At 43.6% G+C, this 114,916-nt stretch overlaps 1 protein-coding gene across 1 annotated transcript; it reads left to right on the forward strand.

Moving 5' to 3' along the window:
* Positions 1–59,720: 59,720 nt before the first annotated feature.
* On the forward strand, positions 59,721–103,554 carry LMTK2 (lemur tyrosine kinase 2). Its single transcript, XM_072120508.1, has 14 exons — positions 59,721–60,124; positions 72,375–72,496; positions 75,028–75,172; positions 77,979–78,052; positions 79,677–79,795; positions 79,889–79,976; positions 84,464–84,597; positions 89,724–89,808; positions 90,818–90,939; positions 91,476–91,625; positions 92,437–94,858; positions 95,578–95,710; positions 96,408–96,662; positions 98,465–103,554. The coding sequence occupies exons 1-14, from the start codon at positions 60,028–60,030 to the stop codon at positions 98,491–98,493; spliced, it is 3,975 nt and encodes a 1,324-aa protein (XP_071976609.1). The 5' UTR covers positions 59,721–60,027; the 3' UTR covers positions 98,494–103,554.
* The last annotated feature ends 11,362 nt before the right edge of the window (positions 103,555–114,916 follow it).

A 114,916-nucleotide genomic window follows, 5' to 3' on the forward strand; every position in this document is an offset into this window, starting at 1 on the left:
AAAGGGAACTTCAGAATAAAAATTCTTTTATCTGGCAAAAATTGGCTCATTTCTATGGCAGACTTGGAAGCATTTGGAAGACCCTTGGTTGGCATGGGACACCACAGCCCCCCTATTATTGAAATCTGTATTAGGGAAGATTCAGGGAGATAGAGAGTATCAAATATTGGTTCACCCTTGTAACATTCTAGTTATACTCATCAGTGCCAAAAATCTAACGATTATTAATGGGGGTTTTGTGGGTTCATCAGAAAGCACAAGAGAGGCCATGTCAGGGAGACACATAAAGCCTGTTGCAGCCAGATTGGAAATGCCGCCATCCCATTACCCTTGTGGGTAACCAGTAGCTTCAGTGGGCACAGAACCAGAAGTGGTGGCAATCTTCCGCTCCAGCCTAGAGGGAGGTGGAGCCGGAGAAGGGTCATTTATTTTATGAAAAGGCTATATAGAATATACAGAGGTAGAATAGACACAACCACCACCCACTATAGGGCCATCCTCCAGAGCCTGAACATGTTCACTCTAATTGTAATTCTTCTTATCACTGCGACATACAACATGTTATCAATACGGTCTAATAGGTTATTTGCAAGTCAGGAACAGACCCCTTGGAGAAAATATGGGTTGGGGGCAGAACGGTATTTGTGAGGGAGGATGAAAATAGAAAGGTCAAATGTGAAATAGCTTCCCTCCTTTGGCCTGATGGGTTTTTCTCATGGCTTGTGTTTCATTAGTCAGGCCTGCTGTTGGAGTAGGTTAGGAGGCTCTGCTCGTCTTCCACTAGCACTATACATAGTATAGGTTGGAGCCTTACAGAACAATCTCTGACAATACTTTGCAATCTGATTTACAACTCATCTGGCAGACTGGATTTCATGGCACACTAACAAAACATATAAGAGAAGCGTGTCATGTCCTAAGGGTTATCGTCTTTCAAAATAGTTGTAAAATCATTGTCAGTGGAAGTTCAGCCCTTCCTGGTACTGGATATGAGCTGAGGAAGGAAGTTTTACCATTTTTAATATCTCTATTTCAAGGAATGACAGCTACCATCCAGTGTCACACATTAGCCTCATTGGACAGTCACCATTTTTATTACACTAGTAGTCTGTATTTTGTACCGTATTTTTCGGACTATAATGCCCCGGGATTTTGGCGCACGCGATCGGATTGTGGCCCATCGGCACCAGCATGCACGCGACGGAAATCGGGGGGCGTGGCCGAACGAAAACCCCACGGATTCCGAAAAACCGCCGCATTTAAAAAAAAAAATGTGTCCTGGAGCTTGCACTTACCTTCACTCAGCCCGGCTCGGTGTATTCCAGTTCGTTCCGGGGAACTTCAGCGCAGCAGTGCCACCTTCTGGACATCGGAGGAACTGCCTTAATAAATCCCGGCCGGACCCGATTCCAGTGCAGAGAACGCGCCTGTGGATCGCGAATGGACCGGGTAAGTAAATCTGCCCCATTATCTTAATTAACACTGCAATTAAAAAATAAATACACAAATTATATTACTGGTATGTCTTTTATAGAGAAAAAAATTATCAAAATGCATTAATTATAGCCAGGGTCAATGCACAGCCTTCCATTATCCCAACTATACAGGCTCAATATTATTAAAGGGGTTATCCGGATTTTTAAAAACAACTGAGGCTCGGGCTGGGGTGGGCTAGTTAAACATAACAAACATCTACTTACCTCCTCCGGCGCCGCCGATGTCCCGCTCCGCGGCCGGTATTCTCTATGCGCTGTTTCATTACAGGGGCGAGCAGGGAGCTTCCAGCCGGCTGGAAGCTCCTATCCGACACCATCTCTCAGTGCTTACAATGCTGAGAGATAGGGACGGATAGGAGGAGCCGGCCACATCCCGGATCGGAAGCTCCTTGTGCGCGGCTGTTTGTTTACAGGGGCTCGGATCGAAGGGACCGTGGCGCCGGAGGAGGTAAGTACATGTTTATTATGTTTAAATATCCCTCCCCAGCCCAGCCATAAGAAATTTTTAAAACCCGGATAACCCCTTTAAATGTAATATTAATTTAAAAGAATTGTCCACCAGGCCCCATCTAACTTGTCTCCTCTGTTTCAGCAATGTCTGTTTCCAGCTCCTGTGGCTACTTTTTGGCTAATAATGTGCCCCTTGAGTTTGTATGTTCTTTCCGTGTTTGCGCGGGTTTCCTCCGGGTCCTCTGGTTTCCTCCCACACTCCAAAACATACTGGTAGGTTAATTAGATTGTGAGCCCCATGGGGACAGGGACCCATTTGGCAAGCTCTGTGCAGTCCTGCGTAATCTGTGTGCGCTATATAAATAAAGGAATTATTATTATTATTATTTACTAGTTACCAATGAGACATATACAAAGTCAACAATAGATATGAGTAACATTATAGATCTACAGCAGCACAAACTGCAAACTGAAACTAAATTTTGATTGTTAGTGCAGGGATAGGCTGCAATACCAAGCAAGCCACTATAAAACGTTTAGTTCTGTACATGGTAGACTGTGAAAAAGCAACTCTTCTGCATACTGCAGGCTACAGATGATGGGGTGCTAGTTGCTAATCTAATATTAATCGCCAACAACAAAAATCCCTTTAATTAGCATCTGTTCCCAGAATTTTTCTGCTTGGTTTATCCATATTCTAATGTTAGTCATACGCTATAGGAAAGGAGTCCAGTAAATGCTTCCAAACCAGTGGATGTAGTAATGTAATACTTCAAGTCAAGAGCCAAAAAATACAAGATCATGGAATAATAAAATAGATTTGCCTTTGCAGTTTATACGCTGCTGAAATTCACGCTTCCGCTGAGGGCAATGAAATGCCAACTTTGTGACCTACTGGGACCGGTAACAATCTTTCAGTCTACGTGAAATACACTGGATTAAATGTGACGCCAAGGATGCAGTAGAGATGTGTCTTGGCCAAGGCTGATGGAGGATCCCAATTAGGGCTTTCCCAAAGGTTATACAGGGCAGACACTGGGACGCTATAAAATATGCCATATACCTCCTTCTCTGCTGCTCAGAGTTATGTAAGCCAGGATACACTAATATGTCTTCCCAACTACGTATCTTATACCTTTTCCCATATACCACACTTATTTATATAGCACATCCCAGGAAAAAACACTACGCACCAGACCTTAAATAAACATGTACCCCAACTCAAATCCAGGGGCAAACACTTCTTGTGTACAAACCTCAAACTACATGTAGACCTCTGCCCCCAGATAATAGACCCCCTCTCATCGAATCCATGAAAAAATAACAGTCTCCATTGAATGAAAGTAATGAATACACACGCAACTCACCTCCCCTACCTCTCCCTCTGTTCCTGTGATTCCCTCAAACCATATTAGTGGAGGGATAGGGAAGGGTGAGTATTTAGAGCAACTAAGACCATAATTTCCAGAATGTTAGCTCAAAAAATGACCTAAAAATATTGGCCATCCAACAACAATATCCAAGTTGCTCATCTCTCCTACCTCTTGCTCTGTTCCTGCACTTTCCTTAAGCCACGTCATGAGTGGAGGAATGGGGAGAGGTGAGTATATGGGGCACCCAGGAGATTTGCCAGCATTTCCAGGACTTTTACAGATCAAAAATGTGTCTAAAATTAGTGGGCCCCCATCAAGGAATGTATACACAATCTAGTTACCTCTCTTACCACTCCCTCTGTTCCTGCTCTTTCCTCAGACCAGGTCATGAGAGGAGGAATGTGAAACGGTGAGTATTTGGGGCGCTGAAAAGATTTGCCATCATTTTTGCATCTCAAAAGCTGGCATAAAATATCAAAGAATGAATACAGAAGCTACTCACTTCCCCTACCTCTACCTATGTTTCTGTACTTCCCTCAACCGATGTCATGAGTTGGGGAATAGGGAAAAGGTAAGTATTTAGGGCACACAAAAGATTTTCATCATTTCCAGGACTGGGGTTACCACCTTCGCCTAACAAAACTGGCCTAAAGGTATCAAAAAACGAATACAGAAGCTACTCACCTCCCCTACCTCTACCTATGTTCCTGCACTTCCCTTAACCCATGTCATGAGTAGAGGAATGGGGAAAGGTTAGTATTTGGGGCACTCAATAGATAATCTAGTATTTTTAAGGACTACGGTTGCCACCTTATCATGTGCCATTAATATTGAGTCTTCTCATGTAGCAGATAGTTCCTTAGGACCGCTCAGGTAGCAGACAATGTTACATTTGAACTCCCTATAGCTATAGTTATGTATCTATAATCCACATCATAATCATTCCCCAGACATCATTATACTGTGGAATAACATTATTGGCGTAACATTTAGGTGTTTACAGCTTCCTCCCAAAGTGTCAGTGAGTATACTGACAATTGGCAACCCGGCATTGCACAAAGCTATAGAAATCCGTGTCCTAATCCTCTTGTGTCACACAAGTTATGCCTGGCTTTTAAATAGTGACAAGGGGATAACAAGGATGTCACCTCCTTGGATATGACCCATAGTTACAAATGACTACATAATCATATTAACATTCATGCTAGCTAAAATCAGGTCTTATCCCTTCTGTCTTTCAGTCTGCTCAGTCATCTCTGAACCAGTTATTTTTCTGTGACACTCAACCCCTTTAAATTTCCACACTCAAGAAACCTACTGATGCAAAGAATTTTTAACACTTCAATGACTATGCGCCATTTTTATTGTTACAATAGATTTTGAATAAAGATTTAAGAAACTTTGCAAAAAAGCTTCATGAAAAAATGTCCAATCCCTATGTGTCTCCAGCTCCTATACAAACTTACTGGGGCACATTTACTTACTCCGTCCCCGGGGTTCACCGAAAGTGCATTGTCCGATGATAATGCACATCTGCCACGATTCAGATCGTGCGCCCGATATCCTGCATGTGTCGCCTCCCTGCTCAGGACCAACGGAGTTCACCTTCTTCTTCCCGGTGCATGGAAGTGCATTGTCTTGCGAAAGTTAAATCCCGCGCTCAGTCTGAATCAGTCGGATAGTCCGACGGCACGCCCCCTAATTTGTGTCACATGGAAGCCAGCGCAAACCAAAAACACAATTGTGTGCGACACAATCCCAGCGCAGACCCCTGTTAAATACCTGTAAAGCCGTGCAAATCCCAAAAAAGAGAACAGTCTTGCAAATGTGCAATCCGCGACCCTTAGTAAAGGAGCCCCACTTTGTCCCTTCATGGTAACAAACTACAAACAAACCCTGTTTAGTCTGATACCGAGTTTATGCTCCATCCCTTTATCTTAACAAAACTTTGTGATGTCAACAAGAGGTAGAGTCCAATGTATGACTGCAGGGTTACTGTGTTATTGCAGGGTCAGACTACAAGGGGTTTGTACCATGGTGAGCCAGCAGCTCCTGAGACATGAATTATAAAGGGCCTGTGTGCCAATGCTTGATGTGCTTCACCAGCCAATTCCAAAGCATCCTCCGTGATAAAAAAAAGCACCTTCCCCCATATAAACATGCTTCAGCATTAGGTACTAGTCCTGTAGCTACTTGTGAAGTAGGTTGCAATGTGGCTTTGACCTCGGCCTTGCTGTAAGGTTTCACTTCTTTTCTGTTTTTCTGGTCTGCTGTCTGTTTTGCTGTTGCCCATCTTGAATTTTACTTGATCTCCACCTGCCCTGACCTAGACCTGTTTATGACCATTCTTTACATGACCCCCAGGTATTTCACAGTGAAATCTCCTGTTTGGCCTGGGTCAGCTGCAACCTGTTCTTGTGACCATCACACTGGTTCCAGAACCTTACACAGGAGTTACATGGTAAAAACTGTCAGGGTTGTATTATACTTCCACAACATTCTGGATTTATCAAGGAAGTTTTCAATTTTAAAGTTTATTCCGCAGTCCTGGATGGCAGGAGATATGTCCCAGGCTCTCTGGATGCAGGTAATTTAGAAAAATAGTAACGGCATCAGCTGCGGAAAGAGGAAAGGTGAATCTGATCAGATTTTCCAATTTATAGCTGAAAAGAAGTGTGATGGGAGGAGGGAGCCATTATAGATGAGGGTACTACAGGTAGAAGGGAATAATAGGTGAGGGTCTGCAGAAAGTGGGATTGAGTGTGTATACATGTGATCTCAATGGGGACAGGGACTAAAATACTACCAGACACCTATCACAGCAGCTTATCTACCTTTGAACAAAAGGACTGGGCACGTCTAAATTACCGCATCCTAAAGGAGGTGAATTCAGAGGTCCCAACACACATAGGGGCGAATTAGGATTGCCGTGGGCATGAATATTACAGCCCCTACTAGTCTGGAATTACTTCCTACATATGGTACTAGAATCAGTTTTTTGGGGAATGGAGGATATGGCTCTTATGTACGTACATGTGTATTGAGAGCAGGAACAGATTACAAGTATTTCATGGGTGAAGGTCCTTCTCAGTATAAAATTCGGTGGGTGGTTTGGATGGTTGTGGGTGGTTTGGGTGGCCATGGGCCCCTTCGGAAGTATCATGTAACATGTATCATAATCCACTACTGGATAGACATTAATCCTGGATTCTAATTAGAAATGTGTAGAAGAGTTCCTGATGTTCATGGATCCTTCTTAGTAGTGGCCACCACGTATGGGCATGGGGACCATTCAAAACACCCCTGGCTTTAGGGCCTGTTTTTTTCAAGCAATCATTGCACCCCTTAGATCCACAGGCCAGTACTGGGGGAATATTTCATGTATATAATGATTATATGTTACTCAGCAAATTAAAATAGTATATGGAAGTGATACTTTACCACCCTCATTTCTAGACGTGAAGAGGTAAATGCACTGAGGTTTGAATGACCGGTTCCTGAGGTCACTTAGGCTCAAATCCAAGTATATCTAAGCTGGTCTGTTCTTTCATGACTATATTAATAGTACCTTAACCCATTATATGACAGGGTTAGAGTAATCACGTCTTCTGCTGAGAAGAGAAGTTCTACCCATAATGCTTTGGTGCAGATTTATTTCCATATGCAGATTTAGCATATGGGGCAATAATAGCGCCATCATATTCCGTAGCACTTTACAAATCAAAATCTAGGGTATTGGCCGCATCATAAGAAGGTTTTTTTTGGAATTTACAGACTGTGACGCTGTATACCAGGAACTATCCACTACTACTAAGTAACACAAAACTACAAAAACTAAGTCACATCAAATGAAATCCCAGAAATAGTTTTTTTTAGGATGATGCTGCGCATAAGATTAAAAAAAACTTTCATGTCTTAATTTTTTGGTGATGTTTTTCAGATCTCAACAAAAAATTCCTTTCTACTGATTAATTTGGGACTATTTTAAGATGAGTAATGAATTTGACAATTCAGCTTGGCCTCTACCGTTTCATCCAGTAAGGAAATTCCAGTCTGGATCTGCTAGATCAGATATCCTGCACCTCAGCTGACCGAAAACCCCTGTTCCTGTTGTGTCCATATGAGCAGAGCATATGAGTCCTACGGTCCCTATGAGTGATTTAAGAGGGGTTTCCCTCTAGGGGGAGCTACACCAAATTACATTAACTTAAGAGACATTTGAATTTGCCTTGAAAAAGTAAAGCTGTAAGGCCTCATGCACACAAAAAAAAGCAAGTGACCGTCAATATCCATATTGGGCTGCAAAAACGGGCAGGAATAAGACCTTCACTATCTGTGGTGGTGCAGGCAATTGACGCAGTGATGCATGGTGCATGCACCGTATTGTGAATGTGCCTAGTAGAAGTAATGGGGGCGCAAATTAGCTTGCATGATGCCATAGTTGGTGTATTACTCATACTCACTCAAACAGTACATGATAAGAAAAACACGGCTTCTTTCTTCAATAACTGGTGCTACCCCTCCGTAAGGTTGACCTGCAATACCAAGTAAAGCCTATGGGTACGTGGATAGCTTTTCACCTTTTTGCTTTGAAGCTAAATCTTTAGTGAAAAAAAAAACATTGTTGTGAAAAAATTGTTTTTCCCACTAGAAAGAGTTTTTCTCGGTTAATTAAGAAGTTGTATGTAATCCACAATGGGGACATAAAAAATACGACTTATCCTGCAAAAAACAAGCCATCACATTGCTGTGTGATTCTTAACTCAATCGCTATGAACTGTAATTTATGCATATGTCAGTCCAGTGCCTTAAATCATTTTTGTAGTAGAAAGCTTAGTGAAGGGCACAATAGGAAAGGTCATTTCTTGCAACTGCACATAGTGGGGCAACTTGAGGGCAGAAAACAGGTTCCCTTTAAGGGCAGTTACACACAACCGTTTTTTGAATGGGTTGTACCAGGTCCAGCTCCAGGTTTCAAAAGAGCCTCAGTAGGCCCCTTTTCAGTAAACTTATGTGGCAGCATTAAAATTCAGAAACTATGTAAAATATTCCCTAGTTTATCATTACCAAACAGCCCTGACATGATTATTTTATATAAAGCCCCCTCATAGTTTAATTATATTCAACACCCAATTGATTCATTATATACAGCCCCCTCACCAGGCACTTACAGGCTTCTGGGGACTGAGAATCAGCCATGTGGGCCCCACCAGCAGCTCTGGGCCCCGGCACTTGCCCAGTTATGCCTGGCACTGACCCTGGATGGTACACAACTTCACTAAATACTTCACTTTTTAATGGATGAGTGCCCACAGACATTATTCTTACGGGGGCAGATTTACTTACCCGGTCCATTCGCGATCCAGCGGTGCGTTCTGTGTGGAGGATTCTGGTCTTCCAGCGATTCACTAAGGTAGTTCCTCCGACGTCCACCAGGTGTCGCTGCTGTGCTGAAGTTCATCAGAATGCACTGAAGTTCACCAAGCCAGGCCGGGTGCAGGTAAGCGTGTGTCAAGCAACACTTTTTTAAAAAAATGCGGCGGTTTCTCCAAATCCGTCGGGTTTTCGTTCAGCCACGCCCCCCCATTTCCGACGCGTGCATGCCGGCGCCGATGCGCCACAATCCGATCGCGTGCGCCAAAAACCCGGGGCAATGCAGGGAAAATCGGTGCAAAAAGGAAAAATTCGGGTAACCTGCCGTAAAAACGCGATTCGGGCCCTTAGTAAATGACCCCCACGGACTGTGTCCTAGTCAGGACCATACTTCATGGATCACTCATAAACTATAGTTATGAGAATGCCAGGTTGAAGAAAATAGGCCATGAAAACAATCGTATAACATTCACCTCCTCGATTTCTCACAATTGTTAAGATTTAACATCGACCATTTTCATGAAAGTCCTGACATACACCAAACAACTTATTTATGGGTTAGAACATTGGCCTACAGTTATGTGAGGTTGTTTTGGATTTTAAAAAATATTTTAGGCTTAGCAGATTGTCAAGTTAGCTAACACCAATACTGATTGGTTGTTCCGCTCCAATAGGAGGAGGTGTACAACCAGGAGGAGCTTGGTGATGAGGTGGTCTCCATATTGCCTAGGCTTTGTGAAGCTCTTACCTGTTATTCCCATCATTGACCACAATCCCTTGACATAACTTTGCACCGCCTCTTAAAGGAGTCTTTGGGCCATAAACATAACATGTGCATTGAATTCGGCTTGGTGGGAAGTTGTTGGAGGCATCTCCTGCTACTGGGAAATTTGCCAACTCTCACATCTGAGATGTCTCATCTTTTTCTAGGAGCTTCATGTGTTTTTGGCAAGTATGGTGAAAATAAATCATTAAGCGGATGATGAAACAGTCACTATTGATTAGTTGGCCCCTAAGTTTGCCATATTTTCGAACGTTACCGGAACAAAGATTACTGCAAAGAAACGTTACCGGAACCAAGATTACTACATAGAAATTTTACCAGAACCATGATTACTATACAGATACCGTAACAGAACCAAGATTACTACAAAGATATGTTACAAGGACTGAGTTTATTGCATAGAAACAGCACCAGAATAAAGCTTACTACATAGATATGTTACAAGAACAAAGATTATTGTATACTGTATATACTCGTAAGTGGAGTTTTTCAGCACAAAAAATGTGCTAAAAAACCTCACCTCGGCTTATATACGAGTCATATAAAAAAAACTTACATACTCACCTTCCGGCGCCCCCGATGCTCGGCGTGGCTCCTCTTCTGTCTTCTCCGCGATGCTCCGATCCCCGCGGCTCCTCTTCTGTCTTCTCTCTGCTGTAACAGCTAGCAGAGACGCAGCCAGGCGCTCTCCTGGGCGGCGCATGCTATGACGTCATCAGCGGCCGCATGATAGTGTGCGCCGACCGCCAGAGCGCATGGTCGCATCTCTGCTGGCTGTTACAGCAGACAGGAGACAGAAGAGGAGCTGCGGGAACCAGAGAATGGCGGTGAAGACAGAAGAGGAGCAGCACCAAGCATCGGGACCACCCGAAGGTCAGAATGTGCGTTTATTTTTCTGAAGTAGTGACCAAACTGGGGGCTGGCTGGCTACTAAAGGGCGCTGGCTGGCTCTATACTTAATGGGGATGGCTGTATACTAAAGGGGGCTGGCTATGTACTAAAGGGGGCTGGCTATATACTACAGGGGCTGGCTGGCTATATACTAAAGGGGTCTGGCTGTATACTACTGGGGGCTTGCTGGCTGTATCCCGGGATGCTGTGACCAATGCATTTCCCACCCTCGGCTTATACTTGAGTCAATATGTTTTCCCAGTTTTTGGTGGTAAAATTAGAGGCCTTGGCTTATACTTGGGTCAGCTACTAATACTCGAGTATATATGGTAGTTAAATTCCCAGAACCATGATCACTAAATACATATGTTACCAAAAACAAGCCTACTAAATAAAAACTGAACAAGTACTAATCTTACTACATAGAATCATAAATAAGCAGGGTAAGACAGACAGCCTTATAATGCACCAGATGTATCAGTGTATGATGTTGAATGATAAATATGATGTACTATACCACTGTCTCCATGTAGCTCCCCCATAGGAAAAGATAACATAGGCACAGGGGAGATGCTGCAGATTTGAGAGCTCATATCAGTTTGAGAGTAAAATCAATATGCATTGTAGATCTGGTGGTATTATGGCACTACAGTAGCCAATATAGTAGCAGTGCCCCCACAATAACTAATATAGTCACCGTGCCCCCACAGCTGCAAAAATAGTACCAGTGCTCCCACTGCAGCCAATAAAGAGACAGCACCCCCACAGTATCCAATATAGTAATGGTACCCTCACAGTACCCACTATAGTCACTGTGCCCCCACGGTAGCCTATATAGTAACATTACTGTCACAGTAGCCAATATAGTAATTGTTCCCCCACAGTAGCCATGATATTAATGGTGTCCCTACAGCAACCAAAAAATTAACAGTGCCACTACGGTACCCAATCTAGTAATGGTGCCAACCAAATAGCCTGTAATTCCTGTACTCCTTGTTGCAATAAAAATACAAAAAATTTAAAAAATACTCACCTTAATCCTGCTCCTCTTTCTATTACTACCAGTCATTATAAGCTGCAGTGAGGCTGCACCCACAGGCCCCTTCTCATGGCCGGGCCCCTGACTTGAGCTCCACTATTCCTCCCTAATGACGGCCCCGTAATAAGGGTTTGGATATCAAAAGCCACAAGTTTTGTCAGCCCCTGACCCTGAGCTATAACAACACGTTATTAGTTCTATTTTACTGGATGCTTGCAGTGCCAACTATGACTTTTGACAGCACTAGAAAAGAAACATATATCAGCACCATGGCTGCAAGAATTGACAACCAACCCCGATTTCCAAGACTAGTACTATAGAACAAGGAAGGGAAGATTATAGCCATCACCTCCCAAACTGACAAGGAGGAAGAAAAAGCAAGGTGGGAGTGTAGGAACACACTTAGTGTAGAAACTAAGTGCCCCCACAAGTCCATGTGCACCCTTTCTAACCAATTCAGGTTCACTTCAGGCCATTGCCAAAGTGACTTGTCCTGAGCAGGAATATCCCAGACTATGCTATCTCACAAACCAAAAAGGAAGAAGATGGGGAATGGTGGGAAGAGTAGAAAAACCAAGCGCCCCCACCAGTCCAGGACACGTTATGCAATTATCAAAGTGACTCTACTTGGCAAGCTCAGTCTCCAGTCTCTATTACAGAAGACAGTAGGCCCCAAGCACACGACCAACGAGGATGTATGTTCGGCTTCTGGCTTGTGGTCGTACATACGTCCCCCATAGACGGCAACGGCCACACAGAGCGAAACGGTCCTGCACATCTGTGGCACCGTACCGCTCCGTACACGGGGAAAAAATAGGGCATGGGAGGGGTCAACACTCCTCCTCTCCATCACAGTGAACGTATGCCTGTTTGGCTACAGCCTGGCGGGCATACGTTCTTGCGAATGTAGCCTAGTCACCAGGACATGATGGTATGGCCCATTGGTCTACCTCCATTTCTGATATTTATTGGTTGTAGCCATTAAAGGAAATGCAGCCAAAGCTAATTCTTTTGTATTATGCCTAGTGCAGTGCCTGAAGGGATGGAACAGATCTGTACTAGGCATAAAATCTAGCCTAGCCTAAGAAAACCCCTCTGACTGGTGAAGGCCTATGGCAGTAGCATTGCTGGTCTATGGCCCCAGGATTTTCTAGATCATGGCTCATAAGGTCTGCAGCTTGTTTGTTACATCGGCTCCACAGGACACTTGATATGAATGGCCCTTGAACTCTACTTTTTCATTCGGTTGAAAAAAGGGCATTGCAAATGATGAGAGTTGATAAATGAAGTCAAATCTCTTTTAGCTTTCCCCAGATGGCCCTTCGTACCAGATATAAATAGCAGCGCGGTGCAGACAGTACTGCTGAATAAGTGCAATGGGTGTGAAGCCTCCACATTCTAGAATAGCCTCAACACAGCAACTACTTTATACAGCACTCATGGGAAATATATCATGGACATGGGTAATGCTTCTAGATGAAATGTTTCATTAAATAATACTTTGGCTTATTACTCTGATTGATAGCCTGGAGTAGAACTAAAAACTTAGCGGATAGAAGGAGAGATAGAGAGATGTATAAATGATAGAAATGTAATAGATCTATCTACCTCAAAGATAATGAGATGTATATGAAACAGATCGATAGATAGATAGATAATGGGGGAACAGTTAGATATTGGATTGATAGATGTGATAAACAGATAAATTGCCTTTAATGATGTTTAATTTTTCTTGTGCGTCTTCTGCTTTCTGTGCTTTGCTAAATTCATGTGACCTCATGCATGACAGTAATAACATAGAACACCAATCATATAGCTAGATGATAGATATAATGAAGGGAAATAGATCAAAAATCGAATAGTAGATAGGTCAGGAGTAGGGAACCTATGGCTCGGGAGCCAGATGTGGCTCTTTTGTTGGCTGCATCTGGCTCTCAGACAGATCTTTAATAAAAAGTGATGGCTATGTAGCGATGTTACCTACGTCCTTTGTACGACCCAGGTGCCATTGCTGCCATTGTCTAAGCCTGGGTCAAAGAGAAGAGTGTGGGAGCGATGAGGAACTGGCTGCAGGGAGTGCAGGTAGGTGAATGTTCTTTTTTTTTTGCTGTGGCTACCTATCTACTGGGAGTATGTGCTGTGGCTACCTATATACTGGGGGACGTGTGCTGTGGCTACCTATATACTGGGGGATGTGTGCTGTGGCTACCTATCTACTGGGGGTATCTGCTGGGATTACCTTTCTACTGGGAGGCATGTGGTGGGTGTCAGGATTTGGAGTAGTGAACCCCCTGGAACACCGCGGTGTGTTACCACTAGGTCGTTCCACAGGCGCAACTTGTCTACATTGGCAGCCAAGGTCGAAGTACAGGATCAGTAGGCAGTCTCGTGGTCAGGAAAAGGCAGACGGTCAAGGCAGGTGGCAATGATGCGAGGTCGGGGACGGAGCAAGAGGTCAGTGTTGGCAGGGAAGGAGCAGAATCAGGAACAGGTCCGGGGTCACAACGGGAGATCGACACTTGGGAAGGAAACACTGTGGAAAGTTTCCTCATAGGCATGAAGCACTAAGATCCGTCGGGGAATGCTGGGAGCCGCCGGTCTTTCTAGGAACCCTGGAAGTCGGCAGCGCCAATCAGCGGCGCACTGGCCCTTTAACTCTGTGAGTGCCGGTGTACGTGCTGCACAGCGGGATGGGACCCGGAAAGTAGTGAGTTGAGTGAGCTCGGAAAGGGGAGCTGCCACGGGTGTGCCTGCGATCCGAGACGTAGATTCCAGGGGCACCCTTGACACTGGGACTACCTATCTACTGGGGTGCATGTGGTATGGCTCATACGGAATAACATTTTAAAATATGTGGCGTTCATGGCTCTCTCAGCCAAAAAGGTTCCTGATCCCTGAGATAGATGGTTATAAAATATATGTGCTATGTGTATCATTGTGGTAGCTCTTCAATCAGGTGCCGCTTTCTGTACAGTCAGCATATCAACACAACCACCCACTATAAAACATACCAGGATGTTAGGGCACATAGATATATTTTTTTTCTATAGATTCCCGCTCCTTTCCTTTCCTGACTATTAATTGTCATCATTTTCTGACCTCTACTGTCAAAGCGGTGGGGCCAGGCTGCCAAGGAACACCAACCTGACAGTAGAGATACTATTAAGAATATTGGGTACAGAAACTACCCTAAACTGTGCTAATTAGGCTCTCTCCTGTATGATGGGTGACCTTGTGTTGGCACAGCCCAATTGACAGAAGATTTCGAAACTTTACTAACTTTATTCTGTAGAAAAATGCTTATAAAAGGATACAAAGGGGGAAAACAATTTGTTGCAGCGAAATTTTAGTTTTTGTACACGTCCCTCCATATGGGGCTGACGGTGCTCAAGTAGGATACTACTCCATTTCATGTATGAGATAAAAGGGGTTTTCCCATGTAAGAAAGTTCTCAACTTTTAATCCCCTAGTGATGTGTACACAATAATTTTTTACCCTTTTACTTTACAATTTTACTCTATTGCCGTTATTGTGTTTTTATCTCCTATCACCCAGTGATGATCAGTGTAAGACTCCAGAGTGTGAGCGCAGACTCTCTAAGCAGACTCTTTATGATTCCTCTGTGCTATGCAATGCTGTGTGCTGACAATGATTAGATTGTAAGGGTAAACATTTATCTACACTTTCATTTAGCTTCTGAACATTCTACATATCTGACACAAAGAAAAAGAGAGATGAGACAGATCAGAGATAATGAGATCCATGAGATGCATATAACACACAATAGCACACTTCAGCTCTGCTACATCTCAGCTAAATTTGAGCTATAAAACACACAGCTCTTGCCAGCAGCTGGTAGATTTAGTGGCCTCACACTGCTGCTTGCTAGCGGCAAGTGTCTGTGGATGAGCTCCTCTTGGAATGGAGGGGGGGGGGCTGGAGTGCAGGACAAGATTTTCATGAGAAGAATCTCTCCTGCCCGATCCTAAGTCAGAAAATGTATGGTTAGATCCTGGAGCAATCAAAATTGTATATGCCAGGGCTGATAGAGACATATTGGAATTATATCTGTGAAATGCTGTATTTTGGTTAATATAAATAAATTAGAGAATATGTTATTTTGTTATCCTGAGTTTATTTCATAATCATGTCTTCATGGGAATTCCCCTTTAACTGGGCACTCAAATGTAGCAGTACAGAATTGTCCCTCGCAGCAAAACACTAGTGTTGTTGAGCTCTTCCCATTCTGAGCCGGCAACCAAATTAATTCCCCCCAAAGAAGTTGGGGTTGGAAAACGTGGTAAAAAAAAAAGTCCTCTGCGTGTTTAAGTCCCATCAGAATGAGACAGGGAAGTAGTAGTTAGAAAAAAACATAAATTAAAAAATGTATTTGGCCACTTACCCTCCCTACAAAAAAAATTAATTAAGAAAGTTAGTATGATACCTGCGAAAACTACAGCATGGTCCACAAAAGAACAACCCTTCACAATAAACCATTAATTAAAGACAACAAAAATTGAGCAGTTCTCCCTTGACAACGCTATTAGTGTATAATACATTTGCAGAACTCAGTGGTCCAGTGTGTGTACGTACATAAGTGGTAACACTGCATCTGGCTATTATGTGACTTGTAATCTTCATTTTCTATCAGCTATTCTCTCTGCTGTCTGTATCTCTAGCGTGCAATGCTCTATATTGGTGGATTGGGCAGAACGGTGGCTCAGTGGCAGCATTAGCATTACAGCCTTGGTAGCATTAGCCAGTGGTAGCATTAGCATTACAGCGGTAGCATTACAGCCTTGCAGCGCTGGGGACCTGGGTTCAAGTCCCAGGGTCAACATCTGCAAAGAGTTTGTATGTTCTCTCCGTGTTTGCGTGGGTTTCCTCCAGGTCCTCCTGTTTCCTCCCACACTCCAAAAACATACTGGTAGGTTGATTAGATTGTGAGCTCCATTTGGCAACTCTGTGTAGCGCTGCGTAATCTATGTGCGCTATATAAATAAAGGAATTATTAATATTAAAGGATTGGAGACCAGCTGCTGTGACTCACTGCACCAACTCCCCTCCCCATATATTTCTATCAGACTTCAGTGAGTCTCTGTTCATTTTACTAGCAAGATGGAATTCAGCAGAGATTTCCAAGTGGAATCAGATCATAAGTGAAGAAGGGAGTAAGAGCCAAAGTGGTAGAACTTTCCTCTGATAAGATATATGACTTTGTTCCTTGTTGTCACTTGTTCTAATTATTTATGCAAAGTTTGTTGACACACTGAAACCACAATAACACTTTGCTAATCTGATTATCATCATAGGGATCCAGAGCAGATCTGAGAACAGAACTCTGATCATGCGTACAATCTGTCTTATGGAAGGTGGTGACAGCTCTTTGATAAAGCCTCCTGTCATAGGTGCCAAGCAACGTCTTCAGGGAACCTCAAAGACTCTCCAGAGACTTCACAGCGCCTTTGCAGAGAATGACACACTGATCTGTCCCTATGTTGAGCTGTTCCAAATTGGCAAATCCTCCTGCAAAGGTGGGATCTTCCCTTGTGTTTGGCTCTAAGCAGCATAACTGCATCCAGATCAATGGGAAGGTGACATTTAATTACATTCCCAGACTAATGTGCTAATTATAATACGTCAGCTGTGAATATGTAGAATATAGATTGGCAGCTCCTGACATATGGATAAGGATTTAAGTACAGACTGAGTAGGAAAACATGTCCATGTATTTATAACAGAGCGAGGGGCGAACACGAGTGGAATATCGGTCGCGTAAAAGAGAAGGTCTAGTCACAGCAGCCCACAGGATAGGGGAAAGCGAATCGGTGGGGGAGAACATGGGTCCTTGTACCCCCAAAAGAAACAAATGTGCCCTGATGTTCACATGTGCCCTGGGGAATTGATGAAAAATTCAGTGGGAGACTGAGTGCTCTACAGTATATTCTCTAAAAAAGCTATCCACCCCAAATAGATGTTCTCCCCAAAGTATATACCCTCGACCACTCCACCCCAGCCCCCCCTAACCACCTCCATGCCCATACTATCACCAGATGAATCCTGGCAACCACCTAATCAAAAAGCATCAAGGGGACCACAAAGAGCAGGAAAAATTACCTCAGGATTGGGTCCAGGAATGTAAATAATATGATCCCGCTCCTAAGGGTCCAGGGGACTTTATTAACTAGTAGAATTAGAAATGTCTCACATGGTCAGACCAGACGTTATAGAAGGTTGTGTCATGTATTGGTGTTCATAAAGCACAAAGAGCGGGAAAAATTACCTCAGGATAGGGTCCAGGAATGTAAATAATATGGTCCCCCTACTAAGGGTCCAGGGGACACTATTAACTAGTAGCATTAGAAAAGTCTCACAGGGTCAGACCAGACGTTATAGAAGGTTGTGTCATGTATTGGTGTTCATAAAGCACTTGGGGTCAGATAGTAGTGTATTATTTATCTCTGTCCATGTCTGTTTCTGTCTGATCTCGCTCGGTTCCTGTCATCTGCACCAACTCCCCTCCCCATATATTTCTCTGAGACTTCAGTGAGTCTCTGTTCATTTTACTAGCAAGATGGAATTCAGCAGAGATTTCCAAGTGGATTTTCCATCTCACGATAGGGACCATACGCAGATTTCAGGGGAGAGAAGGAAAAAAGTACATAAAGAAATATTTTCTCCGATAAGATGTATCACACAGTTTTATTATATTGGCTTTTATCATAATTTTATATTACATTTGTTGAAAAATCGACAAACATTTAGTTTAACTTTTTAGGCAAATATGTAGTAGTATCACCTCAGCAAACAGGAAAGGGCGGCAAAGGGAGATAACGGATTAAGGCTATATTCACGCTGCCGTTGCCCGCCCGTACCGTACCGTAGCGGGCAACGGCAGTGTACGGGGAGAGGAGGAGGAGGTGAGCGCAGCTCACCCCCGCCCCTCTCCATAGCAACCTATGGCGCACGGCGCCATATTACGGGAAAAGATAGGACAGGTCCTATCTTTTTCCCGGGTACGGAACGGTATGGTGCCGCAATGTGTGGGGTGCCGTGCGCCCATTGCTGCCTATGGGGGACGTATATCGGCCGTATATACGTCGGCCGTATATACGTCCCCCATACGTTAGTGTGAATGTAGCCTAAGATCCAGAGTGGGTGCAGGCTCGATGGGATCTGACTCCAAAACCCAGGAACTCCAAGAAAATAGACAGGCGAGCAGCACTCCGTGGAATAAGTGTTTTTTTAAAAAATTTCGGCTGACTCTATGCATGCTTGAGAATGGCTGCATAGAGTCAGCCGAAACATCGCTGTATCCACTTGTGAAATAAAAAACCACTTATTCCACGGAGTGCTGCTCGCCTGTCTTTTTCTCTTGGAGTATCACCACAGATGTTAGTTAGAAGTGTGCCACAATTTATAAGGAGGATCATTATCTCAGGATTGCTTGTAGGAATGAATAAGAAGATGTTGGTAAACACTTTCCTTTTACGATGCAATGATCCCCTTTAAACCTCATATAATATTAGAGTTCCCCCTTATAATAATACCCAGAGCTTGCCAAATTGATCCCTGTCCCCAATGGGGCTCACAATCTAATCAACCTACCAGTATGTTTTGGAGTGTGGGACGAAACCGGAGGACCTAGAGGAAAACCACGCAAACACGGAGAGAACATACATCTTTGCAGATGTTGACCCTGGGACTTGAATCCAGGACCCAGCGCTGCAAGGCTGTAATGCTAACTACTGAGACACCGTGCTGGCCTTGTGAGCAGAAGAATAAGTAGCATGGCAGGAAGCCAATGGCTCCAACTAGATCTGTGGCTGTGAACATCACAAGTCGCCCAGATATCTGGCCACAAATCAGGTGTACATGACCTGGCCGAAAGCCAGGAAAGCCACTTTTCAGGTTAACCCCTATCCCCACATCAGTGAAAAACGGGACACCCATGCTCCGGATTGCTGGGGGTCCCAATAATGTGATCAGTGATGGTTACGGTGGTCTGACCTTCACCGGTCAGTTGTGTGGAGCATCCCCTTTAAAGGAATAGATTAATAATTTCAACATGTAACCTTTAATAGAGATCTACTCCTGAGACCCCCAAGCAAAAAAAATATTTGGCAAAAAGAAGTGAAGTCTAGACAGGCATTTAGCATGACATAGCAGAAATTCTGAGGATTGGTTCCGATGCCAGAGACTACTGCACAAAAGCAGGTGCTGATAGTGAATCTCTGCTGTAACCCATAGAGGGAGCTCCTGAGCAGACGGAATACACTATAGCTATACTGCAACCAATATGAACTATCTTTATTACCACCATATAGGTGGAATATAGATGCATTTCTAGGATATCATTAGTCTATTAATTCCTTCTTAAAGAATTTTTTATCTTCAGAGCCTACAGGCAATAGATTTGTACCAAAAATCGTCTGCTGAAAAGGAACTTAAATGAAACCGAATACTGGGAGAACTGGTGTCAGAAATAAACCATGGCCGATTCAATCTCACTCTGCTAGACATTTTATTTACTCCCACGCATCCTCCGGGCACAGGTCACATTTCATGAAGAGGCTCGGAGGCCCAGAAGAAACTCTCAGCTCCTGAGTCTGTAGGACTGGGGGTCTTCTAGACAGTTCTGTACTCCCCCCCTCCATCGTCTGCAGATATGATGATGTACGGCTGCAGCTGCCTGTTGTATATTATGTAATATATCATTATATAACAGTTGTTAAAAATCATTATTGCTTTAGTAATGTCAGGTCCTGTACATCCTCCTGAGTCTATATATAGTAATCTAGCGGTAATGTGCTTCTCTCATTAATGACTTTATGTCATATCAGCTATGCCTTCAAATAGATATGGAGGGGACTGCAGGGGGGTTAGATATTGCTCCCATTTATTTTTAAGGGAATCTGTTTAGAGAAATTAGTAGGGAAAAATTTTAAGGGATTTTTATATGGGTGACCCATTGGAAAGGGCATTATTAAGGCAGCATGGTGGCTCAGTGGTTAGCATGTTCTCTCCATGTTTGCGTGGGTTTCCTCCTGGGCCTCCGGTTTCCTCCCACACTCCAAAACATACTGGTAGGTTGATTGGATTGTGAGCCCATGGGGACAGGGACTGATTTGGCATGCCTTGTGCAGCGCTGTGTAATCAGCACTATATAAATAAAGGAATTATTATTACTATAGTCAGGACACCTGGCATCCTTAGTGTGGGGCACTGCCAGTGCCAGGACATATTACATCTAGAGGCAATGGATACTACCAGGCTGGTATCTCCATGGAGCAGCTCCATCCTTGTGATGTGGCACCACAGCAGCTAGTCTCCATTATACCATCACTTTACCAATTTTATCTAAAACTATGTACGGTATACCTCATTGACGAGAACTTTTATAACCATTATCATCCCTTATGTATACAGTGCAGCCGCTGATATACCGCTTTAACAAACTTCATGAAAAAGTTTGTGAATTGTTACAAACTTTGTCTATTGCGTCAATTCTTAATGTCCTCAAAAAAAATCTTATTTTCAATTCTAAAATGAATAGTTTACAAGTAGACTGCTGCTCTTCTCATCATCATTACATACAATATTCATGTACTAGGGCGCCTCTAGTGGTGAAATGTGTAACTTCAGTTTTGTGAATTATTCTTGATGTAGATCAGACTTTCCATAACCTACTTACAATAGACAGAACCATGTATTATAAACACAGATAAGAGAAAGATTATCATTGGACAATGGACTTACTGTGAACTCAAGCGGTCGGGTAAGTAAATAAGCCCCATTGGTTTTATATTACTATCTTCTGTTTTTATAAGTATAACAAAATGTTTCATAAAAAATATTTAAAAAAAAGAAACATATAACTTCAGGGGTAAAATACTAAACAGCACATTCATATATGTAACATGATGCATCTCATTTTAAAAGTTTGTACACAAGATTTTAGAACATTACAGAAAGGTTTTAGCAGCAAAGAACAATTTGTCCTCAGGAGAACTTTCTTTGCATCTGCATTTTCTAAGCCACCATCCCTCTAAAATAATGGGGCCCTTTTACTAAGGGTCCGAATCGCCGCACTTTCGTCGGGTTTCCTGAATATTTCCGTTTTGCCCTGAACTGCCCTGGGTTTTTGCAATCGGATTGTGGCGCATCGGCGCCAGCTTGCACGCGACAGAAATCGGGAGGGGGGGGGGGGTCTGTCGGACAACCCGACTGATTCGGAAAAAACGTGGAATTTCAAAAACGATTTGTCTCGCAAGATCAAGCACTCACATACACCAGGAAGAAGAAGGTGAACTCCGGCGGACCTCGGCGCAGCAGCGTCACATGCTGGAAATGGGCTGCGGGATCGCGACTGGACCGGGTAAGTAAATGTGCCCCAATGTTTTAGCTGTTGATATGAATATCATATATCTGGTTTTATTAGGAACTAGTGTAAAATAAATCTAATTTTGAATGGAATTTTTTTGAGGAAATCTAATATTTCCTTAGTGGTAAATTAACCATTAATGCTTTAGAGTGGATCCCATCAGTGTGAATGGAAATATATGTGTACAGGCGGTCCCCCCCTACTTAAGAACACTCGACTTACATATGACCCCTAGTCAGGGCCGGCGCTATGGGTAGGCAAAGGTGGCAATTGCCCAGGGCCCCCTGGAAGAGGAGAATCTCTTCTTTCAAATGAATCTTGAATTGTGTTTCTAGGTGCCATGGATCCAGAGATATTCAGGTTTAAAGTGAGAATATCACGTGCCATTTTTATATATAAAAATCACTCCCGATGGCAGTTTAACAGTTATTATCTCCGTTTTCCTAAAACATAGAAACACAAATTTAAATTCATACAAAAGAGGAGACTCTCTTCTTTCATAGGAAAAAAGAAGTGAGGTTCTATGTCTCACAGAGCCAGAGATATAGCCACCTGAAGTGTCCCCCCCTCCAGATTCTTAGCCATCAGGCTACAGGGAGCATTTGCTGCACACAGGAGCTGCTGCACCTCACAGATAATGGAAATATTCACTCTATATGTTACTACATTTTGAGAATGGATAATATCAACTAATATTCATGTTTTTAACCCTTCTCTATTCAGAACTATCGAAGAACACACTTTGGGCCACATGTATCAATCATTTTTTTTCTGTTGTTTTTGGGCCTTTTCATTCAGGCGCACCGTTTTTGCGCCATTTTTGCCAAACTAGCTGCGCAGCAAAAATAACCAGCTTTCCCTCATTTATCCTAGCAATCCAGATGTTTTGCTGCGCCTTATGATATTCATCACTTCCGACTTTTCATTTAGGCGCAAAAATGGGCGCAAAAACACTCCAGCCCGAAGGTGGTGTTAACTGAGAAGAAAGCACTGAGCCCCTTTGCAGAACAGCTCATTTCTAGCAGCAAAGCTCAGCCAGACACTAGAACAGATCATACAGACATTAGATGCTCTGCAGACAGGAGCTGCAGACTCTATTTACAGTTCATCACCTTCTATTTACAAAACATTCTGCAAAATCCTGAGCTCAAAGCAAGAGAGCTGAGAACGTTGCAGAATGTTGCAGATACTACAGACAAGTGTCCCCCATGTAATTCTGCACAGTATCACCAGTGTGTCTGAGGGGGATACTGTACAGAATTACAGGGGTGCAGCAGGAGATCAGCACTGGGGGATCCCCTCCAGGAGAAGCCCCTGCTGAGGAGGTCACTGGGTGCAGGGTGTCACACACCTGGGTGCTGCTGTGAGTGTTATCTTCATTCTGGGATGTGGGAGAAGAAGAGAGGAGCTTGTAGCAGGATCACATGTAAGTGCCCGAATCTAACATTACGCCGAAACTGCACCAAAACTGTGTTAAAGTAAAGTGATTAATAAGAGGCAGGAAATTACCTTATCACAGATGGTTGTAGCTTGTGATAATTCTGGAAAACAGTGCGCCAGAATTTAGGCGCAACTACTACACTTAGGCGCACAAAAGTGATAAATGTGGCCCTTTCTCTCTTATTCCCTTTTATTTTGTGATAGTTTTTTATTGTTGGGAAAATTGACTGATACGATGAACATTCGATCCTCTTCGCCTAATGTGACTACACCGTGACCAGAACATGTCCATAAAGTTATATGTAACACCAAACACACACACATGTTCTGGAATAAAGTTTTTATTTCACACCATCCTCCATTATTTACACCTGACGTTCTCACTCTCATTCTTATGAAGCGCGGAGGGTTCTGTTATTGTGCAGCTAATACAATGGCGCACATCTAAAAGTGACTTTTATTATCTCATTAGAGAGGTTTAGACTGTCTAAAAATGTCTAGCTGAAAAGCAGATATCTAGTTATTACAGTTTTAGTGCTATTATGTGGATTTATTTATGTGAACATATCAATAGGGCACATTTGTGAACTATACACATGTCCATGCATTACATTTAGGAGATGTGAAGGTAAACATTTTCTGTTTGGATCAAATTTTTTGCCATCAAAGTCAAATTTTAAGTATTTTTTTTAATAAACTGTTTCAATTTGAATCAAAATTGCATGAAGGCGCCTATGTCTATAAACTCTTTGATGCAATTTTGAAAATGGGGCAAGTGTCTGCTTTCAGAAAATATCGGTCCCTCTCCCCAATGGGCCTCACAGTCTAATCAACCTACCAGTAATTTTTTGGAGTGTGGGAGGAAACCGGAGGACCCGGAGGAAACCCACGCAGACACAGAGAGAATATACAAAATCTTTGCAGATGTTGACCAGCGCTGCAAGGCTGTAGTGCTAATCACGGAGCCACCATGCTGCCCATAAATCTCCCTATCATCTATCTCCTATAAAATTCTCCCATATTACAGTTTGTTTTACCATACTAAAGGGAGCCTCTTGCTGACTGTGACTGGTCATAAAATAGTTTTATTTTGGGGCCCCACTTTTAATTTTGCCCAGGGCCCCACTTTGTCTAGAACCGGCCCTGCCCCTAGTTACAAATGGACCTCTGGATATTGGTAATTTATTGTACTTTAGTCCTAGGCTACAATAATCAGCTATAACAGGTATCACAGGCGTCTGTAATGAAGCTTTATTGTTAATCCTGGTTCTATGACAACCCAACATTTTTAAAATCCAATTGTCACAGAGACCAAAAATGTTCTGGCTGGGATTACAATGATAAAATGTACAGTTCCGACTTAAGAACAAACCTACAGACCCTATCTTGTATGTAACCCGGGGACTGCCTGTATTAGGAGCTGTGCTCCTTTACTTTACCTAATAAAAGAACTCTATTTTTTTTGTGAATGACTTGCAAGTGCTCCAAGAGACCAGTACAGAACATCTGACTTACAGACGACCCCTTGTTACAGACAGACTTCTTTAACCCCTTTGACTTTTGGATGCTTTACTTTATTCCCAGGTGGTCCCCAACTTAAGGACAACCGACTTACAGACAACCCCTAGTTACAGACGGACCTCTCTGCCTACTGTGACCTCTGGTGAAGCTCTCTGGATGTTACTATAGTCCCAGGCTGCACTGATCAGCTGTAAGGTGTCTGTAATGAAGCTTTATTAATAATCCTTGTTCCCTTGACAGCACAAAATTTTGAAACTCCAATTGTCACTGGGAGAAAAAAAAGTTTTTCTTGAGTTACAATTATAAAATATACCAGTGCCAGCTTACATACAAATTCAACTTAAGAACAGACCGTAAGAACCTAATCTTTTACGTAACTTGGAGACTGCACGTAATAGCCGAAGCCAGAGGGACTCTGTGTGACATCCCCTTGAGCACAATGGGGCAGATTTATCAAGCTGTCTAAAAGTCATGGCAACCAATCACAGCGCACCTTTAAAATATTCATGAGCACTGGTAAAATGAAAGCTGAGCTGTAATTGGTTGCCATGGGCAACTGAGAATATTCTGACTTTTAAACAGCTTGATACATCTACCCCAATGTGTGACAATGCCTTGAGCACTTGCAAGTCAATGTACATAACATAAAAGATGGTTTTATAAGTAAAGAATCACAGCTCCTAACACAAATATACAGATGGACGGAAGAACTTTAGACCCACCAAAGAAAATCTTCTTTTGGGGCCCACCCTTCACATAACTAGAAAGAATAAATGACTGCTCCCAATTAAAAAGAAAAACGTGTGCATGATATTTAAGATATGGAGGCAGATTTATCGGAAGCATCGAACATTTGACAATACACAGTTTGAATAGAAAGTCCTGTGCTGCATTATATTTATCAAAGTGTCTGATCCTGGATGATCATTATGATGTAGTATATGATTCCTCCAATTAGTTGGTGTAGTTTATTCCTAAAATATAAAAACCTATTTTGACACAATTTAAGCTAATCTAGGGGTGTAACTACAGCAGTAGCAGCCATAGCAGCCGCTATGGGGCCCACAGTGTTTGCGGGCCCAATACCTAGGGTATTGAGTGTGTATGCTGTTTGAGTGTGTGGTGTGTATATAATGTATGTGTGTTATATGCTGTATGTCTGTATATGGTATTGTATGTATTTGTGTATATGCTGTATGTATATGTGGTATGGGTATACTGTATGTATGTTTATGCTGTATGTTCTATATACTGTATATATAAGTACATTAATGTGTGTTTATATGCGTATGTAATATGTATATTTTTTATGGGTAGGGGGCCCAATTCAGAAATATGCTATGGGGCCCAGCCTCTTCAAGTGTCAAACTAAGAATATAAATAAAGCACAAGAACTAAGCTGAGTGCATACCTGCATCACCAGAACCAGCGGCACAGTCCACATAGGAGCAGTGACTCCCAGCGCGCCGCCCGCTTCAGGAGAGCTCTGCGCATGCACAGAAGATCCTAGTACCCTGCTGGCTTCACAGCGAACCTGGCTATGGGTGCATGGGTGCAGTGGCCGCGTTTACAAGTAGCATGGATGTGCAGGGAGACAGCTCTGCAGTTATATTCAGGGCATGAAATAGCCTTAGTTTTTAAAGGACAAAGGCTGCATACAGGGGAATATAAAAAAAAAAAATAGGGATGATACAGCCAGGAGGAATCTACCACGGCATCTACTTCTTTACGGAGTGGTAATTTTCCTTTAAAGGGTTTGTCCAGCTGCTGCACATCACAAGTATCTCCACAGACATTCAAGCAACAATAGTGGACAAAAATTTTACATAAGTCGTAGCCACTTTCTCCCAAAACTTAGTGCATCAGCTTCCTCAAACAAACTTTCACACCAGAATCTGTAGTGAACATGTGCTAAAGGAGACCTACCAATTGATTTGATGCATTATGAAGCAAACATATCTTGAGAATGCTGTAGCTACACTTATGCAGGATCATATCTTGGTTAATCCCTGAGCTGAGTGGCTTTGCTGATAAAACAGATATAACGTTATGATAATGAAGCTCTGTCTCTTCTATGGCTTGTTCAGCGCTTCTCCTAGCATGTGAGTTATTCCCTGCACCATAGGATGATGTAATCTCTGTGTTGAGTGGTTTTGCTGATAAAACAGATATAACATTATGATAAAGAAGGGTTAGCAGAGATCAATTGTAATAGAATATATTTGCCATAAACTGCAGTGCATTTTTATTATAATCCATGCTATAAGAAATGTCATAAACACATTTTGAAGACCCCTTGTAATGGCGGGTGCAAGGCAGGGAGTTAAAAAAATGGAAACAGTCAATGGGCCACATTTATCAAAACTGGGACAGTCTGTACGCAGTTTGCCTGTGGAGTGTGCAGGGGGCGCCAGATTCATCAGAACTGGCGTCCGTTCTTCATGGTGCCCCCTGCGCTTCTTGGGAAGTGTCACCATTATTTTTGTTGCACTTTGTTCATGCTACAGAATTGTGGTGCAAACTTCAGCTAAGCAGTAACACTCCCCTGGTGCAGACACTTGATAAAAACTTGTACAAGCAGTTTGCATGTTTTTCTAGTGCAAAGTCAGACAGAAACTGGCGCAAACTTTTTAATAAATGTGGGCCAATGAGTTAAGGAGTCCTGTGCAGCCCTGTAACAGAGGAGCATTGAACTTTGGACATTTGTAGAAATATTTCCATCTGCAAACTCAGTGGAGCACATTTACTAAGGTACTAAGCGCATTTTCGATGGGTTTCGTGTTTTTTTCCGTTTTGCCCTGAATTGTCCCGGGTTTTTGGCGCACGCAATCGGATTGTGGCGCATCGGCGCCGGCTTCCATGCAACACAAATGGGGGGGGGGGGTGTGGAGGACGGACAACCCGACTGCTTCTGACAAGCCGCGGAATTTAAAAAGCAAATTGTGTCGCAAGATCAGCCCTCACATGCACCGGGCGAGAAGAAGGTGAACTCCGGCGGACCTCACCGGGGGAAGCGACACATGCAGGATATTGGACGCACGATCTTAGTGAATCACGGCAGACCCGAATCCTTGTCGGACGCATGGCGGGGATCACGACGGGATGGGTAAGTAAATGTGCCCCAGTATATCTTACTTTATTTTACATCGAGGGTTAACTTGCATTAATCTACAGTGTTCATGTTCTGTTTATTATTACTGTATCTGTAGAGACTAGTAGAAAGGGTTAATGAAATGTCTAACTATAATGTAAATTGTTTTGCTTGATTGTTTACCAGACAAGCAGAGGCCTTGATTTTTAGAATGACAGTTGCTGTCTGGAAAGTTGTTTACACTTTAGAAACTTGCTGCCATAGAAAATCTATGGGAAAATGCTTTATCACTCTAAAATGTAACCACTTCTCCCCTGGCTGAAAATACCAGTCCTTAGTGTCTTGCAATTAGGGAGCAAGGTTTGAAGAAGAAGACTGCCAGTGAACCAGAAGAAGTAGCTGAGGTGGGGATACTCTGCCATAGACCCTGGGCTCCTTCCTGTGACCAGGGTACCAGCCTTCTGAGAAAGCCCAGGCCTTTCCTCAGCATTAACCCTTCTTCTGCCAGGGAGGATATTGGAGGAGGTAGCCCTGTGATTTTCTTGTACTGCGTTGCACCTGCATTTCTACAGTAAAGAAAAAAACTGTTCACTTAAGACCTTAATTCTCTGGACTTATTAGGGTGCACCGCACCTCACCATCCCTTCCGGAGAGCAGCAACACGTGGTGACACCTCGATGTCCCAGCATAGCTTTTGGACCCCTAACTTGGGTGCTGCATACAGAGGAGGAGATTCCTTTTGCATACACAGTACAGACCAAAGGTTTGGACGCACCTTCCCATTCAAAGAGTTTTCTGTATTTTCATGACTATACAAATTGTAGATTTACACTGAAGGCATCAAAACTATGAATGAGCACATGTGGAATTATATACTTAAAAGAAAATATGTGAAACAACTGAGAATGTGTCTTATATTCTAGGTCCTTTTGCTTTGTTTTGGCTTCTCTTGATGAGATACAAGAGGTAGTCACCTGAAAAGGTTTTCACATCACAGGTGCCTTATTAATGGGGAGCATCAGTTGTGTTGTGCAGAAGTCAGGTGGATACACAGCTGATAGTCCTACTGAACAGACTGGTAGAATTTGTATTATGGCTAGAGAAAAGCAGCTAAGTAAAGAAAAACGAGCGGCCATCATTATTTTAAGAAAAGGTCAGTCAGTCTGAAAATGGACATTAGACCAGTGGAAATGTGTGCTTTGGTCTTAGGTTAGAACTGGTGGAGTTCATTGCTAAGATGAAAGCAATTATTCCCAAAAACATTACTCCACCTGGTGGCCAGTTCACAGAATGCAAGAGAATATTAAAATTAACTGAGGCAGGATATTTTCAAAACATCAGAAAATATCCTGGGCATTAAAAAAACATCTACCACCAGGATGAAGGATTGTCAGCCAAGCACACTGACACTGGTGTTTGACCCCCTCAGACAGGAACTGCTCTTCTTTAAGCTTCTTATTCCCTGTTTTTTTACAAAAAAAAGGCTTTTAAAATTATGCAAATGTGCCTGAGGGGCTCCATAAATGTTAATGAAGCCTGGAGCCCCTCAGGCTCATTTGCATAGAGCCCTTAACCCTGGTGGTAGATATATTTTAATCTTTTTTGCATAATTCCTTAACTCTTTTTTACTTAAAAACCAGGGCATAAGAAGCTAAAAGAAGAGCCGATCTTTTCCTCTATCTTTTCCATTGAAAAAGTAATATCTGTGCCCCAAAACCACATGGACTCCCAGTAACCCAGCTCACCACCAGGTCACAGCCACATTATTCTATAGCTTTATGTAACATGCTGATATGTATTGTATCTAGTGTCAGGGCTATGCTACAAATATTCTCTTATCATGTGAATTGAAATCTTACTATATGCATGATAATAAAAAAGCTATTTCTGCCAGGGGCTGTCCCCACCATGCAGTAATAGAGACTTATTTCCAGCCCTTCCTATATGACCCGGTTATTATGTTACAGGACATTGCACAGGGACAGACATTTATCCAGATCCATGTGTAGAAATACGGGTGAGGTGCTCCCTCTTGTGGTAGACCACTGGACTACAATCTTGTTGTACAAAAACTATCAATCACCGCTTGTGGTTATATTATTTAAAATATTATGTAAAATTATTTATTATATTACTTTAAAAACTTCAGCAGTGTAAATAGGTTTGAGTTTCAAATCTCAATTTTATTTTTATAGGAAATCTACCATGATAAACCATGGACACTTACTCATAGATCCAGGAACTGACTGTGACTGTGGTAATCTTCTTATATTTATTATCCATGGTTTCCTTCCTTCAATAATCAACTTTTAAAATTATCCTAATGAGCCAGGAGGCCTTGGGGAGCTTTACCAGAGCCTCTTTGTGCTGTAGCTTTACAGGCTGTTACACTGCCTCCCCTCCCTCAGTACATCCCCCTTCCCTTGCCTACTGTAATCTTACACAGAGGAAGGGGGAAGTGCTCCTACTTAGTGTAACAGTTTGATACACTTCATTACAATTAAGTAGAGCAGCAGGACACATGCTTGACTTGCCGCTTCCAGCTCTTCTTAGTGAGCCGGCTCTTCTGGTTCCTCAACGGCTCCCTATTAAATATATAATAGGGAGCAGCAAGCCAATCGGTCACCCCACACCACTCCACTTTTTACCCGATTGTATTGGGTTAAAGGGGGCGTGGTGAGCCGGTTAGGGCGGGGTTGAGTGAGCCATTGGCTCACTGAGGTGAGCCGGCTTCTGTCATTCACGAGCAAGAGCCGGCGCTTGTTTGCGGACGGCACACCACTACGCTTCACGCATTAGTGAGATTGGATTGCTGTGGGTCCCATTATCATAATTGGTGGGGGTCCCAGCAGTCACACCCTCAACGTTCAGCTTCTTATACTCTATTCCATCAATAGGGGATAACTTAAAGAGTAAGTACAACCACTTTAATTCCCATAGAGACCCCTCCCTTTTCCCAGCTCAAGTTTGTCACATCATTGTTGGTCCCCATGTTAATCCATTAAATCCTTTTAAAGGGGCATTTTTCTGGAAAAGCTGGATGTGATCAGGAGCTACTTTCAGCCCCTACATGTAAATAAAAATGCTTCCCATCACTGACAGCAAGCAGAGATTCCTATGACATATCACCCAACCAGCAGGACAGTCCCAGGCAGTGAAAATTATGTTCTACAGATACAAATAGGGTTGAATGCAATGGAGTAGCCATGAAATATCTGAGGATCATCTTGTGGGACAATATTCTGACATAAGTGGTCCCCAAAAGTCCTCAACAACATTCAGACCTGGTTTAGGAGGCAACTGCTTATCACTAGAGCAGTGTTTCTCAACATTGTTTGGAGGTACCAACCCACCAGTTTCATAAGCACATTCACCGAACCCTTCATTAGTGGGTCTCGAGTGTCTCGACCTCCGTGGCGGAGGCTCCGCCGAACCCCTGAGACTGACTCACTGAACCCCTAGGGTTGGATAGAACCACTGCACTAGTCAATTTCTTGTACGTTCATTACAAATATTCTATTAGACCTAATGGATGTTATGTCTGGTGAATGCAAGGATATGATCTGAATACATCAGGGTGGATCCTTTGAATGATTTCCCAAGCTGATCGTACATGGCTATGTAAGGATTGTGTATCTGCTCATCCTGCTGACTGTAATGTATTGTCTATGTCCCCATTGTGAGTTCATGTTCCTCAATGCAGAAGCTGATCAATATAGTTTTACCATCTACCTGCACAAAAGGCGACTCCCTCTGAGTAAACAGTGATGTGGTGATGTGCAAGCAGAGTCTTCCTAAAGCGAGAAGATATTTTGATCTTTACAAGGTTGATTTAGAAGCTGTCAGCTTGTTGGGCCCTTTTCCAGACACCTGTTTATAGCCAATGTGCCAAGCAAAAGATCAAATCTCTCTTCTAGTGTCTTCAAACACTCCGTGCCATCAGCCGTGTCTTATTAGTGACCCTTTGTGCTTTATGCAGAGGCAGGATTCACATAGATGGGAGTAAATCATGTTGTGATCCTCTGTCATTACATGTTTTAACACCTTGGATTTATTTGGATATCATCCGTAATCGTGTGGCCAAAGCCGAATAGCTGGAGCCGGGTTTGATCTAATTGTTTTCCCGACTTAAAGGACATCTACCACCAGGCTGAAGGACTGTGTCTGAAGAAATGAGTCTGAAGGGCTCCAGGCTCCATTAACACCTGTGGAACCTGGAGCCCCTCAGGCTCATTTGCATACAGTCCTTCATCCTGGTAGCAGATGCACTTTAATAGATTCAGATCTACCACTCAGGACAACCACAAGGGAGCAACTTTAAGGTTGTGGTTGCACCAGGTGTAAGGGCTCACAGTAAAGAAACCGTTACTATATATAATACGTTCTAGTTGGAGATTTTTCATGGGAGCCCAGCAATTTTCAGTTTCACCGCTAGACATTCCTGTATTGATATTCCTGTTGGATATTCAGGTGTTCCCTCTATTACATACCCTGGTGTGGCAAATGGACTTTGATGCATTATGTGCAAGAGCAAAAATAGTAATCAAGATTGTTCATTACCAAGAGAAGAATTGCGCAAAAGGGGGATTTTTTAATTCATATTACATCCAGAATTTATCTTGCCGGTTAAGGGTCATTTATTTTATTGGAAAGCAACTTTGCTGTAGACAAATTAGGCAGTAAATGTGGAGTGTTTTATAGATTATAAAATATTATTATTAGAATGAAAAAAAAGGATGGCACCTTTACAATCTTGTACTTACTCTGCTACAGAACAGAAAGAAGCTGGCACTTGTCACGGATGCTCCCCCCAGCCTCACTCACCTCTCCACGCTCCTACTTCCATCCTGGCTTCCCAGCGCGTGCATCGGCACTCATAAATTTAAAGGGCCAGTGCACTGCTGATTGGCCTTTCCCAGCATTCCCTGTCGGATCTTTGTGGTTAATGCCTAAGAGAAAGCTTGTACCTTTGCTCTATTCCCATGTATTGACCTCCCATTGTGACACCGGACCTGTTCCCATTTGCGCTCCTCCGCTGCCAGCCCTGACCTCCTGCTCCAACTCTGACCGTGAAACTTTGCTGCCAGTCTTGACCTCATGCCTGTCTCCTACCACAAACCTGCCTTCTGATTCTGTACTTCACCTTGGCTACCACCGCGGACAAGGTTGCACCTGTGGAACGACCTGGTGGTACCCCACCGCAGCAAGTCCAACCCACTTTGCGGCGGGCTCTGGTGAAAACTGGGTGCCACTTAGATTCTGGTTCCAGGTGTCAGCTTGTGTCATCGTCCAGGGGGTCCACTACCCCAGAAGCCTGACAACACTAAGTTACAAAACGTGGAAAATTACATATAGAGAATTGACACTAGTAATTAAACTTGAACACATTAGTTTTTTTATTTTCTATATGGATTTTATATACTAACAGACACTAATAAACTAATGTGTTCAAGTTTATTTAATAGTGTCAGTTCTCTTTATATAAAATATTATTAATATATCAAACAAATACTCCTGGCCTAGCTGGAAGTGTTGGCAGTCTCAGGACTCAATGTGGACGATCAGTGGCCTCAGTGTGCTCCAGTAACATCACCCTGAAATGGGAGATTTGGGATATTTTTTGGACTATAAGACACACTACCATCTCTGCCACACCCATTAACATGAACACACTCAGCTCTGCCCAAGGGCATAGTAATCTCAGTCACAGGAGGTGCGACTGCAACCGCATCCGTAGGAAAAGGGGGGCCCGCGGTTGTCCCCCCACAATATTTGCCACTGGCCATTGATGCAGAGCAGGAGGACAGTACAACTGTGCTCTTGATTCATGCGCTGCAGCTTACATGGAGCTCCGAGCCCCTGTGTGCTGGTATTACTCCCTCTTCTGCCCATGAGCAGGACGTTGCTGTGTGTAAGGGTTTCCAGCGACGATGTCACCGCAGCGCCAGCGCTGGGTGCTTTACTGCGAAATGAGAAGAGCCGTGAAGAATGTCGCAGTCTGCCGGGAAAGAACATCAGGGAAGAGGTAAGAACTGTCTTTTGTTTTGTTTTTTTTTTATATCCTACACAGGCAGAATAGAGGTTAAAAATAGAGGGGGCATTATGAGTTGAAAAAGAGACAGGGCATTATGAATGCAGGCATTATGGATAAGGCAAAGAGAGGAGGCACAAATGGTTCAAAAAAGATAGGGCATTATGGATGGGGCAATATAGCAGGGGCTTTATAAATAGGTTAAAGGGGGGACATTAATTAAGAATTGCAATAAAAGAGAGATGCCATTTTAAATGTGGTAAAACAGGGGGCATTATTAATTAGGGCCAAAAGAGGGGGCATTAATTATGAATGAGGGCAAAAGAGGTGGCACTTCATAAAAATGGTGACCAAAACGCCTAGAAGAGCAAAAAGGTTTGTATACTAAGACAGGGGGCATTAAACATGGGATAATGTAAGGGGACAGTATCTCTGTCAGCTCAGCTCTGCCACACACATTCTCATGAACACACTCATCTCTTCCACACACATTCACATGAACACACTCAGCTCTGCCACACACATTCACATGAACACACTCAGCTCTGCCACACACATTCACATGAACACACTCAGCTCTGCCACACACATTCACATGAAAACACTCAGCTCTGCCACACACATTCACATGAACACTCAGCTCTGCCACACACATTCACATGAACACACTCAACTCTGCCACACACATTCACATGAACACACTCAACTCTGCCACACACATTCACATGAACACACTCAACTCTGCCACACACATTTACATGAACACACTCAACTCTGCCACACACATTCACATGAACACACTCAACTCTGCCACACACATTCACATGAACACACTCTCTCTGCCACACACATTCACGCGAACACACTCATCTCTGCCACACACATTCTCATGAACACACTCATCTCTGCCACACACATTCACATGAACACACTCTCTCTGCCACACACATTCACGCGAACACACTCATCTCTGCCACACACATTCTCATGAACACACTCATCTCTGCCACACACATTCTCATGAACACACTCATCTCTGCCACACACTTTCACATGAATACACTCAGCTCTGCCACACACATTCTCATGAACACACTCAGCTCTGCCACACACATTCACATGAACACACTCATCTCTGCCACACACATTCACATGAACACACTCAGCTCTGCCACACACATTCACATGAACACACTCATCTCTGCCACACACATTCACATGAACACACTCATCTCTGCCACACACATTCACATGAACACTCAGCTCTGCCACACACATTCACATGAACACACTCAACTCTGCCACACACATTCACATGAACACACTCAACTCTGCCACACACATTCACATGAACACACTCTCTCTGCCACACACATTCACATGAACACACTCTCTCTGCCACACACATTCACATGAACACACTCATCTCTGCCACACACATTCTCATAAACACACTCATCTCTGCCACACACATTCACGCAAACACACTCATCTCTGCCACACACATTCTCATGAACACACTCTGCTCTGCCACACACATTCACATGAACACACTTTCTATGCCACACACATTCTCATGAACACACTCATCTCTGCCACACACTTTCACATGAATACACTCAGCTCTACCACACTCATCTCTACCACACACATTTACATGAACACACTCATCTCTGCCACACACCTACCTTTTCTTTATACCTAGTCCTAGCTGTATGTCGGGGCAGTCAGGAGAGGGAGAGAGAAGTGCGGAGGCTCTGCTCTCTCAGAGATTGGGTGGAGACTTGGGATGGAGGTGGCATAGTTACATTATAATTGCAAATTATCACAGTGCGCAAGAATTCACAATTGTTTCACTGCTTTGATGCCATAAATATGGTGTAAAAGCAGTGAAAATTTCCCCTCATGGCTTCTAAGTGGAAGCTGGAGTTTGGATGACATTAGACCTTCCAACAGGACAATGATCCCAAGCATAACTCAAAGTCCACCAGGGAATGGTCCAGAAGAAGCCTCACAGTTGCCCGATTTGAATACCATAAAAATCGTTGGTGGCCTGAATAAATCTTGGACTGTATCAGTAATTAAAGTGAACCTGTCATTAGGAATGTCATTATCAGCTGGTGACAGGTTCAAATAGCCTATGCTTTGCTAATAATTAAAAATAGTTTTATCAGCATTCTGAATTATTTCAGTACTTTATACAACTTTATTTCACATTATCAGACTCCATGCCAGCAGCATGTGGTGAGTCCTGGGCTGCAGCTGTAGCAGCCAGCGGGTTTCTGTATCTTTCGTCCACACTCATTAATCTCTGAACTTCTTGTCACATGCATTGAGCATTCAGGGAAGGGAAGGGAATGGTGTGGAGTAGAGGAAGATAGCATGCCCCCAGACTTTTCCCCCGTTACTCACCACATGCTGCTAGGAGGGAGCCAGGTCATGTGAAATAAGGTTATGTAAAGTCCTGAAATGATTCAGAATTCTCAATAAAAGCCTTTGTAAAATCAACACAACAAAACCAACACACCATTGGAACCCACCACCAGCTAAAAATGACATTGCTGGTGACAACCTCACTTTAAAGGTAGCATTTGTGTGTAATTTGGAGAAAATTCTTATATTAGCTTTGTTTATTCCTCCAAACTCGATCCACAGTCAAATCTCTCAAATATCTGCCTGTAATATATAGCTGTAAAATGTGATTGGAGATTGAGGAGAAAACTGCTGCAGATCTACAATAGAAAATTGTCATAAAATAGAGTAAAATATATCCACTTGTTGTAATGTGCTCTTTAAAACCAGATCTGCTGGCAGCCACATATCACTTTCTGCTTCTCCACATTTGACATATAACTACAAGGGTTAAGGAAAAAATACAAAGTCACTGTTTTCGCACTGGTTACGACATATTCACACTTTGAAATTGAGCTGTAGATAGTAGATGGAGCTGAGCAGCTGCTGATGAGAACAGAATTAATCAGCTTTAACACAGCAGGGGGAGACTTAATACCAGCGGAGCTGGCGGGCGAGGACAGGCCTCCGCTACTACAATGCCATCCTTATATTATCTAACGGCCCCCGCAATGCAGCTCAGCCACGACAGCCATTTAAAATAATTGCCGCTCATAATATTAATGTATTTGACAAAGAGCATAAATCTAATAAAATGGAGAAGCTGCCCCGGGGACAGTGTCTGCTGTATCTTAGCGGAAAATGCATTTTAGCTACTCATATGCTGAAAAAATACATCTAGCGCCAGTAACAAATGGACCTATCCGTTGGTGGATTATACATTTGCAGTTTGCAAATATTTTGCAAAATTTGTAATGGAAAAACCCCTTTAATGAGTGTTTTTGACATTTTTGTGGTGGTGTCAGGCCCAGCTTTGTTAATTGAAATTTCTTTTACCATTTTTTAAACCATTGTGCTTATAAATAACAGTGGAAAATTTTTGGAGGGGTTTATTATTATGTGTAAGGTGTAAGAAGAGATTCTTAACTGTGGGTAGTCTCTCCGTAGGCTTGTTGCAAGTTGGGGAGATCTAAAAGAATGGGGCACATTTACTAAGGGCTTTGCTTCAGTTTTTAGACTTTGCACATTCTTTATAGTGTAAACTGTAGTGTAAAGTGTAAACGGCTTGCACAAGTATTTAAGAAGTGTCTGCACCACTATTGTGATGCACACGACCCTTTTGTGGCACAGCTGCACTAGCCTCCATGTGACACAAAAAAGGGAGCGTTCCGGTGCTCAGCCGGACCATGCACCTGATTTAACATGTAAAATCTGTTGCACGCCCTATGTTAAAGGTGCACCACAAAAAAGTTGGTGAACCCTGTCAGGACAGTGCGGGGAAGCGCCAGAATCTCAGGCAGCCCATGATGTTTCGCTTTAAAATAGCACTAAACATGGCATGTCCGGGGCACCTGGGTAGGGTTTGTGTCCTGTCAGGCGAACTCTGTGCTGGGGCACCAGCCTGGGTGCCCAGAAAGAGGGCTACATCTGATACCCATGCCATAGGTCCAGCATCACTGATCTAAAGGATAATGAAGTGGGACCAGTCTAAGGCTACATTCAGACACCCGTTGACTGTCGTACCATAGCACAGCGGGCACTTGGCGGTGCACGGGGGGGGGGGAGCAGGAGGTGAGCGCTGCTCACCCCGCTCCTCCCCAAAGGGATATATGGCGATATATAAAAGATAGGACATGTCCTATGCCTTCACGGGGTACGGAGCGGTACGGTACTGCTCCCGTAGGGCGCCGTGTGCCCATTGCCGTCTATAGGGGACTTATATCGGCCGTATATACGTCGGCCGTATATAAGTCCCCCATACAGCCATCTGAATGTAGCCTAAAGAAAATGATTAAAGGGAATTTTGGAATTTCTGGAACAGGTGGATAAGAGAATAGTTTATGGTGAATAAGAAAAGTTGATTAAGGAAATATGTTTGCTTCTTAGTAAAATATTCTATTACAGAGGGTTACAAGTTGCAGCTTGCAGAGGTAGTGAATGGTCCTCTTTAAAAGTGTTGTCACAGATTTTATTTTTATCCATTATCCACAGGATAGGGGATAACAATCTGATCGGTGGGGATCCAACAGCTGGGACCACGAGAATTGACCACAATGACCATGTGAAGGGTGGTCTCATTCCCACTGATTGATGAAGCTGCAAGTCGACCATGGGTCCTGCCGCTACATTCAATTCTAAAGGAGTGTTGGAAGTTGCAGACCACAGCCTCTCATAGACAATGAATGAGAACGCTGGAGAGGCGGTGTGCTCAGCAATTTTCTGATGCTCCCATAATATTGAATGGAGCATTAGGGCACATGCTTGACTCCCTGCTCCATCACAAGAGAACAGGAGACCCCTTCTCATGATCAGCGGGGTCCATTCTCGTGATCAGTGGATGGGGATGTTAACTACTATCACACAATTATATAAGGGAGTGCTGCATCTTTCAGCACAGGAGTCATGAATGTAATTGTGTACGGAAAACTATAAAACGGGAGTAGAGCCTTGGCTTTTATTAGGTTTGGTCAATGTTCCGGATATTCAATTTACAATACAATACAATATAACCTTCGAAGGTAACCTTCTAAAAAGCAATAGAAAAATTGATTCAGATCGTCGACCTTGTCTACCCCCAGTGCCGGTGATTTTTTTTGATACCTGCCCAGACTTCCTTAGTGTTTTCGCTAGTTTGGCCTCCATTTTTTTCTATACTGTACTTTGGACTTGCATATTTTGGCTTTCAATTCTGCTTGTATTACTTTTATAGCTGCTTTGCCCCTGCATCCTTTTTTTGTTTCATAGGATTTTAAGGTCCTTAGTTACTTAAGGTAATTTCAATCAATAACAAAGTGATTGCATGGACTAGTACAGATTTAGTACATTTTTGTTCCTGGTTTGTTAATATGTAGTGCAACACCCTCGCCGATGCAAGGCAGAGGAGTGGTTGCGAATACGTCCCACCATGTAGCTTGCAGCCTGTGTAGGGTCTAGGCAGCCCCACAGCATTTCACTACATCACACTACATAGTCCTTAAAGGACACAGGGGAACATTGCAGTGGTAGATCCTGCCTGGTAAGGCAGGAGTTAAGTGTTTTGTGTGATGTCATATGTGTCAGCCAATCACATGTGTTACACCTTATGCCTGTAAGCTGAGAGGTAATTGGAGGAGTAGCCACCACCTGACCAGTGGGAGTAATAAAACCCCTGGCCAGGAATGTTCTAGAGTACACTCTTAGAGCAGTTCCAGTTAGACCAGAGAGTCTGAAAGACAGTCTAGTAAGTCAGACCAGGGAGTCTGAACAAGTTAGACAGAGAGAGAGAGAAAAGGGGTATCATCCTACCTTCAAGGGTGATACCTGAAGCAATCCAGGATAAAGCTGAAGCATCCTACTAGGACACGGCTACCTCCCAGCCTGCCATTGCATCCAGGCTGGTGATCTACATCCTGTGGCTCCCTCCAAATACCTCTCCAGCACTCCACCATTCTGTTAAAGGCACGTTGCTGATGTTCCTGTCGGTTCCAATAAAGAACTGTAAGTGTTTCTGTTCAACCTCTGCCTCCGTCTGGTCCCTGCTACTCCGGCTGTCAACATCACGGGCACCCTGTCCACCACACAGAGACTCATACTCTAGACACCAAAGGGTTGCCCCAGGGAGATCCACTATAGCAGCCTCTCCCTCATCATTTCTTGCCAACACCTCCCTGCTGGAGACCTGCCAGGCTGTAGGACAGCCCTCCGGTTCCCCATACCAAGCACCGTGACACAAGCTTAGGCCGCAACCGCCAGCCACTCAGGTACTGCGGGCCCCGGCTGTCTCTAGGCCCCAAGAAAAGGCTAGGCCCCGGTGGGGGATGTTGCAAGTGGTGTCACGAACAGGATATATACTTCTGTGCCTTATTCTGGCACTATAGACTGTACTTTATTACAAAGACTGTGCTGCCTAACCTTGCTGCCATTCGGGTTTAGGCCCCAAGTGATTGTGTGTTTCTGCATTGAACTGTATTACTGCTGCCACGTGCTGTTGAGCACCGCTCCAGCACTCAAGAGGTTAAACCCTGCAAAGAACTGTGTCAGCACTGCTACATCCGGCGCTGCCGCGCCTGAAGATTTTACCTCAGAGAACTGTGGCGCAGCAAGTAATTCCAGCCCGCCAAAACCTTCACTGGCGGGAAACCCAGATGACACACCAAGCTCCACCCACGCGCGAAGGGCGCGAACCCCGCCTCCTGTGGCGCAGCAAAAAATAGAGCCCGCCACAGCTCTTGGCGGGAAGGTCTTGGACTCCTCTTTCTTGGAGGTTCTGGAGACCATGGTTTTGGTCTCTGCGCAGCCGGTCCGGAGGCCCTTCGCTGGGCACCGGCTGCATCGTGGACTGACCCGGGCCTTCGTCACCAGGACGTACTTCCAAACGGTGACGGAGCGCCAAGAACCACCCGGGCGGTTCCTAGTGCCTCTCTCGGCTACCATGCTGGTGCCGCGGGCCCACATGGAGGCGCCACGTGGGGAGGCCCCGACTCCTGTAGAGCCAGCGCCTGGGCCTACTGCTGCCGTGCGACCTGCATCGAGGCCCACTGCTCCTGCCGACCAGCCTGCCAGCCCTGCTGTGGTGGTTCCTGACCCTCCGGCTGCTCCTGGTCCAGTTCCGGCACCTGCCCGACAACCTGCGAGACCCGAGCCTACACCGGAGCGACCTACCCCAGCACCGGCACCTCCGCAGCCTCGAGGCCGAGGTGAGGCCCTCCGCCGGCAACTCCGAGACGCTGTCTCGGAACAGCGACGCCGAGAAAAGGAGGCCCAGCGCTACATGGCCGGCCGGTCTAAAGAAGGAGCCTGGGTGAAGAAAAACCGCACCACCGGCATGGTCCGGTACTTCGACCGGCAGCGTGGCTATGGCTTTGCCACTCAGGACTATACTGGACTGGAAGTATTTATCCCCCACCGGTCCGTCAAAACGCCTGACTTGCCGGAGAGACTCCACAACCTGAGACCGGGGGAGTGCATTGAATTTTCCCTGCAGGAGGGACCTCGAGGGCCGTGGGCAGCTGGCGTGATCCGGATCCCAGACTCCGATGAGGACCGCTACCCATCGTGCGATGAGCTGTATGAGGACGACGAGTGGCCGGAGTCTCCGAATACCTCTTCTTCCTCGGCTGCGAGTCCCCGGGCGGTGACCCACGTGGATGCTCCATCCACGGTGATCGTGAGTACGGGCCCCATTGCTATTCATGGGCCCGGCATGATCCAGGGCGCCACCCCCACCGTTTCCCCTGCAGGGAGCGTTGCCAGATCCCGCAGTTCCTCTGTGGGAGAGGATACCCCGGTTGGTGAGCCTTGTCCGGAGGCTCCAACTAGATCCTAATCTCCCCCTGCCGGTTACCAGTGGGGTGACGACCCGGCCCCAGAAGAATCGGAGCAGGAGGGAGCCGCGGCGCTGCTGCAGGATCCAATTTATTTCTTTCTGGACCCCTCCGTGGTCCCTGGCTCTGTTGAGCCCCCGGCTGGAACAGCCGACACCCCGGGTGACAGCGCCCCTCCGCCTGAATGTCAGGAGGATGCTACTGCGCCTGCAGTTCCTGCAGCTGCCACCGGGTGTCCCCAGCCGGTTCCTACCACCGCTGAGGATGCACAGGATTCCCTGCTGACTTTGGGTCCTGTCCCTGCTGAACCCAGCGAAGATGCATCTGATTAACCCCTGATGGGCTGTAGCCCTCTTCAGGTACTGTGCATATTGTAAATATTTATTTCTGTCCCTACCCTATAGAGCCAGAAACTGTCCTGAGACTCTTACCCTTATTTATCTCAGTCAAGAGATTTTCCACTGTCATGTGCTATGATAGCACCCTTCCTCTGCCACAGCAGAGATTCCTACAAAGGACTCTGTCCCTCTACACATAGAGGAGACCCTGTGCATATTTTATGGCACTTTTCCCCACATCAAGGGCTGTACCCAGAAGATGGACTTTGTCATTAGAGACCTTCTGTGAGACTTTTGCCAGATACTACCAGGGAAAAGTTGCTATGTCCTTACTATTATATTGCACTTAATGCCTTCCTTGTTAAGTATGGACATTATGCTTGCACTTTTATTCCTTTTCCTTTCCAGGTAAAGAGACATTGTATCCTGCTACCCTGATATGTACCCATTGGGCTCCCAAGCCAATGTGAGTTCACAAAATGTTTGCACACTGTCATTTATGTCAGTAGTTTGCACTAACCTTTGATAGGCTTTTCAGGTTGTAGTGTGGCTGTGTCGGACCGTCTCTATGTAAAACCCTGACCGCTACCTTATCCCTCAAACCGAGGTTTGCACGTGGGGGTAGTCCGTAAACTGCGGGTCCTTCGGGGACCGGGGGTGTTACAGAGATAGCACCTGGATGCCACTCATACAAGGGTAAGAATGTTAGTCGGCAGGTACTTGTACATTGTGCAATGTCTTATTGTGTCACATATGCCAATGTAATGCATATATACACACACTATATATTTGTCGCCAGGGAAGAAGTGTTTATATAACAAATGTACAGGCCTTGGTGCAAGGAGTGGATTACAGTACATGACACCACACCTTTCCTACTGTACAGTTCGGTTTAATGGCGTTAGCGACCAACTGTCATTCTTCGCATTTACATGTCCGTGTCTTAGTCCGACACCAACCCAGGTGCCTGTCCCCAGGACCATGGGCGGTTTGTCCCTACATATCCTATAGCCTACACTTCCCGGAAGTGCCCTTATCTACCTATGTGCCCCAACCATCTGTAGTCGAGCCGAGGGTGGCTCTTTCAATTGCCCCGGGGGTATGCAACACCCTCGCCGATGCAAGGCAGAGGAGTGCTTGTGAATATGTCCCACAGCATGTCACTACATCACACAGGGGACATTGCAGTGGTAGATCCTGCCTGGCAAGGCAGGAGTTAAGTGTTTTGTATGATGCAAGATCTGTCGTCCAATCACTTGTATTGCATTCTGCCCAATGTAAGCTGAGATGTAATTGGAGGAGCAGCCACCACCTGACCTAGGGGCTACAAAACCCCTGGCCAGGAATATTCCAGAGTTCAGTTCCAGGCAGACCTGAGGGTCTGCAGGACACTAGAAGAGACTAGTTTTAGCCTAGCTCAGATGAGAAGAAGCAGACTGGGTTATCCCAGTCCAGACTCTATTCAGCCAGCATACCATACCAGAGCAGGAAGAGCTAATAGATAAGAGTTAGTGAGGAAAGGGGTATCATCCTACCTTCAAGGGTGATACCTGAAGCACTCCAGGAGAAGCTGAAGCTTCCTACTAGGACACAGCTACCTCCCAGCCTGCCCTCTGCATCCAGGCTGGCGATCTACCTCCTGTGGCTTCCTCCAAATACCTCTCCAGTACTCCACCATTCTGTTAAAGGCACGTTGCTGATGTTCTTGTCGGTTCCAATAAAGAACTGTAAGTGTTTCTGTTCAACCTCTGCCTCCGTTTGGTCCCTGCTACTCCGGCTGTCACCATCACGGGCACCCTGTCCACCACACAGAGACTCATACTCTAGACACCAAAGGGTTGCCCCAGGGAGATCCGCTATAGCAGCCTCTCCCTCATCATTTCTTGCCAACACCACCTGCTGGAGACCTGCTAGGCTGTAGGACAGCCCTCCGGTTCCCCATACCAAGCACCGTGACACAAGCGTGCCTAGGCCGCAACCGCCAGCCACTCAGGTACTGCGGGCCCAGGCTGTCTCCAGGCCCCAAGAAAAAGGCTAGGCCCCGGTGGGGGATGTTGCAGTAGCCTCTAGTTTTTCTTCGCATTTCATTTAGTACAACTGCTATGCAGAGATAAGGAACAATTAACATACAATACAGAACAGCAGATAAGAGATTACTAGACTTTTTTTCTTTGGAATGAGATCCATGATAAACCATAATGCTCATTTGCAAATAATGTATATTATATTGTACTGAAATGCAACAGAGGAACTGATAGGTTCCCTTTTATTCCAAGTTATACAACATTTGCTTGTCCAGCCCTGCTTTTCAGTAACAGCAATTCTAACCTATGTTCCAGATACATGACCTAAACAAGCTTGTAAAATCCTCCTACTGCTTCCTCCTCAGTGGAGGTTTGTTGGCTTTTTTTAGACAATAAATGCACCGGGTTAACCAGTAATTCCTGATAAGAAGAATTATCGCAGATTTTTTTTATCTAGAGTGGTGAAAGAGTTGAAGAAAACTCTAGGTTCAAGCACTGGGGGCTTTTATTGATCATATTTCATCAGAGAATTCGTCTAGTTTATACATCACATTTATTTACAGGGGTAGCCAAAGGTCCAAGGTCTTCTTTTATTTGAGAAACGAAAGGGAGAATCTTTTCTGCTTTGCCTTGAACTTGGCTGGAATAAAGTCCCAGTTTTCCCATTAGGAAGGTGGTCATGTAACATACCAAACAAGACCAGAATTGTCTCAGACGCATGCGCTCAGCGGATGCAATGGACGGCTATGGGGAGCGAATGCAGCATATTGCGTATATGTCACTTGGCAGGAGGGAGGACCCGGTGATGTCACTGTCCATATAAGGTCAGTGACATCACTGGGGGGAACACCCCGTTTCATCACCTGCTGCCACTGATGTACTATCCTCCTCCCCCCCCCCCCCCCTCAAAATCATGTGGCGGGGCGACGTATCTAGCAACCTGCTGTCTTCCCATGCGGGGTCACTGCTCCAAAGCTGGAGCTGCACAGACGCGGGCTTGCTGTTCTGCGCATGCACAGACGCGGGCCTGCAGGTTTGTTGGACGAGGGTGCGCAGCTACGAGCAGCTTTGTCGAAGATCTCGGCTAGGAGGAACAAGGAGGCTACTGGGGCGTGGAGTAGCCACGGCGTGTAGCCTCAGCTCCGGCTACTCCATGCCCCAGTAGCCTTAAAAGGGCTATCCTCACGTCCTATAGATCCACCTACCACAGGATCTACCTTTATAGGTAGATTCGTGGTGGTAGGTTCCCTTTAAGGAAATTTTTGAACTGGCAGATAGGTTCAAAAAATTCAATCCTTAACCTGATTTAACATTTTTTTACAGAATTTTCTAAATCCATCATAATGAACCCTGTGGACAACGTAGGCTTTGTTTCACTTGCGAAAAGAATACATGGATTCGCTCATGGATATTAAAAGCCTAAGACCATATTATTACACCATTTTTGGGGACATATAGGCCCACATTTATTAAGTTTTCTGTCTGACTTTGAACTAGAAAGAACGTGCAAACTGCTTGCACCTGTATTTATAAAGTGTCTGCGCCACTTTTATGTTGCGGCTTTTGTTTTGTGTTCGACAAGACAGAAAAATGTGCACCTAAAGGGGCTGTTACTGCTTATCTGGAGTTTGCACCACATTTATTACTGACATGCATCACAAAGTGCAACAAAAAAAATGGTGCCCACTTCCCGAGCAGTGCAGATTAATGAAGACTGGACGCCAGTTTTGATGAATCTGGCACCCCCTGCGCACTCCACAGGCGACTGCAGACAGTACAGACTGCACTAGTTTTAATAAATTTGGGCCATTATCTGTGAGTAACTTTTTTGACTCCTCTGTTCCTGCAGGATACATGAGTAGTTATAAATGTAGGACCGCGGTAAATCCCTATTAAACCCCCATGTGTACTCGTCCAAGAGAGACCTTTGTCATATATGGTCACCTTAAAAATAGACATAGAAAGTCATTTATACAAACTGTATGGATTATTTGTTTTTTTTAAATAATAATAACAATAATAATAATAATCTTTATTTATATAGCGCCATCAAATTCCGTAGCACTTTACAAATCTAATAAATCATTCATCTAATTTAACATTTTATTATATTTTTTTCCTCCCCCAGAGACAGGAGACGGAAGCAGCTGGACTCATGTGTCTCACGTTCAGCATTAGTATAGTTAGAATACCTTGATGTGATTAATCGTCTACAACTCATTGTAAATCTGTGCTTGGCCAGAACAGGCCCAGATCCCTAAGGACTGAAGAGGTAAAAATACAGCCCAGCCATGAGACGTAAAGGGAAACTACCATTGTAATTATTCACTTGTGACTTTATTAGGCGCGCTAGAGCATATAATCTAAAAACAAGACACTGCATTAATGTGTAATGCTACATATGTCCTGTGTTAGCGCTGCACAGAAATGAAAGACTTACTGACATGTTTTTGATCAAGGCACAGATTGTGTGATTTAAAGTGAACCTGACCCAGAAATGTCATTTTTAGCTCACGACAAGTCCCAACAGTATTCTGAAGCATTTCAGTACTTTATAAAACTTTATTTCACATTACCTGGCACCTGGCCAGCAGCATGTGGTGAGTCCCGGAGGGCAGGAGCAGCAGCCTGTGTCAGTCTCCTTTCCTCTACACTTATCTAGTCCCTCCCCACCTCACTTCTTGTCATGTGCATTGAGCAGGCAGGGGAGGGATGGGATGGTGTAGAGGAGCGGAAGAATGCATGAGGAGACACAGGCACACACAGGCTGCAGCTGACCTTTCCCCCGGGAATCACCAAACACATTAGCCAGATAATGTGAAATAAGGTTTTATAAAGTAGTGACATTATTCAGAATGCTGACAAAAGCATTTTTAAAATCATCATATGCTATTGGAACCTGTCACCAGCTAAAAATGACATTTCTGGTGACAGGTTCACTTTAAGCTTCCATTTTGATGCAGCAGTAAGCATAACTGAATATTTGTATTACTAATGTAAATCACTACGAGTTAGCCAAAGAGGAACTTGTATTGAACCCATCACATTTGTCTCCTAACCTAATATGGTGATCCACTGTGGATTATCCGTTATTGTAAGAAGGGTCCCTTCATGATGAGCTGATCATGAAATGCCCCATAACTGGGTATTTCCATGCAGTCCTAAAATGAGAGAAATTAAAGTGGTTGTATGGGATTAACTGGATACATACCAATCTTCTCAAATCAATGGTCATGTACCATACATGTGGTGTCATTACTGCACATTGCTACAAATACAGAGGCGCCAGGAGTCACAATGCTGGACTGGTGGTAAGAGGACAGTATAAGTTTACCACCTGTTTCTGCTGCCAAGAAATTTGTTGATTCTGTCTGCCTGACCCCTTTAAGTGGACTATGTACCCATTTTACCCCATTAAACTACTACCCCCCCCCCCCCCCTCAGCTAGGGTATGAAATTCCTTTATAGAATTCCCTAATTTACCTGAAATCCCTCCCATTTACCTATACAATCTCCAAATTCAAGTGAAAATGAGCAGAGAAGAGTCAAGTTTAGAGGCTGGAGGGGTTATAGTCACCTCAGACACATCTATCTTTGTTTCTATAGCATCTAGAAACATGCTTATTTGAAATATTAAAGATCTCATCTCAGACAAAATATGACTCTTCTCTGCTCAATTTACACATGACTTTGGAGGAGATCTTTTTATAGGTAAACTGTAAGATTTTGCATAAATGAGGGAACTCTAGAAAGGACATTTCATCCATTACTTGAGGGGGCTCCCTTTAAGTATAACACCTTTCTAATTAGAATAGGGACAATGTGGGTCCTTGCTGTCTAGTCTTTTTCTCAAAATATTGGGGCTCATTTACTAAGGCTAGCGCTTCTCACTTTCGGGGATTACACAGCTTTGAAAGTTATTTAACAGGGGTTTGCGTCGGGATTGTGTCGCACACAAACAGTTTTTGGCACAGCTGCGCTGGCTTCCATGTGACACAAATTGGGGTGTGTGCCGTCGGACGATCCGGACGATTAGGACTGAGCCCGGGATTTAACTTTCAAATTGTATCGCAAGACAATGCACTTACATGCACCCTGAAGAAGAAGGTGAACTCCATCGGACCTGAGCGGGGAAGCGACACATGCAGGATATCGGGCGCACAATCTTAGTGAATCGCGGCAGAGTGGATTATTGTCGGACTTTAGGTGAACTCCAGCGGAAACATAAGTAAATGTGCCCCTTTGTCTATGACACTGACACACAAACCTGTATTTTTAGTTTTTATTAGATTTGTACTTTAACTTTTCACTGCTGTAATTGAGAATAGACTATATGACCCTACATAATCTTAGTGATGGGAAAACCAGTTTAGGGATCATGCCAACAGTTTGTGCAGCTACACATTTGCTGACTCGGGTGCCGTGAGCATCAGACAATTGGCTTCTGAGCTGATTGCTAATGCCATTTCCGACTGACCTAGTGACACAGACTCTCCACAGACTTGCTCTCTATAATACTGCCGTATCCAGACAGTGCAGATCAGGTGACGGATGATACTGTCTGGACAAGGCTTGATCTCTACACATATCCTACGCTCTGTCCCTAAACAGTTCTGCCACCTGCTGCAAGGGCTCTTACAGGGTCTTGCCTTTATTGTTTTCTATGAACGGTGATGAGCAGCTTAAAAACACAGAGTTATGTGCTCGAGATAACCGGGATTTCCCAAAAATTATCTAGGGTTTCCAAGTATATCTAAAAGCCTGACATGTGCTGCACCAGAAGGGTAACTTGGCCATAACTGGAAACAATGGGGCACATTTACTTATCCATCCGCTGGGGTTCACCGAAAGTGCATTGTGCGACGATCATGCCCTGTGCCGCGATTCACTAAGATCGTGCACCCGATATCCTGCATGTGTCGCTTCCCTGCTCAGGACCAGCAGAGTTCACCATCTTTTTAGTGGTGCATCTAAGTGCTTGGGCTTGCGACACAATTTAAAAAGTAAAATCCTGCGCTCAGTCCGAATCAGTCGGAACGTCCGACGGCACGCCCCCTAAATTGTGTCGCATGGAAGCCAGCGCAGCTGCACCGAAAAGCGATCTCGTGCAACACAATCCCAGCGCAGACACCTGTTAAATACCTGTCCAAGCCGTGCAATCCCTGAAACAGACGCAGAGTCAGACGAAAGTGCAATACGCAACACTACGTAAATGAGCCCCAATGTGTAATACACAAACAAAAAGACAATAATTTCTACTACTTTGTATATAGATTGTAACTGTTTGTAAACATTCTAAATTACAAAACTTGTGTATGTGTTTCCATAGTAACAGACTACAAACAAATCATATGTAGTCTGATAAGCTAGAAAGAACAGACATATAATTAGCAATACATCAGACTGCACAGACTTTGCTTGTAGTCTACTGCCAAAAGGCAAATAATAATACTTTTAATTTAGACTTTAATCATTATTCATATTAGATTCTATACCCTTCTTGCTAATATATTCCAAATATTGACATATATGTAACATACAAATAGGTCTTCAATATCAGATTCTTGGGTGTCTGACATTCAGCATAGCATATGAGAAACATGGTTTTAGCCAATCTAGCTGCAGGGTGTTTATACAAGGAACATATACTGTATATATAAGTCTATATTTTTAACTCTATGCTTCAGTTCATGAGAGATTACATACTACATTTGCAGCTTATCGCAGCAATAAAAGCTATATAGTTGGCCACATTCACTAAGCGCTGGTAAGCCGTATCACATCTTCCTGCCAAGTCACGCAGACAGGATAGAGCTAAGCATCAGCAAACATGGACGATGCACAATAATGCAGCTGCTCGTGAGTTAATGACACATATTGTCCCATCCTGAGAGAGTTAACAGAGAGGAAGAGGATTACAGAAAGGAAGCTTAAAATTATAGGCCGTGGCCATGTGATTAAAGGACATAACATGCTAATATACATTTGTAATTCCTGGGTGCACATAAACGTACAGATAAAATAAAAAGGGGGTAATGCACAAAGTCTATTACCATAAAAAGAACTAATACTAATAGAATGTGCTCACATCAACAGTATTTGTGCAATTCTTGATCCTTTAATGCGAGTCTTCCATTTTCCCAAACATTATTATCTGTGGACAGCACTTTGTAGAGAAACGCACAGTGATTCCAACACATTGGGGCTCATTTACTAAGGGTCCGAAAGCCGCACTTTTGTTGGGTTTCCCGAATATTTCCGGGATTTTGGCACACGTAATCGGATTTTCACGGTTTTCACACAACAGAAATCGGGGGGCGTGGCCGTCAAACAACCCAACGGATTCTGAAAAAACGTGGAATTTAAAAAAAAAATTGTGTCGCAAGATCAGCACTTACATGCACCAGGAAGAAGAAGGTGAACTCCGGCGGACCTCAGCGCAGCAGTGACACATGCAGGATATCGGGCGCACAACCTTAGTGAATACGGGCAGAGCTGAATCAGCGCCGGACAACGCGCCGCAGGATTGCGACTTGACCGGGTAAGTAAATGTGCCACACTGTCCATTATGCTGTGTCTGAGATTCCCCTTTTAATCCGTATGCAAATAAGGCAGTTGGTGTACCCAGGGCGTGTGCTCAGCACCCAGAGCAATGTTATTCCTGCACAGACCACTCCATTGAATAAACAGGAGATTTGTCTTTTTAGGAGCATGTGGTTGGCACTGGAAAAAGAAGGAAGTGATTAAGGCAGGAATACTCCGGGTACTGAGGACATGCCCTGAGTGCTCCAACTCCCTCATTAGCATAAAATAAATTACATAATGGACAAATAATAAGGGTATATTGGAAAGCACAGTGGTTTTTTTTAGAACATGTTGCCGGAGATTATAACACATGGTGGAGGTAGTAGATAGAGATGAGCGGGCCCGTAGTTTCAGTTCGGGTTTGGTGTTCAAATAGACTGGCCATAGCTTGTAGCAAGGGGCATCAATTTGCCACATCGGCTGTTCAGCTGACAATCCAGCAATGGGTCCGGGTTGCGCAGCCGAACCCAACACCAAACTTCAACTATAGGTCTGATCATGTCTACTCTCTGATGACGAATTGTATCGCCTCCATTGCTTTCCTAATATATTTAGCATTGTGTTACATGAAATTCTAAAGGAAATACAGAAAGTGTTTTTTTCTATATACGACTTGCAAAGATGCTTAATTTTCCTTATTAAAAGGAGGGTTTCCAATTTATAATATATTTAATAGGGCTCTCAAAGGAGTCATAACGGAGTAAAACAGTCCTTACTGCTCCCCTTTTGTTACCAATACTTCCGGTCTCCACTGCACTGCACTTCTTTGGTGTCTCCCATGATTAACTAGAAACATTAGGGGAGGCTGCTCAGCCAATCGCAGGCTGTGGTGGCTCATCACGTGACCAGTGATTGGCTGAGTGCCCTACTGCTTCCTATGACACCAAGAGACACTGAGGAAGTGCAGTGCAGTGGGGACTGGTAGTGCTGGACAGACATAAGAAGTTAGTATTGTTTTATTGTTTATTGTTGGTCCAATAGAAATTCATAGTAGAACAAGGTTGTAGAGATAGAACTTTGGTTTTAACATAAAAATTTTTGGCACTATATAAAGATGTCAAACTTCGGAGATGCCTTTCCCAATCTTCAACTTTAATAATGTCACGGGTGCCCCCGCGATCCAACCGTGCTCCGCGATGTGGTGCCCCTGCTCGCCCGGACTTACCTCTCCTGGCTCCTGCTTGGCTCCAGTTCCGACTAGGCCGCGCACACGCGTCACCACTCACTAGGGCACGCGCCAGCTCTTTTGGATTTAAAGGGCCAGCGTTCCTCTAATTGGCTCTGGCTAATCCGGCTTCCCTTTATAATCCGGCACCTCCCTTCATTCTCTGCCAGATCTGAAAGTCATTCCACTGAAGAGAAAGCCTCCTGTGCGGTTCCAGGTGCCTCCGTGTTTCCTGTGTTCCTTTAGTATTCCTGTGGTCCTGTGTTACTGTGGCATTCCTGTGGTGGATTCTGTGTTCCTGTGGCGTTCCTGTATTCCTGTGGTGGTCCTGTATCCCGATGGCCAACCCGAGGTCCTGCCTACCCAAAGTCCTGCCTACCCTGCTTCCCTACCTTGGCTGCCACCGCGGGACTAATCGCACCCGTGGAACGAACTGGTGGCACCCGCCACAGCAAGACCATTTGATTTTGGTCCCGGGTTGGGGCTAGTACCATCATCTCCCGCGGTGGTCAAGGGAGTCCACAGACATTAGCCCCAAGAGACTCCCCCACACCTCTGTGCGTGACACATAAATATTAAAAAATAACTTCTATTTGAACAGGCGATGTGTACAGGTCTGTTTTGTATCAAAAATCAAAAAGTTTGTAAGTCCAATAAAATAAAAAATGTTCTCTTTTTTTTTTTTTTTTTTTTTTTTTGCAGTATTCTGTTTTTAAGGCTTCGCCAGCATTAAATATTGCAGAGCTTACAGATGCTTTTATGTAAGGTTGGAGGCGCTAAATATAAATGCCTCTGTCAGATTGTCATGGAAACGGGATGACTAAGGTTCACGGCCAGTGTACGAGAATATCAAACTCATGATGAGGAAAAGATGAAATGATGGACTCCCACATCCTGCAGGTCCCTGAGGGTGAGAGACACTTGTGTAACAGCTCCATTGTCTCCCATACAGAATATCAGATACTCCGGGGGATAGTAGGATGGTTACTGCCCCACCACTTATATTTATAGGTCATACAACCAATTTTAACCACAGTATACAAGAATTGACCTTCACCTTTAACCATAGATATGAATAATTTACTGCTTTCCACCAGCAGTGACTTGTTCTGCTTACATTGGGTGTACTTAAAGAGAAGCTGTCACCAGCTTTTACATCACTTACCTACCAGCCACCTCAGGTACGGTGTGAAATATCCTTTCTAGAATTTCCTCTTTTATGTTATAATTCACCTGTTTACCTATAAAGAAAAAACTGCCTCCAAAATTCATATGCAAATTACCTGAGAAGAGTCACTTTAGCCTGAGTTGAGTCACTTGAGGAAGGGGGGTGTCACTGCAGACATCCCTATCTTGGGCTCCAAAGCAGCTAAAATCACCATATAAAAGATGAGAATCTTATCATTCAGATCGTATCAGTGTAAACTGGTGGTCTGTGGGAATCTCATATACCACAAGGGTGATGTTTGCTTCGTATATCCCTATGTTTCGGTTGTGCTACATGGTGACCACATACATAATTTTTTTACAATAACACCCTGCTAAGGGCTGACACTAGACTCTGATACTCATATATCTGTAAGGCTACATGCACACTGCCATTGCCCGCCGTACCGTAGCACGGCGGGCACACGGCAGCGCGGGGGGAGAGGAGGAGGAGCCCCTCTCCATAGGAACTTATAGCGCACGGCGCCTTAACACGGGAAATGATAGGACATGTCCTATCTTTTCCAGGGCTACGGAGCGGTATGGTGAAAAAAAATCAAGTCTGAAAAAACCCATTGATCATAATGGGGCAGATTTACTTACCCGGTCCAGCCGGCGCCGATGCACCACAATACGATCGCGTGCGCCAAAATCCTGGGGCAAAATTCGGGAAACTCAACAAAAATGCACGATGCGGTCCCTTAGTAAATGAGCCCCAATGGGTCAGAGTGCAATGCAAGTTCTGCACATCAAAAGCTTGCACAGAACACGCATGTGAAAAACGCAAGTATGGAAGGGGCCTAAAGCAACTTGTGAGATAATTGCGCACATAGAATTAATGGCGCTACCAGGGGGTATATTATGTGGAAGGTCTAAAAGCCAGCACATTGGGAGAATGGTGGTAAAGAATGCGAAGAAGCAAAGATATGACTATTCCTGTAGGTCTAGCGGAGTGGCGGCTTTTTGTTCGGTGCTAAGAAAGTAATGGCTGAGCAATGACTGAGCCTACAACGTTGATAGGTGGCGGCAAAACTCACGTCAAGTCCAGTCGAAAAGGTCAAATTCAAATAGAAAATCCATAACTAGTAAAATAATGACATATCCATGTGCATTGTATATACTTATTGGCCCAGATATACTAAAGCCCCTGCGCCAGTTTTCGGACTTTCCATGTTCTTTTTAGTGCAAACTTCTTGCACATGTATTTAAGAAGTGGCCGAGACACAATATAGTGTCCAACAGAATTGTGTCACATGCCCTATTTCCTATTTCCAGGAAATTGACGGGTCTTTGTGCTATATGCCTTGGAGAAAGCTTGTATTGTTGCCCTGTGCTTGTGTATTGACTTCCCGTTGTGACCCCGGACCTGTTCCTCTTTACGCTCCTCCGCTGCCAGCCCTGACCTTCTGCTTAGCCTCTGAACCTGCCTTCCGTTTCTGTACCTCGCCTTGGCTGCCCCTCCAGACAAAGTCACACCTGTGGAACGACCTGGTGGTACCACGCCGCAGCAAGTCCAACCCACTTTGCAGTGGGTTCTGGTGAAAACCGGGTGCCACTTAGACTCCGGTCCCATGTGTTGGCTTACGTCATCATCCGCGGTGGTCCAGGGGGTCCACTACTCCTGAATCCTGACAACATTCATACACTAAAGTGCACATTTATGCACTGATATATACATATATACACTTACACAGATCTGTCCCTGTAGCTGATGACCACATGGGGGAGTGTAATTAGGGATGAGAGATCCCTAGTCCTGTTCTGCTGTCCGTTCTCTCTCCCCCAATATTTCTTTTCTGAGCTGCCGATTCATGCAGTGAACTGTGGAAGATGTGACCTGTTGTATGCATATTATACAATACAATGTGCAGTATAATATGTATATAATGGTGCACATCGTCTTTCTTTAGTGTGTCAGGTTGGATGCCGGGGCCCTCTGACACTGAGGGCCCCATAACAGCGTCTATGGTTGCTACCGCTATAGTCGTGCCCCTGGTATGGGGGAATAGAAAACAGCAAACTAAGCTACACGTCAGCAGTCACAGCATTATAGACACATTTACCTCTTTTTCTATAGACTAACACTTAATTAATGTTTCTTTTGCTCTTAATCTTTATCAGATAAAAGTTGATATGAATTATCACTGCCAAAGAGAAATCCTCAAGTTCCTTGGCTTTAAAAATACGTTGAAATATGACACATAAGACATATGACATATGAGCTGAAGGAAAAAGGAGAACACATGAGAATAAATAGATCTCACACACCAGTGGCCCAAGTCCAGCTACAATCCTGGAATATAAATGATCATAGGGGTCTATCCCTTTACTCATTCATTTATTACCAGTCTTTTGAATAGGTGATAACTGTTTGTGGGAAAATCTTTTTGAGGCCTTGGAACATATAGGGGGAAATTCATTATGTCTTCTCCATCAGTTTTGTGGCAGAGAAGGCAAATAAATCTCCCCCTTATAAGTCTCTTTCTTAGGTCATCCCGGCGTGTCAAGGCTATGAAAGACAAGCCCTGAGATCAAGATGAAGAAGTGCGTAGGAGAGTATTTTCAGTGTTTTTTTTTCTACTGGTTGATTTCCTCTAAGAACTTGCATTGATTTGAATGTAGCCATGTGCCTTCTGCTACAAAAAAAATTACTTTTTTCCACCCTCCCAAAAAGTTGCCAAATTTAAAAAAAAAATGCATGTACTCAAAAACTTTAAAATCTTTCCAATAAACACTTTACAATTCTTGTGGACATCCGTCCATAGACTAACCTCAATGTATACACATATATTCTTCCTACATATTATCTATTGCCCATTGCAACCAATAACTTTTGTGCCATCCAGCTGAATTCAAGAATGGGTCTGTGTATAAGGCCGGTGAAACACGTGGCGTTTTTGGTGCATTTTTTTTTCATTGGGTTTTTGCATCCTTGAAAAACACATTGGGGCACATTTACTAAGGGTCCGAATCACGTTTTTCCGATGAGTTTTCCGAATTTTACCGTTTTGCGCTGAATTGGATTACGATTGGATTGTGTCGCATCGGCGCCAGCTTGCATGCGACGAAAAACGGGGGACATGGCCGTCGAAAAATCCGACGGATTCGGAAAAATCGCGCTATTTAAAAAAATAATGTTGCTCGACACACACATGCACCAGGAAGAGGATGGTGAACTCCGCCGGACCTCGGTGCAGCAGCGACACCTGGTGGACATTGGGGAGCACAACCTTAGTGAGTCGCAGGAAGACCCAAATCCTCGTCGGAGAACGCGCCGCTGGGTCGCGACAGGACCGAGTAAGTAAATGTGCCCCATTATGTTTGCATATTGGCTTTTTCAATGGGTTTTAGATTAAAGTGTCTTAACCTGGCAGTTTCTCTCCTGCGTTTTTTTTGGTCTGCGTTTTTGAGGTGCGTGTTCATTGTGCTTTTCAAAGCGGTTGCACAAACAGCAGGGAGAACAAGATAACTGCATTTTTACAAATTCCAAGAGACACTTGCCTGCAATTACCGCACTTCAAGCGTTGCGTTTTTAAAAAACGCAAGCAAACATTTGAATAACGCATGCACGTTTTCAATGCGTTTGAAATCGCAACAAACGCGACAAAGATGCCATGTGTGTCAACGGCCTAAGGACGGCAGTAATCACATCCCATTCTATTACTACTCGTGACTGCGTATAAGGACAGATCCCCTGATTATTGCCGGCTAAGGTGTTTTTAAAAAAATAAATAGATTCCTATTTATATAACAACCTGCCTATTGTGTACAGTACACACTGACTGGGTGGGGTGCAGTGTATTATTGAAAGGAGAACACAGCGTCAGCCACTGTTGGTATTCATCAGATTCCACAAGCAGCTCAATAAAACAAATAAAAGGTCAAATAAGTAACTAATTTCAGTAACATATTATTTAAATATGGCTCATGATAAATGTGTCTATGTATACGGATTAAAGCTGGCAACACACTATAGATGTGACTTCTCCATGTACATGCATGCTCGGACCAGAGGTGCTTTCATATTTACTATATTCTCCCCAATCAGGACCCGCACTTCTTCCAGTATCAGGCAGGATGTCAAATGTGGATATGGTGCATTTTAAATGGAGGCCCTATATAAAGTTGTGTGAGGACAGATAAGTGTACTTTACCGTGTGTGTTTAGGATGGGGTCCTTGTGAGCCAAAAATGTGCTGTAACTAGTTTGTGGCCATCAAAAAAATTTGGAGGTATTTAGTTAAGACGTTTAGGATGATGGCACACGTGGCGTTTTGAATGTGGTTTGGGCCAGTTTTTAAGCAGTCCATCAAAAACCGCATCCGTTAGGGTGAAGACACACGTGGCGTTTTTAGGCCGTTTATGGGCTGTTTTTAGTTAGTGCTTTTTAACTAAAAACAGCCCATAAACGGCCTAAAAACGCCACATGTGTCTTCACCCTTATGGTGATGTCACACATGGCGCTTTTAGGCCGTTTTGGGCCGTTTTTAGTTACTGTGTTTTTCCGATCGTAAAAAACGGCCCAAAAATGGCATGTGTGACATCACCCTTAAAAAACGCATGTATTTTTTAAAAACGCATGTATTTTTTAAAAACGCATGCATTTTTTGAAAACGCATGCAGTTTTTGACCAGTTTGAATTAAGATAATTGGACAAACCTGTCAAAAATGCATGCGTTTTTTACGAACTGAAAACGCACTCACTAACTAAAAACATCCCAAAAACGGCCTAAAAATGCCACGTGTGTCTTCACCCTTAGGGTGATGTCACACATGGCGGTTTTAGGCCGTTTTTAGTTATTGCGTTTTCCGATCGTAAAAAACGCATGCGTTTTTTACAATCTGATAACACACTAACTAAAAACGGCCCAAAAATGCCATGTGTGACATCACCCTTGAAAAACGCATGCATTTTTTTGAAATGCATGCGTTTTTGACCAGTTGCAATTAAGATAATTGGTCAAACCTGTCAAAAACAGATGCGTTTTCAAATAACGCATGCGTTTTTTGACGGACTGCTTAAAAAGGGGCCAAAAACGTGTTCAAAATGTCACGTGTGCCATCACCCTTACCTGTAAGTGCATCAGTCATTCACTCATATGTCACATCCTAAAAGCCTATGGGCAGGGGTGCACCAGCCATGAGGCCCTGCAGCCACATGGGGGGCAGTATTATGGGCAAAGTCACCTGCTACGGATGTAAGACACTGCATGGAGAACCCACTTACTAAAAAAACTAACCTTATATATAACTATGGGATGGGGCAGAGGAGGCAGTTTAGGTTCACCCCTTCCTTTGGGTACATTACAGGGCAGGTTCATTCCCATGATATGTACATCTATATACCTACATTACTTGGATAATATCTGGCGATACAGAAGGTGACATTTTTGGATTTATAATAAAACACACAAGGCCTTAAAGGGCACCTACCACCACGAATCTACCTATAAAGGTAGATCGGGTGGTAGGTGGATGTATGGGACGTGAGGATAGCCCTTTTTAGAGCTAATCCTCACGTCCCCGCTAGCCTAGCATAAACTTTATTGCCCTAATATGTTAATTTAATTAAGCGGCTACCGGGGCGTGGAGTAGCCGGATACGAGGCTACACGGCGCGGCTACTCCACGCCCCAGTAGCTGCTTTCCCCCGCCTACCCTGTGATCTTCGGCGCGCAGCTCCTGGCAGCTGCGCGCCCTCGTCCGAGAAGCCGGAGTTCTGCGCATGCGCAGTAACTCCGGCCAAGATGCGCGATCTCGGGAACGAGGCCGGAGTTACTGCGCATGCGCAGAACTCCGGCTTCTCGGACGAGGGCGCGCAGCTGCCAGGAGCTGCACGCCGAAGATCACAGGGTAGGCGGGGGAAAGCAGCTACTGGGGCGTGGAGTAGCCGCGCCGTGTAGCCTCGTGTCCGGCTACTCCACGCCCCGGTAGCCGCTTAAGTAAATTAACATATTAGGGCAATAAAGTTTATGCTAGGCTAGCGGGGACGTGAGGATTAGCTCTAAAAAGGGCTATCCTCACGTCCCATACATCCACCTACCACCCGATCTACCTTTATAGGTAGATTCGTGGTGGTAGGTTCCCTTTAATCACTTCATGGTCCGGTTGTGGTCACGTTACACTTGTGTTCCCTGACCCAACACTGGCGCACGAGGAGTGTGGCACGGCCAGTATTTTTCCAGTGAAACACGTGCAATCAGTAACCAGCACCCGCAACATTTGCGGAACGTGTGACCTCCCCCCCCCCCAGGCTGCGGCCACACACGGTGTTTACTTTGCATTTTGAAACGCAATACATCAGCGAAGAAAAGGATATTTGACTAATTACATTGTTGTTAACATTTGCGTTTAAAAAACTAAACCATTAATGTAAGCGGTAACATCTTGTTAACATTACGTTTTGTAAAAGCAAATGTTAACAACAATGTAATTAGGTATAACTCCTCTTCTCCAACTACGTGTGGACGCAGCCTCAAATTGTTAACAATAAAAAAAAAAAATCGCATGACTGTGTCGCAGCCACAGCCCCGTTCTCACTACATGCGTCTTCCCTGCTAATGACGTCACCGCACTCACCTTGACAGGCCAGCTCCGCCCCTTAGCCGCGATTGGCCGGGACATTACAGACTCTTCACTACGATTGGACGCCAGATTTGCCAATCGGAAGAGGAGTTTTTGCTCCCGCCTTAGGCCGCGGTGAAGTCAGGGAACATGGCGGCTGCTGTGTGGTGAAGCTGCCTAGGAAACTGCGGCGGTGTCCGGGCTCCGCGGCCTGCTGAACTATGAGGCTTCCGTACGTGACTAGGCCCGAGGCGAGGCTCCGGAGGACTCTGGGTGATAGCGGCGGACGGCAGTGAGGAGCGGAGGCGGTGTGTGAGGGTCGGGCGCCGGGTCACTGCCGAGACCCCCCTTTACTTACTGAGGGACGCCGTGTTTAAGCAGCTGCGGGCCTAGCGGAGCCATGCTACGTGCGGGGGGCAGCGCTCCGGGCCTCGGGCTCCTGCTCCTCCTGACTGTGGGGCGAGGACTGGCGGCGCCACTTCCTGAAACAGGTGCAGGTAAGTGACACATGTATATAGTCATGTATAGGGGCAAAGCTGTCACTGCAGGATCACCCCTACACCACCCTGACACTTAGGAGCCCCTCTACAAGTTGGATTACACTGCCCCTACACCCAGGATCACCCCCTCCTCCATCCTGACACCTAGGATCCCCTTTACATGTACAATTACACTGCCCCTACACCCAGGATCACCCCACCCCCACATGTAGAATCACCCCTCCTCAATCCTGACACCTAGGATCACCTCTACATGTAGAATTACTCTGCCCATACACCTAGGATCACCCCCTCCTCCATCCTGACACCTAGGAGTCCCTCTAGATGTACAATTACACTGCCTCTACACCTAGGATCACCCCCTTTACACCTAGCATCCCCCTCCCCCATCCTGACACCTAGGATCCCCTCTACATGTAGAATTACACTGCCCCTACACCTAGGATCACCCTGACACCTAGGAGCCCCTCTACATGTAGGATTACACTGTCCCTACACCCAGGATCACCCCCTTTACACCTAGCATCCCCCTCCCCCATCCTGACACCTAGGAGCCCCTCTACATGTAGGATCACCCCACCTCCACATGTAGGACCCCCTTTACATCTAGGATCCCCTTTACATTTAGGATCCCTCCCCCCCCATACTGACACCTAGGATCTCCTCTACATGTAGGATCACACTGACCCTACATGAAAGACCACCACACCATCCCCACATGTAGGACCACCTATACACCTTGCATCACCGCCTTCCCCATCCTAACACCTAGGATCCCCTCTACATGTAGGATCCCTCCCATTTCCCACCCAACACTTAGATCTCATACTAAATCTGGCACCCAATTCCATGTCCAGGCATTAAGAATTGGGCATTTTGTATATTAATCTTCATGGTTGCCATATACAGGTTACTGGGCAGCTAGATCATTGATCTGACTGGACATGTCTATTAGATCTGGCAGATGTCGTCAGTTGAGATTTGGTGGAGATGATCGGCGGCAGATTTGTCTGACAGCCACTTATCCCTAGGCTGCGGTAATATAAGGGGGCATTTGGTTGTGCTTGCGTATCTCAAAGGGGTTTTCTAGGGAAATTACGGGAATCTACTATCATGATAAAGCAGGGACACATACTCATAGATTCAGGCACTGGGACTGTGGGGGAAGGAAGTGCTGAGGCAGCAGGCCTGAGGGTAAAGCAGTGTAATAGCCTGTGAAGCCAGTGCACCACCCTAGAGTCCTTCTGACTCATTGGCATAATTTTAGAAGTTGTTTTTAGGATGGAGACCATGGATAACAGATATAAGAAGACACAGTCACGGTGCCTGGATCTATTAGTAACTGTCCCCTCCGGAGCTGCGCAGTCGCAGGCCTGCTGTTCTGCGCATGTGTACACGGCAGGCTTTGCGGACGAGTGCGCGCAGCTCCCTGTAGCTGCTTCCCGAAGACTTCTGGTAGGAGGATCAAAGAGGCTACCGGGGAGTGGAGTAGCCGCACCGTGTAACCTCAGCTCCGGCTACTCCACACAATCTGCATGTTAGGGAATTAAAAGTTATAAAAAGATTACGAGGACGTGAGAATTGGCTATTAAAAGGCTTATCCTCACGTCCTGTAGATGCACCTACCACCCGATCTACCTTTATAGGTAGGTCTGTGGTGGTAGGTTTTATTTAACACATAATTAAAAGCTGATGATGGGGTGCTTTCTTATGACCTAAGCAGTCAGGTCCTTGCATATCTTTACTTTCTGGTGTCTTCTATTCGCAAAATGTAGTTTCCTTGCCTGATCATTGGTACAAATCACTTTCTCCCCTAGGGCTTAATAAAGTTGTATCGATTTAATGCTCGTTGATATTTAGTTGATCAATGGATGTGGTGGGCGCCCCTGTGCGCAGGGGTTGACTCAATGGCATTTGCAGGGGTTCCCTGTATGGTAATAGACTTCAGGAAGTAAGCACCAGTTAGCATTGTGCAGTGTTGGATCAGGGGCAACAGAAGGGTCAGTGAGGGCTTTTTAGCCAAAACCCCATAGAATGGAAAACCCTAATAAACTCGTTTTTTGTGTTTTTTTGCAGTATGTCAGAATATATAATCCTCTGTGGCGGCTGCGGACTTTGAACTTTAGATTTAAAAGGCTTCAGTGTATATTAATAGTTATATATTAATAGTTCTAGAATAGACAATAAGTGTTTGTATTAGGTGGGGGACAGCAACCACTGTGACCCCCACAAATTAACAGAAAAGGTATAGTTTGAGTAGAGAACCTGTCACCTCCCCTGCCGTGTCTGGTTAGACACGGCAGGGTCGTGTTTATATTTATAATATTCCTTCTAACGTTGTTCTCTTATTTCTTTTGGAAATAAAAGAACAAATTTACTCCTGATTGCCCCCATCCTTTGATGTGAAAGGTGATGACAGGTACCAATACAGCCAGTGGTCAGTGTATCTATACAGTAATACGAGGGGCTGCGAAATGTTATTGGGAAAAGATTCTTCATAGTTCCAATTTTTAAATTGCATCGATCAGAAATGCCGGTACCGGCGCGGGCCTTTGTATAGAATGGCTGTTAAAGGGATTGTCCGTGGCAAGGAAAAACCTGTCTGCTTTCCTTTAGAAACGGCGCCACTTTTGTCCACAAATATTTCTAACTTCTATGCACCTCAATAGAGCAGAGCTGTTATGCCAGACACAGCCAGTGGTCAGGCGCTGCTTGTAGTAGAATTTCTTGTCCATTATGACAAATTCTCTGAAGAAATGTGACCTCTGCAATGGCACAGAAGAAAGGCCAATATTTGAGTTAATGAAAACTACATTGAAATGGAGATCCTCAGTTATCAGTTTAAGTTTCTATATTTGACGATAGTCACTCTTGTTCCCCCGTGTTGTTCTTTGTTACGAGTGTAAGTGATCTGATAAGCGCAGCAGGTAGGACACGTTCTCTGTACTGCACACACAGAAAGGTTTTATAGATTGTGCGCTGCACTTGGCTGTCCTCGTCCTGAACTCCTCTTACCTGGAAGTGCCATGAGGAAGGGTCTAGTTTATTCTGGAATGGTGGATCAAACTTTGCCCATTATATATCATCTGCTATTTTGTTCTCATTGTATACCGTGAAAAAACCCCTGTACAGACTCCTTTCTCATTAATGGAATAGTAGGTGGTGTACGGTGTTACCTCCCCATTTAGTTGTATTGGAGCGGTAGAATTAGCCGAGCAAATGACATGGCTTTCTCTGACCGTTCCCATAGACATTGTGGGTAAGGTATGACTTAAATACTTTGGACCAACCTTTTAAAGTGTCACTGAGGACACAGATACTGTTGAAAGAAAGGGAAAGTCAGATTGTTGTAGCATCCCTGCAGGGACCCCTGAACGGAAAGGGTCCAGACCAGGAGCTCCAATTGCTCCAATGATGATCCAACCCTTAAAGGACATCCGATGGTAGATATATAGAACTTGCATGCTCGGTCTGTAATGCAGGTTCTTTAACTGTTCTTTATAAGTTCTGCAGGAAGTGTACAATAAGCTCAAATACATTTAAAAAAATTTGCAGGTTAGATGGTGGGGCTCATGCTGACATCACCTGTGAGCTCCTCGGTGTTGCTTTCTCTTAATTTATGCTCACCCCACTCTAATAGTATTGCTGGCCGGGGCTTGGAGAGTGTGTGGTGGGAGCAGGCGGTACTATTACAGTGCAAGGTGTGCATGAATTAAGAGACGGCAACACTGATAGGCGCTCAGGTGATGTCAGCCTCAGCGCATGCAGCTAATCCTGTACTTGCTAAGAGCAGTTCCAGGACCTGCATTACAGACCGAGCATGTCAGTTTTTACACATGGTAGATGTCCTTTAACCCCTTACCGACATGTGACTTAATGGTATGTCACATGTCAGCTGCGGGTGTATGGAGAGGGCTCAGGGGCTGATCACTCTCCATACAAGGCGGGCGTTTGCTGCATATTGGAGCACGCGCCCACTGGAAGAACCCGCAATCGTTCCTAGCACTTATTGCGGTTGTTAATCCTTCAATTGCATTTAAAAGCTGGTGACACGTGAGTGCCGCCATATTGGCATAGATCGTTTCTCCCCGTGGAGTCATCGGGAAGCTGCGATTTGTTACCATGACAGCCCCGAGGCGGCCTTGTTTTGAAAAATAGTAACAAAAAAAATAGAAATTCAAATCGCCTCCCTTTCCTAGAACTGATATAAACCGTAAGAATCTTATTCATATTAGGTATCACCGAGTCCCAAAATGCCCAATCTATCAAAATATAATACATTATTCCCAGTGTTTAACCTTGTAACGAAAACCTTATAGCGTTCAAAGTCGAAAATGCCACTACTTTGCTATTTTGCAAAATATAAAAAAAATTCTTGAAAAAGTGGTCAAAAGTCTATACTATACACTGTAGTATGAAAGTTATTAGCACCATATTTTTTTTTATTTTTTTGTACAGGAGTTTTTAATTTTTGGAGGAAAACACAGTAAAGACCGAAAGAATAAGGTTGACTTGTCATTTGAGGCGCTCAGTGAAAGCCGTAAAATCCAAGCCCAAAAGAAAATGGCGCAAATGCATTTTTTTTTCACCAATTTCACTGCATTTGGAATTTTTTTCCCTCTACTTCCTAGTCCACAGCATGGAATATTAAATACTATGAAGTGCAATTTGTTACGCAGAAAGCAAGCCCTCACACAGCTCTTTACATAGAAAAATATAAAAGTTATGGATTTTTTGAAGGTGGGGAGTGAAAAATGAAAACACAAAAATCAAAAAGGGCCCGGTTGTTAAGGGGTTAAGACTATGGCTGGAGGCCTTGAGTCCTGTCTACCTCTGCGCTTGGGATATAGTGCACTCTGTGTTGGCCCGCAGGCTGGGTGTCACTTCTGGTACCAATGCCATAGGTTCACCCCCAGTGTTCTCTGCCCGGGAATTGCTTTGATTTACTAAAGGTCTTGGTGGAAGTGCTGTGCTCAATGCATTGAGTTTCCTTCTTTTTAATGCGTCTCTAGTAAAACTGTCACTATGTTCTGCCCTGTTGAAAGAAATTTGGGACCTTCATTGGGTTTTTGTCCGCAGCCATCAGATCCTCCATGTGTGAATGAGGGTCTCTGTGTCTCGGGCCTCTCATTCTGAGGTCACCTATAATTGTTACATTGTCTCTCCTCTATCACAAGGGAAAACAATGCAGTAGATTGCCTGCCTTACACCCTTCCTCTGTCTCCTGCATGTAGTGCACCAGGTCCCGGAGGGATGGCAGGATTTATCTCAATACAGAATTTACTGCGTTGGAATCCAAACCATGTGATGTATTTTCATAGAAGGGAAACAATTTCAGAATACTGGAGATTCATGTGCCCGACCCCTATGCAGCCTACGGGATGTGCTGTGTAATGATCTCAGTACATGACCGAAAATGGATGATCTTAAATGATATGTGTAGATATAAATTGTAAAGGAAATCTACCTTCAAAATCAAACATAAAAAACCAGAGGCACTTATTCATAGTTCCAGGCACCGGGTTGTAATCTTATTTGTTATCCATGGCCTCCTCCCTTCTAAAATCAACTTTTAATATTATGTGAATGAGCTTGAAGGGCTCTGTGTTGTTACCAGAGCCCCTCAGTGCTGTAGCTTCACAGGCTGTTAGAATAAGCAGAAAATGTCTCCTCCTCCTTCTCTCTCCTTCCTCCCTCTGCCTGTGAAATCCAGATGCAGCAGCAGTGCATTTAGTTGACGCACCGTTAACTTTCCCATTTGCATCAGTTTGGGGAACTCTATCTGTGATGTCGGCTTTAGTGGGAAAGAATGGACTCCTTGCATCATAGAGCGATAAGATGCAAGGAATCTCATCACCGGCAGAGTGATCAGCCTGTAACACTAGACTTTGTACCCTCTGTGAACACGATCATGATAGTGCGTGGGTGCCTTTACTGGCACAGAAAAGATGCAAGCATTATCCCGTACCTATAGGTAACTGAAGACTTAATGAAGGTGTGAACTTTGTCCCTCTCTGTATGGCATGTAACAAGTTTTGTATTGTGTGAGTAAAATATTTCCAGATCTCATTGACGTTAGGGCACAGAGCTGCTGTAGTTTTGTTGAAGCTGTTGTGTATTGGAGGTAGTGCAGCATTGTGTCCCCATCTTAATGCAGCATCTTATTTCTTAAATTTTGGGGCATGGGAAGAAGAGTGAAGAAATCAGGTGATACTTTTTTGAGGTAAACTGAGTATATTTGATGGTGAGCTTTCGAGAATACTTGTTCGCTTCGTCAGACATGATGTTAGCCGAGAACTAGTATTCTTGAAAACTTACCATCAAATATACTCAGTTTGCCTCGAATAGGTATCACCTGATTTCTTCCCTCTTCTTCTGCTCTCCATGGCTAACACGGTACAAATCTACACTACTAGGGTCCCGGGAAAACATCTACAGCTCATTCATAGTTATTGTTGGAGGACCACACATAAAACACAGCGTCAGGGACCCATGTACTATTGGGGGTTTCTTCTCATGGTTTGTAGATGACCCTAAACATTAAGTATACAACCTAAAAACTCTGAGGGACATGTGCCATCCGCCTGTTTTAGTCCTGCTCATTTGTATCATTAGGATGTTGATGGTTGTAAGGAGTTGGAGTGAATTGCCTCTGACTGTAGGGACCTGAGCTGTTCCTTCTTCTCGTGGCCACTAATAGCCTCAGAGGGTTCTATAGGATTGTAAAGTATTTTCACTGCCTGTTACGTACAGGCGCTGACATTCTTGTCATTCCATATCGTGGCGTTGGGCTTGTTGGTGCACCGAGCGCACCACGTCCTCCTTCTGCACTTATAGTTTGTCTTCATAGTGTAGTCGTAGATTTTCTTCCCTTTTGCTCTGGTTTGTTGTTATGTGGCTTTTGCCCTGTTTGCATGGCAGGTTTAAGGCTATTATAGCTGTTTTATGTTCTGGACCTGGATAAGGATCACATACCATGTGGTTTTTCTAGATGTGCACCTCTATTTCTTCTGCATATGATTGCTTTGTAGATTCTATTAAAGCTCTGTTCACATTACTGCAGTTCTGTTAGGCTGCTCTTATTCTTGTTATCAAGGATAATAGACTGCGCTGAATAGAAGCCGTGCCCAGGTCCATCTGTAAAGTTATGTCTGATGTATAGGAGTCCATGATCGACGATTAGAGATCCCTAGTTTTTCTCTTTAGTATATAAAATAGATTCAAAATATTTAAAGTGGCTCAAAGTTGCACATATACAATGACAAATACTTAGTGTATTTCCTATGCACAGAGTCGGTTGGGGGTCAAGAACCTTTTTAGCCATACAATATGCATATGCCCGCCCAGCAGATGGGTAGATGGGCAGCCACAGAAAAAATGCCTCCCTGCAGCCCGCTCCTTGTCACTCCATCGCTCTTCTCTGACCCAGGCAGTGGCAAAGGCGACTGGGTAACCCAAAGGAGGCAGACAGCGATGTTAAATGGCAATCGGTGCTGCGTGCCAAGACTAACACAGAGCTTATCATTCAAGATTTGTCTGTGATGCAGCCATCAAAAGAGCCTCATCTGGGTTCTGAGCCATAGGTTATCCTTGGTATAGAGCAGTGATAGCGAACCTTTTAGAGACCGAGTGCCCAAACTTCAACAAAGACCCACTTATTTATCGCAAAGTGTCTACACAGAAATGTAATTTGTGATTTATACTCCCTTCTCTGTCACAGTTTTCATTGATACCAGCACCTGAGGACACCGATAAAGCAGAAAATAGTCCCAGGTAGAGCTGTCACTTTAAAATAGCTCTGTGCACAGCAAGTCCTGGGCTGTCTGGGACTGCAGGAAGATACCTGGAGTCATCTCTGGTGATAGCCTGGGTGCCCACAGAACGGGCTCCGAGTGCCACCTCTGGCACCAGTGCCATAGGCTAGCCATCACTGGTATAGAGGGTAATTAGCTGATCTGTGAGAGTCCAACTGCTGGGACCTTCTTCAGTCAGAAGAAAGGTGTCTTGTTCTTATTTCTAGGTGGAGCATCGGTAATATTGTGCCACTCCATTCAATATTATGATGTTGTCGGTAATTGGCGAGCATTATCTGTGTGAGTGATGGAGGTAACTGAGCGCTGTACTCTGCATTTTCTGACACTCCCATACTACTGAATGAAGCAGCAGGACACAAGCTCATCCTGCGTCTCCATCAATCAGTGAAAACATGAGCACCATATTCCTTAGTACATAATTTTGACCAGCTGCCCTCCCCATTTCTCCCCTCCCATCAGAATTGGGTCCATCCCATCAGAAGTCCCATCCCGTTGTAACTGAACCGCCATTAGACCAATAGGGCGCTTTTGCCGTTCCCGCTGTCATATAATGGAGAAGATGTGTTGTCACAGGACACTGGGTGTGAGAATGGGAAGTAGGTGGGTGAGTCACTTTTATAATGCTGCGTGCAGTTTGCTGACTATTGAATCATCATGGAAGTATTTTGTATAGTCTGTGAGGCTCATCTATACGAGAACTCTGCGCCTACAAATGGGAGGGATTCATTGTTTATTTCTACATTGAACCATTAATGAAATCAAAGCTTGGGAAGAGTGAAGAGCGGATGTAGTATTATATGTAGTAGGCTGTATGGAGGAAAATGGCGTAGTGCTTCAAGTTTACATTGAAAAAGTCTGGACGTAAATAAGACGTTGGATTGTGATGCTGCAATATAGTATTGGCCATATGACTTAATGGTCTGGTTTTTAGATGGGACGTACATACCATGGGCAGATTGGAGTGGGGTCTTACTAGTCAGCAGTAGTAGAGGTACATGAGGTATAGTGAGGCTCAGACAAGAGGATTCATGTCCATTTTACATGGATGATCACTGATGTGAGAATATTCTCTCATTCAGATCTGGGAGAGATGGTTCTTGTGTGGTCCACATTTCCAAGGCCAGCTGAGGCTTGTCCGTCCTGACAACGCATCCTTGGGACAGGAGTACCAGCCAGTACTTACAGCTCCATGTGAATACAGCCCATTATAACCATGGTAGATCTGGAAATGAAAGTATCATCAATTTTTATGAATCTGTGAGTTCAGGTCAGACAGGGCCCAAAAATACAGGTGACTCATGGACTAAGATTCTTGGCCTAAATCTGGCCATCTTTGGGGTGGGTATCCTTTTTGGCTCAGAATAAAGTTGCCCGAACGTGAATGATGGTGACGGATGTTTAGCACAAGCACCTGCCTTATGTTTTGCTTGTATTCAGTACATGGGTACATGCACAATTCTTAATTTTCAGCAGTAAGTATTGGAATAAGATGAATTCACGCACTAAAATATGCCCAGATGTTTCATTTATAATCTCTGCTACGTTAGGGCCCCACACCAAATGCAGCGCATATCCAGGATCTATCTGCCGTGTCAGGCCTTGCCCTTGTTTCCTCCATTGTTATTATTCACTAGATGGCCGCAGCTTTTATAGCATCATAATGCCGGGGGCAAAATATTCTACACATTAGGAGATGGTTTGATTTCGTTTGCTTTTTTTTTTTTTTCATTTGGTAAAAATAACTTTCTTGGAGCTTCTGATAGAAAAGTGCCCTAAACATTTGTTACAGTGGGAAGTAAGAATAAGGCTCTGTTCATGTATTGTTATTTCCTTGCATTGTGTCCATACATGCGGAGGATTCCTGACCCATACTATACGGAAGGCTGTATCGTATCCTACTGTGTACAATGGATATGTCTGCTGTAGGATGTTATGGCCTCCATCAAACGGATCGTAAACCAACCAGAGGAGGCCAAGAGAGTATCCATCCATGGAAACGTTAAAGAGGTATTCCCATTTAGGCAAATAAATGTTAATGTTTGTATAATGAAAACTTACACTCTTCCAATATACTTTCTGTATCCATTCTGCACGGTTTTCTAGATCTCCACTTGCTGTTCTTCTATAGAAAGCTTCATTGTTTACTTCCAGTGGACAGGAATCTGCCCATGGTCACACAGGTGCACGGCTCGTTATATCACACCGCTCTGATTACTCTCTCTCTCTGAAACTAATGAGCTGTGCACCTGTGACCATGGTCAGATTCCTGTCCACTGGAAGTAAACAATGAAGCTTTAGAATGACAGCAAGCAGAGATCCAGAAAACAATGAGAAATTGATACATAAAGTATATTGGAAAATTGCATAACTCTCCATAATACAAACAATAACATTGATTTGCTGAAATGGGAACAACCCTTTAAGTATCTACATCTGGAGCTTCCCTATACTCTTACATATGTGGCGCAGATTTATTTCTATCAGTAAATGACCTGCAATACCTGCAGCTTATCCATTTTTTTCACTGCAGATTTAATGCAAGAAATTAAAACTAAATCTTTTGGCAATCAGCACTTAAAAGCAATAAACTAAGATGGGTTGATATCTCCGATCCGCAGTACAGGGGCCAACAATAGAAATAATAAGGATCCGAATGCTTGAACCTACTAACAATTGATCAAGCATGTGCTCTGCCCCTCCAATGGGTTTGGTAAATGGTGTAAATTGCTAAGCTCGGCTATCTCCTTCGCTCACTTTCAGATACCTGCGAGCTGTGCTCGGCAATTTCTTAGAAGTGGGTCACAACTTGAGATGCTGATCTAAGAAGCCCTATAAGGGTCTCTGCTGGATGATGTGATGCAAATGGAGGAAAAGATGAGAAATCTCAAGGAAGTGCATATGGCGTGTGATATGGATGAGTCCTCCCATGGCATTTATATTCCTGGAACTTTTGGCTCGTGCAGACCCCCGGGTGATGCTGGACATTGTGGGTATTGCACGCGCTCTTATGTCGTAGTATATGGAGAATCACCCCCAGATTAATACAAGAGCAGAGGAGTCTTGGATCGCGGACAGGAACACGAAACTCTGTGATGTAAGATGCGCGGATGACTGTGACAAGGCTCCGGCTCTGCTTCTCTCCCACAGAGCTCCGAAAATAAATAGCATTTATGTGGTGAGCGTCCTGGCAAACCACAACAACAGATGCTAAATATAGAGGCGGATCTGGCAGGAAAGCTGCGGCTTCTGTTATTCCTGGACTTTTACAGGGATGTGGGAGCTTGATTCCTCTCTAGATGTAGATATATCATGGTGCCATGTAATGGCTTCTGTGTCATCCTGTAATGAGGAATAGCTGCAACTGAGCAGGGTTGTGGGGTAGTACAGAAAATGGTCTTGTTTCATTAGGCTATTATCTATTTAGACTAAAGTATTATCAGGAATACCTTCTATATGTATGACCCAAATATCTTGCTTTACTGCAATGAGGTGAAACCTGAGCAGAACCCGGAGTCATAAATAATGGACTGACGACCATCATGGCAGCCTGCCTTATAGCCTTCACTAGGCTGGATGGACACATGCTGGTAGTGGTGCAACAAGACCCAGAGCTAGATCCTAGAATTGTGACTTGCACCTTTTTGAACACCGTTTTAACAATTCTAAAAATTTGGATAAATTTAGGCAACATATAAAATGAGTTGAAGCTATTTTTACTTTTCATCGTTGCAATATCTGCAGCAGAGGGTTCAGTCAGACTGAATGTATTCAAGTATTATTCTGAAAAGAATGGAGGAATGACACAGAATGAATAAGAAAATATTCCACCGAATTGATAAATTCTAATGAATAGTTGTAATTTACCATCAAAATCCATCATGATAAACCAGGGACAGTTACTGATCGATTCAGGCACCTTGACTGTGCTAATCTTTTTATCTGTTATCCATGGCCTCCTCTTTTTTTAAAGTCCTCTTTTAAAATTATGCTAATGATTCAGAAGGAGCACTGGGGGTGTTACCATAACCCCTCCATGCTGTAGCTTTACACCTCCCACCGTGTGCTGAAAATTCCTCTAATGCTGTGAGATGACATCAAGCAGAGGGGAGCGCGTGATGGTCTCCTGCACATTGTAACAGCCTGTGAAGCTACTGCACTTTTCATTTTAAAAGTTGATTTTAGAAGGAAGGAGGCTATGGATTACCAAAGAGCGTTTTTGATGGTACATTTCTTTTTAAAGGGAATCTGTCAGCAGTTTTGACCATGAAAAGTCAGTCATTGTTGGGCAGCAGCCCTTGCGATTTGTGTAACCTTACACATATACAACCTACACCAGTGGAGTGAACAGACCACAAGAATATAAAAAAGAAATGTAATATATATATCTATGTATTCTGTATAGCACTAACATGCATCTTTGTCCTTCCTTGCAGATGTTACCAGCAGTGATGTCCCCGTGTCCCTAGTGCTGCTGTCTGTCTGCAGCTTCATTGCTTTGGTCGTGCTGCTTATAGGCTGTATATCCTGCTGCAAAGAGAACGAAATAGATTTCAAGGTGAGCCGGTTCTGGTTCTGTAGTCTTCTATCATGATGTCATTAAGTTTTTATGTTGCAAGGAGAAAGGGAGGGGTGTTATCAGTTTAGGGCATATGTCATTTTACAAACTGTGTGCAAACAATGGTGGTTACCCTACATCCAGGTGACCTTGCTGAGTGCACACACCGAGAACCTGCAATGCAAATAACAATATCTAGTCTCCGTGATTAAATTGTGAGCGAGAATTGCTGGTTTGGCAAGATGTTCCAGCGACACATAATTCAGATCTGCTTCCTGTACCTGGACCGGCTGCAGCATTATATATATATATATATATATCTATCCCTTATTAGGCAAATCTATACTGACGTTTGCTTCCTTATATAATAATAGACATGACTGGTAAGTGATGGGTTAATCGGGAGATTTTAGATTGTTACTATTTGAGGAATGACACTTTTTTTTTTTTTTTTTTTCTGCTTACATCTAGTCTAGTAACATTCCAGGGAGGAATTTTGGCTTTTAGTCAGCGAGAAACACAATGGATTTCACTGTGCTGTTTGACAAATTATTGCAGTCCCGCACCCTCCCCTGACTCATGAAATGTCAGAATTAATGTTGATCTGGACAGGAAGCCGTGGATTTACATGATAAAAGATATAGGGTGATATTGTAGCCGTCACAGGTGAAACTGATGGGCACAAAGGTATAAATGTAGTTCCCAAAGTGAAACTTTAATAGGCTCTGACAATTGATCTATCAAGACACCAGTTTCCCGGATTTACTAAGAGGCTCCGTCCTCGTAGTAGATGTAGGTGCAGTCTTTGCCAGGGTGGACCTGTTTTAGCCCAGGTCTGACCTAGCAGATATTTCGGTAATGATCACCACTGGTTTTTCATTGGAAACTATAGTAAAAGCACCTCGACACTCCAAAAGTGGCGCAAGGGATGGAAAAATCTTCAAGCTGGCAAGGATGGGGAGATTTAAGTGCCTTCTCTGGCAGAAAAGAAGGCATAATCTCTCCCAAAGTGTCTAAAGCCTCATGAGTGAGTCATTCCTTACTCTTGCTGGAATTGCCAGAGCAAACCCTGAATCTCTGAACAGAACGTGTCCTTACAGTTCAGCAATTCATGGCTCGCTCTTTGAAATCCCACAAGCCTATGGACTACGTTTTTCAAACTGAACTCTCTTGTGGGCAACTGTCTTAAGGCCTCAGATTATTCCAGATTTGAGCACATTTTAGAGCCTGATCAACATTGCATATATGTTAGAAGACTTTGTCCCATTATGGGTTACTTTAACCAGTGGGAAACAACATTGGGTGTTCTGTCTTGTGGCAGGCTTGTTGTGGGCCCAGTGCTGTAGCTAAACTGATGCAGGAGCATATATTGGTTAATGCCTTCGTTTTTTCAGCAAAACCACTCAACTATTGTAACATTCAGGACCTTGGGAAAGCTGGGTCAGGCTGGCTGCTTACATAAACACATTACACTCAGAGCTTTTCATTAGACATGGAGGTTAGTCAAGACATGACTAATCAACCTGAGCTGGATCACTCATACACAGCAGCTGGGGGACGGTGCAGAGATTACATCATCCTCTCCTGCATTGAGTAACTAATGTGCTAGGAGAAGCGCTGAACCAGCCATAGAAGCCATGGAGCTTCATTATCATAATGTTATATCTGTTATATCACCAAAACCTCTCAGCTCAGGGATTCTCCAAAATATGATCCTGCATCAGTGTAGCTACAGCACTCTCAAGGTATGTTTGCTTCATAATGCATCAAATGGTAGGTTTCCTTTAAGTAAATGGGTAGTGTGGTTTTCACACACGGGCTTTGTGGTCATTATTTTACACCAACATTTGCTATCCATAACTAAGCATGGATCCTAAAAAAAGAAAAGATTTCTAAATCTTGTTCATTTAGGATTTTCCTGATCTTGAGAATACAGATGCAGAATAGTGACCAGAAAGAATCCTTCCAGATGAAACTGGCATTTCTGGTTTCCAGTTGTTTGAAATGATGCAGTAGAGAGCGGGATGAGCCCTAGGGTATATTGTGCCACAGAAGCTCCTGTATAGTATGGGCTAGTATAGAGCACAAATTGCCTAAAAATTTAGTGACCACACGCACCCAAAACCAATACATCATTGTGTATAATGCAAAGTGCTGTGGTGGAGGCAGCGATGGAACAGACACCACACAATATAACAGCCTGTATAATGGGATGTAAGATACTGAGACCCCAGCTCCTACCCCAGAGCAGTGCCCCTTTCTCTCACATCATCCATTGGTTATACTACAGCCTATACAATCTGGGTTTTTCTTCCCAAGATTTTATTTGCATCGTGCACATGGGTCGCCCTCCTTGTCCATGACTGCTGTCACGGCCAGTGATGCATGTGTCCAGAGCAGTCACCATGTGCATTCAGTCTGTGTCAATGTAGTCGGGTGATTATACAGTCCTTGTCCAGGCTCCAGCAGCAGGACATTTATTAGTCTTTTACCTTTTTTTTTTGCTAAACAGAACTTAACTTGTCTTTTAGGAGTTTGAAGATCATTTTGACTCTGAAATTGACTTTACCCCTCCGGCTGAAGACACGCCAACCAACCAGTCTCCTGCGGATGTGTTCACCTTAACAGTCCCTACAGTCTCCCTGTCTGTCCCTTCCCAGCTGCAGACTCCTCAAGGTCAGTACATGGTATAACCACATACACTGATTTTCCAACCCTCAAAACTAAAACCCTCACTAGCGTGCCTGACGCATAAATATATGCATACGTCTGTGAATGCAGCCAGAGTGACAACTACAACTGACAACTACTGCTGAAATGCGATTTAAAGGGTTGTCTGAAGGAATAAAATCTGTTAAATTCCTTGCCAGTGCATTAATAGTTCCCTCTAGATCTTTGTTTTCAAGCCGCCAGCTATGACTTTCCATACTGGCACATGATGCCCGTGTCCTCAGAGGTTACACATAATGCTACTGAATTCATCGTTTGTGGTGACAGTATGACGGGTGGTGAATGCTCAGCTGCTGCTTAGAGACGGTCAGAAAGCTTAGTAAATGTTATATACTTTCCAGGTAAAGATATTGTAGCATTGCAATGGGGCAAGATGTTGGCACAGTTGTATTGAGATCCAGGACAAGGCAATTTGCATATCATCTTTGTATTTGATTACCTCAGTTTTTTGGATACTATGGCATCAATTTTTATTAATTTAAACAAGGTCTGTACGTTGTGGTGAAACACGTTGGTTCTATGTAAATGGGAAATTAATTTCCACTTTATGGGTTTATAGACTTGGGATAACTTCCCTGGTGCAGCTTACTACTATATTCAGTACTGTTCCTCTGTTATTCTCCCTGGATATGAGTATATAGGCAACAATATATTACAACTACTGTACACTGGACATATGGGTGTCATTACATAAACAAGTTGTGCAGAGACCTTCATCCAGTAATTTTATTCATAAATTCATGAGCAGATGAGACGAGGGACCCTGTCTATGCATCTCTGGCTGGAAATTGTGGAAATTCCTCTCTGTAACCCAATTCCAGGTCTGAGGGAGTTAACCCTTTAAGCAATGGCCCGATATGTTGGGGTCACCACTGTTCTTGTGCATTACAGTGGGCTAATGAAGGTGAATAAGAGGTAATTGTCAGATTCGGCGAGCACTTAGCAGCTTAGGACGGATGACCCAGTTTAATTTTTCAATCTGCATTTATTTTACTTGCTCATCATAAGAAAGTGAAGGTTTCCTTTATGAAATCTGACATTTGTCAAGTCTTATCCCATCCCGTCCTCGCCGACTTGATGAGGAGAAACTTATAAAGAGCCGGATTATATCTGCTCAGGAAGAAGAATTTCCATATTTTCTCCTGACATCCAGGGCGCTGCTTTAGGTTTTTTAATACCACACAACCCCTAACATTCAGTGTGAAAATGCACATTATTTACAATGAACACTTACCTTGTCAGCGAACCTGACGTGTTAAGTATATACTGGATATAGTGTAATTTATATTGAATTTCTTATAGGCTTGTCTGAAACTTCAGTACAACAGCTTGGACTTTGGATGTTATGCGGTCGGTTCCGATATTGGGCAAAATGAAAGATCACAATAAATATAGAAGAGCCTGTTATAGTCAGTGGGGACCACCCAGATAATTTGACAATCGTATGACAGATCTGTCCCTCGCTCAACCCAAAAACTTGATAGACGTCAGCTGCACAGATCTCTGCAGTGGTTTTTAACAATGTATAGAGTTTTAAGATCACCCAAAACTATCCCACTCTCGTGACAAATGCTTCCTTCACTGCAGGGAGAAGGGGGTGGGAGCCATTATGACCCTTGGCCCCTGTGACTATAAATTTTGCCCACCACAGATGGTGTGGCCATCTAAAAATGGCTTCTGGGACGGCAGCTAAAACTGATCCCCTCCTGTAAGCAACACCATTAAAGATGAGGTTTTTTTTTTTTTCCAAAAGATGTATTGGGCGCTACAGTAACCCCACACAGACAGAGGGGCCTGGGACCAACTAGGCAGGGGACACTGCAGTGGTATAGTGCCCCATAGCTCATGAAGTGATGGCAATGACTGATTGCAGTCTCTTATTATATGGTATTCTAGTGATATTGTGGCGGTGGAGCAGATGTCGTGCATTTTGCAGGAATAGTTTTTGCCCTGACCTATTGTAGTGAATTGCAGGGCAGCTAAGGGGTACATTTGTAATTATTCCCTTCCCATTTCTAAGGTATAAATGACTGGGCTAAACCCTAAGGGTGCGTTCACATGTGGCGTTTGCGTTGCGTTTGCAAATGCGCAGGGGTGGAGCTTGGCCCAATTGCATCTGCTTTTCCAGTGAAAGTTTATGCAATCGATAATCAGCACCCGGTATGTATGTATGTATGTGTGGGTGTATACATGCAAAAAACTGGGTGCTGGTTTACCGATTGCCTGCGTTTCACTGTAAATGCAGAAGCGATTGGCCAAGCCCTCATTGTTTGCAAACGCAATGGAAACGCCACATGTGAACACTCCAAGACCTTTTCTATGGATACCTTCTAGTGTTGCAGATCAAATCCATTGACTGACAATATTTCTCAGAGCTGTGCCGGGAGAAAAGTACTTTGTGGCCCATTTAGGGACTGTCCGTGCTTGTACTCGATGGGATGATAATAATGCGCCTTTTATTTCTCCATTATAAATGTCGCTATGTGATCTGGGCGCACGTATAACTCTCCATACTACTTCTCTGCAAGTCAATGTGATCTCTTGTCAATACGTCCCCTTGTGTTGTGTGCCGCATAGTTCACATTGTCTTCATGCCATCGTTCTCCCACACACCAAGAAATGTATTAAATGCAGGCAGAAGGATGTGCTGCCAATAGTCCTGATTGAGAACTTGACCAAACGCGTTCGCCCTACAATTTATCCCGTATCCGGTGTATGTATCTAAGGGTCTTTCATCTTTTTGTTCCAATAGATGTATCGAAGTTCCAGATTCCCCGCCACAGCCTGAGCTACATTCAGGAGATTGGGAACGGTTCATTTGGCAAGGTATGGCTAATATTTCTTCTTGTGTAGTAATATGAATTGTTACACTGATGGACAGATGCCATATTGTTTCCCATCTGTACAGGATGTTAGAGATGTTCTGTAAGTTTCTGGGTTTTCCGATCATTCATCTAGTGGCACCTCATAATATGTCATTATTTAACAACTTCTGGGAGTCCCACTGCCAAGACTCTGACTTTGGTCCCTTGCCCACATTCGATTCTTCTCATACAAGTCTACATCACACAGCATTCGGACATATATCCAAGAAAAACGCAGCATGTACTACTCTTTTCCCAGTCATATGTGAAACTTCTCACCTTGATTCAAGTCGGTGTGTGCGTGGGAAAAAAAAAACGAATGTGCAACGCATGCACGAAATACAGACCACACTACGATGTGTGACAGAGGTTCTGGGTTCTCTGGATCAGAAACCTGGTAGACGCCCAGCAATCACCATGTTATGTGATATCCTTGTTGTGTTTCAGAACTGCAAAGGTATAATCTGATGTTATAGAATTAGTAGAGAATGCAAATAATTGGGGTAATATTTCCCTAGCGGTGGATGGGATATTGGGAGAATATATGATGTGTACAGCTTGTGGCAATGTACTTGCATTATTAGAACTGTCTTACTAAAATGAGTTGTCTGAGATGGGACAAGGGTGCAGAGTAATAAATGAAGCATTGCGATTGTGATTAAGGGGAGGACCTTGCATATAGGTGACATCATTTTGTCACTACAGTCCAGATGAGTAATTCTTCATCTGTTTTACATCCTTTGCCGTCCTTTGTTGCAACTCTTGGAGAGTTCCTTGAAATGATAGAGCCTTAAAATATCTTCTATGCAACAGGAATAAGTGTCTGATTGGGAGGGTACAACACCTAAGACCCCCAGGGAACATAAGAGTAGGGGCAGTTCTGAATGGGTGTCCAATCCCACAGGCTGCACACACAGCAATGGACAGGAGTTCCTGTATTATATAGAAATGTGTTGGGGCATTTCTGCTGCCGACGTACAGCCGCGCCAGAACACTTAATAGTTTATTCAGTTTCGGCACGGTCGTTCGGCGGGCATTTCTATATAATGCACGGACTCTAATGTGAGTCCTCTGCTCTGTGTAGTTCATGGGATCAGGCCACCAGACGGCACGTTTACGTGCGCTGCACACAAGTGATTTTGTTCCATGTGTTTGTGGGATTTACTGGACTGAACCTAGAACTATTAAACTGATGATCTGTGTGTAGTTCAGCAAACTTTCAGTTTGCACAGTATGGAGGGCAGGCACCTAGTGATTATTCCCATCTATAACACCTGCAGGACGGCTGCTGTGGGGAATTTTGGGGGATTTTCAGTTCCTCATTCTCTGATTCACACGTGTACGAATGTCTTTTGTGGCACAGCCCCTTTTATATATTACACTCACTGGTGTGGAAATCTGTGTTTCCCCTAATTCTAAGGTAACTTAGCAAGGAATTTGGCCTGGCAGTTTAAAATCCGGTTTAGGCTGATGTCGCTTCCTCACTCCTCTGTTATGTCTGTCCCCGCTTGTTAGGAAGTCCATCACGTCCTGTGTGTGTGAGCCTCGCTGTATATCGTGAGCTCATGCCCTCTGTTCCTTTAAAGGTACTTTTGGGAGAGATCTTCAGAGACGACAGCGTAGCCCGAGTCATTGTAAAAGAACTGAGAGCGAGCGCCACCGCTAAGGAGCAAGATCAGTTCATTAAAAATGGAGAACCATATAGGTAAGTTACGAGACCTACATCACATGGCGTCTATTTCTCAGCCTCTGCACATTACCAGAGCGTTTTTTATGACTTTTCTTCTCTCTCTTCCAGCTACCTGCATCATCCCAACATTGTGCAGTGTGTCGGGCAGTGCCTGGAGACTTTGCCCTACCTCATGGTATTTGAGATATGTGACTTGGTAAGTTATTTACAATGCTATAAAAATATCCTTTAACTCCAAGTTGTCACGTGATTCGTCACTGGGTCTAAATGTCACGCTGAAAGGTCTCTTTTTTAGGGTTCACGTGTTGTGAACTACTACAAATGGCTGTAAGGGCGCTGCACTTTTTTTTTTTTTTATGCCCTTTTATAGAGCATTGATATTCTTTATGAGAAATATTTCTTGTGGTGATGTATCTGTCTATAGGTTAAATACAGTAGCTCTTATTTGTGTGATGTGAGGCTTATAAACATGTGATTCTGGAGATTTGTGATGTCATTAGAGACTCCAATGATGGACTAGTCTATAAGTAAGAAAGCGAAGGGCCACAGACTTACTGGAGGCATTGAAGTTATTGGTCACCTTGGTTCTGGTTATATTATTGATTTTTAGAAGTAATCCAGTAACTCCTATTGGTAATTTTCTTACATTGAGACATTGGTGTGACTAGAGAGAGCCCTGCACAAGGTAATAAGGTAAATTCTTCACTTCAATAATCCCCGGCGTTGTCTGCGAGTGCCTCACGTACACACCGTGATGAGCTAAACAGATTAAGGGTCATGCCTGCTACCATTTCCTATAGCGCCTACTGTTTCTCTATGGTAACAAATACAATTACATTATAAGGTGACGTGCATCGCTGGAACAAATGTAGCTGTCAGGTGCGGTGTGAGCACAGAACAATACCTTAGATCTGCTGTGCGGTCTCCTACACAGTCGGCAGGGGGTGGCTTTAATGAGGCATTTTACTTTTCACTGCCTTATGCATCGGCTTTGGTTTGTGTGCAAAAGTGCATAGGCTGCACATTTAGGAGCTTCATTTTGGTCTGGAAGCACAATGGGCATAGCTTTTTGAAGATATGTGGGCATGCTGTTCTGGTTTTCAGCCCAAATTTATAGGTAATGAAAAGCTGTATTTCTTAGCATGGCAAGTAGATGGCTATTAATTTGGGGTGCGTTCACACATGGCAGTAACGCATCAGAGCAGCTGGTAAGAGATTTGCCTGATTACATTGCATTTACAAAACAATGTTAACACGTGGGTTAACATTTTGTTAATAAAATAATTTTTATAAACACAATGTTAACTTATGTAATTCGGCAAAAACATGTGTTACTGCAACGTGTGTCAATCTCCTCTGCTGGGACGGTACGGTGCAGCTGATTCACTGTTGTTAGTCCTTTTGCAGCAAAGTTACCGCAACCAGCGCCTCCCACATGATCCTGTTTTATAACATATTACATTAAATTATAACTCGTGGTGTGGAGCTAAACGAACGTTGGATTTCTGTTCCATATTTCCCTTTTATATGCTATTAGGCAAATGTTGGGCAACCGCCATACACATTAGATGGTCACCATTCTCTTATTTATGGCTGGAAGTAAGTTTTTATATTAAAAAAAAAAATGCCTTTTTATAGGTTTGTTGGTTTCTTAGGGTTTATCAGATGCTGAAATAACAGGAATCTAGTGATGGTTACCTGCTGTATATAAATTCGGCTTCTCCGAGTGGCGTGGCATCATATGGCTCCTTCATTATTCCTTTTTTTATGTGTTGTCTGCAGGTTCATACTTTGGTTTTCCATATGGTTTGTCCAGGGTTTTGATTCTTTAGTGAACAGTCAGTATTTGGCTTTTAATTGGTTCGGACCACTTTGGTCTGATTTGCACGACCTTTATTGGATCAGAATTTGAGACCACCTCAGAATCCAACCTCCTATGCAAAAGTTCCCCTGCATCAACTCCCGCATTGCCCTCACAGATGACCCTCATACAAGGCAGAATCGCAGCATAGTACGCGCCTTTCTATGTGGATTTAGTGCATTTTGTGTTTACAATAGAAAAGCCCCTAAAATAAACGTGCAGTGTGGATTTGTCAATGATGGAAACAAATCATCCCAACCGATCCAACCAAGGGAAAGCTCCGAAGTATAAATGTGTCCGGAACCTTGTGTGTGACTGCCATCTAGAGACCAAATCTAAAACTACACAACACCCAGTACATGAAATGTATGTATGTGGGTCTGTTAATGTCCTGTTAATTAATATAGTGCTTGATAATTAGAACTTTAATGTTTCGTCCCTCTGAAGACACCGCACCCTCTGTAAAGTGATAATTGCTGATGGATCAAAGTGTGTCGGTCATGATTTTGAAAACTGATTTTTTTTTTTTTTCATTAACATTTGGCTCAACAGTGATTCCAAGTAGCAATTTTTACTTTCATCATCATGACAAGTCCTAGTGGAGCTCTGCAACTCATGGATTTTCCGGGAGAGTCCCGAGTACCCCACCACTTGGAAAGGCCCCCTACCCACCCACAGGGATTGGCGTTGTAGGTCCTGATTACCCCACACAGGGATTGGCGGTGAGGGGCCAGATTACCCCACCACCGCTCATAGGGATTAAGGGTGGGTGGGTTATTTGGGACTCTATGTGTGTCTTAGGAGTCCTGTAAGGATACTAAAAATGACAGAATTTGGCTTCTCTATCTCGTGCTGCTCTTAGAAATCACTAGGGGTATTTGGATGGACCAATGCGGGAAGCAATGTAGAACACTGATACAAGCCTGTGTGTCAGCATATGGGTTAATATAGCCAGTATTTAGGGTGTTGCCTCCCATTTCTGAAGCCTGATTTACTTGGCAGTCGTGGTGCTATTTATTCACACCTTAATGGAAAATGTTGTTTTAAGGCGTCACTGACCTTGGGGTTGGAAAGCAGAACCTTAAACTTATGTCTTCCTGCAGCGGCCGCACTGCTCTCCATTACACCAGGATCCTTATAGTATTATTTTACTGTAAATATTGGCTTTGTCAAAGGAATTCTGCTTTGTATCACCCCAATATCGGGACCCAACAGTATTTGTTTTGGTTTACTGTAACAGTGGGATTGTTTACTTTATTACTTGTGATGGGCACATTCATTGTTATTACATAGTGATGGTGTATACTACCTAGTGGAGGCAATATTGAGTCTGTTGCGTTTAGCTGTAGATGTGGCGGCTGAGCCCCCAAAAAAGAAAAATTAAAGTCTCTGGCTCTATGCAGATTTTACTTATTGTGTAGGAAGCAATGAAGCTGCTCTATTACATACAGTATCAGAGCTCTTATCTGCTGCCATCTAGTGGTCAAGAAAAATGGCAAGGTTTGCTAAAGAGAAAAAGTTACTCTATTTTAAGAGGGTTTTTTTTGTTGTTTATTGTATGTCTATCCTTTATCCTACTAACTGTGGTTTAGGGCATGCAGGGATAACATTCACTCCCCAGGGACTCATCTGCTACATAAGAAGCCACCAGTGATCTAAATAACACATGGTCTTCTGGTGCCTCTTACAGATTTTGCAGTAAAGTCTATGAACGGTATAACTTGTAGTAATGAATCTGCTAAATGACTATGCATATATATTGTTCTGCTTCCTTCCAGATCTGACTTGAATGGAAAAAAAGTATCTAACTTGCATACAGCTGCAGAACAAATTCAAGTAAACCAGGGACACTTACTCCTAGATCCGGGCAACGTGACTGTGGTAATCTTCTTATATTTATCTATGGCCTCCTTCCTTCTAAAATCAACTTTTACAATTATGCTGATCAGCCTGAGAGGTTTTTGAGGCAGTTTCCAGAGCCCCATTGTGCTGCAGATTCACAGGCTATTACACAGTCTCCCCTCTTTCTGCTTGATGAGACTTCCTGTGAGGAGTGTGAGGAGGATGTGCTCCTGCACAGTGTAACAGCCTTTGAATCAGCAGCACTGAGAGGCTCTGGGAACCACTCTAGCAGCATAATTATAAAAGTAGATTGTAGAAGGAAGGCGGCCATGGATAAGAAATATAAGGAGATTACCACAGTCCCGGTGCCTGGGTCTATGAGTAAGTGTCCCTGGTGTATCAGGATGGATTTTGGTGGTAGATTTCCTTTAGTTTTCAGTGCTTATTTTAGGATTTGGCATGGATTTCATTCTACTCATTAGATTAGGGCTGAATCCACACTGGTCAGTTTGTATGATTTCCCATTTGGGGGGATTTTATAAAACCTCATCCGCTTTGTCTTGTCGAAGATCCACAGAATATTGATCCCATGTTGTGTCTTGGGAAGTTGTTGGTTCTTTTATAAGGACACGTGATGCTGGTGAAACACCTTGGTGCTCAGATCCATGCTGCCTCAAGTCTTCGCATCCATGCAGTAAAATGTCAGATTAAAGTACCAGATAATAAATGTAACACAAGGGACACAAAAACCTACAATTTTCCCTAAAAGGTCTGAGCCCCGTGTGTGCATTCAGGAGAAGAATTCTTACTTGAGACGTGAAACTTGATGAGTTGAAGACTTACTAAGCCGCAGAACTTTACTAATAATAACCTCGTTGACTGATTAGATCTAAGTAATGTATTTAGTTGCTGCTTTTTAAGCATCTCTGAAGTGCAATGTGCAGATGAACCAACGGGTGACATGTGGCTTTCTTTTGCAGGGTGACCTGAAGACCTACTTGAATAATGAGAAAGAGAAATTGAACGGAGACACAGAGGTCATGCTGCTCCAGCGTATGGCATGTGAAATCGCCGCCGGCCTGGCAGTCATGCACAAACACAATTTTGTACACTGGTACGTTTTATAGTCACATAATGCACTGGTATAAACTTTTATAACTTGTATATGTATCACCAAAATCGAGCATCATTAACTAGGGGCACTTGCTCATAGATCCAGCCACCCTGACTGTAGTAATCTTCTTATATTTGTTATCAATGTCCTCCTTCCTTCTACAATCAACTTCACAAGTGCGAAGGGAGCAGGGAGGGTGAGACAGTGTAACAGTGTGTGAAGTTAGTCACAGAGTGGCTAGGGGGTAGCCTTTAGGCTCATTGGTATAATTTAAAAAAAGTTGGATAACAAAATAAGAAGATGCCACAGTCAGTGTCTGGATCTATGAGTAAGTGTTTTTGGTTTATCCTGATTGATTTTGATCGTAGATTTCCTTCAAGGCCTACTCTGGGGATAACCATTTTTTTTTAAGGCGTTGTGCTCCTCTAAGTTGACAGGCTCAATTAACTGGTTGTCCTGTATGGAAATCCTTTTTTTTTTTGTTTATATTAACATTTTCTATGTTTTAAGTTGATCCCAAAGCGCAGGCACCTGAGATCTGAACCTTTGTTCAGATACATATCAAAATCTGCCATGTTAACTGGCCCCAATTAAGTTTTCCTGCAGTGCCTCCACAGGGTAAAGCAAGCATTACACCAGGTCCAGTCAAATCTCTTGATGTAGAAGTTATTGGACTTGCAGAGCTGCAGGGAGCTATAGGGAGCTGCTTATTATGAGTAAAAAAAAACTATTGATGCCCTTTCCTAAGGATAGGTACACACTATCATATTTGTGACGGTCCAAATCCAATGTTACTCCTCCATAGATCAGGTGTTTCTTATCTACTTAAAAACCAGGAATAAAACAGATGGCAGACATCTTTGTTCCCTGTGTAGTGGCTGATCCCAGTCGCAGCAGCTTAGCCACCATTAAATTTAAAGGAGATGATCTGCAGTAACCTGATCTTACCACTGCATAGAAAACAGAGCTGTCTGCTTCATTCTCAATTTATAAGCTGCTTAGAACAACTTACTTATTGGAGGTGCTGATATTGATCAAGCAATACTTGTTTAGTCCATGAAACCATTTTAAGGGCTTATTCACTTGCCCTTATGATTTGGACAGCAATGAGACACACTGGCCAACATTTATCAGAGCTAGTGCAGTTGCCTCCGCAGGGGGCGCCAGATTAATCAGTACTGGTACCCGGTCTTCATGACTCTGGCCCCCCTGCACTGCTCCGGAAGTGTGCACCCATCTTTTTTACTTAACTTCGTTTTTTTTGTTTGTTTTTTTGATGCACTTTGTTCATGCTGCAGAATTGGCGCACGTCACTAATTAGACTAAGACAAACTCAGACTAAGCACCAACACAACCCTTTAGGGGCACGGTTTTTTTCTGTCTTGTCAGACACAATGCAGGCGCAGAACACAACTGGCGGTGACACTTGATAAATGTGGCTTAAACCCGTTGTCCGTAAGTGAGTTTGGTACAAGCAAACTTGCTCCTTGGCCTTGTGGGATTTCTGGCCTGAACCTTGAATCGCTGAAATGAATGCAGCCTTTTCTGTGACTGGTGGTTCAGTCCTGTTAACCCTGCATGTCCATGCAGCGAGTTTGTTGGATCAAAGTTGCTGATGGGCCACAAGCTTTACAAGAATATATCGTGCCAGTGTACACAGATAAAAGCAACTCTAAGCATAAAATTTGCTTATTCCCTTAGTTTCTTAAGAAGGAGCGGCTGTAAATAACTAGTAGCCCAGTAATCAGTTTGCTCTATGACCTCACTTTGTCTGGTATGATTTATTTCGGTATCGTGCCCATCACTGTGCAGATACTTAATCTGTGGCCTGAGAAAGCACTTGTTGCCATTCTTTACAAATAGTTGACATCTGACACTTTGGTTTCGAGTGGAGTTCCTGACCTCTTGGTTTAAGACGCCCCACATGCCGTCTAGACCATGCTCTGGGCATCCCCTGCAAGGAACAGAGTGTTTGCAGGGACCGTACATCTTACTTTTTTGGGGTTTTCTTAAATGACCACATTATAACAACATTGTTAACTTGTACTGAACATAATCCATGTGGAGTGGCCATGAGGCCAAGAAATGTTCATTTTCTGACTTTGAGACATTAAGATGTAGTTTCCATCAGGGTTTGTAGGTTGAAATGTTACAAAAGCCCAAATATCCACCCCTTATTACACCACCATCCCCTTGTGCTATAGGCACACGCTGGGCCCCGTGCTGGGGGCATGGTGACTATGATGATCTGTCAGTCTGTAGGAGTGAAGTATATAAGTCTTGTAGGACTCAGTGTAATAAGATAAACCCTCTGAGATGGTAAGAAAGAGCAATACCTCTCCTAACACCCTGCTGACAACTGCAGGAGACCTAAAATATATGGCTCCTATCCCCGGCACTGACTGAGATGACCTTTGGACCCCATGTATAGTATTTCCTCCTATTTCATGTAACCACGGATTGAACTCTCAACTGCGGTGTCATGTCCCTCTTATTTCTGAACATATCACATCCATGGTCAGATTTGTGATAATAGAAGGAAGTTTTAGGATGAATTCATGTAATTTGATGAGCAGGATTGATGGATTTAGAGACTATCCCCGGGCTCGGACGTGTATCAGCACCTTGGAGAAATCCAGCCTCGGCCAGACCCGGGGTTATTCAGTTTCTCACCTCACAGAAATTGTCGGTGTCATCTGCTACGTGTGTATTGATGAATAAACACTTTAGATGACCGGCTCGTTTTACATTGATCTTATTGAAACTGAATCTATGTAGCGAAGTGGGTGGCGGGCCCTGAAGTCTGGATACTAGTAATTGGACTTCAGATCAAGCGGGATTTCAATGAGACTAGACAGGTGCAAGCGGACAAATAAGCTATGCAGTTTCCTTCTATCTGAAGGAGTTTATGTGACCATTAGGTGGCAGCACTCTCACTTATCCGCCATGTTTATAGAGGGCAGGACCTGGATCAACTGGGTTGGGTTCTTGATACTGGTTGTCGATGCAGAAATCCGGTCAGTGTGGGAAGTCTTGCACACACCATGCTTACCCCAGAAGCAGAAACTTGTTTTCAGGCCCTTTTAATGGGTCAGATATTGACCAAATAAAGTCAGTAATTTGTTCACGCTTAAAGAAACACTGAGACCAAAGAAACGTACCACAACTCGCAGCGCTCCAAAGGGAACCGGAACCCTAACCAAGAACTGCTTATCAGATGAATGTGGGGTATGGAGCGCATACCTGTTCATACAATCTACTTTCATAGTCGTCTTCTGTTATTTTGGGTTTGGGTACAGCCTTCTCTGTACTCCAGAACCACGTAATTTTGCCCCAAATAATAAGTGTTACAATTTGCCCTCTGATCTGGTGCTATAAGTGCTCTGTGTTGTCTTGCCTACCATTGAGCATATGCCATAGTGCTGCCATGTCCGTTAGCCGGTGTATACGAGAAGCCGTACTCGTGTTCACTTCCAGCAACAATATCCTGATGCTGTCTGAGTTACAGCAAATCTCCAGCATCAGTGATTTTGTTATTGGAGGTGAATGAATGCAGCCAGGACCCCGCACAGCCTCTCCCTTGTATATTGTGTGTGTGGATCAGATCCGTTGTTCTTCTTACCTGACAGGTAAATGCTTCTGCTTTGATTTTACCAAAACATTTACAGGGCAAGAGAACTTTAGTTATATTCCAGGGATATGAGGCCTTTCCTAGAATAATGTACATGGATGTACATGCGGTGTGTATTCGCGCTGGATTCTGTTATCTGCCTCGTAATACTGTACCGACAAAATGGCGTGACACCTGTACGTTATCCTGAGGTTTGGATCATTCACTGCTGATTTCACCCCTTGCAATGCATAGTGTTACATATGGGCTTTGGTGCAATTGTTTCTTTGCAGAATTGCTCATCTACGCATGCAAAGAGCCATCACATTCATTCCTTGTTGTAGCTTTACACAATAGCGTATATCGATAATCCTACTATATAGCATGTACATACTAACTAGTGATTCCTCAGATTTCCTTTCACATAAGATCCTGAATAATGGCCACCAGCTTCTCTAAAATTAACTAAAATACTAGAGTATGAGCAGACCTGAGTTTAAGCTGAGGCACCTAATTTAACCCCAAAGAAAACGTGAAGGACTGTATGCAAATGAGGGGCCCCATAGGTGTTAATGGAGCCTGGAGCACCTCAGGCTCATATGCATACAGTCCTTCATGCTGGTGGTAGATGTCCTTTTGTGCTGAAAAAACTCTGCTTATACGTTACTTCATACTGTATAATAGTGGTCTGTGTTTACCAGGAACAAGGGGATGTATCAGACTTTACCCTGCTCAATGATGGACCAGTCCATAGCAGGAGAGTCTCTCTGGCTACAAGAGCTTGGTGTCTATAGAGGCACCTGAGACCCAATCCTGCTTCTGGATGAACCAGGCCAGGGCAGTATGGAGTGTCAGAGGCTACTACAGTGTGTATGGGAGTAGAAGGGGTTGTACAAGCAACTTCTGGATTTTTTGTATTAGATGAACCACTTTAAGGAAAAGCTGCTGCGGAGCCTGTTTTTCTGCTTCATGTAACTGTCCTTGACTCCTCCAAAACCAAGAATAGTTAAGCTTTTATCATTTCCAAAGCCATACAGTATTATAGGTGGAATAAGTGTTTATCCAAATGAGACCCCATTATCCATCCCATAAATAATCAGCTTGTCACTGAGGGACAACAAACTTCATTTCTAAGAACATCTTTACAGTTGCCGCTTGTTGTGTCTGTCTGGCATCACAGAGGCGGCCAGTGTGTGGGGTCATCTGCTCTGATGATGAGACGATCACCCTGGTATTTCCTGGGTCACATTATTTATTGCATAAATGAAAAGGTTAAACCTTGCACCTGAACGCACTGGTGACCGCTGTGTGTGCTTTAGGCTTAACGTGTCCGTAATATCCCTTGAGCAAAGAATTTCTTAAAACTGTTTACTTTAATCGTCCTGCTGAAAGATGGAGACCTGCACACATAGCGCTGTAGTGTGTAAGCTCCTGTGTCACACTCACATCTGCACTACAATTGTTATGAAGTCTTTTTACTTCCCCCTCATTGATGTAACCTTATTTTGTATTGCAGTGACCTGGCCTTAAGAAATTGCTTTGTGACGTCTGACTTGACAGTAAAAATAGGCGACTACGGTATAGGATTCAGTAGGCACAAGGTATGTATGCGGGAAAGCTGCAGCTGAACGCCGTATGAGTCTATAGCCTGAAAAGGTTTTCCAATATTCATTAAAATAAACCACAGGTTGTATATACAAAAAGCTAAAATACTAAATTTAAGTATCTGACAAATCTTTCATCTATGATGTGCAAAGGGGTTGTACCAACTTTGGTTGTTGTCCCCTATTTTGGGTAGGGGATAACAATCAATCATTGGGGATCAGCCTCAATCTCACTGAGTGAATACTCTGCCATCTCCAACACACTCATAGGCAGTGGTGGCGCTCTAAGGGGTCTACAGTGGTTTTTAAGAAATTTACCTTTTTAATGCGCTGAGAGTTGACATTGAGAGATACTGGCAGACGGAGGCGTACTTGTCGCCTCTCACCGGCTGCGGCTGTTCACTCCTCCCCCTGCATTAACACTTGTTAAAATTATGCTAATTATGTCAGAAGTACTACGGCGGGGTTGTTACCAGAGCACCTTCATGCTGCAACTTCACAGGCTGTTGCACTGTGCAGGAGCACTCCCCCCCCCCCCCCCCCACCTCCTTTCATGGTGAGATTACAGTAGATGGGGGAAGTGCCAAGCAATCAGAGGGGGGTGTATGAGACAGTGTAACTGCCTGTGAAGCTCTTTTTTTATGTGTGTTAAGCTAGAAATATTTGATGTAGTTTGGTATTTCATCACTAGATGGCAGCAAACCATAAGCCTGAGGCTTCATGTTGATAGTCAGTGTAACATCTGTGAATAAATGCCCAGTATAAGACGTCTGGAATCGGCAATGGGTTAGTGGGTATAGACCACAGTGCCCTAGACGCTGTATGCTACTTGTACATCACAACGTCACTATTATATACTGCCCCAGATGTAATTGAGTTTTCTCATAGTCCTGTCATTGTATTAAGTGGCCGTCCATCAGTGTCTGCCGATGAAAACATCTTGCATTGATACTGTGATGTAGTTTTGAATATAGTTACTTTTTACTGCTTTTCTAATACTTTGTAGGAAGACTACATGGAGACCACAGAAGATAAATTTATCCCTGTGCGATGGATCGCGCCTGAACTGGTGACCTTGTATCAAGAAAGAGTAATAGTTGCGGATCAAACGCGTGCCAGCAACATTTGGTATGTAACAAGTACTGATCTAGAGGAAATCCCAACACTGAACACTGCAGGGCCCAAGATTTGCAGCGTCCTAGTCCTCTATATAGTCCTGCTCCCTGTGGAAGTTGTGTTTCATGATTAAGGCATAATATATGTGCGCATGACCATGACTGACCGCATCATAGATGGCTATGATCTTGTGAGTTTGGTTTATTTACAGTGTTCAGTCTGCAGTCATGGTTGACATATGGTCAGGCTGAATCCCATCTATGGTGGTAATAAGCTGATCACAGGTATAATCACCCCACACTACCCATCTACTAGGGAATGGTGTGTAAAGTCATTACTATGAAGTGTTACACTTGCTAATGGTTACAGAAATTAGTTTAGCTGTTAGATGGATTATCCGCATCACTAAAACCTTTGTTTTATGCATACAGATTCCATAATGGGACATAAAATAAAGTATTCTTGACTTGGTTCTGACTTTTACATAATTTTGTCCATGAATTTGAGTCGATTACATCCCCGTCTGATCTGCCTGTTCTTTCTCTTAGGTCTCTTGGTGTAACGCTCTGGGAGCTCTTTGACGGCTGTGCCACTCCTTACGCTGAACTTTCAGACAATGAAGTCTTAACTTATGTGATTAAAGACAAAGAAGTTAAACTTCCTAATCCTCAATTCGAGCAGCCCTATGCAGACAGATGGTAATGCTCTTATTTGCATGTAGTAGCTCCTCATGGTTTCCTATGTAATGTTTTTCTTCACTGCAAGTTTAAGGCGGTTGTCAAATCTTTGCTTTTTGGGTTATTTTATCAATTTAAAAGCCAGAACTCTGTTAGTGGAAGATGTTGAGGTATTTATACACACGCAGTGTGACATTTTTTACATCTTTGCGATGATATATGCATATTTGTCCTTTGGTGATGGTGTGGCACCACAAAAACACTTTGTGGATTGGGATAGGTCATAAATGGTTACGGGGTTGAAAAATCTCTTAAAGGAAATCTACTGACTAAATCGATCATGATAAACCAGGGACAGTTACTCTTAGATCCAGGCGCTGTTACTATGGTAATCTTCTTATTTTATCCATGGTCTCTTTGTAAAATTAACTTTTATAATTGTACTAATGAGGCTGAAGGGCTTTGGGGGTTGTTATGAGAGCCCCTCTGTGCTGTAACTTCACAGGCTGTTAGTCTCCTCAACAAACCCCGTCCCCCCGCACCGCAGCATTTCACCCCTCGCCTCCGCCTGCTGGAATCTCGCACAGCAGGTGAAGTGCTCCTAGACAGTGTAACAGCCTGTGAAGCCTGAGAGGCTGTGGTAAGGCCCCAAGCCCTTCTGGCTCATTGGCCTAAATTTAAAAGTTGCGGTGCCTGGATCTATGAGTAAGTGATTTTAGTTTATCACCATTTACTTTGATGGTAGATTTCCGTTAAAGTAAAAATTATGAATGTGATTTTTTAGAAATTATCCTGAAGGCAAATTATGATTTCTCTGTCTTTCTTCCCTAAGGTTTGAAGTCCTGCAGTTTTGTTGGTTACCTCCAGATAAGAGACTGACGGCAGAAGAAGTCCACAGACTACTGACCTACCTCCGCATGCAAAGCCAAAGGGAGACTGAAGCCGACTTTGAGCAACGCTGGAATTCTCTTAAACCAAACACTAACAGCCGGCAATCTGCAGTCAATAATCTGGCATTTCCCATCTTGGAGCACTTCAATGGTGATGAATTGGGTCATGAACTGGATGAGGTTCTTACCGTGACAGAGACTAGCCAGGGGCTCAGCTTCGAGTACATATGGGAGGCCGCCAAAGAGGATCATTTTGAGGAGCGCAGCCACCCGGACTCTGACGCTGCAGTCAACTATAACAGCCTGTTTTTCCCCGTTCCTGTAGATGCTTTTCAGAAATCCCTTTCGGATGTAGGGCAAGGCATGTCGGAGCTAGCTATTGGAGACGACGCTCTTTCTGTACCGGAGGTGGTTCCCGTTTACAATTCCCACAATGCATTGGTATCCAACGAATATTACATTCGTTTGGAGGAGCAAGGTGAAAGCAGGTTGGATTTTGATCACAAGGAACGGAAAGATGAAAATCTGCAATTCATTGCTCTGACGGATCTTAGTGCAGCCGGAGCCAGTAGAAATAACAATTGCTCCACCATGTCTGACCAGGCAAGTGATCCTGAATACTTGTATGTATCCGGTGGCCCAGATTTTCCACTCCATCCCGACCCAACGGATCCTGGATCTAAGGATCGGTCTTTTTCTGACTTTACAAAAAAAAACTCTGACTTTCTTCTGCCCGGCTCAAAGACTGATTTTTCAAAGAAGGGCGGACAGAATCTCTTTGACTCGAATACTTTACTCTTTGACAGTATTTCGGATACAAGTATAGGGTTAGCCGAATTGGAAGAACTCTCAGACAATTTTTTTTTCTTGCAGGAGAAAAATCTATTGTCTGACCCTCCCAAGTCATTGCAGAATAACGTGGGGTCGAAGAACATTTTTGAGAGTACTAGTGATTTGGACATTGAGCTTACACTGGCAGAACTTGATACCTCCTTCCTAAATTTCCCAGATGATGTATTGACTGGCAAACAGGAATATACTCCAAAATCAGACCTAGAACAACCTTATGAAGATTTTCATTTAGAATCTCCCACGGACATCCAACATTCGGGGAAGGAACTCGAAAGCACAACCAGAGACTTAACAAGAGATCAGACTAAAGACGGTGTCAGTCTTGATTCTGTTGTATCAGGTACCGATAGTATGGACCTGTATAGATCCTTTGGTCACATCGGTGCTAATAAGGTTCTGGATGATGTCGCCTGCAATGACAAAGTCTTTCCTGAACCTAAACCTTCCACAATGGTTGCTATGAATTCTGGGGAACTTGTCAATGGGGATCTGAATATAGCCTCTGCTTCAGTGGACTCAGCCAGTCAGGACAGCTTGTTAGATGATAGCGTATCTAACTGTACCCAGTCACTAGTCCCTTCTGTAGGAACTCCGGACTCTCTCGATTCACTAGAGAATATCTTGGATGGCGAAGAAGCGCATAAGTTCACACCGTCTGACAAACCCGCTGATAGCGGCTACGAGACGGAGAACCTTGAGTCTCCGGAGTGGACGTCACATGTCAATGGCTCCTCCAGCCATTCTGTAGCGAGTCCTGGTGCGCCCTCTTTCAACACACCGGTTATTATCATATCGGAAGTGGATGCCAACGAGGAGGAAGTGGATAGTAAACCCGAGAAATCTACCAATGGCTCATATAGAGACTCTGCTTATTTCTCCGATAACGACTCCGAGCCTGAAAAGAAACTCGACACTTCGGAAATCAAAGTCGCAGAGAATGATGACGCAGAGATAGAAATTTTGGAAGAGACCTTTCCGCCAAAGCGCCCTGTTTCCCGGCAATGGGGTACAAATCTGTCTCTGAAATCAAACCAGATTTTACCAGCTCCATCGGTTGATGACGCCCGATCGGAAAATGAGGAGGAGATTGTAAATCCTTTTGGTCCCTCTGAAGTCTTCTGCTCGGTCAATGCCATCAAAGAGCTGCCGTTTTTGAGCCACAATGAAGGACTGAAACTTAAAGAACCTGATATGGAGGGGAAATATCTTGGAAAGCTGGATGCTTCCGGCCTGCTAGACTTGTCTGAGGATGGCATGGATGCCGATGAAGAGGACGAAAACAGTGACGATTCTGACGACGACATAAGAGCCTTTGACCTGCACAGGTTTAGCTCTGACAGCGACGAAGACGATACCGTCCATCCTGTTCCTGTGGTGCACATGGAAAAGGACGATGGGAAAAACTTAAAAAGCTTGATAAAAGTGCGCAAACCTCTGTCTGACAAGCCGGAGAAGAGGAGCAGGAAAGCGGTTTCCTTCTTTGACGATGTCACAATCTACCTATTTGATCAGGTATGTTTCCATATGTAGCAGATACAGCTAGATTATGTTCATACAATGGCCTTTGGTGGTTACGGTCTTTCTTGCCATATTTTCTTTTTATAAAGAATAGTTTTGTATTCCAGGATTGTAGCTGGATGTTGGCGCACTGCAGGTATGTCCTCTCACTGCTGTGCACTTGGTTTTCTCTATTGAAAGGTTTTGGTTAAGTGTCCTCCTCTTTGCTGGAGCAGACTGCTTAGCCGAGGCGCTTTGGAGAGCCAAGGATGGAGCGGTGTGAGGTCACCCCCTTCTCAGTCCACCCAGTTCAGCTATAATCGGAAATATTAATCCTTTTTTCACAGTTCTGCTTCTACTAACAACCACCATACAGGTACGGTTACCCAAATCTCCAGGGACAGTACCTGACATTGTCTGCAAATATGTACGGTCAGAACTGAAAGTAGAATTTATTTATGGTCCAGTTCAATCCTTACCTGTGTTTGGTCCTCTGTTATGGTCGGTTAATAAAATGATATTAACGAAAGACTAACGTGAAACTGTGCTTTAATTTTTTGGACATTAAATGGTTTCCATCTGTTTGTACCACCTCTGTTCTGCTTCCAATATCTGAGAAAATAATAGAGCTGCTGCTTCCTTACAATTATCCGCTCAACCTTTATCGTCTTGGTGGTGGTGTAATGTTCCTGTTAAGCACTCATCTACTTTTTTTATGTTTTTCTTAATTTTAGGAAACTCCAACCAAAGAACTAGGAACTCGTGCAGTGGACAACAGCAGTCAGATGTCCAGTAACAGCAGCCCAGTGTCTCCTTCTGCTCCTGGATATAGATTTGCTAATTCTGAAAGCTCTACGGATGAGGAAGGTATGCTGCGTCTGTTTTGCACAATAACTGTATATTCTTGGCTCTCTATGGCACCTTCAGACATGGCAGCTACATGGCAAAGTTTCTGCACTACAAATACGCAGCAAGTAACAAAGCGCAATCGCCGTGTTACAGACTTGGGCGCTAAACATGCAACACATCCATATATTGCTGTGGTATCAGGAAAGGGTTGCTATGGATGTACAAGATCTGCAGTAATTGTCTTGTCTGTATTTGTTCTTAGTCTGTCCATGTATACAAGAATTTCGTTATGGGGTTGCAGTGGTAAATTTTGCAGCTGAAAAACGTTCTAAAATGCTGCAAAATACACAACAAATGTGAAGGCTGCGTTAACACAAATGTATTTATGCGTGTCCGACATACGTCCGGTGCCATGAAGTGGAGGAGGGTTGACCCCTCGACCTCTCCACAGAGATGCAAGGCTCCCTAACACGGGGAATGATGGGACATGTCCTATCTCTTCCCTGTGTACGGTGCCGCACATGTGCAGCACCGTACCGCTCCGTAGCCCCATTGCCTGCCTATGCTGGTCATATATATGGCCCTCAATGGTCGTGTGAATGTGGTGAAAGGGGTTTAAACGGGGAGATCATTAAGCTGTGATCAGTGAGGGTGCGACTCTTCACCGCAGTTTAAAGCTGTACCGTATTCTCCATTTTTCTTTTTGTTGTCTTAGGTGGCGGTTTTGAGTGGGACGACGATTTCACCTCTCCTGAACCAACTTTCATAAACAAACCAGCAGCAAACCCCATCAGCTCCAAACTCTCCGTCAATCCATCTAAATACTTCTCCCCTCCCCCGCCGCCTCGCAGTCCTGACCAGAGCTGGACGCACCCACCTGCACCCTTTTATTCAAGATTTTCCATTTCTCCAGCAAACATAGCTAATTTCTCCCTGACGCATCTGACGGACTCGGATATCGAACAGGGAGGTAAGTGATTTGACTTTTATTTTGTTTTTTAGGGTGTAGAAACATCTGTTTGCACTTGCCTTATACGGGATGACAAGTGATAAGATTTACCATTTTAGTAGCAGAAAAAAAAACAATCAGCTGGACCCAGCGTTATTTCCAGATTAGCTGTAAAGTGACATTGAACTAATGTGTGATTGGAGCAGATGTGTGTGGGTATGAGAGAGCAGCAGCTGGACGGTTAATGTTTTACCCCTGCTGAATGGAAGAAAAGTTTGTTGCAGAACAAACTGCTGACACAAAGACAGGACTTGCCTCTTTTTGCATAGCCAAAAAATTTATCCTAACACCTTTAGTCTATATGTACACAGCAGTTTTATACAGGCTGAAAAATGATCGGCACAAGTATCCTAGTGATATATGATGCAAGGAGTCCCTGCTTCCACACAAAGCAGCAAATTATTAAATGACATGTGGTGCATCCACATCCACTAGTCCATTCAGTCATACTGCAGGTGTGCAGAGAAAAAGAACTGCGGGTCCGGGACCCCTTGTAATAGGTTATGGGGCTGCTGGACATCTGATCTTTTACATTTTAAATTTATATTTTAAGTTGAAATAGAAACCAGAGTCATTATTACATCAATAATAAGCCACTAGGCAACAAAACGTAAGAATCCTGAATCTCGTAAAATATGGAGACGCTAGCACGGCTTTTCTTTTATTGCTGTTTATTTCCTGATGTTTGGATAGGACTTATATAACCGTTCTTCTGTCTGTAAAGCTCTTTCCCACTTGGCTCACAGTTTAGGAGAATTTAACCATTATGTTCTCTGAGATGCGTCTCTCTGCTTGCTTTAAATATGCAGATAATGTTCCAGCCGGTCAGATATAATGGGAGTGTTAATCTCCGGTTTCCATGTATCCTACATTTCCATGTTCCTTCCTAGTCTTCCCTTTGCATTGTCCTTGTAGTATAAGCAGGTGCTGTAACCGCTGTTCCTAGTTGTAAAAATGTCTGCACCGACAATGGCTTGTGCATTGTATGATAAACAGCCCTTCAGGGTCCTCAATACTGGTTCCACAACTCCATGACATAAAAGTAGTGTCTTGTCACTGATAACCTTCCCCTACCCCCTCCTTTGGTCCACCCTCCTTTATATACCATAGCAAGAAAACTATAGACAATTACTTTCCCTGCCAATGCTTTCCATCATTCCCGAGCCAATGATATCACTCACTAACCCTTTTAAATCTATTACTGGTCCATTGCTCTAGGTGCAAACAGGGAGTATGAAAACTAAAGGGCATCTACCACCAGGATGAATGGCTGAATGCAAATGAGCCTGGAGCCCCTCAGACTCATTTGCATACGGTCCTTCATCCTGGTGGTAGATGCCCTTTGATGATGTTAATTACCCACTTCTTTTGCCCCCTTCCTCATTTAAATCTATCCCTTCCAGAGGGTCCAGGATGCAGTACCTTTACACTGCCTTCCAACTATCTTCCTTCTGATAGTTGAAGCATCATGTGTGTATCTGATGTTTGTATGGCAGCAAACTGTGACTGAGGGGGCTGGATTTTTTTTTTTCCCTAGTATACCCGTATGCATCTAGCCCCCTCAGTCACTGTATATGTCAGACAACACTGCATCCAGGATAAAATACTGAGACAGGTAATGCAATATGTATCCATGATCCATGACTACCATATACGTCATCAGAAAAGAGCTTTTACATAGGTTCTGGTTCAGCAGCTATGGATCACTTTGCTAGGTTGATGTAATGATATCCTTAGTGTTGACCGTCTTATTGTCTTTCCAGGCAGCAGTGAGGATGGCGAAAAGGACTGACTCTATACCTGATACTACTGCGAAGGACGGGTGAAGCGGAGGACGGGCGTGCAATGTTTGGATTCCTTACCTGGAGACCCCCGGGGAGGGGGGCATGTGCCGCATGTAAAATGTACAGTGTAAATGACTATTGTGCAATCTGATTCGTCATCCTCCAGCCATGCCTGACGCCCCCCGCGCTGCCACAGTTTGTACGTGTGAAGGTGCAGGCGGGGACCCAAAACTTTTTTTTTTGTGCCCAAATATTGTGTAATTTTCCCAAATGTGTACATACAGGTATATACTTCTATCTCCAGTGTCTGTGCTCGTGTACCGATAAATAATTATGTGACTGTGTATCCAATGACGTGTATAACACTATGTACTGCTCCTTATTGCACTGTAATGTTCCTCGCATATCTATATCTGTACAGGATATTTTTTTTTTAATTGTTAAGAGGTAAAAAAAAGAAAACAAACACTGCTTGTTGTAAATTTTATCTGTATGAATGTGTATGTGTCCTCTGCATTGTATATTGTGTGATAAGCTGCTGCTGGGGCGCTCAGTCTCTTATATGTTGTACTTTTCTTCATTTCTTATGTTTTCTTTACAGCAATACTTTCTCCCTTGGTTTCAGGTTTTGGATCTCCTCTATTATGTCTTCTAGACCATTACATAGTACATGGACACTGGGAGGAGGGTTGGAGATTTATAGGCTCTAGGTCTATTAGTGGAGGCGACTTCTTTGTTGCATGCTGCACAGTTTAGGGAACTGATCAGACGCTTATCCCTGATTTAGATTTTTCGCTAGTTTTGTAGATTTAGAGGAATTGTCGGGTCTCCCTGACGTGTCTGGTTTGATAAATACATGTGATGTAATCATTTGATATGTTCTTTTCATAGAATTTCGGATTGTGCTTTTAGTTTTTCCCTCCTGGATGAGTAAGTTTACAACTCGTTTGTCGAAATGGTGTCCCTGCATACACTGGCGCAGGTTAGTCGGGGTCAAATCTGGGAACGCCACACCCTATTATTAGGTGTAATGTTAACGCCCACTTGTCAATTTATTAATGAAATTCCAGGAGGAATAATGGAGGGATAACACCGTGTGGAGCATTTCCAGAAAGTGGACTATTTCCTAGGTCTACATTTTGCAGCTTTAGTGGCTTTTACTGCTGCATTGTCTCCTTTTTTGTTTAAATATTGTCGACTAATTTTTGAGTTTTTTTTTTCTTTTCAACGTTACGATGGTTCACCCATATTGGATCATATAGGCAGTTGAGTTTCTGGGGGTCTTTTTGACCCAAAAAAGATTTATTAGGTGGAGCCATGACTTCCGATGATTGGCTGAGCAGCCTTGACTAGTGCTTCCTGTGATGTTGGGAGACGCCCAGGAAATCCAGGGCGTGGGGGATGGGGTTGGAAAGTACTGCTCTCCAGTCCAGCCAATCTTCTTTTCCCCACTTAAGAACCCTTAAATTTAACCAAAAAGAATGACCTAGCTTCACTATATTTTTTTGTGTTTCCGATGAAAAGCATGTAATCTATGAATTTGGCCTTATTGCAGCCTAACATGGTCACTAACACTGGTTTCTTTTCTTGTGTAAGAGACTCATTTCCCTGCTCTAATCAGACATTTGACTGTTCAAGTTCTCTATGCTGTCTATTATCAATTCCATGATGCCTCAGAACAGCATCACATGGGCAGCTATCGACAGTACTGCTCTGTTTTGAGGCGTACTATGTAGACCCTGTCCTGGTAAGGGAAATCATCCAGAGTCATTGGAGTAGCCTGGAGGATAAAACCAACTCCAAGCCCTTCTGTTCTGGGATGTAAAGTCATTATGTGGGGTTGTGAATTTCCCAGTCCACCCTGGACATATAAAGCAGTTTTCTCCTCTCTACTATTAATCCTGATCACAGAATTCACTTGGCTTGACTTGGTGTGACACATGAGTGAACCTGGACGTCTTATAATCATGTCGTTTATTAAACTTGAGGGGTCTATTCCATTCTTGGAGGGGTCTTCTCTCTGCTGCTATGGGGTGTATATTGTCAGCTCTGTATTATATTGATGATGTTGGAGCGGATCAGTCTCCTGGTCTTACTCAGTCTTTCTGTTTGCATTGTGCGTGTGTGTAGAGATATATATATATATATATATATATTGGATGTTGAGGTTCATTTTGTGACCGATCACGTCTGTGGTCTTATCGGGAGCTGTGGTATTAGGCTTTGTAAATGCAGACAGTAAATCATGCTCTTTTTCCTCATTGATCAAAAAATGTCAAGTTGCTTCCATCCATGTAAAATGCTGTAAATGGAGAAACTTTTTTCCAGTTTTTTTTTTTTCTTGTTTCTATGGCGACAGACTACAAACACACCTTGTGTAGTCAGATCCTTCATAGTTTTTTGCAAACCTAATGGAAATGGACTGCACTGTGCGTTGTCATAGATGCACATAAAGTTAGAGCTGTAGACACCAAACATTTTTTTTTTTTTTTTTTTTTGTGAGTGGGAGCAACTTTATGGGGGGGCAATTGGGCTGTCGTAGAACAACCACTAATAGAATAGCCTGTCCTGTAATACAGACTGTTGTCATGTGAGGTACAGAGGGCTGCAGAGGAGTGACTACTGGGTTGAGGCTGGTTTAGGGGGTTCTGGCTCCGGTCCACTACTAGGACAGCGCGTTGTCCCTTATAGGTCATTATAACAGTGCAGCGATTTCTCTGACCTTTTTCTAAACCAAACTGGTAGATAAGAGAGCGATGGTGATATAATGGTGACTGCTGCTATTGTATTTAGAAACTGCAAATATTAAAGGTCTATTTTGCATACAATTCATTGTAGAGTTTTATCACAACTTTATGTACAGGCAGTCCCCGGGTTACATACAAGATAGGGTCTGGAGGTTTGTTCTTAAGTTGAATTTGTATGTAAGTCGAAACTGTATATTTTATAATGGAAGTTCTAGACAATTTTTTTTCTTTTGCCCCAGTGACAATTGGAGTTTCAAAATTTTTGGTGTAATTGGACCAAGAATTATCAATAAAGCTTCATTACAGACATCTTACAGCTGATCATTGCAGTCTGGGACTATAGTAAAGCATCCAGAGAGCTTCACCAGAGGTCACAGTGGGCAGAGGGGTCCGTCTGTAACTATGGGTTGTCTGTAAGTCGGGTGTCCTTAAGTAGGGGACCGCCTGTATAACGTAACTTTTGGAGGGGTCACAATGATGGGGATTTGACTCCTGCACCTTCACCGGTTGTCTCATTCATTAGGCTTTGGTGCTCTGTCCATTGGGCTGTGGCCATGAAAGGTCCTGCAGCCTTATCCCTATTGTATGAGGTTAGTTGCAGTACTGTAAATGGCCACTGTAATGAGTATAGCGCTATGTTTCTTCCAGAGCATCAGCAGGTCAGTGGGGGTGCTAGTAGTCGGGTCACACTGGTTGGATGACCGATCCATTCCAAACACCACTTGAATATCCTCATTTTTTTCCCCCAGAAATGTAAAATATAAATGTAATAACATAACTGATCAAGCAAAATTTAGTTTGTTCCTTTCTAGAACATATTTATATATAGATAAATGGGCAGTGTAACGTATACTGACATCTATATCTCTCTATTCAGTTCTGTTTGTAGATGGATAGAATAGATTCTCCACACTTCGGCATGAAGAACATTGATTCTCCATTATAGACCTGAATCCGATTTTCCTGAGATAATGAGGTAGCGTTAATAGTGGTAGATTATACCTTAAGCACTCCAGCAAGAAAAAGTTTTTCCACCTCTGCAGTGCAGAGTGCGAGAGACCTGCTCTAATCAGACATTAGGTTTCTGTGTTATAAATCCCATGATGCCTCAGAACAGCATCACATGGCCAGCTGGAGACAGTACTGCTATTTTTTTTTTTAATTTGGGCTTTCAATAAAATGCAAAATGCATATAGTTGCATTTGTACCAACTAACAAAATCTAGATGGTCCTACTTGGTATATTTGCATGCCTCAAACTCTGTTATCCATCCCATGATGCCTCAGAAAAGCATCACATAGAAAACTAGAGACATTACCGCCCCATTTTACCTTCATTTTGGCTCCAAAAACCAGGTTTATTTGTACCCAACCAATCGGGGGGAGGGCGCAGCTTATGTATATTTAAAGGGGATGGTCTTTGAACTGGTGTTAAAGGAGAGACCTTCACACACTCCACTTTTTTTAAACCTCCCTTGTTCAGATGGCAACAGTTTTTTAAAGCTGGTAAAGGAAAAACACACCCAGCAATCTTTTCTGTCCCTTCACATATGCAGGTTCGTAACAATGTACCACTTTTTTTTTTTGGGGGGGGGGGGTTCTGATCTCTGCACTGATCTAATTTTCTATAGTAACCAGCAAAGTGCAATCCTTCAGTATTTACTGTGTTCTTGTACCTTGAATCCTACGATACATATGAGATTATAGCATGTTGAATTATTTTGCATCCTGCTGTAAAGCACTACCTTGTACTGAATATCCAGTATGTGTGCAGATACTGTATAGGGGGGAGGGGTGGGGCACTTGTGTAAATTGCCTTAACTTCAATATACGCAAGGGGGGGGGGGGGGAGCTTTTTTTGGAACATTTGACTTAGAATTCAAAGTGGTTATACTGACCGTAGACTATAGACAGATATAGTCGTGTATATGTATAGACAAATATGTACCAAGAGAAAACCCGAACTTGAATTCCATTGATTCTGCTGATCAGATTGTGTTGCCTTGCACAAGGACTGTATATACATAAGCCGGCTGTGCAATCTTGTATATGGCAGGGAGGCTGCAGGAGAGATTTCTTGTATATGGCAGGGAGGCTGCAGGAGAGATTTGTTTTCCTTGTAATTTACATAAAGTATGTAAGGTGGACAGCAATATCTTTATTGGATGAATTTCCAGATATAATGGTCTTTAAATGGTGTAATATTTTTTTTTTAATTTGTAAAATTTTTACTGTACATTTGATTCTCATGCATAGTGTGATTCCAACTGCTTGTAATTTAAGACACTATTTAATATTCAGAATAAAAGCTATATATTTATAACTGTGCTGTGTTTTGTATCTCTGTAAAATGGGCTATTGGTTTAGGGGTCATTGAGCTGGTGCTTGTATGCCTGGCTCTTAAAGGGGTTGTCCTGTTATCCTCTAGCCACAGGAATGGCAAACTGGTCATGAGGGGCCGAGTGCTGAAACCCCCAGTATTCTGGAGAATGGGAGTTCCGTTCTCACTAAGCGTTGCCGTGTGTCCTGACGTTTTTTTTCGGTAGTATAAGATTTGTCGAAAATTGCTGGGTGTACTTATTGGATATCTGTGGCACGCACATACAGTAGCTGGAGATGGCTGAGCTCTGTGCAATTTAAGGCTACACTCGCATCACATTTATGGATACATACAGTGTGACCAGTATACACCACATGATGGAGAGGGGTACTAGCTACATCTTTACATCCTGCTTCCTCTTACTGAGCGGTGGACACGGTCAGCCAAGGCCATGATGCCTCATGGGGTACGGATTCTGCAGTAATGCATCCATCCCTGGGCCTCCTCTGAGCAAACACTCTGGGAAGTCTCCAGTAATGTAACTGTCCATAAAAGAGCAGTGACCTCACTGGAGAAACTAATTGAACATTAGCAGCACCTAAACACTGCTCCTACTTTCAGAGGGTAGAAAAAACTGATGTGATAGCCGTGGAGCTGCAAATAAACCCCATACCCACATGTGACGCATCTATATGTTGAGTGTGGGTTTATGGCGCGGGCTCACTGACAGAGACCTCTCCAGTAACACCCACCAGTAACACCCACAACATCATCGGGGAGCAATGATCTGACGCCATGACAGCCTTGGGTCTTTATAAGATTTCTAAACATCTGTTACAATGTGCCAGTGGTACATTGTAATAGATCATGTGTAAAATACTGTAGTATAGCAGTATATGGCAGGATCAATCAGACAACTTATGGTTAAAGAACCCTAGGGGGTCTGAAAAATGGTTAAAAATAAAATAACTTAATTCTAATCATCCTCCTTTCCCCAGAGCTGCTATAAAATTATCAGTAAAAATCATGTTAGATATCTTTGCGTCCCATAATGTCTGATCTTTTAAAATATATTAAGTTATTCCCTTTGAACCCCGTAATGGAAAATAGCGTCAAAACGCCACTTTTTTTTTTTTAAACCTTTTTGCAACATCTATAAAGTGATCAATGGGTTGTACAGTCCCCAAAAAGGTAGCAAAGAAAATGTCAATTCATCACCCCCAAAAAATGACACATTGCACAGCTCTGTACACCAAAGTATGAAAAAGTTATTTGCGCCGGAAGATGGCGTAGCTAAGAATTTTTTTTTTTTTTTTTTGTACAGAACCTCCTATTGTATTTTTTTGTACAGAACCTGTATTGTATTAAAACACAATAAAACCTATATAAACTTGGTTTCCCTTTGATCGTACCGACCCAAGGAATAAACTAGACCTGCCTTTTGGGGTGCACAGTTAAAGCTGTAAAAACCAAACAAAATGGCGCAAATGCATTTTTTATTTTCACCAACTTTACCTCATTTCTCACTTTTTTTTTTTTTTTTTTTTTTTTTTTTTTAAATACCACTTCCCAGCACACGACATGGAATATTAAATACCGTTGTTACAAAGTGCAATTTGTTACACAGAAAACAAGCCCTCACACGACTCTTTACATGTAAAAATAAAGTTCTAGACTTTTGAAGGTGGTGAGTGAACAATGAAAATATAAAAATGAAAAGGGCCTGGTCGTTAAGTGGTTAATACATCTGATCGGAGCGAAGTGCTTATTTCATCCTCCCGCCCATTTTTCCTCAATCTTTTTACTCTGCTGAATTCCATCTTGCTCCTTCCTGAGGTATCAGATTACAGCTCTATGATGAGGGGGAGGAGTCAGTGAGTCAAAGCAGCTAGGTCTCCTCCCAGCAGTACATAGGGAACTGCAAGCTACAGGTACAGACTACACAGCTAGAAAATGAAGATTGCAAGTCACATAATGACCCGAAACCTCATGTATAGACAAAACGACTCCATCATACAAAGGCTGTTTAAAGGGGAGGTTCACACAAAATCATAAAACTTGTTAAACCTCTTAAGACTGTGTAAAAACAATCATTGATGTTTTAACCTGAGGATAAAAGTTTCCATATCTGTGGGACAGTTTGGCAGCAGCATTACATTCCTTCCAGAGCTGGTGACCAAATATTGGAGGTGTGTGAGGCTGCCAGCTCTGATAATGTGGGATACACAGGTAACAGGTGCAATGTCCTTGGTGGATTTCTTATTTGAGGGCAGATAAATGTACTTTTCGGCTATTAAATTGTAAGATAATCGGATAACAAACACAAGTAATGGTGTGGATATGTTTTCTATTCTGATTGTTATCCTTTCTGGTTCAATTCCCATCTTATTTATTGTGAATCCTAAAAATAAATAAATAATAATAATAATGTTAAAGGGGTTGTCTGCTGGGTCAGCTCCAGGTTTCAGTAGGCCCCTGGGCGACGGAACCTTAGTGGGCCCCTTTGCAGTAAACTAAATTTCCTGTTCCCTAAAATATTCCCTAGTTTATTATACCAAACATCATATTTTATACTGTGCCTACAAGTAGTATTCAACCCCCTGCAGATGTAGCAGGTTTGATAAGAAGCAAATAAGTTAGAGCCTTCAAACTTCAAACAAGAGCAGGATTTATTAACAGATGCACAAATCTTACAAACCAAAAAGTTATGTTGCTCAGTTAAATTTTAATAAATGTTAAACATAAAATTGTGGGTCAATTATTATTTAACCCCTAGGTTTAATATTTTGTGGAATAACCCTTGTTTGTAATTACAGCTAATAATCGTCTTTTATAAGACCTGATCAGGCCGGCGCAGGTCTCTGGAGTTATCTTGGCCCACTCCTCCATGCAGATCTTCTCCAAGTTATCTAGGTTCTTTGGGTGACTCATTTAACTTTTAATATTGAGCTCCTTCCACAAGTTTTCAATTGGGTTAAGGCCAGGAGACTGACTAGGCCACTGCAACACCTTGATTCTTTCCCTCTTGAACCAGGCCTTAACCTGGCTGTGTGCTTTGGGTCGTTGTCTTGTTGGAAGATGAAATGACGACGCATCTTAAGATCCTTGATGGAGGAGCGGAGGTTCTTGGCCAAAATCTCCAAGTAGGCCGTGCTATCCATCTTCCCATGGATGCGGACCAGATGGCCAGGCCCCTTGGCTGAGAAGCAGCCCCACAGTATGATGCTGCCACCACCATGCTTGACTGTAGGGATGTTATTCTTGGGGTCGTATGCAGTGCCATCCAGTCTCCTTGTCACGTGTGTGGTTGGCACCAAAGATCTCGATCTTGGTCTCATCAGACCAGAGAACCTTGAACCAGTCTGTCTCAGAGTCCTCCAAGTGATCATGAGCAAACTGTAAACGAGCCTTGACATGACGCTTTGAAAGTAAAAGTACCTTACGTGCTCGTCTGGAACGGAGACCATTGCGGTGGAGTACGTTACTTATGGTATTGACTGAAACCAATGTCCCCACTGCCATGAGATCTTCCCGGAGCTCCTCCCTTGTTGTCCTTGGGTTAGCCTTGACTCTTCTGACAAGCCTGGCCTCAGCACGGGAGGAAACTTTCAAAGGCTGTCCAGGCCGTGAAGGCTAACAGTAGTTCCATAAGCCTTCCACTTACGGATGATGCTCCCAACAGTGGAGACAGGTAGGCCCAACTCCTTGGAAGGGGTTTTGTACCCCTTGCAGCCTTGTGACCCTCCACGATCTTGTCTCTAATGGCCTTGGAATGCTCCTTTGTCTTTCCCATGGTGACCATGTATGAGTGCTGTTCACAAGTTTGGGGAGGGTCTTAAATAGTCAGAAAAGGCTGGAAAAACAGATAATTAATCCAAACATGTGAAGCTCATTGTTCTTTGTGCCTGAACTACTTCTTAATACTTTAGGGGAACCAAACAGAATTCTGGTAGTTTGAGGGGTAGAATAATAATTGACCCACACTTTTATGTTTAAAATTGATTAAAATTTAACTGAGCAACATAACTTTCTGGTTTGTAAGATTTATGCATCTGTTAATAAATCCTGCTCTTGTTTGAAGGCTCTAACTTATTTGCTTCTTATCAAACCTGCTAAATCTGCAGGGGGTTGAATACTACTTGTAGGCACTGTTTAAAGCCCCACTTACCCTCTATGGGTTTTTTTAGATACAGCCCCCCTCAGCTCTATGGATTCCCTACATACAGCCTTATGTGGGCCCCTCCAGCAGCTCCCGGTCCAGCACTTGCCCGGGTATGCCCAGTGCTGGTGCCGGCCCTGTTGTCTGTGATTAGCAGAGTGAATTTGCTGTGTTTCCTGAAACAGCGCTGTGTCCGTCTTGTGGTAATGCGCGGTATTGAAAGGTGAGACCCAAAATAATATACCGTATATGGTACATAGGCACAGATGTAAATGCTCAAAATCCTGCTTGATACCAGGGACATTTACTCATAGATCCAGGAACTGTGACTGTGGGAATCTTCTTATATTTGTTTTCCGTGACCTCCTTCCTTCTATAATAAACTTTTAAAATTATGCTAATGAATTGTGGCTGTTACACTGTATAGGAGCTAACCACCTCACTTATCCCACCATGTGAGATTATACCACGCAGAATCAGAGGGAAGTGCTGAGGGAGTGTGAGAGTATGGCAGTCTGTAAAGGTACAGCACTGAGGGGCTCTGAACCCGCCTGCCCAGAGCCCTCTATGCTAATTAGCTTAAAGGAAACCTACCATTTGATTCTATGCATTGTGAACCAAACATACCTTGAGAATGCTGTAACTACACTGATGCCAAAACATATCTTGAGTGGTTTTGCTGAAAAAATTATTATTACATTATGATAATGAGGCTCACTCCTGTGGCTGCCCCGGTGCTTCTCCTCTTACCCTAATTATACACTGCTACAGAGAATGATGTAATCACTGTTTTGTCCCTGACAGGCAGAAGTAATCAATTGCTGCACCATCCCCCAGCTGCTGTGTATAAGTCATCCAGCTCAGGTTAATTAGTCCTGTCTGGACAGTTCTAGGAGCTCTGTGTAATGTGTTTAAGTAGGCACCCAGCTTTCCCAATGTCCTGAATTTTATAATGTGTTTTTTGGGTGTTTTTTTAATGCAAAACTACTCGTTTCGGGGATTGAACAAGGTATTTTTCTGCATCAGTGTAGCTACAGCATTCTCAAGGTATGTTTGGTTCACAATGCATGAAAACAAATGGTAGGTTTCCTTGAAAATCATGTCTCCCATTGCGACACAATGTTGGGAAGAGGGTCTACAATAGGCAAAACGCTTTGCCCAGGGGTCCAATCAATTCTTACGCCTCTGCATGACCTCATTGGAGATGTAGTAAAACATAAGACCTGCCAAAAAGGATCCATGGGATTTATCATAAGTCTCTTAAAGTCTCTTAGAGCAGAACTGCTCTAGTTGTCCATGTACACCAATCAGAGCTCAGCTTTCATTTTCCCACAGCTGTTTATAAAATTAAAGCGGAGCTCTGATTGGTTTTACATGGGCAACTAGAACAATTTAATGTCAGACACTTCTGATAAATCTCCCCCATCAACTTTTTCCTAGGATCTGGCCCATGGAAAGTTTCTATAGTATCGGACAACTTTCTTACATTTCGAGGTCTCCATAGTTTTACTCTAATTGGGGCTAATTTACTAAGGGTCTGAACGCCGCACTGTCGTCTGGTTTCCCAAATATTTCTGATTTGCGCCGAATTGCCCCGGGATTTTGGCGCACGTGATTGGATTGTGTCGCATCGGCGCCGGCTTTCACGTGACAGAAATTGAGGGGCGTGGCCATCGGACAACTCAATGGATTTGGAAAAACCACGGAATTTAAAAAAGAATTTGTGTCGCAAGATCAAGCACTCACATGCTCCGGGAAGAAGCAGGTGAACTCCGGCGGACCTCTGCGCAGCAGCGACACCTGCAGGAAATCGGGTGCACAATCTTCATGATTTGCGCCGGACCCGAAACCTCGTCGGACAACGCACCGCGGGATCACGTCTGGACCGGGTAAGTAAATGTGCCCCATTGTGTGGAGACTTTTCCTGCTGAGGGAAGCAGCACTAGATTCCTCCCCAGGATTAAGTTTTGTCATTTGAGTTTTGTTTGTTCTTCTCTGTTCCCTTAAAATAACAAAATGAGGATCCGGGCCAAGTGCCTGTAGCTGTTCTCCTCCATAACATAAATCCTGTTTATCGGGCAGGAGGCCGGTACAGTACCTGGCGGTGGCCTTTTCCCTGGTGCTGTAATTTATGTAAGACGTTTATCAGCGCCGTGTGTGCGGATAAGGTCATCACAACAGATGTGCATGATTGAATTTCATGCTTAGGCTCCTGTATATAATGCGGCTCATTCTCCCCCATGGACAGGACGCTTACACCCGTTGCACAAGGCATTAAGATTTGGCAATGTAATAAAAGGGCAAGTGTTTTACTCCACACCTCAGCTGCGAAAGCAAAGTCCACGCTATACCTACCTATACGTGGTGTACCCCCCTACTGACGTGGTCTATCACGTGGACATCATAGGTTGTACTTAGGTTGGTCATCTCTATCTTGTGGTTCCTTCAAGACGTCGGTGTCCTTGTCTCCAATCATTGGGTGCATTGGGTGACGGTAACGTGTGACATGTCTACGTCGAGTAGGACTACGACAATGAGAAGAGGAGGCCAAGCAGAAGATCTTGCTTTGTATATGTGTAACAATGATGGAGAACCTTTAGGACAGTGGTGGCGAACCTATGGCACGGGTGCCAGAGGTGGCACTCAGAGCCCACTCTATGGGCACCCAGGCCATCACCCCAGGGCAGGGTTCTCCAGACAGGACTCAACTTCTCTTGCAGTCCTAGGCAGCCCACTGCCCTAAAAGGAAACTACAATGATAATCCAAACTTCTTCTCCTTCTTTCTATCGTATTGGTGTCCTCAGCTGCCTATACAATTTAAACCACAGCAGGGAGTAATAAGTTACTGCTTAAATTGTCGCATTGGCACTTTGCGAAAAAAAAATGTGGGTTTTGGTTGTAGTTTGGGCACTCAGTGTAAAAAAGATTTGCCATCACTGCTTTAGGAGAATCGGGTCAAGACCCAGATTGTAACCCAAAACCCACTTCTTTATAGTAAAGCAGTAACTTATTGCTCCGCGCTCCACCTCAGCTTGTAACTATATATATGTCCTCAGGACCATTGGACGTTCTGTATGGTAAACTCCATGCTGAGGGGTATGGTCTTTATGCCTACAACAAGGGCTTAGAGGACCACCTCTGGCTCCTGTGCCATAGGTTCATGACCGCTGGTCTATAAGGACTGGGCTTGTTTGAGGTTGTTAGGCCGGGTCCTGTCTACCTGAGGAACTGGAGGGTAATTATGATGGATCATTGAGGGTTGGAGGACACAGCGTCTTGTCATTGCAGGACATGGGTCTTCTGGGGATGAGTAGGAAGTTTGTTGGAGCTGTCGTCTTGATTTCATCAAGCAAGGACCAAGATGTTGCAGACAACAGAAGGCAAAGTGCAGAAGGACAGCTTAGAGGCTTCCCCCAACCTACTTGATATTACCATGTATTTGAAGATCTACAAAGAAGCTCAATGGTGGAGGAAGAGGTGCAGAAGACATCTTGTCATGTGTGGTGCTTCAGAGGAAAAATTACAAAGTAGAAGATATGTGGAGCTGCCTGTAAGCATCTTGTCCTGGAAAAATATGAATGCTATACACTGCAAATTACCAGATAGGGGTAATGGGGAGCTGGAAGACACAATGAGCATATTCAATAAAACATGGCCGCTTTCATCCATACTGTGGCACACTTGTCATTGATTAGAGGTAGCACGGTGGCAGCACTGGGGTCCTGCAAAGAGTTTGTATGTTGTCTCTGCAACGTCCCTGCCAATGCGCATGGCAGAGGAGTAGTTGCGAATAAGCCCTTTTACTACCCAGTACATATAGAGGTAATTGAGCAGCGGTAGACACTGCCTAGATAGGCAAGGGTTAAGAATGTTAATGTTTTCTTCCAATGATATACCTCAATGCACTTAATTGTGAACTGGAGTGTGATTGGAGGAGGAGACCACCAGACCAGGGTTTAACTAAACCCTTAGTCAGGGGAGGAGTTAGAGTTCCAGAAACTTCTGAAGAGAGCAGATATGTTCAAACCCAGCTTCTGACTGACAAGCACCACCTCAGAGCACATGCTCTGCACACAGGCCTCCTAGGCCTCAGCAACTACACCCAGAGTGACCCAGGACAAACAGGACAAAACTGCAGCTTCCAGCATTGGACACAGCTACATCCCAGCCTGCCCCTGCATCCAGGCTGGTGACCCAACTCCTGAGGTTCCTCTCCAAGATCACTCCAGTAATCTGCCTTTGTACAGAATCGTTTGGCTCGTTGTTACCGTTGGTTGAATAAAGAACTGTAAGTTACTTTAATGCACAACATTGCCTATGTCTGGTCCCTGCTACATATGTATCACCACCAAGGGCACCCCATCTATCTACCAGGGACACATACTACAGACACTAAGGGTTGCCCCAGGAAGAACCAGTACCACAGCCTTTCACTCATCATTTCTTGCCAACACCACCTGCTGGAGACCTTCCAGGCTGTAGGACAGCCCTCCAGTCCCCATACCAAGCACCGTGACACTAGCGCGCCTAGGCCGCAACCGCCAGCCACTCCGGTATTCTGGGCCCCGTCTGTCTCCAGGCCCCAAGAAAAGGCTAGGCCCCGGTGGGGGATGTTGCATCTCCATGTTTGGGTGGGTTTCCTCCGCGTCCTCCGGTTTCCTCCCACACTCCAAAATATACTGGTAGGTTTATTAGCTTGTGAGCCCCATGGGGACAGGGACTGATCTGGCAAGCTCTGTGCAGTGCTGTGTAATCTGTGTGCACTACATAAATAAAGAATTATTATTATTAGTTGTGGTATTACATGTCAGCCCCATTCACATTGACTGCAATACCAGACACAACCAAAGCAGAAGCGTGGTGCTGTTGTAATAAACCAAGTGTTTTTAATTGTGATCAATCCCTTTAATAAAACAAAAAAACCAGGCCAGTGATTCCCACGTAGAATCTGCCCTCCAAATCTGTATTATTCAGCTCAGGAATTAGACGGGACAGCAATATCTCAGCTGTAGAAAGATCTGCCCCCTACAGCACAGGTGGTGCAGTGACCGCCAGTAAGGTAAGTAATATTTTTTTTGTCTGGGAATGCTGGCCTGGTGCTACATATGAATTAATGAGGGAGTTCTGGTGCTACATATGAATTCATGAGGGAGTTCTGTTGCTGCATATGCATTGATGATGGAATTCTGGTGCTACATATGAATTCATGAGGGAATTCTGGTGCTACATATGAATTCATGAGGGAGTTCTGGTGCTACATATGCATTCATGAGGAAGTTCTGGTGCTACATATTAATTCACGAGGGAGTTCTGTTGCTACATATGCATTCATGAGGAGGTTCTGGTGCTACATATGCATTCATGAGGAGGTTCTGGTGCTACATATGAATTCATGAGGGAGTTCTGGTGCTACATATGAATTCATGAGGGAGTTCTGGTGCTACATATGCATTCATGAGGGAGTTCTGGTGCTACATATGCATTCATGTGGGATTTCTGGTGCTACATATGCATTCATGAGGAAGTTCTGGTGCTACATATGATTTCATGAGGGAGTTCTGGTGCTACATATGAATGCATGAGAGAGTTCTGGTGCTACATATGAATTCATGAGGGAGCTCTGGAGCTACATACGAATTCCTGAGGGAGTTCTGGTGCTACGTATGAATTCATGAGGAAGTTCTGGTGCTACATATGAATAAATAAAGTGGTGCTGCCTTTGGAAATAAATTAGAGGCTGCAGTTTCTGTATATAAAATGTTAGGGACTTGTGAATAAATTGGGCGACTGTATGAAACATTAATTTAGATCAAGAATGCAGTATATATAATCATTTGGTGGGGGAGCACAACTGTATGTGTATTTAATTTTGGGCTGCATTGCATAATAATATAAGGGATGCACGGTATGTATGAATTTATTATGTAAAATATATTTTTAATGATGTACACACTATGATATATTGAGGGGTGACAGTGTATTATTTGATATGTTTTTTTCATAGGCACAGTATGATCAGTTGTGAGGATGTATATTATTTAGGAGCACAGTGTGGGCAGTTGTTATCCAGAAGGCACTATACTTAAAGTGATATTTTCAGGACCATAGTGGGGAGCTGAGGTATACTGGTATATATAGAATTGAAATGTCATGACATTATGCACCCGATGCAAAAGAATTGTGAGGAGACCCCAAGTACAGGCCAAGCTATCACAGAGAGAAAAGACGATAGCTACAATTGTGTTACACAGGAAATGTATAACTCACCTGATTGTAGCCTTGGTGTGTAGAACCTTAATTGTTGCTTTATATTCACTGCTTGTATATATTTAGTTGTGTGGTATATTCTTTGCTGGTATACATTTGTGTGTGCAGCATACTCAATGCCGGTATATATTTTTATATATGCAGTTTAGTCACTGCAGGTAACTGTCAGATTAATTGCAGGAATATATATGTGTGGTCTATAGATTAACGTGTGCATAGTCTCCAAATTTAGTGCTGCTGGGTGCCCTAGTAAACTATTGGGTGCTTTATGGGCACATGATTGATGTCATGAGTTGCACTGGACTCTTCATAGAAAATATTTCCATTTCACAGTTCTTCATGATTCTTTATTTATGCCTCCCACCCTACAGCTCTTAGTTTTCAGTTTTTGATCAATAAAACAGTGCTAATAATAAGGAAGTGCCGTCAATACTTGAAAGGCGAGTCACTTTTTGCATGGCTGTTTATTAATACACATGTCATCATACTGACCCCCTCTGATCAGGCACTGACCACTTATAGCACACTTTAACAGGGTAAGTACAAGACCCTAAAAGGGTCACCCATATGTTACATACCCTGATAATTGAGTAACTTATTTTAACTCCAATTTCCCAGAAACAGAAAGCCCACCATAGTTTTTGGAATTTTACATTTTGATACCAGAATGATACCAAACATTGATAGAAAGGTTTTAATACATTTTTTTGGCAAAATAAAACTTTATTTAAAAAAAATTAAAATAACGATACTCTGTCAAGAGGTGGCAACCAAGTTTCTTTAACAGAGACATCCCTTAAATTATTGAAGCGCCCCTATCAGGTCCAATCTAGATTACATCAGGTCTTTCCCTGTTTTCCTGGTTGTTGCTCTCCGGGTAGTCACTGGCATGTGGGGGTCCTGTCCAATTGTTGCAGAACTGTGGTCCAATGTTGGCC

The sequence above is a fragment of the Engystomops pustulosus genome, chromosome 8, assembly GCF_040894005.1.
Source record: "Engystomops pustulosus chromosome 8, aEngPut4.maternal, whole genome shotgun sequence".
NCBI lineage: Eukaryota > Metazoa > Chordata > Amphibia > Anura > Leptodactylidae > Engystomops > Engystomops pustulosus.

Excerpts from the sequence above, each read along its gene's own strand:
- LMTK2 (XM_072120508.1), top strand. The coding sequence starts at position 60,028 with ATGCTACGTGCGGGGGGCAGCGCTCCGGGCCTCGGGCTCCTGCTCCTC. Across the intron at positions 78,053-79,676 it reads GGAACGGTTCATTTGGCAAG|GTACTTTTGGGAGAGATCTT; the intron begins GTATGGCTAATA and ends GTTCCTTTAAAG. Across the intron at positions 96,663-98,464 it reads CTCGGATATCGAACAGGGAG|GCAGCAGTGAGGATGGCGAA; the intron begins GTAAGTGATTTG and ends TTGTCTTTCCAG.